The 115,341-nt window shown below is 37.1% G+C and overlaps 12 protein-coding genes, 1 long non-coding RNA gene and 1 pseudogene across 16 annotated transcripts; 5 read left to right on the plus strand and 9 right to left on the minus strand.

Annotated features, from left to right (window-relative positions):
- Nucleotides 1–6,576: 6,576 nt before the first annotated feature.
- On the plus strand, nucleotides 6,577–9,567 carry LOC135677869 (transcription factor bHLH35-like; annotated as a pseudogene).
- A 1,848-nt stretch (nucleotides 9,568–11,415) lies between these two features.
- On the plus strand, nucleotides 11,416–22,067 carry LOC135677104 (7-dehydrocholesterol reductase-like). Its single transcript, XM_065189030.1, has 13 exons — nucleotides 11,416–11,604; nucleotides 13,123–13,345; nucleotides 14,060–14,115; nucleotides 14,614–14,716; nucleotides 14,806–14,871; nucleotides 17,050–17,163; nucleotides 18,695–18,821; nucleotides 19,163–19,263; nucleotides 19,406–19,531; nucleotides 19,635–19,699; nucleotides 19,900–19,981; nucleotides 20,070–20,152; nucleotides 21,739–22,067. The coding sequence occupies exons 1-13, from the start codon at nucleotides 11,513–11,515 to the stop codon at nucleotides 21,803–21,805; spliced, it is 1,305 nt and encodes a 434-aa protein (XP_065045102.1). The 5' UTR covers nucleotides 11,416–11,512; the 3' UTR covers nucleotides 21,806–22,067.
- A 1,543-nt stretch (nucleotides 22,068–23,610) lies between these two features.
- On the minus strand, nucleotides 23,611–27,013 carry LOC103989530 (pentatricopeptide repeat-containing protein At3g57430, chloroplastic-like). 2 transcript variants are annotated; one of them, XM_065189032.1, is made up of 2 exons: nucleotides 24,453–27,013; nucleotides 23,611–24,002 (listed from the first exon to the last, which is right to left on the minus strand). In XM_065189032.1, the coding sequence occupies exon 1, from the start codon at nucleotides 26,562–26,564 to the stop codon at nucleotides 24,624–24,626; it is 1,941 nt and encodes a 646-aa protein (XP_065045104.1). In that variant the 5' UTR covers nucleotides 26,565–27,013; the 3' UTR covers nucleotides 23,611–24,002; nucleotides 24,453–24,623. The 2 variants fall into 2 exon arrangements, with proteins under 2 accessions (XP_065045104.1, XP_065045103.1); XM_065189031.1 differs by having other exon boundaries at nucleotides 24,306–27,013.
- Nucleotides 27,014–29,825: 2,812 nt separating this feature from the next.
- LOC135677105 (probable mitochondrial adenine nucleotide transporter BTL1) lies at nucleotides 29,826–34,522 on the minus strand. Its single transcript, XM_065189033.1, has 5 exons — nucleotides 34,104–34,522; nucleotides 33,268–33,362; nucleotides 31,763–32,096; nucleotides 30,520–30,757; nucleotides 29,826–30,294 (listed from the first exon to the last, which is right to left on the minus strand). Exons 1-5 carry the CDS (start codon nucleotides 34,257–34,259, stop codon nucleotides 30,044–30,046), a joined length of 1,074 nt encoding a protein of 357 aa, XP_065045105.1. The 5' UTR covers nucleotides 34,260–34,522; the 3' UTR covers nucleotides 29,826–30,043.
- Nucleotides 34,523–35,975: 1,453 nt separating this feature from the next.
- LOC135677106 (structural maintenance of chromosomes protein 4-like) lies at nucleotides 35,976–49,031 on the minus strand. The gene is made up of 28 exons (XM_065189034.1): nucleotides 48,868–49,031; nucleotides 48,561–48,650; nucleotides 48,300–48,401; nucleotides 48,052–48,228; nucleotides 47,702–47,832; nucleotides 46,388–46,466; nucleotides 46,153–46,310; nucleotides 45,998–46,073; nucleotides 43,491–43,619; nucleotides 43,279–43,423; nucleotides 43,037–43,167; nucleotides 42,574–42,726; nucleotides 42,298–42,487; nucleotides 41,293–41,426; nucleotides 40,526–40,684; nucleotides 39,722–40,027; nucleotides 39,442–39,618; nucleotides 39,140–39,223; nucleotides 38,859–39,068; nucleotides 38,667–38,756; nucleotides 38,466–38,587; nucleotides 38,241–38,396; nucleotides 38,062–38,169; nucleotides 37,887–37,947; nucleotides 37,579–37,713; nucleotides 36,664–36,751; nucleotides 36,521–36,593; nucleotides 35,976–36,391 (listed from the first exon to the last, which is right to left on the minus strand). The coding sequence occupies exons 1-28, from the start codon at nucleotides 49,018–49,020 to the stop codon at nucleotides 36,271–36,273; spliced, it is 3,738 nt and encodes a 1,245-aa protein (XP_065045106.1). The 5' UTR covers nucleotides 49,021–49,031; the 3' UTR covers nucleotides 35,976–36,270.
- A 4,741-nt stretch (nucleotides 49,032–53,772) lies between these two features.
- Nucleotides 53,773–55,803, minus strand: LOC135677107 (cation transporter HKT2;2-like). Its single transcript, XM_065189035.1, has 3 exons — nucleotides 54,591–55,803; nucleotides 54,280–54,507; nucleotides 53,773–54,089 (listed from the first exon to the last, which is right to left on the minus strand). The coding sequence occupies exons 1-3, from the start codon at nucleotides 55,763–55,765 to the stop codon at nucleotides 53,885–53,887; spliced, it is 1,608 nt and encodes a 535-aa protein (XP_065045107.1). The 5' UTR covers nucleotides 55,766–55,803; the 3' UTR covers nucleotides 53,773–53,884.
- Nucleotides 55,804–59,074: 3,271 nt separating this feature from the next.
- LOC103989533 (uncharacterized) lies at nucleotides 59,075–67,294 on the minus strand. Its single transcript, XM_009408403.3, has 12 exons — nucleotides 66,769–67,294; nucleotides 66,455–66,581; nucleotides 66,029–66,106; nucleotides 65,133–65,249; nucleotides 64,850–65,041; nucleotides 64,634–64,768; nucleotides 64,009–64,499; nucleotides 62,791–62,890; nucleotides 60,938–60,997; nucleotides 60,769–60,861; nucleotides 60,570–60,689; nucleotides 59,075–59,940 (listed from the first exon to the last, which is right to left on the minus strand). Exons 1-12 carry the CDS (start codon nucleotides 66,840–66,842, stop codon nucleotides 59,596–59,598), a joined length of 1,932 nt encoding a protein of 643 aa, XP_009406678.2. The 5' UTR covers nucleotides 66,843–67,294; the 3' UTR covers nucleotides 59,075–59,595.
- A 5,177-nt stretch (nucleotides 67,295–72,471) lies between these two features.
- LOC108953121 (uncharacterized) lies at nucleotides 72,472–75,576 on the minus strand. 2 transcript variants are annotated; one of them, XR_010514761.1, is made up of 3 exons: nucleotides 75,395–75,576; nucleotides 73,129–73,370; nucleotides 72,472–72,980 (listed from the first exon to the last, which is right to left on the minus strand). It is a non-coding gene; the product is annotated as an uncharacterized LOC108953121 (long non-coding RNA). The 2 variants fall into 2 exon arrangements; XR_001978519.2 differs by having other exon boundaries at nucleotides 72,474–72,980; nucleotides 73,102–73,370.
- A 417-nt stretch (nucleotides 75,577–75,993) lies between these two features.
- On the plus strand, nucleotides 75,994–83,499 carry LOC103989535 (beta-ketoacyl-[acyl-carrier-protein] synthase III B, chloroplastic). Its single transcript, XM_009408406.3, has 8 exons — nucleotides 75,994–76,335; nucleotides 77,590–77,738; nucleotides 78,417–78,553; nucleotides 79,239–79,341; nucleotides 79,425–79,543; nucleotides 82,404–82,468; nucleotides 82,549–82,768; nucleotides 82,846–83,499. The coding sequence occupies exons 1-8, from the start codon at nucleotides 76,157–76,159 to the stop codon at nucleotides 83,065–83,067; spliced, it is 1,194 nt and encodes a 397-aa protein (XP_009406681.2). The 5' UTR covers nucleotides 75,994–76,156; the 3' UTR covers nucleotides 83,068–83,499.
- A 1,601-nt stretch (nucleotides 83,500–85,100) lies between these two features.
- Nucleotides 85,101–86,685, plus strand: LOC103989536 (RING-H2 finger protein ATL3). The gene has a single exon (XM_009408407.3). It carries the CDS (start codon nucleotides 85,441–85,443, stop codon nucleotides 86,368–86,370), a length of 930 nt encoding a protein of 309 aa, XP_009406682.2. The 5' UTR covers nucleotides 85,101–85,440; the 3' UTR covers nucleotides 86,371–86,685.
- Nucleotides 86,686–88,374: 1,689 nt separating this feature from the next.
- Nucleotides 88,375–89,336, minus strand: LOC103989537 (uncharacterized). Its single transcript, XM_009408408.3, has 3 exons — nucleotides 88,925–89,336; nucleotides 88,722–88,846; nucleotides 88,375–88,638 (listed from the first exon to the last, which is right to left on the minus strand). Exons 1-3 carry the CDS (start codon nucleotides 89,069–89,071, stop codon nucleotides 88,575–88,577), a joined length of 336 nt encoding a protein of 111 aa, XP_009406683.2. The 5' UTR covers nucleotides 89,072–89,336; the 3' UTR covers nucleotides 88,375–88,574.
- Nucleotides 89,337–90,443: 1,107 nt separating this feature from the next.
- Nucleotides 90,444–92,253, minus strand: LOC103989538 (auxin-responsive protein SAUR36-like). 2 transcript variants are annotated; one of them, XM_009408411.3, is made up of 3 exons: nucleotides 92,183–92,253; nucleotides 90,894–91,391; nucleotides 90,444–90,755 (listed from the first exon to the last, which is right to left on the minus strand). In XM_009408411.3, the coding sequence occupies exons 2-3, from the start codon at nucleotides 91,354–91,356 to the stop codon at nucleotides 90,727–90,729; spliced, it is 492 nt and encodes a 163-aa protein (XP_009406686.2). In that variant the 5' UTR covers nucleotides 91,357–91,391; nucleotides 92,183–92,253; the 3' UTR covers nucleotides 90,444–90,726. The 2 variants fall into 2 exon arrangements, with proteins under 2 accessions (XP_009406686.2, XP_009406685.2); XM_009408410.3 differs by lacking the exon at nucleotides 92,183–92,253 and adding an exon at nucleotides 91,472–91,491.
- Nucleotides 92,254–93,102: 849 nt separating this feature from the next.
- On the plus strand, nucleotides 93,103–96,064 carry LOC103989540 (uncharacterized). The gene is made up of 6 exons (XM_009408412.3): nucleotides 93,103–93,454; nucleotides 93,869–93,962; nucleotides 94,181–94,254; nucleotides 94,360–94,416; nucleotides 94,494–94,760; nucleotides 95,746–96,064. Exons 1-6 carry the CDS (start codon nucleotides 93,350–93,352, stop codon nucleotides 95,848–95,850), a joined length of 702 nt encoding a protein of 233 aa, XP_009406687.2. The 5' UTR covers nucleotides 93,103–93,349; the 3' UTR covers nucleotides 95,851–96,064.
- Nucleotides 96,065–105,175: 9,111 nt separating this feature from the next.
- Nucleotides 105,176–107,268, minus strand: LOC135677108 (protein TIFY 10b-like). The gene is made up of 5 exons (XM_065189036.1): nucleotides 107,010–107,268; nucleotides 106,252–106,417; nucleotides 105,932–106,134; nucleotides 105,648–105,705; nucleotides 105,176–105,542 (listed from the first exon to the last, which is right to left on the minus strand). Exons 1-5 carry the CDS (start codon nucleotides 107,155–107,157, stop codon nucleotides 105,416–105,418), a joined length of 702 nt encoding a protein of 233 aa, XP_065045108.1. The 5' UTR covers nucleotides 107,158–107,268; the 3' UTR covers nucleotides 105,176–105,415.
- Between the last annotated feature and the right edge of the window lie 8,073 nt (nucleotides 107,269–115,341).

The following is a 115,341-nucleotide window of genomic DNA, read 5'->3' on the forward strand; positions in this document are numbered from 1 at the left end:
AAGTCACTCATTCGAGTCTAAACTAAATGTGAAAGAATAAAAAGAGCTAAATGGCATCTCAGATCTTTTTCTAAGGAATTCTTGAATCCATGAATAGTTAGTATGCTCGAGAAGCACATAAATTTTTCATAATTAAGCATGATAAAGCAAATCAAAATTGGATATCAAATTGAATAGGACTTACTGAACCATGATAAAGCATATACTTCAAACCATGACAATTCATAATTAAGAAATTTTCTTTCTCCATCAGTGCTCAGATCCTGCGAGAATGATTTTGACATAAAAAGACGCATAACAATCTGTGCAGAGCTCAGTTTTCGGAAAAGATTCACATAACCATTTAACTAGGAAACTCTTTAGAGTAAACTATTTGAGCCTCTTCACTCAATCTAGTTAGACAAACATGCAGCTAGAACAAAAAGAGACTACTCTCGATATAATTTCTCATTTCATATGCATACACAAGTCTGGCAAAGGGACTTTCCAGCAGCAGATACATGACGCAAAACTATGAGAAGAAATATATTTGATTTTGCACTGAGGAATTGCATATATTTTATTTGATTCAAATGAAGGTTCCAGTTTCATAGGCAGGCAAGGAATTCAAATGAAACGTACAGATGCAATTTCTATCCTGTTGACATTGTCATTACTTTAAGCCAGCAGATGTCATCTTCTTCATCTGATTTCTAGGCTATTTATTAGCTGCAGTCATTTCTTGTTGCTCTTGTCACTGGTAACTGAAGCATGGCCAACAATTCATGTCACCTACCAAAGGAAAAGTTAGATGGAGCATGAAAACCTCAATAAAAATTCAAGGGTCTATGCCATCCTAGTCTTCCTAGAAACACATCTACTACTTGGAAACCACTCATTAGTCATTTGTAATATTCAAACATTGCTGGGACAATCTGACATCAAATGCATGCCAAACTAAGGTCTGACAAATGTGCTGATGAGGGCCACTGACCACTGCACTCACTGTTGCTTGGTTGACCTCTCATAATCAGTGCTTCAGCTCAATATTCAATGGTGGAGGGTTCACAGCTTGTTGATCAACTGCAATTATCAAAATAAGGATTTGCCATCCCTCCACTGTCTTCCTCTCACAATTTTTGGAGAGTCCATGTCATCTTCTTGGATCTTAAGCATTGAAGAGGGGGAGATTATTTGACAAGAAAACTATTTTTGGAGCTTAGCAAAAAATGAGCAAAAATCCATTTTACTATAATTTCAAAAAAGAAGCTAAATTCAGATAAAGAAGGAAATAATAAAAAAAAAGGTTTCAGTTCATCTTAGAAAAACACTTTGATCATGTAAGTTGAATTATGTTTATCTTGAGAATCTCTTGGATCCTTAATCTTGATGCTTAGCATATATTGTCACAGGTGACTGACTACAAACGTTAACAAGTCTACTCCTTGACAGTGAAGCTGAGTGTGACACCCTCTTCAAAGGTTATACTTCTCTGCTTCAAAATAACATGGCAAGAATTATGCAACGCAAAAATTCAAAAGTAATTCTTGATGGGGGAAAAACTCAAATGCAATATCTATGCCATTTTGTTTCCTCCTCATTCCCAATGACCATATGATATTAGCATCAAAACTGTAGATTTAATTCATCAATGATGGTTATGTTGTTCACAGGCTTTGCTGACCCAATTTGGGCTGGTCTTCAAGCACGTATGTCGATGAAGCCCATCCATATTCAGGCCCATAAAGCCCATAAAACTTATTGAAAACCTCAAAAATCAGCTTGAAGGTGAGCAAGAATTTTTGAAGTTTGAAAAAAAAAAAAAGGATAAACATTTTGGTTTATTATTCATAGCCCCGAGGATCTCTTCTCGATCGTAAAATTCTATTATTCGGCATAGGAATCTCAAAAAATTGAACAAAAAATCTCATTGAAAGGAAATTTAAGAAACTTGCAAGAATGTGGAATGAAAAATGACTCCAGTCTCCAGTACTATTTATCTCTACTTGAGAGGGAGATTTAGAGGAGAGAGGGAAAAGAGTCAGACATTTGAGAGTGACTTGGGAAGATGGAGAAGCTGAAAAGGTAGGGCTATGAGAAGGATGAGGACGCAAACAGTGATGAGCTAGATAAGGATGTGGTGACTGAGACAGCCTGAGGTGGATTGCAGAGAAGAATTTGATCACGAAGCCTAAATCATGGATAAAAATCCTGTAAATTCTCAGCTATGTTATTTCCTACACTCCCATGGAAAACATGTTTTGGAACAAATTTATTTCCTCTTTCTACATTTGGAACAATTTTCATCAACTTCCTCTGTGAGGAAGTCAAATGAAACATGTTTCCATTTTTTTCACTTGTATCAAAACAAAAGAAAGAGAAAACAAAATTTAGGATCATAACTCAGATATATGGGTACTAATATGAATCAAAGGGATGCATTGATGAGAAAAATAATCAATTAAAATGTGCAGGAAATGAGTGTAACTATCACATAGTACCTCTTACCATTGGACTTTGTTAGAGTGTGACAGCACAGCACAGCACATCTATTAGGATTGCTAATGTAAATTGACTTGCTATTCCATTTTGATACTTTCACAACTCTTGTCCCTTTATTCTAATTCAAAGGCCAAGTGCTTGAAGGAAGCATCCTTCTCATTAGCAGACTTCACACAGTCTTCCTCCTCATTTCAGCCCTCCCACCACTTCTTTTTTTGGAAACATTAGGGAGATGTATACCTAAAACCCTAGTCTACTTACTATCCACTCTTTCTGCAACTTTCATATGCTAAGCTCTGAACACCACATAACCTTCTGGTTTTGTAACTAGGTTATGGGCAGTTTAAGTGCATGAAAGAAACATCTTTGTCATTCATCACACATTCTTCCTCCTCACTTCTCATTCCACCTCCTCTTTCTTGCTGTAACAAGAGTGGTACATCCTTGGAACCCTAATGCACATCACTCTTTTTCTGCAACTTCCATATCAACCGCTAGTTCATTGCCACTTAACTAGTGAAAGACATGCTTCAAGATATATGAAGTGGTTTTGGCTTCAAATTCTTGTGTATATTGTAGATGGAGAAGCTGCAAACACTAATGCATTTACAAGTCTTCAGGAAAAATATTTCTTCCTTGTTGATGCTGCATGTTGGTTTATAGTTTGAAACCAGGAAGAGATGAACTTGGATGGACTCTGAAAAGAGAGTTCATGAGGCTATTGCTCGTGCAGTTTCCTAACTAAATCTCTCACTGCATTTGCACACTCTGTTATTTTTCGATTGGGAAATGGCCATCCTCTTTGTTACTCTCAAAAGTTTGTGCATCTCACACTACTGATCCTTGGTATACAAGAAGTATAAAAGATGAGGCTTCGGTGCACATCATCGACCACACATCCTTATATTTATTATACAGCAATTGTCTTGTGCATACATGAAAGCAGATCGTAAGAAACAGAAACCAGAGATAGTCCAAAATTGTGATGTTTCAGAGGTGGTTTATGAAGGTTCATTAATTGTAAGAGAATGATAGTGATATTTGCAACTGTAGAAGAATATTTATGACATGTTTATTTTTTTTTTAAACAAAAAATTATTACGACATCAAAAGACTTGGAGAGGTCTGCATGCAAGATTTCAAATAAATCAGAAGGACAATAGTACTATCGAAATATAAATAGACTTGTCTTGTCTAGCTTTACAAGTCACTCAGTTGACTTATAGCATTGTAGAATATTTATGGCATATTAAGTGTGCAAAAATACACATAAAACTTGAATTAGTCAAAAGATGAGATGAATACTTCAAGACTTTTCCAAGGCAAGAAGAATCTATCGGCTACAACACACTGCTCATCGAAGTGCAGACAACTAGACAAATAAGTTAACCATTAAAATAATGCAGGGATACAGAACAACCGGCCATCACTGAAGCTATCAGTTCCTGTCATTAGTTTCTTCCAACACAAGCGATACAGATTAGGAATTTAGGAGCAATCAGTGAAAGACTTGAACATTGTTTTCAGTTAACTCATGACTCTATTCTTAATTAAATAGGTTGATGTTATTTGCATCTCTGTAACTCTGAATTTAGAGGTTTTTGACATCATTTAATTTCTTTTAATATCTCAAACGTAGAACATAGGCATAGTATTTGGAGAAGGGACTTCGCTTCTTTGCTGATAGTATATACGAGTTTTATATTCGTGATATTTAATTATTAATAGTATTTTTAGCAGAAAGGAAAAACATAGGCGCAGTGTTGTTATGATAGAGAATTCAGAAACATGTACAAGAATGATGTTTCCACATCATGATGTGCTTCTGACCTAACTCACATTAATTCTTTTCTACGTCTGCAATGATGATCGTCTCTTTGGGGTTTCAAACCATATGATTGAAAGAGACATAGACCTAAATTATTGATAGTTGACTCAGACAACCATCCTTTTGGTTCTAATATGAAACTGATCAAAAATAGCATATAAAATTGGAAGCCATGGCATCATGACGTGAACTTAAGGTGGGAAAACAAACACAAGCAATGAAGGCCAAGGCATGATTTCTCCATGTCCGAGCTTACAGACCTGAATTAGAATGCAGGTATGCTATCTATCACAAGGATAGCAGGAGGAATACGAAGCCTTGAGAAGCTGGATTGGAGAAACTTGCACCTGAATGTTCTCCATGGTCATATGTGGATGCTCTTTGCGCAGACAACTGATGGTTGTTGACAGCCACCAATGTGATTTGCTGAATACATGGCCGACGCTAAAGACTTCGGACTGCAATCTTCCACCCCAAGGATCACATGAGGGGATGACTTCTCGATCAGCCTCGACATGCGGAAAGTGACGTGAATGCCTTGATAAGAGAAATGTTACGAGTAAGAAACAAGAGAATCACAGTTACTGTAAAAGATCATCCAGGTTGACTTCACGAGGAACAGTGTTCGACAGGTTTCTGCAAGTTATTGGAGAATGGATTGGCAGAAAAGTACATCAGTTAAAGTTTCACGCGGTGCAACATGCCTAAAACCAAATGTCCATCGACATCATAAAACTATTATCACTATATATTTGTAGGGTGATGGGGAAAAAGCTACAACAAACAGTACAACTGTGGAAGTGAGTGCATAAAATCTTGCTATACCTACCGCAAATATTATGTTTATTTGGTGACAGATGTGGCCTCACCATCAGCCACCCTATCTAGAAAATGGATTTACATCAGTTAAGGTTTTCTGTGGTGCAGGATGTCCAAAACTAAATCCATATCTACAACAATTGTTTTCTGATCAATGGACATAATTCCATGTCCACTCTCAATTACTGATAGCAAATAGATTTGTAGGATGATGGGAGAAGTTTCAAAGGTAGGACTTTGGAAAATGAGTTCATAGACTATTACTGTATTAAATGCAAATATTATTTCTGGTTGGTGGCAGCTGTGGACACACAATCGACCACAGTAAATTTATCTTTTATTTGGCCACAGAATTTCAAGGACTGCTTGCAACAAAACTGGCCAACAGGAAATTTATAGCAATCTTACCTTTTATCTTCGGTACATTGGAAAAGATTGTGATTATCCCATCATGATTTACTATTGTTTTTATAAAAAACCTGTATGGCTAATTATAATAATAATATCATTAATTTAGTTGAGATGTTTTTAAGAGTGCAAACATTCATGTGTGAGATCTTAGGGACTCGGAATAGACAAGCAAGTGTTATCCCACAACGTAACGAGCTTATGATTTTGAATTGTGATGTTTTCAAAGGGAAAAAGAAATATCAGAGAGGAAGTCAAAACCGAAGAGAAAAACAAATTAAACCAAATAACTTGCAAACGTGTTTATTTCCATCACTAAATCTAATAATAGATTTTGTCACTAGATTTAATAAGACATCTAAAATTGTACAATTCATTAGAAAGTATGAAGGGTTAATTACATATTAACCTCTTAAATTAATTATATTTATATCTTTTTAAAAATTATATTACGTTTTTTTTAATATTTACAAAAGTAAAATATTTAATTTTATTTTTCCTTGTATCATCAATTTTGCTAATGAAAATATCATACCATGTGTTCAGTTCAAGGTAAATCTATGATATTTTCATTAACAGAATCTAAGGAAAAATAAAATTAAATGACTCGCTTTCATAAATATAAAGAATCTAATATAATTTTTAAAAACATAATAATCAAAATATTAAAAAACTAATTATTGAGATAATATACTTACCATTATCCTTTAGGATCCAATACTATCACGATGAATCCACTTGGGATCCAAATTTGATTTGGTCATAAGGTTATGAATCCAGTTGTGACTTCAAAGTTGCTATTGTACTCAATAGTTTATTGGATTCAAGACGAATCTGCCCTAATATAATTAGATGAAGACTCGACAGGATATCTATCATGTGAAGCCAGAGAGCATGCATCGACTCTGATTCATCATTTTGGTAATTTCTCCTCACCCTTTCACTATAAATAGAAGCACCCACATAGTCTCTCTCTCTCTCTTCTCTCTCTCTCTCTCTCCAGCAGACAAAGTATAAGAGATCCAAGTGTCACCAGCACCATGAATGACATGGAGAACGAGTATAACCTGTACGGGAAGATCAAAGGGTTCATCGACGCAAATGAACTCGAGAGGTTCTTCACCAACCACCTCCTCCTCTTCCCTGCTCCCAACCATTACCTTTTGGTTCTTCTTGTCTTCTCTTCCGTCTCATACTGGAATCTGTTCTTGCTGATTATTAAGTGCTTCTATGTGCGATGGGTCAAAGAAAGATAAAGAGAATCCACCCAACAGAAGAATCCCATGATCCTTGGGACTCTTAAGAATCCATGACTAAATCCACAATCTTTATTTCAATTCATTCCATAATCAATCACGATCTTGGTTGAGGTTGTTTCTGTTCTTTGCTAATGATGCAGTTGGGGGCTTGAGGAGGTCATGTCGGGTGACTACTGTGAGTCAAGCTTCCCTGAAGCTGCCACATCCTTGGCAGCCACGAGGAACATTTCCATGGAGAGGAGCCGGAGAAGGAAGCTCAACGAGAAGCTGTACGCTCTCCGTAGCGTCATCCCCAACATCACCAAGGTAAACAAGTTCTGCGGTAGATGAACAACAGGGATGATGTTCGATGCAGATGAATGATTGTTTGCTGTGGATTCAGCTCGATAAGGCGTCGATCATCAAAGACGCCATCGAGTACATTCAGCAGCTTCAGGAGCAAGAGAGGACGGTGCTGGCAGAGTTATCTCAGCTCGAGTCACTTAGAGAGAAGAAAGCATAACTTGGTGAGCTTGAGTTCGATGATCTACATTTCCTGCAGCGAAAGAAGAAGAGAATTGCTCTTGGTTCGCCGATCTCTTCGTCCATTGAAGTAGTGGAAGTAATCTCTCTCTCTCTCTCTCTCTCTCTCTCTCTCTCTCTTCTGGTTCTTTGTATTATTGCTTGGAATGCATGCAGCTCAGGGTGCGTGAAATGGATGAGAAGACAATGATGGTCAGCATCACTTGCACCAAGAAGAGGCACACCATGATCAAGGTCTGTGAGCTTTTTGAATCCCTTGACCTCAAATTCATCACGGCCAACATCACCAGTGTCTCTGGAAGCATATTGCACACACTGTTAGTTGAGGTATACTTCTCCCTCTCCATCACCTTCTTTGTATCTGTGACTGTATAGCATTCAACTCTGCAAAATGATTACTATCTGCGAGTCCGAAATGATGTGAGCAAACAACCTCCAAAAAGAAGGAACACAATCTGCTCTTTGAAGATAAAAAAGCAATATTAAAACACATTTTTTATGCATACTTAAACGTTCAATCATGGAGAATGACTGACCCAAATTAGTGTCATTGGCACGATTGGTGGAAGATTATGCATTTCTGCTATAATCATGTTATATTTTGCATTCTTTGGGACATTCTTTTCAGCAGTGGTTCAGTAAATAAGTAGACATTTTCTTTGTGAAATCTTTATGGAGCCACAGATGTAAAAGATAATTTTATTGTTTATTCGTAATCATTGTTTTGTTCATAGAGAAATCAACAAGACATTGTCATCTAACTAAATTAATATCATAAAGGATATGAATCCTGAGTCACACATTTTGGTGTCATGGTAATTGAAAAAACCGGCCATCCTTCAGCGAGCATAGTATCCTTTTAAAGACATGATATGTTCAATCTTCCCTTTCTTTCTTTTATTCTGCAAGTTCGTCATTTATTAGATATTATAGTTCATTTTATTGGTCAACAGGAGAATAACACAACAATTGGCTCAACCTCTCGTATCTGCTAAAAGTCTCTGAACCATGTTCAGCTTATTTATCACATGACTCTTCTTCAATGATTTCTCCTTTTTTGTCACACATTGTTGAAACCTTTTTTGTTCTACATGGTCTATATTCTATGATTTTTGTTCTCAACAACATCTACCGGGAATATGTGTTTATCACATCATTAAGCATGTGTTAAATCACATGGCAAAGATATAGATGAATAGATAGAGAGAGAGAGAGAGAGAGAGAGAGAGAGAGAGAGAGGCTGCTTCCATAACAAATTTCCCCTGTTTCAAAAGGATTTTTGCTTGTCAAACTAAAGTCATTGGACAAGTTGATGTATCTCTTTCTAAAGTCACATGTAGACACTGTTGCATGGGCCTGAAGAAGTTTGAATCTTGGTCGTGAACAGTGATTAAACTTTGGTGTCACTGAAGTTGTGGATCAGTCCGTACTTCAGATGTGATTGGTGAGTACTAGAGCAATTAGATTCCGTCACACCATTAACAGCAACTTTGACTGGTCTTCTCATTTGACACAACTTTCTTGTCCCTTTTAGAACAATTGTGACAGAAAAGTAAGGTTGGTTTCTGCTTGATTCTCATGAATCACGAGTCAAAGAATTCAGTAATTCGAGTGCAGATTTCATAGCCTATGCTTCTGCAAATCATCAGTAAAATTCTTCGATCTTTAGCAAAATTTTGTGGAGCTTAACTAATTGCTGCATCACTACCTAATACTGAGAGCATGAATAGTGAATTAGTCTAACGAGTAATCAAACTGAAGTAAGCTAGTTGTATGCAGACTCAAGAAATGAACGGCGCTCAGCTGAAGGAAAAGATTACGACTGCAATTTCAGAACTTCATGGCTCAAGGAACCCCATAAGTTACATCGAGTAATTGACACCGAGGGTTCAATGAAGTTGTCTTGGCCTCAGAAGCTTTCTTCTTTCTTCTTAATCATGAATTCACTGGGAAAAATTCTATTTTTAGATGATGATAATACCTATCTGTTTCCCCAGGCGTCACATTCTGAAACAAGTTGTGTACTGTTGAAGGAAGACAGGTATAGCTTGAGATGATGCTTCAAGGATTCAACTTTTGTGATGCTCCAACTTTATGTCAAAGTCATGCAGACATCAGTCTTGGAAGGATGCATTCTGTTTTCTTACGTGTGACTCAAAACTTATATGTAGTTTGTGAAGGCTGTTTATGATTTAGCTTATGGAAAACACAAACAAGGATCAGAACTTTTGATTGTAATGGTTCAGTTCATATCCACAGAAATAAGAAAGAATGTTAGGTTTTGGTCACTGAATCCTTTTAGTTTCTTTCTTCCTCAGCAAAGTGCTTGAAATCTGAGATCAATTCAGATGCTCGCTAAAGATTAAGGTGGGATTTGGCCTGCTTGTATCAGTTGTTTAGTTGAGAGATCAAGAAACTCTTCCTTTGGCCCAAAGCTTGGCTGCCATGGATTTGCATGCTCCACCTACAGGATGACCAGTTCAACTTGCTTCCATCATGAGACCAACCTTTGCATTTGAGTTGCTGTGCATGCGTTTCCTAGTCTAACATCATGTTGACCAAACAAGGTGGCAGGCAAACCTCTTTGAGCTCATTGCAACCTCATGTTTTAGACAATGCACAACAACCATAGCTCTCTTGATTCTGGTCACTCACACACACATACAGGCTCAAAACAGAGCCAGCCAGCCATAACTATGCTTTCACTACTGGAATATCCATTCAATAGTGGCAGTGTGGGTTGATTTTGGTGGCACTAGAATCGTGTAGCTTGTGTTTGAAGGATCATGTATGGAAGCAAGGCATCAGTAGATATGTTTATGCGGATCACAATTCTTAAGAACACACAGAATGAGAGGGTGTGAAGGGCTTTATCCAGATCCAGGAACAGAAACAAGCAACTTACAATCGAGTGCTATAAAAATGGTCACGGGACTTGGGGGTAGATTGTTTGGCCCCAACTATCTTGTAATTCTCATATACCAACATACAACCCTGATCAAAATTTGATCCTTCTGAACATAGAACTGAAAGATGAGAGAAGAAGATCCTCATGAACTTCAAAATGATTTCAAGTTCAGTCTGTGAAAAATGATGACCAGGAAAGGGTACTTTGACTGATGATAACTTGGGGAGCTAAAATTTGAAGTTTAGATAGCACTACAATTGATTTGCAAGATAATTCAAGTACTGGTTGATATCATAAGAAGATAATAGATAGATCATATCATCCAGATTTACCAACACCATAATTTTTTTAATATCGATAATTCTATAATTTTTGAAATTTGATCTAACTAACTACAAACTATAAGGGAAGTAGATTTTAATACCAAAAGAATAAAATAAAAATACTCCTAGCCTATATTCAAAAAGAAAAAAAATCAAATCTTTTACTATGCACTTCTCCTATGAAGCAAAGATGCAAATCTTTCTTGTTCTGACTGCAGTCTTATGCATCAAAATTAGGAAAGGATTTGATTCATATCCCAGTGCGGTGAACTGGGTGAAGAACCAGTCTCACGTGACTCATTTGTCTGTCGTTTTCCACGTGACACGGCACGTGAAAGATCCGCACGAATCTCTAGAGGACGGAAACGGTTTCCTCTGACAAGTGCTGTTCCCTCACCTACCTCACTGCTTCAGAATACTGTTATAACGTTTGTAACGCACGCCAATCCATTATAACTTTGTAACAGGATATCATTTAAGATCCATTCAGGCTAAAACGATTTTTCATGAATATAATATTTAATGAAAAGGTATCACAGAGCAAATACATAAATCCCTCTATCAAATCAAATTGAACGTACAAGATTGAAGGTTAAGATGTGTGTAAAATAGCATTTGACATTTTGATTTATTCTCATGCTGAAAAAAGAAGAAACTGTGATTTTGAACATAGTTTTAAATATGTTTCCTTTAGACCGTTTAAGATATTTTGTATATAATGTTTTAGTATAACTTTTAATATAACGATAAATAACCCGTTACATCCGAGACAATAAATTATAACGGTTTACAGGTGTGGCCGTCGCTTGCAATGGTGCAGGTAATCTAGTGATGAAGATCGCCGTCATTAGGTTAAATAGAAGGAGTGTTCGGTCCGTCCGCGCTTCTCGTTAATATCTCCGAGATCTTCCCGAGCAGAAACGAAGCAGAAGGGGGTGGGAGGGGAGCGAGGAGAACTACGAAGATGGGTGAATCGAAGACGGTCCATTCGGCCCTCGTCACCTACACTTCCGTGATATCGCTCCTCACGCTGTGCCCCCCGTTCGTCATCCTGCTGTGAGATCTGATCTTCCTTCCACTTCTTTCTGTCTCATCGTTAAGATCAAACCCCACTGCCCGGTGTTTACCTCTTCTTCCGGTTGTTTTTGTCTATCATTAGTGTAGATATTTGCCTTCGTTTGTGTTTCTGCGGTATCTTGAGGAAGAAGAGCGTGCTTGATTTGGAAATCCTAGAACTTTGTTTGGTAGATCTTCTATTTTGGATCGCGTTTTCTTCATTTTGACATGAACGGATTCTTTTCTTTTTTTCCCCTTGTGCTTTTCCGATATCCGTCTAATTTGGTAATATAATGACTATGTTCGGCACTTTTCAGTCTTTATCTGAGTCGCATTTATTTCCGGTTTTTGTTGATTTTTGAGACAGTTCCTGGTTTTCCTATGTGTTCTTGTGATAGTTCGACGGAAAACGTCAGTTTGGCTTAAAATAAGAGTACTTTGTTCGACACTTGTTCTATTTCTCGAGTCTCTTTGGTCTTTTCGTTTCTTTTCGTTCTTTATGTTGATTTGTCCACATCGCAGTTTTCTTTTCGTGTCTCTTTTGGTGATTTCTGGTACAGGTTCTTGCTTTTCTTCCTGTTTTTGCGATATTTTTTCAGTAGAAAAATCCATCTGTTTGTTTACCAGAAATTTTTTTTCTCTCTCTATTTCGTTACGAAGGAATCAACTTTTAGTTTGATATGACTGTGCATTACTTCTCTTTCAAGTTCTTAAAACTGTCCTTTGGGCTTCACATTTGCTTAGTTCTGTATACCCAAATGATGTGATCTTTTTGCACTTCGTTCACTATATTGAGTGCTGAAAGAGCTATTGTAGTGTGTTTTCAGTTGTCTTAGGTGTGTAGTAATTGCACTTGTTTATAGTGAGTGAATACATTTGTTGTCTTGGTTGATTTAGTTATCTTTCTAGAAATAGTGATTTTAATCTGAATAGAGAACAGCATTAAGTAACCAGTCAAAGCATTTGTTCACGGCCCTTGGGTTACTGGAACTCCCTCATCCCTTCGTTCCTCCCACGTTTTAGTGTGCTATAATCATTTACTACTGTTGGTGATAACTTATAAGATTATCAAAAGGAAAATTGAGGAAATTTGCAATTTCAAATCTTCTGTGTGTATTTTATCAGTAGATTAATCTATGTAACAGAGTATCTGTTTAGGGTTTCAGTTGATCCTAGTTCTTCAAGCTAACATGCTTTGATTTCTACTCTGACCCATTTTTGGAACTGTCAGTTTGCTTTCTCATCATGAGTTTTTATTAACTAGATATACAATTAACTAAAGATAATACTCGTCCAGATTTTTTTTAATGTTTCAGGTGGTAATGATTATATCCATGACGTCATAAATCAGATATGACATGTTAGTTATTTTTGCATGCCAAAATTGTCTTTAGTTATTAAATGCCTCTGTGCGCTTTCGTGCTTGTAATATTTTTTTTATTTTTATACCTTGAAAACACTAGGCATGACTATCCTGGATGGATTATAAAGTGCTCATCTCATTATTTTATGCTGCAGATGGTATACAATGGTTCATGCTGATGGTTCAGTCTTGCAAACCTTTGAATATCTAAAGCAACATGGGCTGCAGGGTCTTAAAGATATCTTGCCTGCACCTTCCCCCATCGCATGGAAATTAATTGCTTGTTTTGGTGCATTTGAAGCCATACTCCAGTTGACACTGCCTGGTAAAAGGGTTGAAGGTCCCATTTCTCCTAATGGAAATATACCCGTCTATAAGGTTTGTCTTGGCATAATTTACCTCAAGAACCACATCAGCACATGTAACGTGCTGTGCATATATCCCTGTAGTTGTCAAAAGAATATTCACTAGCAAAATGAAAACTTAATGTTACAGAGCCTGCCTGATATTAGTATGCTACACTTGTTATATACAGTCAATGATGAAACCACTGTTAACGATGACTGTTAGCCTAAAATGTTCTGTCAGGCATGGAAAAGGTTATGCTGATGACTCTTTCAATTAAGCCTCTTTTTTGCTTGCTGTTTTCTTGTGACAATTCTGAGCACCTATCTGGTGTCTATTATTTATGGGTGCACTTATGATGGCACAAATTGAATACCTACTTTTTCCTAATTTTTCAGTAATTAAATCATCACTGCTTTAGGTGACTTATGATAATTATCTTCAAAAACAAATAAAAAAAAGAAACTGGGAGTGAACTGGCAATTATATTACTATTTGAATGATCTTTGTTATTGGAAGATGAAGTATCAACCTCAAGCTACCAAAAGATGAGCACTACCCTGAGTAAAGGGCACTTGTGTTTTACCATTTACAGAAGGCTCTGCATTCTGAGGCTTATATGTTAACAACTTAGACTCTTGAAGGCCTTTTCTTTGTTGTTTTTATTTGTACATTTTATGTTTTGAATTGATGTTTTGAGCCATAGAAAGGCATTTACATATCATTTTCTTTCTCCCCATTTTGCAGGCAAATGGCTTGCAAGCTTATGCTGTGACATTAGTAACTTATCTCAGCCTCTGGTGGTAAGTGTCAGTGTAATGTTTGTTAGAAGTTACAAACTGGAATTTACAGACTGAAGTTCAAATATATAATTTGCTGCTCATTTTTTTTCCTTGTCAACATTGGGCTTAAATTTTTTCTGAACTTTTATTTCTGCTGAAGATGGCGTGATTGTTTAAGTTAATGAGCTTTTTCGTGCTAAAAATATTTAAAATTATATTTTGAAAAATGCAACATAAGATTTGAAAAATTAAAATTCTTTAATATAAGTTCTAAAACAAATGTCAACCACAAATTTTATATGCATATGACTGTTCTACTGCATTCTGTATAACATTTTAAGAAAGAGTTTTAAGGCACATGACAAAGTACTATATCTTATTTATGATCTTTTACTGCATGCTTTATTATTTTGATCTTATGCTCTAATAGTTTGTAATTTTTATCTGCCCCTCCGTTTCACTTCAACATGGTTACTAGGTTTTAACTGTGACTAAAATTGTTTTATTTTGGCCTTAAAGGTTTGGAATTTTCAATCCTGCGATTGTTTATGACCACCTGGGAGAAATTTATTCTGCACTTGTAATGGGAAGCTTAGTCTTCTGCCTTTTCTTATACTTAAAGGTGAGCTTCTCTTGTTTACATTCTAATTTTTTGTAGTGTCATCATTATGCTTAGTTCCTAATTTAAGATCCTCTGGTCTTTTTCCTAAGGGTCATGTGGCGCCATCATCATCTGATTCTGGTTCATCAGGGAACTTCATAATCGATTTTTATTGGGTGAGATAAGCACTTTATGAAAATGCATGTTCGTAGTTGTATTATGACTTTTATTTTTTTCTTGGTTCATTGCAAATAAATACTGAGCAATTTTTAACCCATTACAAGCATATAATTCAAAACGAAAACCAAATTTTAGTATGTGATTGTGGAGTCTTGTTAATAGTTTATGATGTAAATAAACCTTTTATTAAATGGTTTTTCAATTTATGTTAACCTCACTAAAATCACATTACGGCAGTTTTTAGCTCAGACCACATTTTTCTAAATTCAACTCTTTCGGTAGTAAATTCCTTGGGATATGTGTGTTAGTGTGTACACATGAGCATGTGTGGATAAGTTTCCTTACATTTTCTGGACCAATAGGGACCTGTTCCTGAATGATAGGTAATTAAGTAAAGAAAAATTGTCTTTGATAACACTCTAAAAGAACACTTTGGCAGCATGTCTTGATAGTCTGTCTCTTTTTCTATTATTATTTTTTTTTTTGACAAGTAAAATTTCTGATGCTTTTTAATGATGCACTCTAATCCATCTCAAATAATTAATGTCTGAAGTACCAAATATTCATTTGCATATAGCAAGTCAGATGTCATGAATATCACTAGAACTTATTTTCCCCTTTTGCATGTGAAACAACTTGTCTTCTTCAGCACAAAATATTATATAATTTTTTTCCATATGTTTTGATCAACAGTGAAGACTTGTTTATTAATTAATGTTAATCAGCACAGCTACCTATATTAGTCATTACTGCCTTGAATATGGCATACAAAAATCAGGTAATAACATTGGCTTGCTGGCCTGCCATTGAGTTTTAAAATCTACAATCCCCATAAGAAGAGACCAAGAGCTGCACCACCCAGTGGAAATAAATTTTACTTCAATTGGTAATTACTACCCTGAATGTGACAGGTCATCTCATGTGGGTATTTCTCTTAAATAATATATAGTTATGTAGACCAACTAAATCACTAAAATGTCAGACAAAATGCATATTCCTGCCAAGTGGTCCTAATGAATCAACGAGTAGCCATTCTGAATGGATGGCAACCCATGGGATGGAAGGGGTTTGTTTTATTTTTCTGTTTTCAGTCCCGTCCATATGTATGTATGTATGTATATGCTTACAACAACAAGCTACTTTTCCTATGATGGTACCTCATGTGAAATGAATTTAATAAAGAACTATGGATCATATATATTGAAATCACGGTTTAAAAATACTGGCAGGACCAATATGTCTGACCAAGCATCAGCTGGACCAATATTTCTGCTTGGTCCTGTTCCGGACATTGTTTATTTTTATATATTTTGTGTGTTGCTCAGTAATATTTTGACAGTATAGTTCAACATAATGCCCGATGATGTCATAGTGGTCCCATAGACTGTTAAAATTGGTATCAGACTAGTATCTAAAACCTTGTATGAAATATCCAATCATAAAAATTACTCTACATTCATAGTATTCCAAGATCATTCAAGTCACATTTATTTTCATATGTTTGAAAATTCTGATAAGAAATGGATTTTGTAACAAGTCAGGCTGGGGCATGGCTCCAAGCGTTGCCTGCATGTTTGATGTCTATCAAGGATGTCCAAGAGTCACCCATTTCCCAACTGATGTCTGAGTCTAGCACCAAAGACTCCAAACCAATCAGGGTGAGGTAGGGGGGCACCATGGTTTGGATTGAGATTGTCATCCCTATCTGTTGTTTGAACATAATTGTCTGGTGGATGGTATTTCTAGAAGTTATATCCTATAACTGGTTGATGTTTACTTGAATTTCCTTGTAGAAAAAGACAGTTTAAAGATATCATAGTCAAGGTAAGATTAGGTGGAAACATGCTGTGCTAATTTCTTTCTTATTTATAAAAAAATAAGATTGTCCTCATATTAGTATTTTAGCATGCTCTATGAGATGATTTTGTTCCACTTGTGTTTGTTCATGTGCTCTGGTTGATGTCATTTCTATGAACTGGTATATTCCTAGCTTGTTTGTATCATAGAGATATTGCATTACTTTGTGGAGTATTGTGCCTCATATTGTAAAGAATAATTTCCTTTATTAATCATTTAAATAAAAAAACTTTCAGCCTCTGTATTTTTTGGCTTTCTGCTGCATGAGAAGTTTCAATTTACATAGGGCCTTGACAAATTGATTTCTCCTCATGCAGGGAATGGAGTTGTATCCTCGCATTGGTAAACATTTTGATATCAAAGTTTTCACAAACTGTAGATTTGGTATGATGTCTTGGGCAGTTCTTGCTGTGACATATTGCATTAAGCAGGTTAGTCTTTTATGATAGTCCTTTAAACTAGCTTGAACCATGCATTGCACAGAGCATATGACAATAAATCAATACGTCAAGTAATTTTATCTTATAACAATAAGAAAGTTACATACAATCAAGGAACACCATTTTGTGCCAATGATCATATTGGTCGCTAATTGGACCGGTACATACCAGTGTACCGTATGTACATTGGAACTGGTATGTACTGGTATATAAAAAAAAGGGGTTGAAATATGGCCCAAAATTCAGAAAAAACTGTTTTAGGGTTTTTATCCTAATTTATTGGTATAAAAAATATTTAAATAAGAATAAAGTGTGTCTAAGCCATAAAATGAAAAGAAATTCTAGGTTATAAGGATAAAAGTTATCTTTTCTGATCCAGGAATAATTTCGTCACATGATCTTTCATCTAAGGAAGTTGCTTCGATTGTTCTTGAATCACTAATAAAGAAAAGAGTTGATATGGTGAATTAGTGTTGAAACTTTAAGAAGTGAACAAAATAAATTATCCAGATAACATTTATTATTCTACAACCAAAGTGAATGATGGGAATCCATAGTCAGTGAATTGAGATCCTCGATCCTATGAAGTCATATGTCGATATGATAGGTTTGTGAGATCCAATCCTTGAATAGCTTGCACGTGTGTCACCGATGCATTAACATGATGACAATCGTTACCTTAACCTTATCGTCATTAACAATACATGTCCGAAGAACCTCCCAAGGCAAGTATGATGGTGGTATATAGGGCTGCAGAGATTGGAGTGTACTACAACTCTAGTAATAATCACTAAGAGTAATAATGATTGAACCTGGAAAAACAATGACCAACTATCATTGTATATCTGCTACTCATAAGATCTTCCATAATATGAAGACTACAAATACTACGAACACCTATCAGTATCGACACTGTAGACGCTCTATCATATCAGTGTGGTTGATCACATTCCCCCTTTGTTATCCTTTTGGCCATAAACGAGATGCATGGACCCTTGACCTCACTTGTGCTAGCCTCCATTGTGCCGCTTGGAACTGTCATCCCGCTGCTAAATGAACAGGTTTCTTCTCTTGTGTCCATGGATCCTTTAAGCCAATGAGTCTCTGAAAAGACCATTTAGTAACTCTCTACTCTGGGTGTTTTGCTTAGATTTGGATTTTAAGTTCTTTTTATATATCTAAAGTGTCTACTTGCTTGTTTAGTCATGTTGCATGACTATATATGGGTTGATGTAAAAAGAGATTAGATATATTCCCTTTTATTTGGAAGATGAGATTGTGACATCAAAACGTGAATTTGGAGTGCGGCATCTGAGTTTTGGTCATTTGTATAAAGCATGTTAGTATATCTACTAGGTTTTTGTCTTTCTCTGCTCCTTTTTTTTTTCAGAAGCTAACAGTGCTTTATCTGAGAATTTTGTGATATCTCCTTTGTCATTGTTGATTTTAGTTAAATCAAGATTTTATTATCTCCCTATCATTGTTTTGATTTTTTTTTTTCATATTATACTTTGTTTTGCAGTATGAAATGAATGGACAAGTATCTGACTCTATGCTGGTAAACACTGTATTGATGCTTGTCTACATCACTAAATTCTTTTGGTGGGAAGCTGGGTACTGGTGCACTATGGATATTGCACATGACAGAGGTAGGTAAATTATTTTGTTTCTCCTGAGTTTTTGTTTCTTTACATATGTCTTAGATCCTCACATCTGAACATTAGTAAGTGACTGGATCCTTGGATCAGGATATTTTGTAATTTATTTATGTCCTGATATAGAGATAACCGATAGCTATGCAAATACATTAAGTTCATTCAGTCTCAAGTTCTTTAGCTTGTTTGAGATGATAGGATGGTTTTTGTATAACATCATTGCAGAATTTTCTCTTCAATTAAATTGCTAATGTCAATTATACAATTAGAGTCCAAAACCTAAATCATGTTAAGCAACTCATGCAATTTTGCATTTTGTTGCACTCTTTGCTCAGCTGGATTCTATATCTGTTGGGGATGCTTGGTATGGGTTCCATCAATCTATACTTCCCCTGGGATGTACCTTGTCAACCATCCTGTTAGCCTAGGCACCCAGGTAAATAATTTGTCTTCTCCTAATTCATAATTGCATGAAACATGAAGTATTTACTCAAAGTGTGTGCTTTTTTTTGTTTTTTCTTTAACTGGCAAGCATTGAACTTCTTGATCGTATTTTTAATGGGTCCTTTGCTTTGCAGCTTGCACTTTTCATACTTGTGTCTGGACTTCTTTGCATCTACATTAATTATGACTGTGATAGACAAAGGCAAGAATTCCGCAGAACAAATGGGAAGTGTTTGATATGGGGAAAAGCTCCATCAAAGGTTTGATCTTCTTCACAGACCATCTAATCTGGCAATATAACTGTGGACATTCAGAAAATGCTTGCATATGTTTCTGAAATTTTGAACACTTTGACCTTGACAGATTGTAGCCTCCTATCGTACCGAGAAAGGGGAGACAAAGACCAGCCTTCTCCTAACTTCTGGATGGTCAGTCGATGATAGATAAGCATTAAGTGCTGAATCATGATCCGAAGTTGTATTTCTGTATCATTCTTTATATGATTTGTTGAAGATATTTAAACTAATATATTCCATAAATTTATTGACAATGATTTCAAATCATGTTTTGGCTGGGATAATTTGGGTGTTTTCAGAATAAACTTTACTAATTTAGAGGTTCTTGGCAGGTGGGGTGTATCTCGTCATTTCCACTATGTGCCTGAGATATTAGCTGCATTCTTCTGGACTGTTCCGGCCCTTTTTAACCATGTAAGTATTTCTTTATCTGTTATCCTACTTTTTCAGAGATTGATTTTATTTTTTAGGATGTATCTAACTTTTTATTTCTGCGATACAGTTCCTACCATATTTCTATGTGTTGTTTCTGACTATTCTCCTCTTCGACCGAGCAAAAAGGGATGATGACCGGTGTGCATCCAAGTAAGCAAGCTGAATTGCATTGATGATTGGTTTTTCTTTTCATAGTTGCAGTTGTCACACATTTTATCATCAAGGGGACTTAAGTAAATAATTTCTAGGCTATACCTTTAATGAACTGGTGCACATTTTATATCAGATAAACACAATTATTTATATCAGTGGTCACACCAGTTACTCGAAGTTCTCGGGTTGAACTTTATGTGTGCACTTAATCACAGTGCTTTGCATCATTTGGTTGTAGTCAGTTGAGGAACTTAAGGAATTTTTGGTTTATTAGAAACAATGATGCTCCTATCAGCAAATGTAAATGGTCATTTCAGCCTGAATCGATTAGATATTTATGATATGTGAAAGCAAATATATTTATTGTTTAAACCAAATTTTGGGTGATTCTGATTCTCTAACTCAATGATTAATCTAGTAGAGGTTATATTTTGAAACCTTATCAATTTTATGACATTTATTAGCATTTATAAGTGTAACATTTTACCTGACATATTTATCAATGTGTACTCTATTTATGACATTTCCTTTTGTGTTTTTAGACTTCACCAGAGTTGATCTTATATATTCTCTGCTATTTTCCAAACTTTTTGTGGTACAGCACATTTCATTGTGGCCATGTATCACTTCAACTTACATAAAAGATAAGCAACAGACTGAAGCAAGAAAAATGATGTATCATGTGGGCAAAAAGCTAATATTTCTGAGATATACCACAGTTAGCTTCCACTATTTTCAGAACATTTGGGTCACCTGGGAAGATACAAGTTATACAGGATGGCCTGAACTGTTACTGTGGTATTTATTTGACCTGTCTGATAGTATAGGGAATTTGGTGTGCAATTCATTTTCTTGGTTGCTTTTAGACAAAGCCTGCAGAAATAAGGGATAAGCCATGAATCATGGCATGCAAGTGTGGCTATCAAGGAGCATAGTAGGCAAATTGTTAGATTTGTGCACTATAATTTGTTTGACATAGGAGTTGATGCATGGAACTTATTTTGTCATTTATTTTGAGACCCATAGGCACACAATTAAGTCATTAGTTATGACTCTTGAGTTAACAAGACCAGCCCGGTGTTCTATGCTAAAATTCTAGTAATTTCTTCCTTGTGCTTTCTGCTTCCTTAATGATAATTAGGATGGGTGGATGGGGTCTTCCCACCTTGAAAGAAAAAAAATACTGCAGGAGCGAGCACAACTGAATGCAATATTTAGTGTTTACACATATTTGTTACTTCATCATGCATAAACTAGAAACTCATATTTCTTGAAAGTACAGCCGAGTGGTTGGCACATGTTTGTACACATGGTTGCAATTTTTTCTACAAGCATGCAGGGAAATTAATGCGGTTTCTTTTCCTGAATATTACATTCTGGAAATGCATTAATCTATGTGGTTGGTTCTTAAGGCAGCAGGCAGTGCCTCTTGTCATTCCTGCCTGGTTTACATGACCCTAGTTTGGAAGCTGTACTTAATATTGTTGGAATGCATAGTTATCCATCTTATTTACCTGCTTGATGTCATTAAGGTATTTCTCCAGTAGTTTTTCATTCTTACGATCACGGATATACTGTTACAGGTATGGCAAATACTGGAAGATGTACTGCAATAAGGTACCCTACAGGGTCATACCTGGGATCTACTGAGTACTTCTGGTTGGTGGGCCTTTCATGGCAAAAATGCCCAGCACATGAGGCGGCATTGCTTTGCATGCAGTTGAATTTACTTAAGATAATATTTATGCTGTTCAAATTTATGCATGTACTTGTACTAATGCATGTAGTGTGACCCTTAACCATCAGGCTTGTGTGGAGAGTTGTGGATAATCTTTATGGCCATCTTGCTGAGTCAATTTTCCTTTGATGTAATCAAGCCAGTATTATCCAAATCATCATCTTTATGGCTTTATGTTGGGTAAATTGGGTTTATCTGTGATGATGACATATGTGTGCTTTAATAGTCTGGATTCATTACAGTTTTAAGAAACCAGTTGTATACTAATATTGTGTTTTTCTGATGGACGGGGTCCATCATCAGAATGTAAGAGATGTAGCCAGTCTTCTGCTCACCAAAAAGGAAATTCTACATTCTACATAATCAAAATGTTAGAAAGTTGCCAGGTTGGACACTCTTGAGATTATATGTATTTTTGTTAACTTGGTCTACGTCACTGGTTTTTATGCAGTCGATAGGGATCTAATATGCCAAGATTCTTGATTAATAGGGATTTATTAAAAATCATGAATTGGTATCTAAAAACAAGTCTTAAGGTGTTTCTTATCCATGTTGTATATTGCTAGGAAAGCATCTCATACCGAGTCATAGGACTATATCAACTCTATTATGTCAACTGTTCATGTGTAATCGAGAACGTGTCCAAATAATCTGCATTAGATGAGTTAATTATAGATTATTTTTTGTTGTTAGTTTATTTCGATTTTGACTTAAAAAATTTATATTAAAGTTTTTTATAATTATAAAAATAAAATAATTAGTTTTATTTATCCTAACGTTGTCAATTTTATCGACGAAAGCACAAAAATGATATGGGCATAGAGGTAATTTTATTAATTTAATTATATGTTTGACGATGATGGATGATAGCGTTATTGGAGGTTGTAGGCGATTTTTGTAGATGAGAAGGGAGAGCAATGATGCAAATGTTAACAATTGACAACTGTGTCAATGTCGACGAAAATGCAAAGTAGCAAAAGGGTTACTCGACATCTGCATTGGTGTAGACGTAAATGTAGATGTAAAGCGTCGCTTGACATCTATATCGATGTTAATGCAAATGCAAATATAGAGTGGTGCCTCTATGCATCTGCGTCAACGTCGACAACGATGCGGGGAAGGACAACGTCGCTTTGTATTTGTGTCAACACCCGATGTAGATGTAGATTGTAAAGCTTTGCTCGACATTTGCATCGACACCGACGTAGATGCAGAGTAACATCGCTCTAAATTTGTATTAGTGCTAATGCAGTTGTTGAGCGATGTCAAGCGATACTAATGTAGATGCAAAGCGTAGTATCTGCATCATCGCCTCACCTCCGGCCATCGCTCTCCCTCCTCATCCATAACAATCACTTGTGACTTCCAATGACTTCGTTGTCTACCACAACTGAAAACATATCTTGGATATTAAAATTATCTTTTCACCTATTATTTTTATACTTCCATTGGTAATACTACCGATGTTATGATAAATGAAACCAGATGTTTTACTTTCATAAATATAGAGATTTCAATATAAATTTTTTAATAAGGATTAATAACAATTAATAGGACACGAGAAAAGAAAATATTGAAAAGTTTGGATTTATTATTTACTTATCAATTTCTTGGTTTTTTTTTTTACATTTTCTTAGGTAAATACTAAAAAAAACCAAGGGTAATTTAGGATTTACCTAAGAAAATATTGAGAATTCATCATCAAGCTACCAGGAAATAAGAGAAAGTGGCACCATTAAAACTATTAATAAGAGAAAGTGGCACCATTGCTGGTGGAGAATTCATCATCAAGCTACCAGCAACCTCAAATCAATCGGCGCATTTAACAGGAAATGAACTCTGCGACGCTTCAATCATCTCCTCCTTCATAAGTCAGATTTGATAGTTCTAAATTTTAGATTTGCATAAAACTTGTGACTGATTAGTGAGAACATCGATCAAAGCCTTGTGATCAACCAAACAAAGACAACTTTATGAGCCACTTAATGACTGCATTGTCAGATAACAAATGCATCAAACTTTGGAGAGCTAATGGATAAATTTCCTGGTCGATAAATAACATGGCCTCTTAATGCCATTCCATATGCAAGGTCTCTGCTGACTTCATTTCTGCAAGACAAGAAACCAACAAGAAAAGAATTATTCAATTGTACTTTAATCAGTGAATTCAAAAACAAAACACATCAACATAAATTTAGGAAATTAATCACCAACATCCTTTGTAACTTTGAATAGATTTTCTTTCGTATGTGTTAACATATTTTTATGATACAATTGCACGATTAGGGGTAAACTAAACCAGAAAAACATGCTTGAAAAAGAAAATCCAGAAAGAAAATGCAGAAGCATTCAGCATGACAATTCACATAAAAAAAAATTCAGAAATAAAATATAAAGACTATAATTTAGTACCTCTAAAGAACTCAGCGATAATTGATAAATATATAACCAAGGAATGTGAAGAAAAAAAAAGAAAAGATTTGTGCAGACCACATAACAGTCTATCACAGAACGACCTAATCTTGGCAACTGAAGTATGAACCATAGGCAAGAACTCACAGCCAGGACTTCAAAAGGACCAAATGAGATCCGAAATGTTTAGCAAAGTCAACTTTGACTTGTTCTAGTATTTCAAATGCCCTGCAGGAAATGGACATCGCGGAAGAGACATTAATGAACTACCATAATGATGTACCACAGAACCTTTAGTAAAACATAAGGATTGTTCACTTAAACCCAACTGGATCCTGGAACTTTTTTCGATCCTTGATTAACAACCTCCCTCAATCCTGCTTTTTCATCCCACAAACCAATGTCTGCACAAACCCCAGACAACATGACACGCGCTGCAATGTCTTCGGGATCGAGCTCTAAAGTGCATTTAGCTGCATACATCCCAATCTCTAGGTCTCCGTGCGTCTTACATCCAGACAGAAGACTGCGCCATATGACCTTATTTGGTTCCACGGGCATACTTCTTATGAAGTCATAAGCCATTTTTATCAAACCAGCTCTGGCAAATAGATCCACCATGCATGCAAAATGATCAATCTTTGGAGTGATGTCATAATCCTTCATATTTTGAAAATGAGTCTGACCTTCTTCCACTAGACCCACATGACTACAAGCAGATAGAACTCCGATGAATGTTATGTCATTAGGTTTGACATTTTCCTCTTGCATCCTTCTAAATATGTCCAGTGCTTCGCTCCCAAAGCCATGTTGTGCATACCCAACAAGGATGCTATTCCAGGAGACTAAGTTTTTAAATGCCAATATATTGAAAATTTTATCAGCATATTTCAATCTTCCACACTTTGCATACATGTCAATGAGTGCACTTCCCACGACTACATGACTGTCAAGTGAAAACTTAATTACCTTACCGTGTGTCTGAGATCCCCACCCTAACCCTCGTAAATTAGCACAAAGGTTCAAAATACTTGAATAGGTGTACGGATCTGGATTTACACCTTCAACCAACATCTTTTTCAGACAGTTTCTTGCTCCTTCAAAATCCCTTTGTTTGACATAACAGTCAACCATGGAGTTCCATGATACTATATCTCTTTCTTCCATATATTCAAACAGTTCGGAGGATTCCTTGATCAATCCACATTTAGCATAGAATTCCATTACTGCATTACCAATATGTGCAGACATTTTAAAACCCTGTTTTACAATTAATGAGTGGATCTGCCTCCCTACTTGTACTGCTCCTGTGCTTGAACACGCAACAAGTGCAGTAGGAAAAATGTGCTCATTGGGTTTCAACCCAGAAAGGAGCAATTCTTTAAAGAGAACCAAAGCTTTCTCCCCTTGACCATGTTTTGTGAAACCCCCTATCAGTGCAGCCCAAGTTGCCAAACCTGGCTCCTCTAGCTCAGAAAAAGTTTGGTGAGCCAAATCCATCTTGCTGCAGTTGGCGTACATATCAACAATGCCTGCTTCTACATATTGGTCAGATCCATTTCCAGTCTTAATAGCAAGGCAATGCAGTTTCTTCGCAATCAATGGATCCCCCAGGTCAGCACAGGCGCTCAGGGTGCTTGTGATCATGAACTCATTAACCTCAACCCCCTCCTTCATTGCCAATGAGAAAACCCTCAAAGCTTTCTCATTTTCTCCACAATGGACATAGCCTGAAAGAATTGAACCCCAAGAAACCAAACTACGATGAGTAGCGCCATCAAATACCCTTTGTGCAAGGATCATCATACGACACTTAGCATAAAAATTAATCAATGAATTATCAACAAAAACACTCATAGCACCCAGCTCGACCCGATAAATCCGTCCATGGATCTCCTTCCCGATCCTGACGGAACCAGCACTGGCACAAGCCGAAAGAAGACCAACATATGTGTAGTGGTTCGGATCCAAACCTGTCGACACCATCAACCTAACAGAATCGATAGCATCATCTGCAAGGCCTAATCTGGAATACGCAGATATCATGATTGTCCACGAGACGACGTTCTTATGGGGCATATGATCGAACACCGTGCGAGCATCACCAATGCGACCGAGCTTGGTATACATTATCATGACACGGTTGCTAACGATGATATCGGGAAGGAAAGCTGAGACGATCAGTTTGCTGTGGGCGAGTTTCCCTCGGGCGAGGCACCGAGCGCCGCCAAGCGCTCGGAGGAGGCCTTGGAGAGTCATGAACGGAGTTCTCAGGGGATAACAATGGCTGTTGGTTGTTCTGTGGGATCTCGTACATGTCTCTTGTTATGAGAACGGAGACAGTGATACGGGTAGATATCAGCAGGAGCAGCAGATCATCGATGGGAGAGAAGACGAGCAGAGGACTGCGAGCACGTAACGAATTGGAATTACTTGCGGCGCCGAGACTTCGATGAAGTCCCCTGTACAAACCACAACTCAGTTCATGATTCAAGTCATGAATTGTAGGTAACCCGCCGCCCTCGAGGCGGAGCTCCGGAACTGGCCCTCGAGTCCGGAGGCGGAGGACTGCGAGCTGTTGGCGCGGCTGCTGAAGCCAGTGGAGGACGCGGTGGCGGTGAACGGCTTGGAGTTCTTCGCCGCCGGGATTGGGTCGACCAGCGGAAGGCGGCGGGTGGGGCAGCGACGGTAGTTTTAAAAAGAATGTTAGGAGTTTACTTTTCGGAGCGTTTTGACAATCTCTCACTATTTATAGCTTCATGAAAAATTAATAAAATAATATTTTATTATTTATAATTCTTTTTAATTTAGAATTTATTTATTTTTTTCATTCCTCACGAGTCACATCCACTCGTTCCCTGCACACCCGACTGCTATTGAGAAGCGCTCGTTGGTGTCAATCTGTTTATAATCGACTTGTCACGCAGAGAGACATAGTTAGATTTACCTAAGTTATACAATATTTTTGTATTTTTATTTGTAAAAGGGTCTGTCTCCTCATGAACATTTAACTTATAATCTAACAAATAAATATTTTAATAAATATTTAATATATATTATAAATTATAAATATAAACTTCGTAAGTTTTAAATGATCACATAACAAATGATCTAATATATTTTATCGTATCTAAAAATCATCATAAGTGTTTAGATGATATTATTACGGAATAAGGTAGCGAATCAGCCTTAGACACTACTTCAAAGGCCCATCTAGGTATATGCCACTCAGGTAGCTCTTTAGGGTGTTATACTGGTTGATATTCTGCGGAGCTAGAAAATCCAAGATTGTTGTTTGGATGGTCTATTTTTGAAAGAATGAGATAGCCAAACCTATTACAAGTCTTCTTCATGTTGTGCAAAACATAAACAAAATTGAAAGATATAAACATACATAAACATTACATCGAACACATTATGTGCAAACTTGTCCATGATATTCTTGTTCAATTATTCTTTCGATGTTCTCGTTGAAACCTTTAAGAACGTTATATCTTTTCACCTTTATTGAATATTCAATCTTCTAACTGCATTATGTGCTTTAGCTACAAAGCACCTCGACTTCCAACTGCTCTCTATCACTATTCATGAATAATTGAACTTTGATCATCTAAAGCTACTTTAACTCGAAAGTGACTCTAACCCTAGCATAGGGTAACTCGAGTTGTGTTGATCTTTATTAATTCTCATGGATCTCTCGCATCGCTTGAACATGATAGATATTTATTAGAGCTTTAATGAGCATCATCTCATAGACTTTGAAGTTTTTGAGATATTTCCTTTACAAAATTTACCCATCAAATTTAATGAGCTTAGTCGTCTTTTCCAAATATGTTTACATTACTTCCACTTTTGATTGATATTATATTAGAAAATGAAGTGGACAATCTAGCCTTAGTAGAATCGATCACCATTGGTGAGGATTTGATAATTATTGTCTGTCACTAAGCCTCTTCGAATGGTCTTTAAATATGTGTAAGGCTCATTTACTAGATAACTACGAGAACTAAGGTACTATGTTTTGTCCATTCTCTCAAGAATTTAGAAGGTTAAGGGTAGACTTTATCAGTCTCCTTGAGAGTTGTACTTCATGCATCAAGTTGGTTACTAGTTTTCATCTGTTCTTTATTTATATTTCTAAAGCACATAAAGTATGTGCACTCCTTGCATTCAATTAGCTATAGTGATTTAATTTCTCGTTACTATCAAACTTCTTGAATGCAAAAAGTTTTACCCACAAAGAGCAAAATTTTACCTCGACTAGCATAAGTCTCTATTGGTTTTAGTTGTCTTTAGGATTACATCATCTTCTCTATCATTTTTATTACTTACTCCTCGTATTGACCTAAAGTCTCTTATTTTTTGCTATCTTAATAAGAAGCCCACCGACACTAATCCTACAAAGTTTCCTAGCTCATGCCCTTTTTGGCTTATCTTAATACTATGCTCTTTTCCTCTATTAGAACAAGAGTTTAATGACTTTAGAAGTCTCACATTTATGTTACCATAGCATTGTCAAGCCTATAACTCTACTATCTATTTCCATGCATATATATATATATATATATATATATATATATAGAGGAAGTGTAATTATGTTATTTACTGACTTGAGGAATGAGAAATAACCACCCTATGTTGAAATAGGTTTTGTAGATTACTTTGATTATATTTTCCGATGGACAATATCTTATTTTAACTAAAACGATTTGAATGACTAATTAAATCTTTGCATAGTTCCTTAATAAGACTGTGAAGAGTTGAAGGATGCATACTAAAGGGAAGGTTAAGGATTCTATGGTAAAGATCATAGAAGTTTAATGTTCTTTCAAAACAACTTTAAGCACAGATCCATCAAAATGGTAGAATTCGATGAAGAAATAATAATTCTCAAACGAGTTTTAACTAAAAAGAGATATTAATGAATAACTAATAGATCATAATGAGCAAACAAGAATTATTGCGATACAAATAGAAAATAATAAAAAAAAGATTCATGATTAATGAATATCTTTCAATCTCCTTACAGGGATCTCAATACCGTTTCAAATTTATAGTGTGTGATCTGTTCCTACTTGGAATCCAAATTGTTACTTTATCAACATTAGATTTTAATTAAGAGTGGAATATCAAATTAATTATTATTAATATTAAATGAATATCTAGATAAAACACCAATGATCAACTTCCACTTGCACTTTGAACTCTCTTTAATCTCACTCACTCCGAACAAATGTGATGTAGATAAACCAGGTGCAGTTTTAACAACAAAGCAAAGCAGGAAGAACATTTTATGATTCTGAAGTTGCTCAAATTAGAGTTCATCCTCTGTTTACTAGCACAGAGCTCAAAAGGTGCAGAATTGCATGGAAATGAGTACAACTCTGTGCAACCAATACATCTCAGAGCCTTGATCCATACCTCACTCCTTTTGTACTTGTTAGCAACAAAACTTGAATTATCTGCAAGTCTAAATCAAGAAATCAAGAATTGTCTGCTTGTAAGCAACCAAGAACAGCATTGAGAAACTAACTATGCATCATCCGATAATTTCAACTAAAGATTTTTCACCATCATCCTCTCACATTAGGTAGTTCCTAGATCTTTCATTAGACTGGTACTAGTCTTCTTCTGTATCAATCTGGCAGAAGTGGAATTAGAAAATTATGACTTCATTGGTCACACTGTAGCCGATAGAATCAGTAATGACACAATCATGGCAACAATAATTTTCTATGTCAAAGGTGAGGTCTGTCAACAATCAAAATTTCCTTCCATGCTTCGTAAAACATCCATGTGATGCCTGATGAAGGCATGACTTTCAAACAGCTTGCACCCCAACCTCGGTAGAGACCCATCAAGCCCTCCTCACGGACAACCTCTGACAGGGCTGCTGCCATGTGGGGCGGACATTTCCCGTGCAGGGATCCAACCATCAGCCGCTTTCTTGCAACTTCCAGCGGAAAGCTGATGGTGCTTGCAGTTAAACCTAATGAGACAGAAAAAAAATGATTGCCGTCAGCTGAAGGTGTCCAACTTATGATTACCAGTCACTGTATCTAGTACTGTGTATATGTAGCAGTGTTCAGTTTTCATGTCTTAGAATTACTTCAACAGAAATTGGCATGCAACATGACATGCAGTTCTGTTACTCATATTGCATTCAATTTGAAACATATAACTAAGAATAACCAGCAGCACTTCAAAGACTTACCAGCAAGAGCCCCGATAATCAGCATCTCTGGACGGTTCAGTGACTTCTTCTGCTTCGTTTGGCAGTAAGAGTTCTTCATGGTATCGTACATGAAATAGTAGCATGTACTGTATGGAAGCATCCCAATTAATGTAGGCGATAAGCCAGCATACAGACCACCAATTCCATCTTTCTTATATATCCTACTCAAAGCAAGGGTAATGCTGGGGTAGGTTTCTCGGTTCACGGTCAAACGATCCTGTAATGTTAGGTTGTAAAAAAGATAAGAAAACATCAAATGAACATTGCATCTAACCTTACACTTTGACGTTAAAAAGAATATATGAAAGTAACATATTAGAAAGTATAGTCAGCTAGAACACTTTACTACAGTATCAGCATCTATCAGAGCGCAACATATTCTATTAAATCCAATCCAATACAATGAATGGTGCCAATTTATGAAGAGGGCTGCAGCTACTTTTTCACTTTAACCATTCAGGCATATAAGCATTTCAAGGATAAAGATATTTATGTTTGCTAGATAATCTGAATGAAACATAAATTGCTTCACCAAAACATTCATGAACTACAATCTGGTCCCTGAACCATAATGGAAGAAATGCTAACCAAGGGGATATTATTCATCTAGCTTAAATTATCGATAGACAACAGGTACAATGTATACCCTAATTGTTACTGGAAAATTAACATTAATTAGGCTTATCAGAAGCCGGAAAGGTATACTTATCCCCCAAAAGCATTGAGATCCCTTTTAAAGTGTGCTAAACTCAAAGGATGCCTTCATACTGTGCAGAAGTTTCAAAGAATCTTTATCCAGAATCTAACACTTTTAGAACAAAAAAACTTCAGCAACAAACACAAATATGAAACATTCAGAATAAAAAATCTGGAGCAATGGAATCCACAATATTTGTTTCACCAATAAAATTCTGTGTTCCCAGATAAAATCAAAGCATGGAGAGGGCTTACAGTTGACATTTCATCTTTTAACTGGTTTCATAAATACAGGATTATGAATTATACAAGGCAATGTTACAAACAGATGGTAATAAAAGATCTAGTCTGAGATGATTAGTTTTCCAAAAACTGCAAAGTGGAAAAACATAAAAGAAGTTAAATAATAGCGATCATCAACTTTGAAGACTAATGCATTCACTTCAACTACACTTCTTAACCCAGACAAACATTGTAAAGCAGTAACTAATGTATCACCATCAGTTTCAGAGTCATTCTCTTATACCTTAAGAACTTCAAGAGGATGACAAACGAGTGTGCTCATAATGCCTGCAGCAGCACCACCGACGGCAACTGGAGAGATACATAGGAAGGACAAATCTAGATTGATATGACCAATCTGTATCTTTGGGCTTCCATTCTCTTTCCAATTCTCTTGTACAGATGTCATAGTCCGCTTGACACACTCAAAAGTACCAAGTTCAATAGCCTGGGTAGGTATAATCCGGAGCATGTTAACAGTATTTCCTGCCCAAAGTCCTTGCCAACCATTCTCTTCGATGATCTCTAGAAAACTTCCAGAAATGTGCTTGGATCCAACTCCAACCACCATCCTTGTTCTGCAATGCAGTACAAATGTTAACAGATAGTCTATAGGAAAAATTTCATATAAAGATCAACATTTACAAGATAGACTCTGAAATATTTACCCCAAACTAAAACCAGACAGCTAATACTAAATTCGGTTGACAATGTTTATTTGAAAATTAATTATGCTAGTTACACTATGACAGTAAAGACTAACAAAAAGGATATAAAATTCAAGTATTTCTTGAGATGCTGTGAAAGAGAAAAGAACACATTAGATATATGGGAAAGGAACAAGTTCAGCAGCCAAGAATGAAAACGGCTAACTTGTCATAGATTGTTAAGACTCAAGTGAATACAAAAACCAAACCAGTCCTAATAACAAGTACTAGAAAGAACTTGTCGATGTGAGAGTATCTCAACCATAACACTACAGAGCCTATCCAAAAAAGTTGTAACCATCAACAGTCAGCATGATGTTCCAATGAATGAAAAACAAGCTTAATGGATTAGCATCCTTGTTTATTGATCAATGTGAATCACATCGACGTTGCAAGAGGCACTTTACCATCTTTTGTTCATCGTGCCATCAAGTTAGTCATAGATTCAGATATTAAAGGAACATTTACTAGCATCACAAAAATGACAATCAGCATCACACTTATCAGAAGTGTCTTAGGTTACTAACTTTTATTTTGGAATTTACATAATAACTCATTAAGCTTCCCAGGAAACTTTTCTATAAAGTCAAGGTGAGAATATTCTGGTGAAGACCAAATATCATTCTAATTACTAATCACTCTTAAGAATAGGAGGAAGTCATCATGCATGAGAACCATACTGAAGGTAAGTTCTTTGTGGTAATCCAGATATCAGCCAACTCCACCAGTTGAGTATCATGTCAGTTAACTAAACAATCTCAAAGATGATATGATGTGCTACATCAAAATGCACAAACGAGTTTCTAAGAGTGCTCTCAGAAAAGTAAACCATATCAACTTCCTGATAAGAAAATGAAGATACATAATTTAATTCATCACAACCTTCTGGGAAATTCAAAATATAACTTCATACTTCAACATATCTCTCCAAAGGCAATTACTTATATGCAGCTATACTTTTGGCAAGAAAAGGAAGAGTTTCAATGCAACATCTATCTGAATATGTCAACATAAAACCAGAGGAGGAGGAGACGACACAAACCTGATAGTCTCTAGAGGTGCAAGAACAGCTTTAGTCATGGCACCAGCTAATGCTCCACTGACAAATTCACCAGCTTCTCTACTCCTAAAGAAGTTCTGCAGCAAAACAAGCAACATCAGTCTCATCATCATGCCACTTACCGTCGGGCGTTAACATTCACAGTTTTGTAGTCTGAAACTATGCTGCAGTTTTTCTCAAAAACTGTGGACAGAGTGAGTGAAAAGAGCACTCCGCCAGTCATTCTCAGTTTCAGAACAGAACCATAAACAAGCGTGTTACGTTAGGCATATAAACAAACACCACTGTTTCCTAGTTTGATAAAAGAGCCAAGAACCCAAAAGAGTGATCAGTTAGACATATAATCAAACACCACGAATGTCAAAAGGAACGCGTCCATCCAACTGGTAGATATCGAGTTCCAAAGAAACGATGAAATCTTGAAGATCTCGGAAAAGAGACAGAACACGCATAAAGATAAGGAATCCAATAAATCCGGAGATATCTATTACATATCAAGATAAAAAAACAACGCTCAAACACAAACAGAAAGGCAGAACCGTTACCCTATTGGTAATAACACCAACCAAATGACGACGAGACGTGCGAACGCCACCGGAATCTCTACACTCCTTAAAAGATGGAAACTTGCCTAAACGAACCAAAAGGAAATCACAAAAAGGCGAAGCCTTGATCCTTAAAAGAAAAGAGATCCGACAAACCGGCCGATTGGGGATCAAAGAACGAGCTTCAAATATAAAAAGACGCGAGCTCCGGAAACGACAGACAAGAAGAGGAGCCGAACCATGAAATCCAACCGGGAAAAAGAAAGCCCCGACCTTCATCGCGACACGGAGCCGGAGCGGGACGGCGGCGGGGGCGTCCTTGTCGACCTCGAGCTCCTTGGGCACCGCCATCTCGTCGCCGTACGCATCCGCCAAACCCAGCACCAGCAACTCCCGCTTCTTCTTATGCGCCTCCGCCTCCAAATCCATTCCACCCAACGGCTCCCCTTTCCAATTCCCCGGAAAAAAGGTGTGGTCAAATAATTAATGCAACCCAAAAAGGGCGACGCTTTATGGACTTCCAAAACGCTGCAAAGCTTGCCGAGGTAAGTAGGTGAGCGAAAAAGGGAACGGAACCCAGAAGAATTAGCAAGGAAAGACGGAGCTTTCTTGGATCGGGAGTGATTCGTTTCCTCTTGCTCTGATGGTTTTGTAAGATATTTACTATTTATTTTGGGCCTTTTTCCCTCATATTTTTCTCGAATGCTTGCAGCGTTTGTGCGTTTTGGTTACTGTCACTCCTTTCCACGGCGTCTGAACTCTATCGGGACCTACTTCTCTCACACGCTTCAAATCACCCCTCGCTTTCTCACTGGCGAAATAACTGGGGCCCACGAAGACGTCCCGTAAGAAGCGAGATATATTTGCGAGTACGATGCGATAACGTAAGAAAAATTATTTGGAGCTTTCATTTGGGTGGGGTTACTGTTCCAAGAACAGATAATGATTTTTAAGTGGGACCCACGTTTGGAATCTTTTAATATTTCTTTATATTGTCTTTGGACAGAGTCTAAAACTTCGCGTTGCGATCGACATCCGAACATTATTAAACCATGTTCATTGAACGGGTTATCGTATCGCACTTCACACATGCAATCGCTCTACTTTGATCCATTCTAATTTGAGCCCTCGGAAAAATCTTTTAAGGTGCGCTTCGTTAGAATTCACCTTTCGTCTCTCTCTCGGATAGCTAAAATCAAAATTCACAGCTACTTATACCTTTGTATAAAGGGGGTTATTTTTAAGTATTTTATATCCTTGAATAAGTACATATAAATTACTTTTGCAAATATTTAAGCGACATATGAAAAATTTTGAACTTTCCAACACATAGATAATTGTTTGGCATTCATAGTTTTTTTTTTTTAATACTAATATTATTATTACTCATACTGCTCTAGCAAGAAGATCATCCATCCATTTGGCTTGCAGAAGTGCCTGCTTCATCTTGTCAGATGAGTGATTTCCCTCTCCATCATGCATGCCATTAATTTTGGGACTTGTTTTTGGATGTGTTGACATCAACAATCTAATCTTCCAATTGATTCTTGGAGGGCATGAACACTGAACCTTAGTTGAGTCTTTTGTTTGAGACATCCCTCCAGCTATGTAGATACAAATGTCGCCCATGAAGCTGGTTGGACCAGAAAGAGACTACCAGTAATGTGGTGGTGGCCCTCAAATGTCTAAAAGTTCACATCCAGTTTTATTTTCTTTCTTTTATGTTGACACACACATTGGTCTCATGATAAATTTGTTCTTTTATGATCTGATTTGAGAAATGATAAGTCTTCTTACTTGCAGGAGTAAGACTAATATGCATTGGCATTCACTAAATTTTGTATTGATAGGAACCTCTTGCACATAAATAGGCCACACAATAATAGTATAATTTATATATTTTTATAAATGTATAAATGTAACCAGATGTACAAACAACAAACCATAATGTCTTAAATTATTTGAGCTTAGCTAAGTGAATTCTGTCATATTAGAAGATAATATCTCTAACTGAATAAAAAAACATAAAAGAAGAAATATCACAGGAAAAGAAAAAGAAATGATTTGATTTTTATCAACCTGAAAAAATTTGGTTGAATTTTACATTAGCATGCTTTTTTCAGACATGCTAAAAGTAAAACATTAGCATTATACCATACAACCAATAATACAGGAACAAAAGTTACAAGCAAATATTTCAGATGATGTTGATCAGACACATCACTTCCTGTATAATATAATCAAGGCTACTGTTCATTCTTTTCGCCAAAGCTAACACAGTCGACCCCTAGATCAATCTATCAATTGATGAGAAAATTATAGTGCCTAACATATTATACACAATTAACACAACACAAACTTTCTCCATGCTGTATTCTTTCATGCTTCAAGGATTTACATATGGTGGCAACAGTTGGCTAGAATCCGGTAGAACATCAACTTAATCAGCCTTTCCACAGTATGCAAAACTCCCAGGATTGATGGTAATGCTTTTTGTGCAATTATCGGTCTTGTAAATGCCAACAAGTCGATCAGCTAGTTCAAACATGTTATTTCGCAGGCTGCATTGGAATCTTGTGTGTAAGAACTAGGTAAAGAAATAAGTTGGCACAGAAAAAGTCAAAGCTGCTAAAAGGGAACAATGAATAATTAAAAATATCTTGAAAGCTAATATAGATGCATGATACTACCTAATGATAATAAACTGGGCATCTCTAGTCCGGTCCTTCACATAGTGACCCACAATTGAAACGTTCTTGAAGTCTGCCAAAAGGAAAGAGGGTTCAGAACCAAATCAAAATTAGTGGAAACAAAATAAGTTGAGAAGGATTACCTAGCGCTGCATCAATTTCATCCATAACATAAAGTGGCGTCGGTTTGTAATGATGGAGGGCAAAAATGAGAGCCAACGAGCTAAGTGTCTGCAAGTAAATTCGGTCAGAAGAATTATACACCCAAATAAAAGTTTCATTTAGATTAATATCTCCAATTTAACATATAAGAGAATAGAAAACCACAAAAAACTAGAAGATAAATATATATCCAAGAAGATGATTGAACATCTAGACAATAACCAGTGATCATCTTTTGAGCTCAATATCAATTCTACTCCACTAGATGTACTGTCAAATGGTTCATTTAGTTCTCCTAGAAGGGATCTATTCAACTATAGCCTTGTCAAGAAGATCTGCTACTAGAGTCCACAGATAGTTCATAACATTAATCACTTGAATAGATATAATGTGCTCAGCATATCAATTTCTGTTTCCAACATGTCACAGGGACTGATGAAGAAGGGCAAGTATCTTTTGCCATCTCAGCATAACATGCTCTGCTGATGCATGAACAACATACTTCCAAAAGCAGGCAGAGCAAGTATCTTTTGCCATCTCAATTAAGGAGTTTCTCTCAAAACATTTTTGTGGACAGCAGGGCCATAAAGAGTTGCCTGAAATGGAATCAAATGAATATTCACAAAATATAAACCAACTGTAGATTTTCTACTAACATGTCAGCCTTATCAACATAATGTAAGGTTTACAAGATCACTCCAACACAATGCAAGTTTTAGAAGCCACATGTTAACCATTTCTTTGATCATTTGAAATGTTGTCCTAAACAATGCAAGACTGGTAGTAGAATTATATTTAATAAACTCTCGACTCCACAGATGGATTAGAATTAAAGCATTTCCTTGATTTCAAATTATCAAGAATAAGGCTATAAGTAATATAAATGTGCATTATACCTTTTCACCACCTGACAAGTTAGCAATATTCTTCCAGCTCTTCTTTGGGGGTCTTACGCTGAAAACCACACCTTCTGAAAAAGGATCCAGCGAATCAACTAGTTCGAGTTCTGCATCGCCTCCAAGAGTGATCATCTGCAGTTCAAACAATAACCACATCTATTCAAGAGAAAATGTCGATAAATATATGTTATTCATTTCATATGAATGTTGCAAACAATTATGTGAAGCAATTAATAAAAAAACGAACGACAATAAAATTTCCATTACATGCACCCTAGAACAAGTAAAGGAGCTATCCATTTTACCTGATACATCTCCTTCAACTTCAGTGATATTATGTTGAATCCTGCCATGAACTCATCTAACCTGAAACACAATAGAATTAGGAGGTCATTCAAAAAGGTGTAGTGGATAATGCATATCATTGTTGAAGCATAAGCAGATATTTACTGAAATTACAAAGATTCAGCAGGCACTTGCCTTCGTTTTTTCAATCCATCATAATGCTTTCTCATCTCATCTCGTTCTTGCGTTGAAGCATTAAGCTCTTCCACCCGTTCATTATACAAGTGAACCTTTTTACGATATCTGTACCAACAAAGTGATACTTCAACATACAAAATAAATAATAGTGTAAACAACTAATAAAACAAGCATACTCTGATATGGAATCCAGGTTGGGATTCATATCCTTTAGCTGAGCTTCTAGCAAGGTCACCATTTCCATTGCTCTTTTTATATCACAAGCATTTTGCAGTGACCCGTCAGATAATGTTGCCTGAACTTTTTCAGTATCAACTGCATCTTTCTTTATTCTGCAAACACATATAATTTAAGGAAGAGAAATGACAACTTATAGATAATCCAACTGTAGATACACTTACAGATCCATGTGTTTAACAAGTTCTATCTGTATATCATCAAGTCTTTTCCCTGATGCTTTTACCTTCATTTCCCATTCCTTTTTGAGCTTCCTCGCATCTTGCAATTTATACTCAGCATCAACCTGCACATTGCAAACATGATTTTGAAGAGAGAGATGTCGCGAACTATATAAAGTGAATGGTGTTCTTATGCAATATAACCTCCGCAGCTCGTAGCTCATCCATGGTCGCTTTTAGTTTGTTGTATTCTGCTTTCGTTTCATCAAGAACAAACTTATGTTTGTCAATGAGCTGCAGAAAACATTTTAGTGTTAACATAATATATATCCAGTAGACATGGATGTAATGCCTGCCAAAATCATCAGCAGCATGTAAAGAAAATCCAATAGGTACCTCTTGAGTTTTTTTATAGTTTTCTTGGACTGAAAATGCCTTTTGTTCTATCTCTTTGAAAACAGTTAGCATATTCTCCTTCTCCTGCATAAGTTTTTCTTTCTCTTTCTTTGTCTCCTCAATCCCCTTGGTCAACTTCTCAACCATTTTCTGGCCTGTAGCTATGTTAACTTTGTGCCGGTTGATATCAGTCGAAGTTTTATCAATATCCTGACAACATCATTAGAGTTACAAAATAAAGCTCTTGGAACTTTTTAGGATATTCAACAGCATATACTTACTGCTTGGATTCTTGCAACTTTTGACTTTTGATTTTTCAACAGTTCACCACCTGCATTTTCAATTTTCTTCTGCAGAATGGCAGCCTAAAGTAACATAGATGAAAAGGAAGATCTTATCAATTCATAAGAAGGTATTAAACACTGAAAATTGTCTATCAAGTCTTATGTGCCAATCACTGTACTAGCAGAGAAATGAAAAATGAAGATAACAGGAGTGCTTTTCATGTTTACCAAGTAATTCTAGGTAGAAAAGAATTGAAACTTGTAAAAACCTTCCATACTCTTTAGCAACATAAGCTTACTCTTTCTTTAAGTGTACTAGAGCATTGAACAAGCTTCTCTAGTTCACTTTGCTCGGCAGATATAACATCAGCTAGCTCTTTCAGACGGTTCAATTCATCCTTCTTTGGCATTGATGCAACCTTCAGCGACTCGAGCTGTTTTATTACATATCTATGATGTTCATTCAAACTGTCGACCTATACAAAAACAAAAGCCTTGGGTTATGACATAAATCACAGGTTATAAGATTCACAAAACGCAATCCTCATTTGCTGCACATTCAAGCAGAAACAAACCTACCTCCTTGTTAGTTTTTGCTAGTTCCATTTCAAGATGGGCTTCAGCCTTTTCACAACCCCGATACTGTTTCACACAGTCAGAAATTCTTTGGCGTAAACTGTTGAGTTGACCAACCAGTTGCGAAAGTTCCTCCTCAGCATTGGCAGCATCGTCTCCTGAAATACTTTCCCGAATAGATGTTCCCATCTTCCCACCTAAAGGCCTGCTGCCACCACCACTCATCGTACCAGACTTCTCAAATAGTGCACCCTCCAGTGTGACCACACGCCGGAATTCTTGATCCCTTCCATATGCGATCCTAGTAGCCTAGAAGTAGTAACAGAAAAGGCATCAGATGCAGACAAGTAATTTCCTCGAATCTATACGCCAATAAATTGGACTTCCTAACACCATCACAAGGTGAAAAATGTATACCAAGTCACCTTGTACAATCATTATGTTTGATATTCAAGATAAGTTCCAAAAAGCGAAATAAATGATGGTCAAACTGAGATGAAGAGAATAAAGAATTCATACGAAACAGAACCAGTGATCTTATGGGGCGTTCTTATGTCTTAAAGGACTTAATCTAAAGAAATATTGGCTAAATTTAGACATCAAAACATTACAACACCTCAGAAGAGTTGCAACCATAACAGGCAGAGTAGCAGAACCTGAACTGAAGCAAGCTTAAGAGCAGGGCGTTCTGTTCACAGGGTTGTGAAATAATACAACTTAGAAGGAAAATCTGACCAGAAGAGGTTTATCCAAGCAAATGATTCTGAGAGACTAAAAGATGAAAGATGAGCTGAGTAAAAATAAAACCTGATCGAGGTCTTCTGCCACAACAGTGTTTCCAAGCGTAGCAAAAAAGGCTAATTTTAACTTCTCATCTTTTACAGTAACAAGATCAAAAAGGCGTGGAACACTTTCAGGGGTTTTAACACTGTCCTTCAGCCTACGAAGATGTTCTACTTGCCTTTCCTGCATCAGAATATACATAAGCATTGTGCGTTTCAGATATGAGGAAATGCAACTCGATGAACCATACCTTTATATTTTATCATATCAATGGAAATTTCAAAGACACTTACTTTTTTTTATATTATCAGCAAAGAACCATATCTTACTATTTTAAAGGTTCTTCTGAGGTCAATGATAGGAATTGTAATTATACATTGATAGGAATTGTAATTATATTTGTACCATGGTCCTAGTCAATGCTAACTATCATGTACCATTAAGTTTATTCATTTTCACTCTGTAACAATAGTGCTACAAGACAAACAGGCAGATATCCTTCCAAATATGCTATTTTAGTATGAAAAAACCATGATCACATGTATCCTGTTCCTTGTCTGTTCGATTATGATTTAGCCAGCCCCATAAGCTCATATTGCTATATCAGTTATACGAGTTTTATAGCATGTGCATGTGTCTAAAAATACATGCATATGAAAGGAAATGATCTAGAGAAAAAATTCCTAGCAAAATTGTTATATTGCATTCTGACTTGTGTAAAGTATGAAGGGACAAACTACTAGACTATGTGATGCAACTTCCAGAAGAATGACAAACTATGAACCCAGTACCAAAATCATGAAAGTTGCAACACCAAGATTCTTCCTGCGAAGCAACTCAACGCATGCTTGTGCTGCAGCAGTAGTCTCAACCACAATATAATCAAGACCAGGACATGCTGTGGACACAGCAATATCATACTTTGCTGCCACAAAGAGATTGCAGTTGTGATCAATAAGAATAAATGATTCATAATCAATCAAATGAAAAGGAAGCAGATGCACAAATACAAATATGAATATAAAGAAATATGTATTAGTAAGAAAATTAAATCAACACATGTGAATGATAAGTCTTTGTTTAGGAAATGCTTGAACGTTTACAAGTGAAATTCACATCCATATGTGTCAGCATCTCAACGAAGATTTCAAATGACAGTTAAAGTCTGATTTGTTCCCTAAGTAGCATTTAATTCTCAAAACTATATGCGGTGGTTCCTCATTTTAGCTACAATTCATCATGTAAAAGGTGTCAAAAAAGTAATTTTATGTGCTAAGCATACATCTCAACAGGTGTATGTATACATGCATACATACATACACACATATTTATAAATATAATGTATGTATATATATACATACATATGTGTATATATATACACATATATACATACATACATATATATATACATACATACATACATACATACATATACACATATACACACACACACACATATGTATGTATGTATATACATGTATATATATATACATATATATATTTATTTATTTATATATATACATACACACACACACACACACACACAAACATATTGCATTGCATTGAGCACCACTTTATATATGCTTGACCTGTCACACTCAAAGAGCAACTAAAGATTTTTTATCCTTGATGCAGGACCAAGATGTCTAAGCAAGAATTAGGCATCACATTGTTCATTGAGAAATATCAACAGGGTTGATAAGCTTAGCTGAATTATCAATTTTAAATAAAAATAACAATAAAACCGATATGCACAAGGATATGCAGAAGCATTTATTGCTTAGTATAAAATTTACCATCGATTGCACCTAAATCACCCAATCGGCCATAAATTCCTTCTATTTCTTTTGACTCTTTAGCTTGCAGTATTGCTTTTAGGACAGAACCACGGTTCTTTTCTGATTCCAGAACAGATAAAACTTCTGTAACTTTCTGCCTGGCTGCTTGTTCAAGACTAATAAGAGATTCCTGTTCTTTTATGCATTCCTGCAAATTGTTCAATTTTTAGCAATCAAGTCGAAGTTTCCAACAATAGCATGAAAAAATTTAGATGCATAACATAAATGTTGTACCTGTTCCAACTTATGAGCTTCCAATGCTTCAACCGTCATTTTCTCTATTTTAATCTCAATCTCAGCAATATATTGCTTTTTATTTTTTATCTTCTCCAATATCTCATCAATCTGATGCTGTGCGTCCTCAACTGCTTTTTGAGCAGCATCATGCTGAAGATGAAACATTAGACTGGCTCAATGACAATAACTTGCTTAGGTCATAATGCTATACAGACAATTTTAACCAAATTAATGGACATCCAGACAGATTATAGAATTGACAAGACATTTAGTTTGCTCTAAGTTTGAAATCCCTGGATTTTCCATGAATATAGAACTATGGAACTAAGAGTACATAGCCATTTTCAGTTGTCCCTCCATAAAATAATACCCAGTATAAATAAATACCTTCAATAGTTTTACTTTTGTAGTTACTTTCTAGGTTTAGACATTATAACTTCATCATACTACAGCAAACCACCTTTTCTCTCAAAAGCTTGCTTTCAGCACATGCCACATCTAGCGCTCCTTTATGCTTAATTAGTTGGCTTTCCCAAGGTTCCAGTTCTGCACGGACCTCAGTGAGCTCAGAACGATACTTCTCAGTTTCATCTGCATGTGAAAATATTTAGTGTTAGCCAATCAACAGCAGATACCAAATCTTGAAAAGAAATGGTGATCAGCAGTAACCAAGTGAGTCATATTATCTTCAGAAAAGATCACCTCGAGAGCTTGTTTTAATTTCTTCTAAAATCTTTTCTTCTTCAAGTAGGAGCTGTTGCAGTCTAGGTATCTCTTCCTCAAGTTTTGGGATGAGGCTTGATGATTTTTCATTATCAGTTACAAGATCATCAATTTTTGCAGAATCCTGTTATCCAGATGACATTCAGACAATTGTGATCAGTATCACAAAAAACAAAAAGAATGTTGCATACCTTTACAAGTTTATCCTCCAGTTTTTTTATTTTTTGCTTCATGTGCTTAAAATCTTCTCGATATTTTACATCATGTCTCTCAAACTCCTTAAATTGCTCTTTACAAGTCCTCATGTCAGTATCAAGTTCCTGGATATTTTAATGCAAATATCAAAGGAGCACTAAGAAACATAAGAAATTACAAATTCAAAGCATGTGATGTAACAAATGATGCACTAACATAGAAAATAAAAAATTAGATCTGCAGTTTTATAATCAAATATAGCATCAAAAAATTTTGAACTTGGGAAAAGCTCGAGGGGAAATTAAAAGGATGATACTAAAGGTAAAAAGCTTCACAATACAACAGAAGTTGTCAACAGGGTACAGGGTATAACGGATTATGGAAAGCCAAATAGAGGACTATGGTGTATTATGCGATCAATTAGAGGCCTAGTTTAATAGAAAATAAATAGCACATGTCTTATTGAAAAGATAAACAAGGTTTGAGGTCTAAAAACACTAGAATATAATAGAAAATAAAATATATATGCTAATATCCAAAAGAGAATAATGCAGGATATCTAGAGAAATAAAAAGGAAGAATTAACATGAAAAGGAAAGAAAAATCAAAAAATTATCAAAGAGAGCATTACAAGCTTGGAAATCAAATAAAACCAACTTTCTTTCACCAAATCTACTACAATTATAATAAACCATCTAACCTTTATTAGGGAATTCCTTGATCCATGACCACTAACAACGCTCTTAAAGATTGCCCTCAAAGGTTATTCCATTCGTGCAAAAGTAATCAAAACAATTGAAGATAATTGAACTTGGCTTTGACTCAAATGACATAGACCGAACTCCACTAACTGCTAACAAAATCCATCCTACACCAGTTGTGCTACACCAAATCATCAGCATGATTTGATTAGCATTAAAATTCAAATCTCCAGAAACAATTTACAAAGAATTATGAAGTCTGATGTCCGCAGTCAGTGAAACTCTTTTTATAAGAGAAGCTGCATAATTCTCTACACTCTATCCATAATCTGTCCTCTCTGTATCTATAGGCTAAAATGTATATGGATTGCTTTAAGATTCTTGTGTCTGGTTCATGAGGCTTTCACTACTGCAGATTCTGGAAAAGTACATAAAGCTATGCACGGACGTGAAGAAGTTGCTTTATTGCAACAGCGCAATGACTAGAAAAGTAATTCTACATAGATAAAATTTATGGTAGATTCAGCTTGAGCTGTATTATCATTTTTTTTGTCTGTAATAATTTCGATCAACTTTATAATACGATGCATTCCCTATCTAAAATGAGTCATATTGACACGGTAATAAATTGCACTTATTCGAACCTCAAACAATCATGCTCTGAGAATTTTGGGCATCTAAGTTTGGTTATTTTAGCAACTAAGAGATCCTCATAATGCCACAATGACTTGATCCTTTTAACCCTTGATCATGCTTGATATCACAACTTGATTAACTCAACTACAGATCTATTCACATGGCAAAACCCCCCTTAGAGTCATTACTAGGTTCAACACCATCATGGGGCCAGCCATGTCCTTGCTAACCAACGACCATGCATGGGATTATTTTACCCTAGGATCAAGGACCAGAGTAAGCTCAGCTCCAGATTCAGTTGGGCCAGCAATAAGACAGGGTCTAGTGTCATAGCCAACTCAACAAGAGAAGCCTCTTCAAAGCATGAATCACCTACTACATAGATCTCATAGCCAACCCAAAACTCTCCCAAGTCCTAATCACCTCAAGAGAAGCAATAGATGGATAAAAAGGGAAGAGAAGTCAACAATCTACGCATCAAAACAAAATTTTCTTTGCATATTCATTACTGTTCCTAGTGACAACTTTCAAGTATGTCTAGCACCCAATTTACAAGCCAGCCACTCCGCAAAAGACTTATTATTGGTATGTATAATTTGGAATTTTGGCATAGTTATTTCTTAAGTATTTAAGATACTTAAAGCTATTTTTTTTTAAAGGCATACAACAACGACAAAGCCATAAGTCCCAACTATTTGGGATCTGCATTTTTTTTTAAAGGCATATGAAGTTATTTTCTGGCATAATTATTTTTAAAAGCTCTCTCTCTCTCTCTCTCTCTCTCTCTCTCTCTCTCTCTCTCTCTTCTATCTTGGAGATTACCACCTCCCCTTGAAGTAAGGTAAACACATCCTACCACTTTAATGAGAAAATACATGCAACATTAAGGACAAAATACACATTTCAAGCCCATAACATGTAACAAAACTGACAAAATTTGCTTGAATGATTTAACTTTAAGCTTTGTTGACAACAATGGAGGACAACAAACAAATGGCTTTAATCAAAGGCTATTAATGAGAAAATGCATGCAACATTAAGGACAAAATACACATTTCAAGCCCATAACATGTAACAAAACTGACAAAATTTGCTTGAATAATTTGGCTTCAAGTTTTGCTGAAAACAATGGAGGACAACAAATGGCTTTAATCAAAGACTATTACCTCTTGTCTATTCAAATATTTGTTGTACACAGCCTCTAATTCTTTCAAAGTTGTAGAATTCTGCTGAATCTTCTCCCTACATCGGTAGCAAAGGTTTTTATCCCATACATTATTAAATTTGCAAAGCAATGTGATACTTCTATAATGACTAGGACCTCTCAGTCATAAGATTTTCTTCCAAATTTGACACTTTCTCCTGCAACTTTATAACATGGGAAGCAGCATCATCAGAGGCAAGTTTAGTTGCCTTCTCTTGCCATTTTAGAAGTGACAATTCCTTCAACATATAAGCCTCTGCTTCATTTTTAACATTCTACGAAAATCATGAACAAACATAAATATCATTGTAAGTGACAGCATACAAATAATTGTACCAAATTAAGTATATACCTCCAAATTGTCTCTTTCCTTCTCGGCTAGTTTTAGCATTTGTACTGCTGATGAACGTTTTTCATTAAGACACTCAAGCCTAAAAAGCCACATTAGTTTCTTATAAATGAGAAAAAGATTTTGTGGGTAGCACAAAAAATAAAATGAAGAAATGTTACATGAATTAATCTACACTAGAACAAATGTTCTTTAGAAGTAAAAAGTGTTAACAACACATAAATATTCCTTTAGAAGAAAAGCAATGATATACAAGCATAGAAAACAATGAACACATGATGATACATTGGATGGACAAGTCTTAGAAGATAAGACAAGGACAGAACTAGTTCTACACCATTTTGACTAGGTGACTACAAAATGTTGGCAGTTCAACATTTTTACTTCACCTAGATCAACATGGACAAACAAAACCAAGGATTTAATTCTTTGTCCGATACTGCTTTCGATAGTCTACCCAACCAATGTAGTACTAGTATATCAGAATGTATACCCAATCCAAATAATAAAATAATATCAACAAAACTAAACCATATGGTCCAATACTGGTCAGTGGTCGAACTGGTAAATACTGGCTGATACACACCAAACCACCGGTATTTTAAAACCATGACCAAGACAACAACAGATTTTCTGGCACAGGCATTCTGGCTAGTGGGCATGACAATGTCTGTTAGATCAACGGTCATTTGTGTTTGCTGATTTGAGGAAAGAGTAGAAGATGACAATAAAAAAATGGAATTAATGCTATAAATCCATGAATTTATTTTGCCAAGCTCCTGATAACTTCCTAACCCACATCTTGGTTTTTTGGGACAATAAGGTGACAAAGATGTCTGCCACTTTCAGGTAGTACTTACCCTTCATAAATGACAAATGCTAGCTGTTACAGTTTAGCACAATCCTCTCCCTCTTAATAGGCTTCGAACTGAGTCGAAAAGATTTAATAAAAAGCAATTAGTTGGAACTCGAGCATATAAAAGCAAGCTTTTAATTTTGCTGGCAAGCCCCATGTCAATTATAAAGCAGAATGCATGTCAATCCCTACAATACAGCACAATATTTATATCAGCCAACAAAAACAATGCAATGAAACTTTGTGTGTCAACATACATTCAACACAGCCCAATAGCACACAGGCAAAAACTCATGAAAACTCAGACCCCTAGAGTAAACATTGCAAAACCTAAGAGGAACAAGTATTATTCAATTATGAAATTCTGTCTAAGCATTAAATACATATGACAAACTGTGACCAAAACTTAAGACTATTGGATCCTTCATTGTACATAGATACCAACTACAACATGAACTCACTGTTTGTAGGCTTCTTCAATCTTTTCCACATATTGATTTGTTCCAATGATATCCTCGAGATACTCTAAGAATCCTTCATCATGAAGCCCTTGGGTCTTTGGTTTCATAAGTGAGATCTGCTCAACTTCACCCTGCAAAGCCAAGGGATATAATTAGGGTGAGAAGAGAAAGGGAGACAACCCAATTACATGAACAAGAAGGGCCTTCTTCTAACCAATAAGCTATAGGAATTTCACATTAACTCCTTAAGTGAAGTAACATATTGTTTTACATTGATTTCTTGAAAAAATAAGAAATAATTAAACATGGAGCATTCAGTGTTTTCAATTTTTAGATGTGAAATTGTACACCTGAAGGATCAAAAAACGGTTATTGTCCAAGTCCACTCCTTTTCCCTTCAGCTTCTTGGTGACCTCAGTAAAATTGCTTCCACGATCATTAATATAATACTTTGAGGAGTTATCTCGAAATGCAACTCTGCTGATGACAAAGTCACTGCCTTCAACAGCCTTGTAGGTTCCATCATCCTGAAATGATTAAGATAACCACATGTCAGTGTGATGCTTCCATGATAAATGATCACATATTAAAAGCTCACCAAGTCGATGATTTCTTGAAAGCGAACTGAAACTCCAGCACTTTCCAAGTTCTGGTGGTTGCTTGAATTATGTATCAACTCGGACACTTTATTTAGTCGCATCTTCAGTCCCCCAAAGAACATCCATTTCAACAAGTTGCATATTGCAGCAAACTATACAGCTAATTGAACTATAATTCTAAATTCATGGACGTGCAGGAAGACAGTGTGAATCAAATTAAAAGTCCATAACCAAATGATGGACTGACCTAAGCGTCTTACCTGTTTCGCCCGCTTCCCGAAAACAAAAAGCATCGCGTCTATGACGTTGCTTTTCCCACTCCCATTTGGGCCAACGACCGCCGAGAAGCTCTGGCAAAATAAGTTCACAACAAAATTACAAGAGAGATAAGGGAAGCAGCAGCAGCCTTTGTATCCCACTAAAGCGAATCATAACCACACCAAACTAAATCAAACCCAGACCTTGCAGAGGAAACAAAATACTTTTGCCCCAAAAACAATTGCACAACCGCGACCAAGCTTTTCCTTTTCCTCTCTCAAGAGAAAATAAGAAGAACAAAAGCCGGACCTTGTGGAAAGGGCCGATCCGCTGCTCCCCGGCGTAGGACTTGAAGTTGCGAAGCACCATTTCCCTGATGACGAGACGCGGCCTCGACGCCGACGTAGAAGGAGAAAAAGGAGACCCTCGATCGTCCTCCTCTGAACCCATGCCAGGGCTCATCCCAGCTTCCAGCCGCTTCCGTCGCAAACAACTTCCACAAGCGAGTCGGTGGTGTGAGAGAGAGAGTGAGAGAGGCGGGGAGAGGGCGCCGATAAATTACTTTGGGAGGGAACCCAAAAATTTCGCTGTTGGGAGCCAAAAAGCCTTCGCTTAAGATGAATTTATTGGGCCACATGCCCAATGCGGCCCATAAAGATAAATAGTGAGCTTATTTACAGCCATCTTAATGGGCCCTGCATCTCGGCCCATAAAACTTACTCATCTTCCAACTCGAATCATAAAGCAACCCAGCGGCTGTAAATGGTTGAAAAGGCTGATCAAATCATCGTCCTTGTCTCCTCTCTTCCATCTCCCTATCAACAACATCAATTCAGCTTCCAAATTAACAATTGGCTAAAAACATGACATAAATCTCTTATAAATTAAATTTTATATGGATATATATTTATATATATAAACAATGTGTGTGAGACCTGTTAATACATGAAAATAGGATATATATATATATATATATATATATATATATATATCGTTTCAATTAAGCAATTCAAAATGATAGATAATTAGCTAAATATGATCGAATTAGTGCATACCAAAAATTAAAATTGTTTTGATACTTCCATATTTGGAAAATAATAAACTATAATTTTGTCTTTAAGACTAGTCTAGTCTTAATATTCTTAGTTACTAACGAGACCCTATTCAACAAACATAATTTTTAATTTTGAGATTACAAGATTGAAGTCTTAATTCTCTCATTAGGATTGAATTCACGAGTATTAATGTGCCTGTTAATAGAGCTGAATTCAGCCTGAATAAAATTGTTTTCATCGCTTGGATTCGAAATATAAATGTGTCTGTGCAAGCAAAACTTTGCATTTTCGTGGATCTAACTAAACTCTCTCGATCATCGGAGTGCATGGATTTGGGTTAGTCTACAAATCTAAATGCACTACCCATGCACACTGGATTCTACTCGATTCATCGCCATATCTATATCACTCTAAGCATAACAGTACGTGGGTACGTATGCACACACGCTTTCCATGCACGTAGACTCGCCCGCACACTTAAATATACTACAAGCACACAACGTGGCGTTCTCCCTCGGGATTCATGAGAATGACCAGTTCTAAGTTATTGACCACTATGAGATGGATGATGCGAGTCTTGTAGCAACCAAACTTGCGACCATGTTTCTGTCGTATTAGGTGGCACATATATTTCTCATAGTCACATTAAGATACTAGATTTGGTTGATTTAATACAACGCGGTATGCACACGGTGCCGCTAAGTCCACAACTGCGGGTCCCAAATCTCCAAGACATCAGTAGTTCATGTAACACTTCATGTATTTTGAATTACTTGGAACTTATTTAGCATCTTTAGCAAGAAAGTGTTGATGGCTGAAATGGCAATGGTAAAACCTCCGAAGGTCATAGGTTTTCTTTCTTGAACAAAGAGTCCGAAAATTTCTATTGGGATCAAATCAAACTCCAAGATATGTACCACATTTGTATTCGAATCATCCCTCTCTCTCTCTCTCTCTCTCACACACACATCGTGTATAGTGCCTATTGACTATATATGTTCCAACTCAGGTCATATCATGATGACCAGCACGAGCAACCATTAGGTAGGATTGAAGACTCTATCTAATCAATGTATTGTTATAACTCGCAATAATTCTACTTGTTTAAATAGACCAAATTATAAAAAGACCAATAGATCTGGGAAGTGTGGAAATTCTCTTGTGTTTTTGTTTGGAGAAACTCCAACAACAGGTCATTGTGGAAATTGTGGTACGACACGATGCACTGACTTTGTACAATAACCTCATCAAGAGAAGGGTTATTATACTCTCAATGATTGGATTAAAATAACTACAATTATTGGAGTAAGTTGGTCTAAGAGGAGTACTTCACACCAAAGCTGCCAATGACCAGAATTCAATAGCATTAATTTTCATTTTTGTCCTGATCTATAAATTTTTTTTATATCTGTTCTCTGACAGTCTTGATATTGATGGCCTTGAAACGATGTGTAAGAATCACATGAGATGTCCCTTCTTCTGCCTCCTGAGGTACTCTCCTAACTTGAGGAAGAAATAAAGAAATGAACATATAATACAACTGTAGTGATCATATATGCATGTATCTATATACATTAATTAGGGCTTACTAGGGTCATTCTGAAAGGTTTCTAGATGAAATGATGCTAAGTATTTGATGTAGGTAATTGATCTGGTGCTAGATGATCAAACTGCATTCTTATTGTTTTATATGAAAGAAATACTCTATAAGTCATTAATTTTCGCATATAATTTAGGTAGTATCTAAGAGTGCGCTAATCCTATTGATCTCCTAAGTCGAATCCAAGACTTTAGATTTTTTTTTTTGGTAGTATATTAAGTTTTTCTTTAGAAAAGAGAATGAAGAGTATGTTTGTAGATCAAAAAGATGTTTTATACTTTAGTTATCAATCATAAAGTGGATTTGTCTTTTTTTTCTTAGTACTAACAGGGGGTAGATCTTCAAATTTTGGATGTAGAAAATTTCTACCTTGATCATAATCTTCGGGTTTCATGACAATGTCACACTGCCTTTGAGGATTCAACTAATAAATCCTTCCACTTTAGAACAAGAAAAAGGCTTGTCTTCCTTGAGTGAAGTAAAGGAGATAGGATATATCCATAATGTTGTTCCCATAGTTACAACATCCAAAAAACCAAGCTATATATGTACAAGCTTAAAGAAGTTTGGTGCTATATATTAGCTGTTGTTACAAACCATAGTTGTAAGCATTTGTCATCACTTGGATTAATTACACTGGCTTCTGTAGAAAATTAACTTAAAGCCAATCATCTTGGAACACTGAATGCACTTAGTAAACCACACGCAAAAATTTAGTCTTGGAGGTTAATACTAGGCCAGAAACCGCCAAACCACTTGATATAGTCTAAAGTATAGTCTATTTAATGATTATTATTTTTTATTTTTTATCATCCATCAAACCAAGAATCTCTCTAGAATGTAGGCCATCATTTCCATTTAAAATGTAAATTGCCTTTCGCTTTCATCTTTGAATCTTTATGTTGAAGAGTATTAAATTATGGCTTGAACTGGTAATTGCAGACGGCTTGAACGAGGAGTTTTGGAGCTCACATCATGTGCTCGACTACTACACCTAAATATTTAACCTGCATTATGCTCAATGATGGCGGAGTAGTTTATGTTGCTCTTGGTTGCTTATGAGGTTTCATCATCTAATGTATTGCATAATATATTGGAGTAAGCAAGTGATTGTGGAATAGAATTAATCATGCTAAAACTGGTGGTGATTATACTACTTGGATATCTCTGCACAACAAATCAATGGAACCTCGAATTGCATGCACACGTGATACGAGCCATCACAGCTTTGAACTCTTGAGCTCTCTCACACTATCTTGCCACTTCTGCATCGCTGCTGCCATGTCGTTGTTCCTTCTTTGAGGAGGAGATGGAGTGTTCTCGAATGATCTTGTCATTCTTCACAAGATATCTGGATGTAAGTTCCTCTCACATATGGATCCTCGCAATGGATAGAAAGTACGAATCAAGTGATCTTTCATCAAACCTCACTCTTTCGTTGATGCTTGTTTCTTAGTGCAATGAACAGAGAAAGGATTAGTTGAAAGCAAAGAATTAATGGAGGGGTTGAGAACCTCGTGAAGGTCGTAGGCAGCATGAAAGATGTCTTTGACTTCGGCATTGTGCTCGGGATCATAAACAAGTACATTTTCTAGACAAGAAGTTTCATTTTGTCATGGTTATGTGATTCAAGACGTTAAGGTAAAGGCAGTTCTAGAAATTGTTATTTCGTTAGGAAGATGAGAAGTATATATGAGTGTGTAGGAGCAATATACTGTGGTTGACATTATTTTTCTCTTTTCATGCATCTAAATTTAGAGGCAGTAAATGACACTTGAATTTTGCAACAGAAGATTCGATAAACATTCGATAAATGTTTCTTATTACTTGTCCAGATGTCATTGTAGTTCATCGAAACACAAATGTGCATGAGATGATTTCTCGGCTCACTGATGTTCAATAGATAGGACTATGATCTCAAGAAAGAAAAGAAGAAAACAAAAAGGTTATTTTTTCGACATTACCAAGCGTATGTCTAAGCATTCTCAAAAATGAAAAAGAGTATTTATACGTAAGAAATCAATTTAAGTTCGGTGTTCTTAGTTTCACTTCTTTCTCTTTTATGATTTTGTGATCATCATTTCTCCTTGTAGTAGAATTTATTGTTTTCTTCTTATCCAGCTATCCTGAAAATTTCAGGAAATCAATTTTCACCTAAATTTGCTTTAGTGTGGAATTTTTCCTTCACTTCAATACAATGAACTTTCCAAAAGCTTACATAATAACATGATTATGTATGATTCAATAGTTTTTCGATTTATTCTTAACCTGTTGACTTTAAAGTTCAGAATTATTCTTATTTGTATATAAAAAAGGAAAAAAAAAAAGAGGTTATATTGTTCCCTTTTTTCGGTTCATCATGATCAGGGAGTGCTAAGAGATGATCATCTCAGATCATCTTAGATGAATAAAATGATAGCTTGACTATAAACCATGAAGTCATTTCTGAATCCCTCAATATTTCACCTTGCTTTCATCAATATTATTGAGAAATCTTACACAACAACGTATATTCCTTGGTTTCACAAGCCATTAATTTGTCACAGAGAAAAAAGAAAAGAAAAGAAAGTTCAAGCATTTCTCAGGTATAAATTCCCGGTGGTACTTATTTCATACAACAATCTGAACCCTGCATGCATGCATGCATGCATAAATCTTTTCATCTGTTTACTCAGTACAGCCTCCAGGCTTTACCATCTTGTGCACTAAACTTCTTAAGCCTTCCATAGAGCATGACTGAGGCCAAAAGAATCTTGCTCTCATCACTCCACCATCCTACTAAAGAATAAGGTTTGTCCTGGCAGCTCGCTTCTGGGTGCAGTTTCATCAACCTTGAACAGCTATAACCAGTTGATAACCCCACGTTTCCATAGGCACTGTAATAAAAAGGTACAATGAAAGAGAAGTTCAACCAGTATTTACATGGCGATGATAATGATATTCTGAATAGATATCAAGTCTCTGTGATGCTGCAGATTTCATAAGTGATGTGTTGTCTTGATGCCATCGTCATAGTACTACCAGAGTAGTTTTGTACAGTGAAGCGAAAAGACAGTGGGAGGTTACCTTGTCACTTCAAAGATCATGTTCAAAGAGCTAAAATTGAGTGGATCTCTGCGCATCTTCCTTCTCTCGATGATGCAGATGAGAATGATGTAGATAATAATGCAGGAGAGTTGCGATAGTAGTAGGTTTTGCACCCATGATTTCTTCTTCTTGTTTTGCTTCTTGATTCCATCAGAACTTGTATCATCCTCCTCGGCAGGCCAAAATGTTGCGGAAGGAGGAAGGTACCTGAAACCATCCAAGGTTATCGAACAGTATAATTGATGTAGGATATATAAGCAGGAAGAAACAAGCTGGAGAGAAGTACTCACATCATCACAATTATGAACACCAGAACTGCCGGGGAGATGAGGGATGGATCGATGGAGTTTTCACCAGCATGCCTGGAGTTGGCCGCGATAAAGAAAGCAGATACAATCTTCTCAAAGGAAGTCAATCCGTCAAACACCGCTCCGTCCCAGTCCATGGAGCAAAACAGAACCAGCAAAGCCGTCATCAACCCGACGACGGTGAGGGACAGGAAGGAAGTTTGCTTCTCCGGGAGCAGCGGACTGAACCGGGTTTCGCTTGTGCTCTTCAACATGTGTCGGAACTCCTCGCGTTTGGTGATCTTTTTCAAGGTCCAGATCACCAACCTGAGGAACAGAGGGAAGAGTAGGTTGCCAGCCAGAACCTGGGCAATCATCAACAGGAGCATGGTCGGGTTCCTGTTGAAGGCCGCCATGTTCTCGTTCGTCGCGATCAAGCCACCATTGGCGAAGGAAGAAACAGTCGTGGATAAAGAGAACAGGAAGACGTTGATGCCTTTCTTCCTCAGTATATCCCTTGCGTTCGAGACGCGGTAGATGTAAACCAGAAGCAAGGAGGTACCAAACAAATGGAAGGTAAAGATGTAACTCGATACTATATATCTCAGCCATCGAACGCAACTAAGCCTTAGATCCTTCTCTTCGGCCATGGCGGCGGAACCATCCACCGGCTCGATGCTGTCGATGGTGACCACTCGGGAGGGAGCGACAGGTTCGAGCTCGCTGCGCACGGCGTCGACTCCAACAGCGGAAGCCTCGCGCTTGTCATGCTCGGATGTCCTCCGCAGTAGCAGTTCGAGCAAAGTGACAAACACCTCGCCGCCGACGAACATGAGGAGCGTGAGGACGGCGAGCTGCGCGCTGGACAGCCTCTCCGTCTCGACCGTGCCGAGACCTGAGACCGTCAACGCCGAGGTCGACATGAAGAGCATGTCGACGTAGCTAGGGCTAAAGGAAGGGTCGCTCGGCTTCAGAAGCACCATGATAAGAGAACCAAGCAAGGCCAGAAACACAAAGTAGATCAGGTGAATGCAGAATGAGCTCAAGCGGAGGGCGGAAAAGCGGTAAACGAAAAGGACTAGCTGCCGAAGGTATCGGTTGAGGCGATCAAAGCTATATGTTCGAGTTAGGATGAATTCTTTGGCGCGGTCTGTCGTTCTTCGAAGCGACAAAGCCATGGAGATGAAGCTTCTCGTGCAGTACTTGTTGTGCAGGGAACGAGGATGGAGGAGAAGCTTGGGGAGACCGGCGAGTAGGAACAGGGTTTTATAGAGCAACTATTCACGCGTCATGATCTCATGACGGAAGCAATTAGAACCAATTTTCTTTGTTATCTGGATTAAATTGTTTAGCAAAAGCGTTTTGTACTTGGACCGTATCCTTTGTGTCATGGATCAGTAGATCTCCCCACAATTCCAATGTATGTGATTCAATTTACATACCCACCTGGGAATGAGCAGTTCTTTAGAAAGAAAAGAATTTTATTTCTAGCTTTTTTTCTTTTTACAAAATCACTGCACAGGTTTTGACTTTTGACAATGTCAAACTAGTCCATGGTTTTAGGTAACAAATAGATCACCCATTGGTTAATTAGTGTAGGCCTCAAATTAGATGGGTGAAAGCTAATTGTGATGGATCTACTAGGAATAAGATGGATTGAGTTTTATTTTGCATAATGATACTTATATATATACAGACATATATATGTATATATATATATATATATATATATATAGTGGTACTCTCAGTTTCCTTTTTATGCTTTGATGTAGAGAGCTTCTCTTACCAAAATAATATTTGAATAATAACAAGATTTATACAGTTTGAAGAAACACTCTTAAACTCAAGGTTTAACCAGGTGTTCCTAATAACAACATCATGCTCACATATAATATGGATTTTGATTTTGCCTCCTTAGATTAATATATAGTTAGATCTAATAGGATTTTAACTATATAACCTGAATTTGACATTCCTATTCATCAAACTTTCTACAACCTCTACCCCACTTACTGTTTTGTCTTTGTTCCTTTGCCAAAGAAGAAAAGATGGATCAATTGGTATACTCTTCCTATTATAATCAATTTGTTCATGTTTGAAATCAATGCTGGCTTACAGATTAAGTATCAAATTACCCAATAAATGTTCTTGTCCAACACCAACATGTAAATACTCATCTCAATACCAAATTGGTCAAAATGATCTACCAATCATCTATCAGGGAGTGGAACCACTTCATGGCATAAAATACTGCAAACTCTTTCACATCATAACATGACAGCCACCACCCCTTATTATGTAATTTCTTCACTGGCCACTACGATAAGGTGAGCTGAATCACTTGCTATTGGAGATTGAGGTGAAGAAAATTCCATCGGATTTTATCTTATGGAAGCACTGTTTGTCACCTCATTAAATCTCCTTACAGGTTATGAGCTGACTTATATTTTATATTGCCAATAATGATCATTTTTTAAAGGTTTCGTTTAAACTTAGAGCTCCAATAATTCATGTATTTTAGTGGTATGGAACTATTTCCAAGGTTGAATGCCAAGAGATCCTCGTGGGCAATTGCTATGATGGAATTGTTAATTGATTGTAGTGAACAATCGTTGGTTGATTGAACAAGAAAGTCCTCCCCAAGGTTCCTAAAGTAAAGACGAATGGCTTGTTTGTCATCACCTCAACAAGGTCTTCGATCAAAGTTTCTTAAGCATAAGTGAAAGACTTATGCGTTGCATGGTTAATTTGTCATTGTTAGAGGAGTGAAGTAGGAAGACAGGCTCTCTAATACCCATATTTACCATGATATGATAACCACATGAATCAAGTGTTAAAGCATGTATTATGTTCTTTGCTAATAGCCTAAGGTTATGAGATTTTGTGATTACCCAATCATATTTTTAAGATGATATCAAATTTGCTTAAAGTTTGAATCATATTTTTAAGATGGACTTACACCATACACTTAAATTTTATTTACATATTAAGCTTAAGCTTAGACGACTTGTAAGAAGAGATATTGAAACTTTAGAACATACGTGATGAGAGTTTACTAGATAATTCTTGATTCTCATGACATGTAACGCAAAGTTGAGTTGAAGGCAGCTTTCATTGTTTACATAATCTAAATGGATTGGGTTTCCACTAGTTGAATTCTACAAGAGTACCAAAAACTACTAAATGATTGATATATAATAAATGATGGTTATCTCCCCTACATAATATTATGCAACTTATACTGGTTTTGTTTAAGTGCTTTATGTTATCAGGATATACTAAATTGTAGTCATTTTGCTGCTTTAACCATGTCAATCAAGGAAGCTTATAATCTTTTTTATTTCATGATATGATGTTGAGCTGATATTGTAGGACTTGAAGTTAATCTTTTCCTATTAGGTAAGAGACAAGAAGAAGAGAGAGAGAGAGAGAGAGAATGCTTTCACACGACAAAGGTATATGCTCTACAAAAAATGTCCCTTCAAGCTTTCGGGAGATGGGTAGAGAGTTCTTCATTTTTTTTTTTGGCTTTGATTCACTCATATACTGTAGCTATGTTCTATTTAGTCATCAATATTAGATCCTCTCTTACACTATTTATCTTAATCTGTCCCTAAAATTATAATCTTAAGAGAAAGAGAATAATACATCCACAAATTGTCCTCCACTTAGGCTTTCTCATCATATTTAGTTTTAGATCCATTGTTATGCATAATATTTTCACCATAATTCTACCCAATGAAAACTTAATGTGACATGGTCTCAGATAATCAAATTCAATTTAATGGTAGTAGGTTCATCTCAAGCTTACAAGTCAACTCAATTTCCTTTTTTTTTCCTGATGTGAAACTAAGCTGAGATGTTTAATTAACATTTAGTATCATAAATGTTCCACCAATGCAGTGTCACATGTTCTTTTTGTAGATGCTAAGATCTTGAAAAGAAGTTATTGTCAACAAGAACTTGACTGTGTGATTAAGAAATTTCTATGAAGGATCATAATTTCCAAGGAGAGAATAAGAGAATGGAAAATTCTTGTAGAAATTATGAACCATGGTGTATCTACAAAAAGTCATAGTTTCTATGTCATAAATTCAAATAAAGTAGGTTAAAAAAGCTTCTATTCAAGTAGCATTCTAATTGTGTATACAAAATTAAGCAACTAAATACATGAATACAAGACTAAGAACATTAAATCTTAATTCAATCCATGGCCTCCATCAGGCACCTGTGATGACATTCACATTTGATAATAGCCTCATGCAAAAATTTATGAATCAACAACAATATATTTGAAACAGAGAAATTCCCAGCAGTTTTTTCTCACTAAGAATATATCACCAATTGACCAACTTAAACCATTCTTTCAAGAGCCATTGTTGAGATTCAAAAATCAATAAAATTATTGGATAAACAATTTATTTACCATTTAGATCATACCCTTCCATGAGAAAAAAAAGAAGAAAAAAAAGGAGCCAAGTATAATATGTCAAATAATTTTTCTCTTATTGAATGCCAAGTCTCACACAGGATAACAATATTGCCATGTACAACATACAGAGGCAAAAGTAACTTATAACTCAATTTCCACAAACCTATAAAGAATCACTTTGGATCAACTATCTAATCTCAATATACAACTCCTTTAAACAAACTTAGCTGGTGTCCTTCACTCGATGGTCACGAGTTAAAACAAAATGTGGGTTCTCTTGCACAAGCATCAAATCCCTCAAAACCGACTGACCATATGTACAAGGTTTGCACTTCAATTGGTTTGCAAATGCTTGTTTCCTTCTGTAAAAACAACCCAAGAATTATTCCGCGCATGCCGTGCATATTTACAGTCATCCGAATGCCTGGAATCTATAAGATCATAGTCAAAGACACATTCAGGTGAAGAAATCATTAGCAGGAGCAATCTTGGGTATAGGCATGGATGCATGTGTCAATAAAAACGCAAGATCCTACACTCTGAAGATGCCAATCCTTGAATTTTTCCAAGACAAACTTAAGCAAGCTGATGATGGAGAGATTTCTGGAAAGTCTTGTCATCAGGCAAGAATAGGTATCGAAACCTTGAATCAAATGGGATGACGCTAAAACTCCGAGCACCTAGCAACCTCTGTTTCAGCTGTGATGTGGAATCCCGAACAACGGTTACTTGATCAGGGGAAAGATATCGACAAATCCAGTCAACTAACAAGGAATCTTCGACGATGGCCTTTGCAAAACTATGCAGCAATTTTGGCACCAGCAGTTTCCCCTTTTCACTAATACCTATCGATGCTCGAACATAGTCCCTCATTGAGTTCTGAAGCTCATCTTGAACATTCTCAGATGTGAAGATCTTTACCTGCATCATGATAGGTGAAGGTCAGTCATATAACTTGCAAACAAGAGGCAATTGTTTATCAGCACATGTTTCTAAAACTAAGATGTAGAGTTGACTTAGAGAAAACAGTCGAACCCCAATTTATTTATATGGTTCCTGTATCCTTGCCGGTTTCCAAGTGAATATCAATTTGAACAGATATTAAAACTGACGCAAACTTACTTGTGTGAGCTCACTGTTTTTATTAATCGTAGATGGTAAAAATCAATTTAGACATACAGACAACTTAAATCAGATGCAGTTAAGATTCCCAAACAGACATTAGTTAGAAAACTCAACAGCCATTAAGTCACAGTTGGGTGACAGTTCTCTTGGAGCTTTTCCTAGACTTTGCGGAATGGTGAAACAGTTAAAAAGGTACACGAAAGAATGAGTGAATATCTAATATAAACCAAATTCCAGGATCTTATGACCATAATCTGGTGCTCATGAATATTTGGTTAAACTGTTATCAACACATAGAACAAGGACAGAGCAGATGTTGGTTAAACTGTGCTCATGAATGCTGGAGAAAAATTCTCAGGATAGCATGATGGTATTAGCAATTGTCACTTCAAAGAGTAGACGGAATATCAGATTAGGAAGCTTACCGCTGGCGAGGAATACATTCCAGAACTAAGGGCGAACAATAACAAAGGCTCAGGACCATCGATGGAGTACTTTCTGTGGTCCTCAGAAATCCTAAGTTTGTGAAGTGACAGTGCCAAAGCCTGAAACAAGAGCATGATTAATGGCCATATTGGTGGAGAAACACAGGAATAAGCAATACATTTTTGGTAATTTACATACTAGCTGCGGACGATGCCCCGGAGGTTTCATCTTTAGGACAACAAATTCAATCTCAGCGGCACTGAATGACTGGCCACCAATTATATAAGATGCCTGCGGCATAACACCACTGTGTCAACATAAACAGAAAAAGGGAACGAAGATCACGTCAAAGGACATGAAATCAGACCTTCTGCATTAGAGAAAATAGCTTGATGTCACTTTTAGGTACTCCATATGCTAAATAGGCCTGCAGTTTTCAAGCTACAAAGTTTTATTTCATGTTCTAGAAGAAATCAATTTAAAAGTAAAACTGAAGTATACCCAACAAAATTTGAAGCAAAATTTGAATGAACGATGACTTATAACAACCAAACCAAGGATGTGAAAAGAATTATCTGCAAATTAAAATCAATATTAAGATTTGAGAACATGCAGCAATGTGAAAGCTTGAATCAATTCAAACCAGGTTCATACCAGAACATGAAAGGAAGAAGCACTACCTAGATAATAGACAAGAATTAGCTCATGGAAATAAAAGTTATGCAAGATGCCAGCCCTTTTGGCACCATATTATTTTGTTTTATGCACACAATTAGAGAAGCCAAAGGAAATGGTGTTGTCATGCTCAAGTGATTCCGTGTGATTTAATTTTTACAATAACAAGAAGAGCCCGTCATCCAAAACATTATCATACATGGTAATACAGTTAGAAGTAATAAGCAAAGATCCAAATACCCTGTGATTAAGATTATATGGTATCTTCCAAAGGGATTATAACATTAATAACAATAAGCAAAATTTATAACCAAATAATGCATGATCACAAGCATATAACCTGTATGCTGAAGAGTAACCACGGTTTTAAATACCAGACGGATTGGTATATACCTGCTGGTGTTTGCGGATCCAATTAAGCATCGTTAATGAACCAGACCAAACCAGCCAGTAAACTGCTTGGTATCTCATACCGTACCTATCTTATATAGTATTGAAACTACAGTTTCCCAGATTTCATCCAGACCGATATGTCGGTCCAAATGTGAACCGAGATGCAGACCACCCTTTTCAGCATGGTCTAGTACATTTTAGAAAAGCCACCCCTTTGAAAACAACCCACTACCCCTGGAATAAGAGACACGAGACCTAGTGCATCTCTCCTAGTCGACATCTTTCTTCCCTTGAAAACTCTAGCGCCACATGCTGCTGCTCACCCACCAATCCAGTCTCATGGTACTCTTTCCTCCTCCTCTTGAACATAACTTGTATCGCTCTGGCCAAGGACAGACACTAGTATGGCATCCAAAATTCAAATGTTGGCCGTAAGGCCTGTAACACATAAAGACAACAAAGTACTGTTCTTAACATCATCCTCATGATCATTTTATGGGACCATTTTTAGATTCACATTTTTGCATGGACTTGGAACCTTTTATACAATTCTCCATTTATACAATTTTGATGTCTTTGGAATCATATTTTGGTAAATTTGTGAGAAATTTACCAATGCTTCATTTTCATGCATCCCAAGGAGGTGACCTAGGTCTTATGCTTTTAACCAATACACTAAAGAGTTATTTTCCACCAAGGAACTCAATTTCACTCGACCTGGTCTGTACATATCGGTATTAACTGGTATGAGCATGAAACAGGATGCAGGCTCCCAATTTGAATGATTATACTAGTAACTTTTTAAGCAGCAGCTTTTTTTTTTTTAAAGGCTCCAGTGTGCCTTTAAAACCAGACCTCACAACAATGTGGACCAATCCAGACCTCACAGTCATCTATATTCTAACTAAATTGCAAATTTTGTAAAACCAAAATCCTGGGCAATGAGCAAAATCTTGATCAGCTAAGTAGATTCAACAAATTGTCCGTTATATAACTTCTGCTGTTGCAAAATATTCAACTCAAAACCATGGAAACGGCAGAATATTAAAGGTTTATGAAATCATATTGATCCTCAGATTCTTATTGGTGTAATAATACATAAACAGTCATGATGCAACTAATAAAAGATAAATTAACAGACGGAGAACTTACATGCATTATCAAGGCATTATACACATTGATCCAAAAAGCAAGCCTCTCATTGCCACTCATACAAGCTGGATTTACCTTTGCCAATTGCCCAACAAGATATCTGAGAAGTTGCAAGCAGAATTAACAAGCCATCATTATCGTAAGATTCTTAAGTATCTTTTCTAAAATCAAGAGCAAGTGAGATTTCATTTATTACTTGGGTTGGATTCTGCAAAAATCCTATACATGCTTCTCTAATATTGGCAAAACATGGACTATGAAGACAGAGAACAGAAGAAAGAACATGCAGGCTGAGACCAGTTTTCTAGAATGCATTCTAAAACAAAAAATAACCTAAGAATTAAGAACACCAAAAAAAGAGTATGGATTCTCGACAAGTGCAATACAATTGGAGACACCTTAACCAAGACATGCCAATGATTTTGATGCTGTCAAAAGTGCCAGTAATGAACAAGTAGATTTAAGTTCTATCAACTTTTTAAACTGAAATTCTGGTGCTGCACCAATTTCAAAATAATGTAGTGGTGAGCATTTATACATCATTTTGTATGACCCATTTATCAATCCAGGTAAAAAGTTTCTTTTTTCATAAAGCTTCTAGTTTCAACAGTTATTTCTATCGATCCAAGCACTATGCATGTACTTCAGAAACTATCATTGGTTGCTTGTGGACGCCTCTCAGAATCAGTTCATTGCCATTTATAAGAGAATCTGGTGTTTCCTCTTCCAAATATGGGTATGCTTATTCTAAACAATTCCATTTAAATGAGTATTACCTCACTTTGTCTTATCAAACTTGTCAATAACTTTTGATGTTTAAAAGGTCAGTGAAACCATAGTCATAGTCAATTAGAGGAGACTCGAAAGGATGCATATTGAAAGGAAGCATATTGAAAAGTGTGTAAATAGGTTAAGTTATTTGCTCTTCCAATCATAGTTGATTAGAAGAGACTCAAAAGGAAGCTTTCACAGTCTCATGATGATTATGATGCCAAAAAATCACCTCAAAGATAGTTTTGTCAATAAGAACATATGATCAACGGAGAACATAAACAACATCCTGCATGCGTAGACACAAGAACCAGACATTGACATATACTTTGGATTATACTTATCCTAGAAGTCTATGTTAACTTGTAACACAATGTGTCTGCATCAATGCAGATATGAAGTATGCACTTAGGCACGATTACATGGAAAAAATGTTGAGCATCATACCTGTAACCTTTTAGAGCCTCAGCAGCATATTCTAGCTGTGCCTTCCCAACAGACATCCAAGTCACCTCAGCTGCCAAACTATAACTTCCAATATTCCTCCAGTTCACCTTGTCATTAACTCCATAAGGATCAAATGTATCCACTTGATCCATTATCTCATCAAATTTATATGTTCCAGTTGAAGGATTACAAAATGTTTGGGGTCTTAAGGATGAATCAGAAAAAGATGTGAATGAAAAAGACAGCTGATCAACTGGTGAAGATTGAGAAGGCAGGTACTCTGAAGAAGATGCCTTTGAAGAGATATCTGATGATTCAGATAGACAAAGAAAGATATTTCTCATGCATTTCACCATTTCTTCTGAAAGCTGGTTTGGATCGTTCCATAGGTTTGTTTCTAGGAGATCCTTCTTCAATTCCACTGCATTAGACTCTTGAAGACAAGCATCTATTTTGTTCCCTTCTTCGACCCTATCGCAGTGATCTATGAACTGAAGAAGGAAAGAGTTGCTTTTTGTTAAGCATTACAATGTCTCGTTATTATAAAGGAAAGGCAACACATTTTCATTCTTAAAAGAGCAAGCATTTAAAACCCAGACAGAAAGAAGTTTAGTTGGAATGAGACCTGTTCCTCAGGGCATTCGTCCAATGATTTATTTGCCACAGGTAACTCTGAATCCCTACTAGATAATAGATCTTGTTGCAGTGAGCTAGGAATTTGATTTAACCCAAATTTTGAAATCCTCAAAGAAGATATATGCTGGGGAAGGCAGTAGGAACCATAAGCAATCAGAAGTGACATAAAGAGAAGAGACAGAAAACATAAAAGAACATCATATACCTCTTCCCACATGCAACTAGAAGATGTAGATGGCAGTTCTGGTGATAGTGACAGCAAACTTTCTAGATGGTTTTCAGCAAGGCGGCGCTCATCTCTTTCCTGACAAAGTCGAAGTTGCAAAGAAGCCAACTCCTCTTCGAGCTTCGAAATTGTAATTTCCAATGTTGCTATATTATCTAGAAGCTCCTGGGCCTAAACAGTAGTTAATGATGAAATTGCTTACTAAAAGGCAACTATATAATCTTACAAATCTTACTAATAGCAAAAGACCATTGCTGCATACTTTATCTGGAAGCTTGGAAGGAGAGTTTAACAAAGGGCCAGCATTATGTGCTACTGCATTCGCTAAAGCCACATGTAGATCAATCTCTTCCTGAAGCTGCTGCTGCAACTTTTGAACCTGTGTAATTACTTTCAAATTCATGTCAATCCACTTCATAAGAAAAGATTCAGAAAATTGAAAAGAGAAGTTATGCACAGTGAAAAAAAAAAAAAGAAGAATTGTTCATGTAGGAATATGTTGACTCTTGACATCCTAAATTGTTGATAATTCATCAACGGTTAATATGAAGTAGTGATGACATTTGTTCAACTTGTGCAACAATGGGAATGTGATGGAACCTAATGTTTAGCATGTGGTTACTGGAGGACAAATGCCAATACTGTGATGAGATGCTGCTAAAATTTCCAAATGCCAATACTTGAAGGATAGAATATATACTTCTTGAAAAAACTTTGTTTCTCCTAAAATCATCGGCTTAAGCAATCAAAACCCAGTTACCAAGAAGAACGAATGGTGATCCAGATTGCATCCTAGACAATGTTTTATTAATAAATATTACAAATAATTAAATTCTGTCCTTTATGACAATCAAACTTGGGCATGTTTTATTCTTTAGATTCCATACAGATTCTAGTAAACCTTGAAATTTGTTAACTGTGTATCCTAAAAATGCCAAAGCACATAAGATATCCTACACTGATCAATGTTCCAAGATGAGTATCCATTATATGAAAGCACTCGATCAAATTCACAGTATGGGCCCAATCCCATCACCTTAAATTAATAACTTTAACCAGGCAAATCATGATTATGATAGCAGGGCCTAGACAAATCATGATAATCACATGTTTTAATTGGAACTCGCAGAAGGTAGTCAAGATCAGTAATGCACGTACTTCCTTCTCAAGTTGAATTCTGTAGCAGCACATCTTCCGACGCCTCTCTTCTCTTGGACCATCATTGTTCCTATCATCCTAACAAATACCAAGAAATCAAAAAATCAGAAATACCTCACAGTACAGATTTGCTTTCTCAGGTCAGATTCATAGACCAGGTATTTTGCGGTATTGACAACGAACAAAATTAGATGAGTCTGAAGCAAATGTGGCCTATGTCAACATCAGATGATTTGGAAATTTTTATTCCCATTTGCTAAATTATTTCATAATTCCAAAATTAGACACACACTAACACTGCATGCAACAAGGTCCGTCATCAGCCAAAATAGCTTTGCTGGTAGGATGTCTGAATCTTCTTTCCGATCGAAGATCGAACTGTGGGAAAAGAAGAAAGGCCACACCGGGAAGAAAAGATTCACTCACATCGAGCCCGGAACAGCCCACAGAGCCATCGCCGGAGGAACACGAAGACGGATCCGAGCGCCGGGACCGCGACTCCTCCCCGCGGCTTTTCCCCACCTTTTGCATCACTTTTTGGATCGATCTTCCCCTGATGATGGCGTTCCACAATCGTAGGTTTCAGCACCAAAAGAATCAATTTTGATCTATTATTTCAGCACCAGAAGACTCAATTTTGATGCATTCCGGCAGTGAAACCAGAGCCAGAGCCAGAGCCAGAGCCAGACAAGAAGAACGAACCAATTAGGAGCCAAAGACATCAATCCCACGACACTTACAGATTCACGGGAAGGATGACGCCATGGGAGGAATACATCTCGTGCCCGAGAGCTTCTGCTTTCAGGCACAGCATTTCTCTCTCGTTCTCTCTCCCCTTCTCCTCCTACTCCTACTCCAGCCACAGCTACCTCCACAATCCCATAAACCACAGGAACCGAGGATTAAAAAAGGGAACAACTGGAATCCCTCTCCCTTCCGAGAAAAATCCTGGCTTTGGAGGTGGTGGGCTTCAACTCACACTCCCCTGTTCCCGAGGGCCAGCAGTAGTGGGTGCGATGAACGATGGCAGCAAAGGCCAGACGAGAAATAGTAATATAAAAAGACTGATGGAATCAGGAGGAAGAGGAAGAGGAAGCCTTGTGGTTTTGTGGCACAGGGCGCATTAAAGAAGACAAGAAGATGTGGTTGTGTCTCGCTCGATGCAGCTCAACGCTCCATGGCCAACTGCAAGGTCCAAAGAAGAAGACAGCCACCGAATGTGATAATGGTAATAATGATGTGGGAGAGGATTGCAGTGAGAGTGAAATCCATCACGAGATGTCACATTCCAAGCTCCCTCTCTTTACGTGCCAAATCTTTTACACAACATAATATTCCTTCTGAATTAATACCAATTTCTTAGGATTCAACTCTATATATATACATATATATATATATGTATATATATATAAAGTCTTTGTTTGTGTGTGTATGGGAGAAGTTTTGGGATCTCTGCGGGCAATGAGAGGCAGCAAGGAGTTACTTCACCACTGCACACTACCAGAGGAATGTAGAGAACAGCCAGATTCCGGTGAAGACCCGAAGAGCATTAAATGAAAGGGGTAATGCCCCTTCTTTCTTCTTCATTGAAAGAAATTTTACTGGGCTGTTTGTTGCTTCTGCAAAAAAATTATATGTACTTGCAGAAAATAAACTTTCTGTAGTGTTCATGTATTTTGGCAAATCAGATGCTTGCATTTCTTAATTTGAAGGAAATGCTGCACTGATATGAGGGATTGTTTTATCTGGTCATTCATTAAATGAATCTTTATACATTCTCTGGTATCTTCTCTGTGCTTGTTTTTTCTTTTCAATATTAGAGTATGCCTACATGTGAAGTTCTTCCTTTGAGGTTTTTTTTATTGCAACTTCTTCCTCCTGCTGATACCTCAAAAGCAAGTCAAGATGTAAGTTTTCTTGGTTGAGAGAAGATTCTGTAAAGATCTGTTGCTGATATTGAAAGGGAAGGTAAGCTTGCCATGACAAACCTAATCACCAGTGGGTGGACCACTATGCTCTGCTCCTCTTCCCCACTGAATGGACAAGAAAGAGGAGGTAAAACACTCGAACATGCAGATGTTTCTCATCTACAGTGGGTGATTCAGCTCCCACATTGGTTGCTCGAATCCCATTTCACCTTCTACCACATTAAATATGGAGATCAAACCCAATTGTTCCCAGCATTGTTGTAATCACTGGTTGTCCTTCATCAACATGTGGGTACACCCACCAGTATCTGTGCAGGAAAGTTGGTAATCCCCCCATGATGATGCCAAAGGAAGAAATGGGTCTCATTTCAGTCAACTCCTGAGCCAGCTTCTATCCCCACTGCTGCTGATGATCTTGCTTCCTTTCTGTCAAAAGAAAAAGTGTTGAGAGAGATGAACTACTCAGTCATCACCAGGTACTTATTTAGAGCAGATCCATGGTGTCACTGTTCCATTAGTTGGTGAAGGAAATGCAGGACACTCCAAGAACAGTTGACGATCTCATGTACTAATTTCTGGAGTTGTCAATGTCAAACTTATTAACATCCTTGCATATGTCGAATAAAATCGAAATATATGTTAGACATGGAAATCAGAGTGCTCAGAGATACAGGTAAATTGATCACAAAATTTCTGAAACAATCTGGCAAAAATATAGTTGAGAACATTGAATCTGTAATCAGCAACAAATTTCGGTATGTTCCATTACTGACTGCTCAGTGATCAAGATCTTCTTTAGGAGACATGACTGATCCATTTGAAGGACTTACCCATCTGGAACTCATCCAACTTTTTAAAGATCAATTGATTGGAATGCAACAAATTAGTGATTGACCATTTAGATTGTGTTGTTTAAATAAAGTAAACAGGAATTATATCTCTGATACCAACACATGAGCTGTCAAGCAGTGGGACACAAAGCATTTCTTCAAACTAGGAGCTTTGATCTTGGAGACATCAAGGGAAATATATTCTAGTGTGGTCCATTTAGCTAAAACCATGGATTCAGCAAGCTTTTGTTAAGGGTAAGAGTAACAATTTTTGTATTCTTTCCAGCTCATTGGCCAGGCTAATAAGACGTGAATAAGGCTATGTATGTGGCTCTTTTCTTGTGATGGTCATAGATTGTGATTCTTATCATATTAAATACAAGCAAAGGACATGAGACACATGCATGAGAGAGAGAGAGAGAGAGAGAGAGAGAGAGAGAGAGAGTAGAGTTATGTAGTTGCTTCGACAATCAAAGCTCATAAATCCAAAGGTCTTTATCCAAACCATCAAAGTTATACAATAAACAGAAAAAAAGAGAAGTTTTTGTCTTGGTAGCTTAGAAATTTGGTTTACTAGCTTTGAGGAAATAGAAATGGTTCTTGTTAGAGTTCTTAAGATCAGATCTCACGCTTAGAAAAATAGTTTGTCGACAATGGTTGGAGAAGTTTCTCTCTCATCTTGGAGTAGCTGCAGAATCAGTATTTTCTCTACATCTTCAATTGATAATATGTTAGTGTTAAAGAGAGAGAAGAGTTCCAAGTCTACTTCAACACAACAAGAACATTGAAAGGTGAAATCAAGATTTTGACCTGTATCCATCCATCCATCAATACATAAAACAAAAGATTAGATTTGCCAGCCATTAAATGATCCTCTAACTGAGCCAACATGAATTTTTATTTGTGGTTTGTATCTGAATAGACATATCATTTCACTGATAAGTTGCCCAAAATTATCAGCAATGGTTGGTGGATGATTTATGTGCGTAGCAGAATGCCCAAAACATGCCGTCTTACTGAGGGAACGGAGAAAGGGACAGTGTTTGTCCACGGTTCATGTCCTTGTCTCAGATAAAACGTTGCATCTTTCGAACCCGATAGGGGACATCTTATCAGCAAGCTTACGTATGGTTCAGAGACATCGCCACGGATGATGATATCCAAAACCTGTCTTCATCGCTTGGCCTGCAAGATCTCACCGTCCCCAAAGACACCTCAGAAGAGGAGCATTTAACCTCTCCATGAATGTGCTTCCATTAACGATGATCGACGTTGGCAATCATCCCTCCCTGTTTTCTCAAGTCAACTCCACAGCCTTCGTCTCTTGCTTCACAGTGCTACACCACAAAACTTAGATGTGATCCTTTGTGACTTGCAAGTATTGGATTTGTTGATAGAAAACAAATAAAAGATTAAAATATTTATATTGGTGAATAATCAAATATAAATATATTTACATGCTGTAGTTTGACGAAACCAAACTACAAATAAACTGAAAAGAAACATATCTTCGTTTTTAAGTATGGAGAGATTGTTTCCGAAATTATTATGATCGACTAAAATTATAAACTAAGAATATTATTACGTGAAGAACTCAATTAAAAAAAAATACTGAGTATGAGATCATCCATTAATTAATTTGAAGTGTTAGTGAGTCCAACAAGCATATGAAACACTGCCGTTCCATTAAATCCAAACCCACACTGTGCATGGCCTTGTGCTCCTCTGTCAGGTGATTACTGCACTGATAGCACAGAGAAGAAGAAGAGAGAGCCTATGAGCGCGTGACAGAAGCCAGCTTTGGGACTCGATAGAGAGAGCTTTAAGGATCATGCATGCCTCCATGTCGGGACGATGATCCGCGACAGTCTGGTTCAACCTCTACAATCACCACACCAAGAAGAAGATCCTGTTCTAGTTTGTTTATTAGACCATCAAACTGGATCGTTGACAAAGCCTTGGGAACACACCTACTTGAGTTAGCTCCTTTGAAATGAGTCGATTTGTTCCAAGCCTTTAGCGATGACTGCTTGCATCATGCCACCTTAGGCTCACCCCCGCTAGGTTTGGCCTAACTTATCCTCATCGAGCTCACACCCATTGCTTCTCCACCACCTTAGTTTTAGCCTATTTTTAGTAGACAATCTTCTACCTTATGCCACACTCACTCATAAGAGAAACAGGATGTTTTCATAAGCTACAGTTTGAAAAAATTTATAGAACTCTATCTTTAACCAAACCTCGTATTATCATCATGAAAAAATTCAAGGTGGATATCATTATTATCATCATGGATAATATGTCATGATGATCTATTAAAAATTTGGTATACCTTAACATATTCCATATATCATGAAAGATTATTATTTTGATACTTTCATTATGATAGTCTGATTTCACATGCACTAATTATCCAAAAATAAATAAATAAATAAATAAATAAATAAATAAATAAATATATATATATATATATATATATATATATATATATATATATATATATATATATATATATATAAGTGTTATAGTGCAAGGAATAAAAGAGGCATCAAGATATAAACAGATAAAAAAATATAGAAGAGTATGCATGTAACATATCATTATTTTTTGAATATAATATGATTACTCGTTAGACAAATTCTTGCATATCCTTTGAGGTGGATTTCCTACCGGTTTTATCTTTTCCAGATAAATCAAGATGACCAACATACTTTCCATCTCTCTAACCAATGAAAGACTGAATTTGAAAGGATCCATCACCATATTACAAGAAAAGATTACTTCACTCCAGCTAGTCTTCTTCTTCACAGCATCACAACCTAATTCTTGATCCACATTAATTTTGACTGTGACTGTGAATGTCGAAGACTTTATTATTAGATCACCTCGGAAACATACGTAACAAGTCAGAAAAAGGAGGGGCTGTTGATCCCTTTATTGCTAAGTAGCTAACGTCAACATCAGCAGCAGTGTTTGTATAATATACATGAAGCCTTTTGGTCCATGTCAGAATCACAAGGGCTGAGAACGAAAACAAGAAGACAAAGTAGAGTGCAGTCACCAGCAAGACCAGCCAGGGTGCATGCAAGTCCCCACCACTGTGCTTGCAGAGCAGGTGCAGACAAACCCAGTCCCAATACTGCGGAACTGGGAAAAAAAAGAAAGAAAGAAAGAGAGAGAGAGAGAGAGAAAGAGAATGAGCATGGCATACACGGACAAGAGAAATCAGAGTGGGACATGGAGCATCGAGCTTGGTGCTCAGTCATCGCCATGGATGTACCAGCAAAGGAGCAGGGTGGCGCAGCGGCGCAAGATGTAAATCCTCGCCCGCTGTTCCTTCACCAGCGCCGCGCACCTTCCGGCGAGTCCCCTCCTCACCTTCTTCCTCTCGGCCATGATCGATACTGTTGATCCACTCCGTGTATGGTGAAGCTTAGGCCATGGCGCAAGGCACACAAGAGTGCATGAGACGCTGAGAGCTCATGCTGTGCAAGTTCCCCATGGGTATTTATGCACACAAGCAAGCATGCATGAGGAGCGAGGAGGCTGGATGGCTGAACATGGTCAGCATGGTAACATGGAGAGCTGTGTGCTGCATGAAAATGTGGAGCCATGCCCATTTTTATCAGCACCGGGAACATGGTGATGTCTTTTTTGATATCAAAATGAGTGCAGAGGGGCTTATCCTAGCTATTAAAGTGGGAGAAAGGTAGCTTAAAACGTGGAAGGATGCCAAGGCAAGACGAAGCAAGCTTGTACACAAGGAAGACGATTTGCCGGTGGTTGACTCAAGTTTGGGTGGCAACGTTTGGTGGTATTCTCTTGCATCTGTCCCAAGTAATATATCTTTCTCATATGAAACAATCAGCATATTACTCGATCAAAATTATGAAGCAAATCAGAAGGCATCATATCCTCCCCTAGAGCATCGGTAATCATATACTCATAACAAGAAATCCACAATTGCCTAAGGCTTATGTGCCAAAGTTCATGTTGTATCATCAAGTAAATATGGGAAACAGTCCCACTGCTTAAAGCTTCGGCAATGGCCAACTGAGCTCACTTGACAGAGAAGCTAAGCCGACAGGAGCTGTCCTCGAGTCTACTCATGGTGATGAAACCATGGAAGCAGGCCCTGGAATTGATGCATGCATCTTAACGTTCATGGGGACTGTGACTACTTCATCGTTAGTGCTGTCAGCAGATCATGCACACAGAAAAGATTTGGTAAGATTCATAAGAATGGAGAAACGAAAAATTAATCCATTACAACCTTTCCTAGGAGCCAAAGGGGAAGAAGAGACGAGTGACTGACCCCTTAAGATACATATATTGAGATCACCTAGAGAGTTGGAAGAAGATTTGGAGCAGATGATCTTGTTGGATTTTGATCTTCTGACACCTGTGGATTGGGATTCTGATTCATTGGATATCTACAGCTCATCCACATGTCTGGCAAAGAATTAGTCAACTGTGGACAGCTCCATCTTCCAGGATTGGAATGGCAGAGACTATGAGACTGAGATGTTCCTCAGCAGGGGGACTTGGTATCTAAGTTAATTCCTTGGGAATTGTCAGCTATCCCTGCATGAGAAATTTCTTTCAGTGTTGAATGGCACTTTAATTTTGTTTCCTTGTGAACATTATGGGTGAAACTCCATAAGCACTTTGTTGGTTTTCAGGATTGCTAACATGATTTATGCATATATATATATATATATATATATATATATATATATATATATATACACACACACATATATATCACAGGTTAATTTTTTACATGTGGTTAAGGTAGGGTGGCATTTTAAAGATCATTTTCAATTTCATCTTGTAGACATCTTACCGATTTTAAAATGTCTGTCTCTTACAGCTCAATCTTTTAGCACATGAGTACTATATGATACACTTACAATGAAAGTAGCTTAAGTAGCAAAAATGCCCAATGACTCATAAAATATAACATCAGGTTTAATCTCTGCTTCTCCAATGCATGGAAATTGGGATAACCCATGAATTGGTGGTCTGTATTTCTTACTAAGACTAATAAAATTATGCTGTCACCATCTATTTTTTTCTTTAGGGAAGAAAAGGAAAGAAGTCAAACATTAAATGATATGACAGCAGAAGTCAAACATTAAATGATACCAAGATGACAGTTATGTTGTCTCAAGACTCTTTACTTCTTTCTTCTTTTACCTTTTATTTTTTCCTTCTAATGTTTGTACAAACAGTAACTATCTTTTTCCTAAAAACAATAATACTGCTTTTAATTTCTGTAAAGGTGTAAATATAAACCCTGTCATCACATACTCTTCCTTTTTCTTCATCATTCTTGCTGTACCATCCACTATCAAACATCTTTGTTGATTTATCAGCAATTCTCCCATATTATAAATCAATTTCACAGTACAAAGTTTCCAATACCAGTCCGTTAAATGTGTGCTCACAGGCTCACAAAACCATATTATATTATAGGAAAAACTTTTACCTGCTCAAAACGAAGCTCTCCAAATGTATACACTCCTGATAACTTCATCATCAACTAAGACTGACCTCCTTGAAGATGGATTTGGAAAGTTAAGACTTGAGCTGTGTTGCCTAATCCAAGTGGCTTGTTCCACAGATGCTGATTTATGCTACATTGGCATCTTTACATTTTGATTGATGAAATTATATCATTCCAACTTTTACTTTTATTTTTATAGATTTAACTCCAATTATACCACTACACAACATGTGTATGTGATGCTTGTAAGATTGAATCTTGCACTTTAATCAACGGGGTATATCCCAATTTTTTACTTTCACCACAATGTGTCAACGGATGCATTTTCTTTCCTTTCCATTGTAAAGGTCCACAAAATTCATTTGGTTTGCAGGAAAACCAAAGTGAGGTAAGTTACAAAACACATTGAACTTAATCATGAGTTCTACCTTCTTGGTAGTGTTGAAAGTCTATAATAGATTGTAATGCATGTGGAATGATCTTATGAAGAATCTCATATCATTTTTTAGCTAATTTCTGAACTTACAGAAGCTCTTGAATTTATTTGTCACAGTTTCAACTTTTGCTGTTTTCTCACAGTTCATGTTAACCAACAAATTTCAAGCATGATTCTTGCATACTACACTTATCAACTAAGGTTAGGTTTGAAGAGCCTTGTTTCTTTAATTATGTTATTAAGAAGCTCACATCCTAATCTTGCCAGATTAATTAAGCCGCACTCAAATATCTCCATTACCTTTCTGTGATCAATCTACTCTGTGATGGAGTGAAAACCTCATCAGTCACATACCTAAAACCTTGTTGAATAGCTTGCAGGTTAATTTTTGGTATGTCATACTCCCAATGCATTGTTGTTCTTATCTGTTCAATCTTCCTTCTACTTGTCCTTTTAACAAACACATGGTGTCCTCACCTCGAGAATTACTTAGAACAGGCACTAGGGCACCACCTCGAGAATTCCATATGTTTTTTTTATGTGCATGATTGAAGAGGAAATCCTTACTGGTCAATAGTAAGGACCACAATCAGTACTGGTAAACATGCATGAAGAACTTGAAGCAGAGATTGGACGGAGAACAAGAGAGAAAGAGACACTGACTTCTAATGGTTGTGGATGATGTTTTGAGGCCATCAGCGACCTGCTCCCATGTACGACTAAATCAGCAATCTGCTTCTTGACTTCAGCTAAGAAAGATGAAGAGTGTCCTTGTTCAAGTGGCCACTGAGCCTCTCTGTGCCACCACAACCGTCTCTTCCCTCGGCCTTTATGCTTCTGTGATCGCCAACGCATTGAATTAGCTGGTCAGATTTGAAGTGTAGAAGGTGACTGGAGATGGGGGACGTGCGTTCTCGTGCTTACCCGTGTCTCCTCAGTAGCACCAAACACGTAACAGCAACTTCCCAAGGAGTTGGTAACCATGGGTCCCACAATCAAACCTGTTGATCCCATGCATTTCAACGAACGGGAAGCGTTGGATCTCGAATCCTGTGTCCTGTACTTTTCAGCTAAGACGAGAGGGTCCGGCCATCACGGGAAAACCTCTCTTCTAGGTGTCCGGATCCTGCGCCTCAATCGAGCCACCCAGAAACTAGCTAATAATTAGTCAAAACAGTGGGCCCATCGCTCGTCCTTCGGGTCCCGCTAATTTTGACAAATGGAAAGTCTCTGTTTCAGTGTGGTGACTCGGCTGATACAGCCGATCAGTACCGTCTCTTCGGTTCGCCATCCGGTCGGGAGTTACCGAAGCTTTTTGCAACGCCGACCCAGCTTCGTCCCCCGTGCTGCCTCCTCTTCTTCTCTTCGAGACGTCGTCGTTCCAATCTCTCTTCCTCCTCCCGTCTCCAGGCGTCGATTCGCCGAATGGCCAACGCGCTGGGGCTCGTCTCGTCGTCCCTGCACTCTTTCCAGTGGAGAAATCGGGCTCCTTTGTGGCTCTCCAGATCCGACAAGAGGGCGCCGTTCATCTGCTGCGCCGCCGGGGATGACGGTGTCGAAGGCCACGTTCTCGGCGCTGCCTCGTCGAGGTCACATCGTCCAAGGTACGCCTTCATCTTAGCCCCTTTGTGATTTGGCTTGGTTTCTTTGGTCTTTGTGGGAGTTATCTTCCGCTGTACGCAAAGTCTGCTCTGTTTTGGTGGGTGGGCGACATGATCGTGAGCAAGTCACCAAAAGATTTAAGATTTGCATTGCTTTATTCAGAATACAGTTGCAACATATTTTTTTTAGTCCAATTGGTTCCCAAGATATTCATATCAAGATATTTTGCAACAATCGGTCCTCAACAGAGGACTCTGCGTGCTGCAGAATGGGGACTAAGTAAACGATACTGATATTGGTACCGCGATTTGAAAATCTTAGTTGTTCTGCTTTTGTAAGCTTGACAAATGATAAAGCTTAATTAGGTATGCCATGAGAATAGCGACAATGACTATCTATCTTAGATAGGAAGAAGTAGCCAACAGGCAAAACTCCCTCAGAGAAGGCTTCATCGAAGGTCTGAGAGTATAATGGGTGAATTTCTGACTGACGGCTTGTGCTTATTGCTTGTGTACTAAAGTGTAGAAGTTAATATTAGAGTGGTTTCATGAAGCATGAGAGCTATATAATTTCGAGCATGACAAAAGAGTGTCTAGAAAATTGGACATTGTAGCTCATCAGAAGATTGGGACTCCACGGCCTGTAGGCAGAAGCAACTTAGACATGCGTAGAAGGTCGAATCAATCAAATGGATAGTCTTACAACTCCATAAACAAAGTCTCACAAGACAAGATGATCCACCCTCATTGTGAATGATTTAAGGAGGATCAATAAAATCATATGACTTTGTGGCATCTCTTGGGGTTGCTATGACCATAACTATATGGCATTGTAAAGAAAGCATTTTCTACAATCTATTTTTACATGAAACCCTCTTTTTACCAATAAAATAATTTCTAGTAAAACCTACTTTGGCCTAGTATGGTTTCTTTGGCAACTTGGTGTTCCTCTCGGTTCCATAAAACTGGAGTTAATTCGAGTCAATTCATTTTCTTTAAGGTCATAGCGATAGACTATATTTACTCCTTGCTTTTGTGCATGGTTTTAATGCACAATCTACACGTGCACTGACTTTCATGTTTTTGCCTATTAGGCCACACCAAAGCTTTGTTTTGCTTTATTTTATGTATTGTGCTTTTATTTGATCTACCTTAGGTAGTTTGTATTTTACAAAAATGAAGCCAAAGAGTTTTCTGATGGGTAGTTGAACATGCTTTTTGAAACTATGAATCCATTCTAACAATGGAAAAGTGCAGAGTCATTGGCATGGGTTCAAAACTTGTTGGTTGTGGATCGTCTGTGCCGAAGCTTCTTATTTCCAATGATGACCTTGCACAAATTGTTGAAACCTCAGATGAATGGATTTCTGTTCGAACAGGGATTCGTAACAGACGAGTTCTTTCAGGTATCTGTCATAAATTACTCAATTTCTTCATTAATTTTGTGTATCACATTGTTCATAAGACCCATCTGCAATTCTTTTGACTCTGTGGCACACTAGTCTTTTTTTCTTGTGGAACAAGCTTCAAGATCATCATCAATGATCAGTCTCATAAAAAAAAAAATCAAAAGTAGTAAAACTGTAATGACGATGAAATTGTGTCCAATGCTTCTGTGAATGACACATATTATTCCAAAAAGCATGTTTTTTCTTCTTCAGAGGGATGTGCCCATAGGCAAATCTTCCTTTCTATATAGACAAACTACTGTGATTTTGCATGATCTGTATTTCTAAGTTTTTCTCTTTTTTTTTTTTTGAAAATTTTGGTGTTCAAAAGGTGCATTTGGGAGGTTTGAACAGAACTTCTGTGCAGCTAACACTAAAAAAAGGTCAGTATAAAACAAATCAAATACCAAAAGGACACTGTTGTCTGTAACTTGACACTACAGCACTTGCCGGGAAACTGTTATTTCAATGTTCCACTGGTGAATCTTAACATATGGTTTATGTCACATAATGAAACTAGAAGTCATATAAGCTGTTGTTTTTCTGTTCTCTTTATTTTAAAGTGCAAAAATATGAAACAAAATAGATCTTAAATTTGAATCTTTATCAGTGTATATGATAAAGAAAATCTTGCAGGAAATGAAACATTGAGTGGTTTCGCTGTAGACGCAGCAAAAGGCGCTCTTCAAATGGCTCAATTAGAAGCTGAAGAAGTTGATCTTGTCATAATGTGCACATCCACTCCAGATGATCTTTTTGGATGTGGCACGCAGGTCTACTTGATGTTGCTTCTGAATGATACTCCCAATTTTTTGAATCTCTTTTAGATTAAAAAAGGATCTAGAATGGCTTGGCTTAGATCAAGTTCTTAAATATATATTTCTGGTGACTTAACTTTAGATGAAAATGCCAAACACTCTCTTGAACCTTGCAACTCAGGATATCACTGCATGTGTGCAGCTTTAGGAATCAACAGTCCTTATTTATGGTTGTCTAATCTAGTTGCCAGTTGCATTTAGTCTAAATTTATTTAGTCATTAGTAGCAATTGAAAGTTATGCTTCATGCTTCCTGCTAATCTTATATCCTTCCACCTTGAGGAACCCTAGACCCATTGCTGTGAAAGTTGTACAGATTCTCGAGTCAAATGATTTTGGAGCTTGGAACTTGCCTGTGCTTATACATGTGAAAATCCTTCATATGATAATCTTATTGCTTTGATGAGTTCATCTTCTATATTCAAAATTCAATCATTTCTTTTTCATTGTTCATCTCTTCTCTTGAGTTTGCCAGTTCTGGAAAACTTTGTTGAATTTTCTTGGAATCTTGTTTCATGCTTCTCTTTTTGAAAGTGTACTTTATTCAGCTTAGCTCATTAAGTTATGAATATTAGCATTTGTTTCTCGTTATGTTTCTGCAGGTTTATATATAGAAAACTTTCTTTTTGTGTCTTTTTTAGGTTCAGAGGGATTTAGGGTGCAAAAATGCATGGGCCTTTGACATAACAGCTGCTTGTAGTGGGTTTATTGTGGGCCTAATCTCTGCTACTCGCTTCATTAAAGGTCTAAACTACTTTTTTATATGAAAATATGGTTGCTGGTATATCCAATAGCTTATAGCACTAACTATGCTACTTCAGCTACAGGTGGTGGGTTTCAGAATATATTGGTAATTGGAGCAGATGCCCTTTCACGCTATGTGGACTGGACAGATAGAGGCACATGCATACTTTTTGGTGATGCTGCTGGTGCTGTGTTAGTCCAGGTTGTGTTTTGTTGCCTTTCGATAGAAGAGCTAATTCAACTTATTACACTGTTCATATTGGGATATATTTAAAGGTAAAAGATGTCACTATTTTCTATTGACACCATCACACAATCTCTTTACTGCCATTGTATGAACATGGAATAGTTACATGACTTGACCTTCATTTGTCAATATTGTTAATTTGTATTATCAACACTTTGGATCACGAGTAATTGTGAGTAAACTAGGGGTTAAAAGAAATAAAATGACATTTTTATCTGTGGTAATGAAGATAAGAATAACAGTTTGCAAGAATTCTTAATAATGTGCAAGCTGACATTAAAAGGATTGAAAAACCAAAAGCAAAAGGTGACAGACAAGTTAATTGTATTAGCTGACACTTCCCTCTTGTACTTCTTTTTATCTCTTTGAGTGCTTCTTAAATTTTTAGATTGTCAGAATTTCAAAACAACACTTCAAAAATGACATTTATGGTGTTGCAGCCCAGCACATATACCAATTGTATAGTTCTCTACCATATGGATGCCATATGTGATGGATCCACAAATCTTTACTTGGAACCCAGCTAGCATGGAAGTGTCTCGTTGTACAACTTATCAAAAATTGAAGTTTATGACATTCCATTAATTTTAATATTGGTCATATGTGAATACTACTCAGAAGACAATAATTTGTCATGTATTTTAACTTTTGCTTCTCATTTATAATTCTACCTGTTTCGTCATTTAGCTCAATTAAAGAAGATGCCATGTTGTTAACAATAATCTGCTAAACATGCAAGAACATGATAGTCAGCCTTAGCTTTTGATCATGAACTACATTATGTTCTCTAAAGTTTTAGGAAATCAGCTTACTTCATAAAAACGAAAAGCTTGTTGAGTGTTCGAAGGTTGGCAACTTGCCTGGTTAACAGTTGATAAACTGATAGCAGCTGCCATTAGGAGCTGGAATATTTAGACCATATACAATTAAAAAAGGATGATGCATCAATAAATGTCTGCATCTGCAACATTGCAACTTTGACTGACAGGTTACTTATCACTTTATTGTTATATATGATCTCAAAAATTAGAAAACTATCACAAATAAAAATAGATGATGTAGAGAAAATTTGCTTTTGCCATTAAGCATGGTCAAGGGTGGTAGCTTTTCTGCATATGTTATTAGAGATTTAGGAATACCAATGAACTTAAAGAGTGACCCTCGGATGCGGTAGCTAGAAGAGATGAAATGATTAATATTAGTGGTACGAGGAGAGATAAAGGAAGACCTAAAAAGACTTTAATATAAATTATAAATAAAGATTTAAGTACTTTGAACCTAATTAAACTTATGATTTTTTACAAATTTCAATGGCAGCAAAAGATCTATGTAGCCGACCCAAAATAGTTGGGACTTACAGTTTTATTGTTATTGTTGTTGTTGTTGTAATGAACTTAAAGAGTGTTGCAATGGAGATGGCGGGCTTATGTTCGTTTAAGTGGTGTCCACAAGAAGAATGGGAAGGGTTTGCCCTTGTCACATTGTTTCTTGAAACCTAGGTACTGATAATATAATGTTTGATGAACATGGTGCACCAATGAATTGGGGAATGGAGCTTAAACAACTCAGGACCATGATCATGATCTCTCAATGTGAAATTATAAGACAAGCAATAGGACTAGCAGGATTGGGCAATATGTATCAATGGATCAAGCACAATTCTACAAGAGGTTGGGGTAATGGAAGACAGTTTTATAAACCCTAATTTTCCATATAGATTGAAGGAGCCATGTCAACTGAACAACATTAAACAATTTAGCTGTATAATGGAAGTATAAACAACCCAGTAATTTTGTATGAAAATTTCTGCAATGGTTCTGCCTATCTAGGAGATGACTATGATGAGGATTTCATTTACCTATGGAGTCTTTGAATCTAGATGATATTTTGACCACAATCAATCATGTAGTTGTTAATGGAGATGGATTGGACCAGCGCTTTCCAACATTGTCTAAACTGGAAGCAGGATTTTCATGGGTCTGCATCTGCTTGGATGATATTCAGAAGTCTCATGAACAAGATATGCACAATGGGAATGAATTGATGTAGCTAAAGGTCAATTTAAAACCTGGAGACCTTAATTTTAGAAGATTAAATATTCTAATTTTATTACTTCATTACTAAATCGAGGGGCATTGTTGGAGCTGACTGAGTCAAATGGAGAGCAAAAGTTGGGATTTGTGTTATATGCTTATGTCTATTTAGCAGCTTTATACATAAAAGAAGAATTTCATGACTAAATCCATCAAAAAAGTAAATCTTTTCTCTGTGAAAACAAGAAAAGATGTACGTGTTGCTTGACTTTCCATTTTCAAGTTATAGATGATTTCTGTGCTTGTTTGAAACTCTACGAACTTGACATATTTAGTAGAAAAAATATATATATTCTGGCCTAAGGCCATCTATCTTTTTTCTTATTTGTTATTGCCTCATTATTCTTTTGTTATTCTTCCTAGTTTTCCCTATATTCCTTTTCTCTGCCACCTTTTTCCCCTTTTCTCTCTGCTGTAATAGCATGCCTACTACAGACAGCTGCTGTTTCCTTCTCTGAATTAGACTAAACTGCAGCTAGACGGTTCAGACCTGATGTTTTTGGGATCATTAAAGCCCTTTGCCATCTTAGTTAGGTTATGTGCTGTAGAGATTGAAGATTTAAAGTATTTAACATGGTAGGCACAATCTTAGGGGCTAAAAGCAATGTGAGGGAAGTTCTCTTGCCATTATTTTATTTATATTTGTATCAAATAAAGTTTGTTCTATGCATCTATAAAATTTTCCTGCTAAAAGTTTAGCTTACCTTATTTACTCCTTGCAGGCATGCCATAGTGATGAAGATGGCTTGCTTGGCTTCGACTTACACAGTGATGGCCATGGCCATAGGTGTGGATCTTTGGGATAATCTTGATCTATATTTTCTGTCCATTAGTCTCATCCAATGACCGGCTATGGTTCCATTGCAGGCAACTAAATGCTCTAGCCCAAGGTGACGATGATAAATTGATCTCAAACAGTAATGGTGCTCCTCTGTTTCCTCCAAGGAAATCATCATTTTCTTGCATCCAAATGAATGGTAAAGAGGTCTTCCGCTTTGCTGTGCGCTCTGTACCACAGTCTATCGAAGCAGCACTGGAAGAAGCTGGCCTCAGTAGCTCAAGCATTGATTGGTTGCTACTTCATCAGGTAAACACCTACCAGGCTGCAATTCATTGTAAAATTCTCTAATTTCCTAAAAGTTGGTAATGAATACTATTTGGCAGGCAAACCAGCGGATCATAGATGCTGTATCCAACCGATTAGAGATCCCTTCTGATAAGGTCATATCAAATTTGGCAAACTATGGCAACACAAGTGCTGCATCCATCCCTCTAGCATTGGATGAGGCCATCCGGGGTGGCAAAATTCAGGCTGGCAACACCATTGCCACTGCAGGCTTTGGTGCTGGACTCACATGGGGTTCAGCGATCATAAGGTGGAGATGAAAATGGAGGCAGAAGTTGTCTGAGTGTATATCCTCGACCTTGTGAACATTGATTTCCTGAACCATCTTGGATTTCTCACATCATGATTCAAGTAGAAGAGGGGTTAGTTCCTTTTCCTGTCCATGTTTTGGTGACCATTTCCTAAACTTACTGGTTTTTTATTTACTTTTTCAAGTAAAATTGTTTTCCAAAGTGAAATAATGAGCACCCAAGCACTACTTTCTCTTGGCCACAATGGGGAACTGAACTAGTAGTGGTGTAGGACAGCAACCCCAATTGCCACTCTAGGTGAATTTGCTTCATTCGATCAGTGTGATGAAGCTGGCAGACCATACATTAATATCAGAATGTTAGTTTCCTTGTAGAAGCACAGTCGGTATTGGATAAACAATTAAATTCTTTTGTGAAAATGGTGATGTTCCATTGTCGATATATCTGATGCACAAATTGAGGACTTTGCTGTTTATATTCCTAAGCTGCGGCTGATTGTCTGATATTTTCCATTAGTCCAACAATAGCATTTCATCATCATACATTTTGATTTAAAGAGCAACTAGATTTACTGTCTACAATGAAATGCCTTAAACATGTGATTGGCAGGTTCTCCTGCTATGAGTTTGAGTTGTATAGAAAGAATTGGATGGTGCCACCTTGTTATTTGCTGTTTCAAGATGTAATGCATATATATATTTGGGGTTAGTGACATGGATTTTTACTGTCATTGAACTCTTTTCAAAACAAGATCTTTAATTGAATTAAGAATATCTGGATCTTTATTTGTAATTTCTAATACAATTTTTTGAGATCATCTTTTATCTAGCTTACCTCTTCTAATTATAACATTTATGATTTCTCCTAGCAGAGGCATATGTCCATGTCACCTCAAATGATTCTTTCTCCTTTATTTATTTTTATTAAAATCATATAAAATTATTCATGATTGATTTTTTAAATCTTTGCTAATAATTCTGTACTTCCACTTTAATAATTTTATCTCAGTGGTACATATTTTTGCTTCTTAACAGTCATTGCATGGTTATGTTAGACATAATAAGATACATGAAAAATAAAAAATCTTGTGTTTACACTACTGTAATCAAAATTCTTTCAGAACCTCATGTTGATTGCTTGCATGTGATACACCATATTGACGCAAAGGCAGTCAAAGTCTTGGAAGTGTCTCCTTCCTTCCTTGTATGTTTGTTTCTTTTTCCCCTTTGTTAGGTAGGCAGACTTGACAAACCTCGAAGGTTCCTCGTGCCATTTTGTCGTCATCCATTGGAACAAAGAGGAAACGAAGGAATTAGGTGTGTAACGAAGCCTTGTTGAGACTAATTACAACTTATGTAAATTTGATGTAGAGATTTCAATTGAATGTAGTGGATTATCGCAAGTCTTTCAGATGGAATGAACACATGAGCGGATGTAATGAGTCTGCCTCTACTGTAAGAAAAGTGATTCCTTTGACCATCTTCTAGAATTTAGGCAACATTTAGCAGATATCAAACAATTAAACATTGCTAAGTATATTTCTCTGTAGTAAGCAACAAGTTAATTTGATATTTCTCATGGTCACCACAGAAGGATAAAAATGAGATTAAAATCTAAATATTTTTAGGTCCAAAGTAATTCCTTACATCATATCCACATTTATTTATGTTCCAGAATCGTCATTTGTTAATATATATATATACATATTTATATAAGAAAAGGAAAAGAAAAAGCTGGAGTGCAAACCTTGACGAACAAGTCAGTCGGAGCAACCACGACCATACAAGAGGAAGAAATTTGAAGTCAACCCCAGTGCGGGTCAATTCCACGCTCGACCGATGAGCGCAATCCACTGCCGCCGCCCGTCTTCGTCCTCCTTTCGGCGATCGAGCCGTGTCAAAGGAGTGAGCCAACCTGCTCTGATGGTGCAGGTTCCCAGAAAGATCCCAGAACACACACGCGCTTCCCTTCTCTCTCACACACGCACTCGCATGCCAAGATTTGTTCCCCATGAGTCCTCCCTCTCGCTCACGCACCAACAAAGTCAACCAGGCCCACCCACATCCATGGCGGAGATAGTTTTGTGGGACTCCAAGCTGGGACGTGAAACACTTCGTTCAAATCCTTCTTGGACCGCAGCCCTCTCCGTTCCAACCTTTGACATGGTCTCCCCTACTTACGTCTCTGTGTCTCCGTCTACCCGACTGCGACTTCTATCGTCACTGCTACTGCAATTATCTCCCACAGTTTGGCTTCCCTTCCCCTTAAAGTCTTGGTTCGGTTCGGCACTTGCATCACCTTCTTCTTCCTCGACAGCTGCAGCAGCAAGCTCATCTCATCCTAAATCTTCCTTTGGAGAAGGCAGGGAAGAGCATAGATAGGATGTCAACGCCAGGTGATGAGTTTGGTGGCGGAGGTGGTGATAACACGGCCGTCGTCAGGATCAGCAGCGAGGTGATGGTAGCGGCGGTCGTCTTCCTCTTCATGGTCGTCGTCTTCGTCTTCTTCCTCTACCTGTACGCCAAGCACTACCTGCGGCCCGACCCCGCACTCCGGGGGCGCCGCTCCCGCGCGCGCTTCGTGTTCTCTGCGGCCGACGAGCTCGGAGCCGGCGCCCCCGGGCGCGGCCTCGACGCTGCCGTGCTGCGTGTGCTGCCCGTCACCGTCTACCGGGCCGCGGACTTCAAGGAGGGGCTCGAGTGCTCGGTCTGCCTCTCCGAGCTGTCTGACGGCGAGCAGGTCCGGCTGCTGCCCAAGTGTAACCATGGCTTCCACCTTGAGTGCATCGACATGTGGTTCCATTCTCACTCCACCTGCCCTCTCTGCCGGAGTCCCGTCGGAGCTGAACCTTCCACGAAGCCGGATTCCGATCCCGAAGCGCAAACTCCGCCGCTTCAGACTCTTCAGGAGTCGCCGGTCTTCCCAACGAACGTGCTGTTCTGGGGCGACCATGATCAAGTGAACGCAGGGAGCTCCACGACCGACACGGTGGCGTACGGAGGAAGCTCACAGGAAGGGCCATCGAGCTCTTCGGGCCGCTCAGGCAAGCCAGAAGGTGCGCTGGTGATCGAGATACCGAGGAGGGCGGCGGAGGATCTCCCGTCGCCAATCTCGCCATTGCCATCGAGTCGGATGGCCATGGAAGAGACGAGATCGCCGGTGTCGGCGACTTTTAGGTCGCTGAGGAGGCTTTGGAGCCATGGGAGGTGGACTGGTTCTTCTTCTAGCCCGAGGGGAGGCGATATCGAGCAGGGTTTGGGGGGATGTGCAGAGACCAGTCTTCCACCTCCAAAATCTCCATCCAACTCCTGAGTCTACAAAAGTTGCAGGTGGAAATGGATGTTCTTCTTCTTCTTCTTTCTGTTGTTGTTCTTTCAGATTCAGGGAAGCTGTGGAAAGCAGCTCTGCTCTGTAGCCAATCTCTAGTTCCAAATTGCATCGGTTGCTTGCTTGCCGATCATTGGAACTCATTGGATTTGTTGTTTCTTGATGTACAGGAGAAAAGTACCTGTAAGGTGATGAAGAAATCTCATCATCTCTAAGAAGTCATCACCTGAGTCTGTCTGAATACATTTTGATTTATTGATCCAAATACATTATAGTAAATGCAGGGTTTATAGATTGGTATGTTACATATTTTAGAGATGCATCAATTTGCATCATTCATTCTGTTCTCAGAATTCATCATCAGCAAAAATTGTTTGTTTAGCCTGTTACAGCAAGGTGATGTAGAATCAATTATATTCTAGTATATAGCATCAGTATCAATCATATTCTAGTGGGATTTGCAAGTTCTGGATGTTGTTGACCAATTCTTAATCCCATCTTCTAGAATTCTCCTGAGGGCTCAGATAAGGAGAGCACTGTGAATACAACTCTAAATTGACAGGTCAAACCTGGCAAGCTTCTGAAAAACTGTAACAATATAGTATGTCAAAATGGATTTTCTTATGAGTAACATTCTTCTATCAATGGTTTTACGGCATAAATGCTGATTGGGCTGATATTACAATCGATATATATGTGTGATCTCTATTTACCCTTATAAATAGAGACTGTTTCACAATACTTGAGCTCTAAAATGCTGGCCTAAAGTTTGATTTGATTCAGTCTGCATCTTGAATGAGATTGTTCATGTAGTAGCAACAAGGTTTTTGATGCTCACTGTTGTAGTGGCAACTTTTGCTTTTCATTAGAATGAACAGATAGTTTGCTGCTTCTGGTATTGTAGAAATGAAGGTGATTGAGTTTGCACTGCAGCTGTTCTGAGTTCTGAAGCTACAATTATCTATAACAGAACTCAGAAGAACAGAAACATGATCTCTTATATTTGGGGATTGGGGGAGTAGAAGACCATAATTAGCTTACAAGCTCCATAGGAAGAATTCTCCTTGGCAAGATAAGATTTTTCGGTTAACCATTAAGAATGAAGTATAAACACAAACTGCAGAACCTCAGGAAGACATAAAGAAGAACAAGAACACCAATAAGTAACATTCCTAGCTTGATCAACCTGAAAACAAGCCACAAATTTATGTAAGACATTGGGAACTCAAAATCTGATTTCTTGTTCTCAAGATCGACTGGCCTCTCCTGTTATTCCTACAACTTTGACTCATATTTTTTCATCTATGATCACAGGGACTATATGATTAGCAAGACCTCAATCCTCACTTCATCTCATCTTAGCTTCAGTTGGTCATAACTCTCTATTTCAGTTTTGCTAAATTTCTTTTTTTTTCTTCTTAAAGTAGGCTTAAGTTTTACAGAATCATTTTCATCTGTGCATATATGAAAATTCGCAAAACCTATCTTTTATAGGTGAATGATTCTTCGAAGCCAAGCTGTAAATAGAGGCATTTTTTCACTTAAAATTATGAAGCTATGAACTCAGTGCAACCGAAACAACTGAACATAATTGTGACATCTCTGCAGCTATTTTTATGTTCTAACAATTGAAATTCACTCAAAGAAGGTAAATTAAAGAGGTTAATGAAAGAAAATAGAAATAGAAATCATTGTGATTTGTGTATAGTTACCCTTTATAGGTTCTACTTGTTGTTATTCCAATTTATATATTGTTTGCTCTAAGAAAAAAGATATTGTTATTTCTTTTGCACCAAGAAAAAGATTCAATTGGTTTCATCTTTCCAACTTGAAGGTAGATTCCTATTAGTGTAATTGAATTGTGCCAGAAAATGTCCACAATTCTTCTTCTTTTATATAAATTCTTTCTTGCTCCAAGAAGTTTTACTTCTCAGAGGGAAAACATCATGACTTCAAGGAACTTCACTTAGATCTCCACAATTCAAAGTATACTATAACATTAAAACTTCATTTTCAGAAACCAAATTTACATATGATAAGTTCAATGCCTTACATCCATCAGTAACAATATCTGGACTTATCTAAAAAGTAACTCAGACCTGATTCACTTATTCTAAGCATGCCTTTTGATGCTTGCAAGACAGTCAAATTTATCAACATACCAAGCTCTAGCTATGATCAATAGTAGACTAGTAAAAGGCATCTTCATTAGCCTGAATCATCATCATTCTCAGGAAATTAGGGACTCTATTCCTGTAAAAAGGGAAAAAAAAATTCTCTAAGTGCTCAATTGTCATTGCAATATGTTTATGGTAATAAGTTTTGATCAACTATACCTGTCGAATTTTTTTCGTGCCAAAGATCGTTGATCGAATCGTGGTCCTTCATCAAATCCTTCACAGACTATTTCTCCCTTTTCATCTCTGAAACATATTACCCCCAGGGCTTGATCTTCAAAAACCTGGCAATAAAAGAAATAAGAACCAAAGAGATCCAATGAACACCAAAATAGTTGCTTGAGTTGTAGCAGATATTATACCTTGGTATCTGTACCAGATGTGTTTGATGAAACTGATACTTTGGGTGATATCTTGCTGTTATGACACAAGGAAGCTCTGCTGCTGGTCTTCTCAGGATGATAACCTCCTGGAATGATGATGTTAGTGTAAGAGAATCTGATTGCCATGGTGATCAGTCCTCCTCTACCTCTTCCTTCTCTAGAAGATAGATTGTTTGCTTTCAGAGCTTTCAGAGGAAACTGAGAGGGAAACAGAAGACCTTAAGGTCAGGTTGTCACATTCCTATGAAGCTAATGTAGCGGAAAGCAGAAGGGGGATAGGAAGGAGATCTGAAGTTTGATTTCTTGATCTCCATTTGATTGACTAAATTGCTTTGCCATTGAGGACAGTTTCATCATAGAGTTGATGGTGTGTTGACCTTTTAGTAATGTAATCATGGTGATCTGTCTCATTTGATCAAATAGATGAGGTGTAGAGGTTGCTAAAGAGTGCAACAACTTAATGTCAAAAAGATGATGAGTGCTTGCAAAGTCTTTTCCATTTCTCATTGTTTCTGTTATCCTTATCCTGTTGCATAGCAAGTGCAGGTCCACTCAGGTCTTTTCTTTTCAGGGGAAATCATGACATACAACTATTGATGCACATAGTCAATCAGGTTTGCATTCCTTGAATTGTTTCCACTTTTTGTTCCTTGAGATATCAAGGAGGGATGATTTCCTTGCTGTTGACAATACAAACTTGATGTATGAAATCTCTAAACCTTGGCATAAGCCTATAACTTGAATATAACCAAGCAGAGAAGAAAAAAAAGGAAGAAATATTAACTATAAATTCTCACTAAATATGTGATATTTAACCGAATCCACTTCTTAGTTACGAAGAAAAATGTTTCAAATATCGATTAGACCTGTATATGTCAGCCCATCCAACTGATAATTGATATCAAGTTGAATCGTATAGATTAGTATTTCTTTTATTTTTTTAACTTTTTTCTACGGTATAATATCTAATATATAAGTATTGTCTTCGTCCCATAAGATATCGCAATCGATAACTGATAGAGATTTTAAATCTTAAATAGAAACACCAGGGCATGAAAACCTGATCAGGTGGAAGGCTAATACCAGACTGATCTGGCTCAGTGAAAACCTGCTTAATCCATGAGTGTGTGGGTTTTAGTTGTGGTCCTGTCATTCTAATAGCAGGTCTCAATTATCCATGCAAATGCTGTCCAGCTCTATCTCTCCCATTAGCTTATGTTTTAATGCAAATGGTAGTGAACATGAAGTCATCTGCTATGTGCAATTTTTGAGCTGGTTGGCCATTGTGGACTGTATTCGAGTGCTGCCTGCCTTCACTCAACTTGCATCTTCTTTGACAGGGCAAAGGAAGTAGAAATGGACTAGAAAGTGATCCCCTCACAAGAAAAACCCGAGTAGCTCACACATGTATAAGCATATACTGATGAAGGAACAAAAACTGCGTAACTAAGGATAATTCAAATGACAATGGATTGATCATCAAATGGCTGACAAAATCTACTTAAAATGTTGCATTCCATGTCATGAATAGATTGTCATTTCCAATGGTTGAGTGTGTTGAAGATTACATGACTGAGAGAACAGGGAATGTGGTTCAGCTGAATTCCAGCAGCTTCCCTGAGGTCTAGGAAAGGAGGTAGGGAAGACATGTTTTACGAGCTGTTACATAGCCCCAACTCCTCAAGCTTGACATGCTGAATGCATCATCAGATTCCTAATCCACTTTGGATGTGGTTCTATCAACTCCTGGAATGCTGTAGCAGACTAAGAACAATGCAATGTCATTCCTTCAGCCCTGTTGGATTTCCTTCTACAATTGCAGAAGAGAGAGAACAAAAAGAATTAGTGAAACATGAGGTGCATTATTCAATTCCATTGCCGAAAAAGAATGCAGAGTAAATGTATGATGGTCTCAGCTACCATGGAGCAGTGGAAGGAAAGCATATACCATCGTCGATGAGGCCCTTGGCATGTCGTTCCATGCACTGGAGGATGTACTTGAACGTCTCGATCTCACAGGGGATGGTGAGCGCGCCCTTGTGATCGAAGCCGAACTCCTCCTCGGCCTTCTGGAGCAGCAGCCTGAACACCGGGAGGCCGAGGTAAGTGGTGGGGATCACGAACCTCCGCTGCTCCGGTCCTACGTACACCGGGCAGTACCCCTTGGGCACGTCCGGCGGCGCCTCCGGGCTTCGACAGCACTCCTCGTCGGAGTCACAAAGCAGCAGCGCGCTCTTCAGCCGCTTGTCGACGGCGGGAGGCACGCCAGCCGCCTTGCGTCGGCCCTCCTTTGGCCGGAGGGCAGCGGAGTGCCATTTCTGAAGGATCTCCCGCAGCCTCACGATCTGCCTGATGCCGGTCAACTTCCCACCTTTGTCAGCCATGGCCGCAGGAGGAAGCTGAACGCTCATCAGTTGTCAGTGGCCTCCGGCGTTCATTGCTCCGCCTGCACAACAATTAGATGATCATGCGATGATGATGGCAATATCTCAACACACCTCAATGACTCTGCAACAACACGATTACTGCAAACTGCTCTTCTGGATCGACCAATCAGTAACATTAGCAGCTCACATCACAAGGATTACTTGGGAGATTAGATCAGGAAGAGCCAAGTTTAAGTATGACAACATGCAGACAGGGACAAGGATGATACCAACATAGCAGCACATGGTGACAAGCTTCAACCGGAATCTCGTACAAGATCTTACATATAACAAGATTTTATATTTCGGACAACTTTGATGCACCATGTGAGGTTCCTGACATTAAATCTAATCTAATTCAATTCTCCATACACATGTATCAAATGGAACCATCCACAAGTTCCAGCTGCGGGTGAGTTAACGAGGATTTGGACATCTAATCTGGGGAGTCACATTCATGACACAGCTTCGCATTTATTATAATAACAAATCTGGCAAACAACATTCCAGGATTCACCCCATGGGATGGAGAAATTGGATTGTTACAGCAAAAAATGACACTAATTTCGTAGGTTTTGGAGATTAGTTCTTGAAACAGTTTCAATTGAAAGAAATAAGAACAGATGCAACCCTTGTAAGTGCCATAAATTTCCTATATATTATACATCTATTGCGGTGATGAACTAAGAATATTTAAGCTATAAAATCACAAACTAAATTACAGGACAAGAAGATCAAATTGCAGATTCCACTCCTACGAATCAAATATGGAATTAATCATATATAATACATGTTTGGAAACTATTGATACCTTGGGAGGGATTAAAGATGAGGTGAGGCTGCCGTTGTAAATGGAGAAAGAAGGGTCTTGGGAAGACGAAGAACAAGAATAAGAAAGGAAGAAAGGAAACCTCGAATGACGACCTTACCCCCGAGGTTTGAAGTTGTACCGCGCATAAGCGATGTCACCCGAGGGCAATATGGGAAGGTCAAAAATAGACGAGTTGGCCAGGTCAATGGTCAATGGTCAACGCGTCAACCTCGGACGAACATTCCCGCCCGATCGAAGCGCCGAACGGACGGTCCTCCGTAGAGGCCTCGCTGGCCTCCTCCACGCCGTGCGATCCCCGACTCATCGGACGGTCGAGATTGATTGATTGATTGATTCAGAAATTGTCCTAAATGGATTTAAGTAAATTTCACTATTTTGAACCATTAAGGAAAACATATTTGTAGGTACAAATCTTTTGTAATAGTCTTCAGAGATGAAATTATGAGAATAAAATATTTTTAATATTTTTAAATTCGGAAAATATTATTTAATATTGATGTAGTCATCCTAAGAGTTCTACCTTATCATTGATCTGCCAAACGTTGGGGGTGACTCCACCGACCCAAACACCACGAGTGGGTCCAACGTGGGCTCCAACTTATTTCTCCAATTATAAGAGAGATAGCCAGTAAGGTCAGAACGTAACACACGTAACTTCTACTCACTCTGGGACCCACACGTTAGTCCGGCAAACGACGCCGTCAACGTTGAACCCGAGAGACGTTTCTAGACTTGAGACAAAAATATCTGCGCTCCAAGCCCATCTCGATCGTTCGTCGATATACTCACCGCACATCATACGGTCTGCAACTGGTGGTGACTAAACCAACGTAAAGCAAGATCTGACTCTTCCTCTGGTTCGGATTCGGTGAGGACAGGGGCCATGGTGAGGTTACCCTAAGAACCTCGTTGCAGCCGGAAACCAATAACAAATGTGACGGACTGTTTCCGGATGGCTGCTAGGAGGAGGACGCGGAGGAGCAGGCCCGGGTTCTTCCCAGTCCTCGACATTTGCATTTCTGCCTCCTCTCTCTCTCGCGTCCTCCCTCACGGAATTCTTCCTGGTCGCGTGCCTGAGTCGTGGGACGCATGAACATGGACGAGCTTTGATCTGTTCCTGCGAATTTCGGAGGCCTCGCGGTTGCAATGGCGGCCGAAGAGGACAAAAGCGGCGACTTCTACGCCGTGTTGGGGCTCAGGAAGGAGTGCTCCGAAACCGAGCTGAGGAATGCGTACAAGAAGCTTGCCATGGTACGTTTGGGACTCAGTCTCTTCTTTTCGTCAAATCGATGGCCGGCCTCGGATTCAATCGACTGGAAGAGCGGAAATATCATAGCTTTGGTGTAATCAAAGCGATTTGATGGACGATCCATCGAAAAGTTTCGATTTTTACCTTGTTCTCTCGGGCTTTAACGTTCGTTCTGTATGATTACTCTATAAGGTTCTTGTTTCCTTGAATGATTTTGATTGCCGGTGTTTGGAATTGGTAGGAACTGCATCATTTCTTTAGATGATTCGGGGTCCCTTTTCATGATCTGCTGTCATCGTCTGCGGTTCTCGCTTTCGAACGATAAAAGCTGTGACTCAACATTTGTAAGTCGTGGATCGGTTAAAGCCTTTGCCATTAACAAAGGTGTTCTTGTCCCTTTCTCAAATGACCAACAGAGGTGGCATCCGGATAAGTGCTTGGCTTCGGGAAATGCTCGAATCGTGGGGGAAGCCAAGGAGAAGTTTCAGGAGATCCAGAAAGCCTACTCTGGTTTGTTCCTCTTCTCCTCTTCTTCTCCTTCCAACTGCCCTGTTCTGTTTGAGCTTATACTGTACCACGAACCTTCCATTTCAGAAACAATTTGCAATGCTAGATACTATATTAATAAGCAGCAATTCTCTCTGTAGCGGAATTAGAAAACATATCGTGGTTTTATTCCATAAAAAAAAAGACATTTTTGTGGTTCATTGTGCTTCGATTTTGAGCAGTTCTCTCAGACTCCAATAAGAGATTCCTGTACGATGCGGGAGTCTACGACAACGATGATGACAATGACGAAAACGTATGTCCTCAGTGGTAACGGTAGTCGGTACACATGTTCTATAGTCTACTCACTGTAACTAATGGTGTTCTTCTTGGTATTTTCTCACAATTGATAACTCTGCAGGGTATGGGAGACTTTATAGGGGAGATGTTGGAGATGATGAGCCAAACGAAACCCAATGTAAGACTAATTTTCTTGCCATTTGAATTCTCTGATCCTTTCTGTGCTCTTTGGCTAATTGGTCTATTAACGTGCAGGAGAACAGCCAAGATAGCTTCCAGGAGCTGCAGGAGCTGTTTGTGGAGATGTTCCAGGACGACCTGGATGCCGGATTTGGTGGTTCCATCTTCCACGATTGCCCCTGGGCTCAACCGACCAATGGCCAAGATTGCTGGACTTCATCGGGACTGCACTTTGCTAATGGAAGGAGTAAGTGTGGCAACAAGCGAGGCAACTCAGCTGTGAACTTGGGAAAGGTCAATCTTGAAGAGTTGGAACATGGTACCAGCGACTTCTATTTTGGGGTGAGTCACTGACTCATGGGGTCTCATCTTTTCCTTATAATCCCTCATGAGCTGGAACTGAATTGTTTTGTGTGCTAATAAGCTATGTAAAATCTAGTTGATGTCAACTATTAAGTAAGTCTTCACCCATGTATGGCAAAGTAATTAAAGCATACATATGCCATCCTATGGTCATGATCCAGTTGACCTTAAGATATCAGTGATTGTAGGTCGACTGTAAACAAAAAATATATGGACGTAGCTGGACAAGGATAAGGTATCCTATAAAAACTGAAATGAGAATCTGATGCAATTATATTTTATGTATCATATGAGGATTGAAGGTTCGCTGCATGATCTGACCATGACTTGTCATAGGTAGGAACTGATTTTATGAGGCTGGCCATGACTTGTGATAGGTAGGAACTGATTTTGCTTTATACATAAGATGCACTTTATTAGATGGCGTAACATGATTAATCTATGATGTAACCATGGTATATGAATGTATACCATTTCAATATTTAGGTAGGAGTGGCTTCCATGAAGAACTATCAACCTGAGTGATGGATCTGATTTGAATTATTTCCAGAAGCAAATTAAGCTGTTTTATATGCTTGTTCACCCTACTCTGTGATGTGGCATTATTGCTGTACTTTTAACAATGATTCAATTTTGAGTAAGAAAAGGGTGGCATGTATTACAAGGCTATCCGCTAATGCATCCAACAAAAAGTGGTTTTGGGAGGGTCAATATTTGCAACCACACCATGAAATTGTTAAGCTGTTTCCATGACTTGACCCTAGCAGTTCATAAAGGAGAAATCCTGCTGTGACAATGAGACTCGTTTCTAATGGACTGAACCAATAGAGTAGAATGTATCGCTTTATGTGATCTATTTAAATTTCATTCCATGGCATTTTATTTTCTGAAATAATGCTCAACTTTACTAGTTAACAATACTCCTGATTACTGCTTTATAATTTTTCATGATTTGTGCTGGCAGCTGAATGATGCAGCACAGCCATCACAAGGGAAAGGAGGCAGTAATAACAAGAGAAGGAATGGAAGAAAGCAAAAGGTTTCATCCAATCATGATGTCTCATCCTGAGAGATCTCAGTTTAGAGCTTCTAGTTCACACCCCATGTTTCCTTTTGTTCAGTTATTTGTCAAAATTTCCTATTCTCATGCTTTTAACTCCCGAATTGCAAACCATGACTCTTTGCCTGGGACCTTTCGGCCGCAGGGTAGTGACCTAGTTTCTCAATTGTATGCACTCTGATTGGTAGCTGTTTGAAATAGGATAAATTGGTGCTTGGTTCAAGATGTTCAATAATTTCCTACTGTTAACCCTGTTGTATTTTCTTGGTATAAGGTTCTTTATATGCTTAGTGCCAAAAACAAAACTACAGAGACATGGTCATCGGTAGTGTGCCTTCTGGAACGGTTACTTACTATGTTGATTTAATTTGCTTTACTCTAAAATGACATACAACTAATGCTTTATAATGTTAGGTAGCTGTGCACATGCTATATCGAAATTATGTTTTGATGTTCCTTTAATGATCTGGCTTTGGTGTTTAGACTATAAGCATTCGGATAAAAATTTTGATATATTATTTAGAGTTGTATAGCTCTGTTACAGATGTGTGCAAAGGTAAAATAAGTAGCTTTCAGGATATGTTAGTTAAAGAAGAGCATAATTGATTGTTCATGACATACCTGTTATGTATGAGTAATGAGATTTTGGAGTCTGGTCTCTTACAGGAACATTTTGACAGGATGATGTGAAGTGCATTATTTAGGCACAGGCTGTGATTTAGATGAGTAACTATCACAGGATATGATTGAAGGCATATCACAAATGAGAAATAATGTAAACTAGACATCAGAAGGAATTAAGGAAGAATGACACGAAAAGATACAAAATATATATTCTGAGGAATCATTAGATAAAGATTGCATACCTCCTGCTGTGTCCTGATTCGGAATGAGCCGACAGCTTATAGGAGCTTCCATTGAAGGTGTTTTCTAGGATCATATTAGCTGACACAGTGCTGTCATGTCTCATGGTCCACAGAACATGCAAGTCTCCATGGCTATGGTGGATGAACTGGGACTGAACATTTGAAAGATGGTGGTATGAATCTGTATGATTGGAGTCAGGAAGCCTCTGATACTGGCTGAACCTTTGTGGGCACAGTTCCACAGAGATCCTTGGCCTGAAATATTGCAAAGTCTCGAAGGCTTTGTGGTGCCCCAATCTTTGCAATGGCAACTTTTTATTATCTTTCGTGGGAAAGTGACAATACTTTGTTTGTTAGTATGAAATTGGCCTCCTTGTTGGTCCTTTTACCTTCATCTTCATCTTGAAGAAGATCCTAACTATTACAATGACACTGGAGCAAACTAAGGTGCATGAATCCACCTTCAATATATCCTGCTCTGTAGGTTTTCTGGAGGCTCCAACCCAATGCCACCATGATCTGTGCCTCTGATTGGCTGACATTGTTTGGCTGTCATCATCATCATCTTGTAAAAGGCTGCTTGTCGTACTGCACTCAGCTAATTCTTTCACATAAAGTATTAGCAGAGGCTCCACCACAAACCAGATGCATGAACTGAATGTATGTGAGGCTAGAAAACTTTTTGAGGCTAGATATGCTTTTGTTGGGACATGAATTTTGATAAATTCAATGAATATGATTGTAGAAAATTATAAAGAACACAAGCTCTTATTATAATCTAGTTGTTTGCATAACTCACTTATGGATATCTTGATGAAAATAAAAAAATTTATCTTATAGATATTTAAGGTTTTAATTTTTTAATAACAATAATAATAATTAAATCATAAGCCTCAATTATCTGAGATCAATTATATGAATTTTTTATTATCATTGAGATCTATAAAAGGTAAGGTTATATGTTTAGTTAAACTCAGATTACTTAAATTTTTATTGATAGTTTCTATTATTTTTTTAGATTTTTTTTATCTTTCATCGTATCATTAATATTAATTATTTCATTAAAACTTTTTATATTTTTTCATACCATTAATATTAATTATTATCTTAAAATCTTCTAAATAAATAAATAAATATATATATATATATAATCTTAAATAATTTTTTTTCTTTTTTATTTAGTAAAATAATACCTAATTATTCATGAATAATAATATTTTTTAATTTTTTTAGTAACTTTACACATCTATCTTAATCTTCTTATTTCAATAGATAATATAAATTTTTTATATATTATTTTTTAATTATCTAACAAAGAATTATTGATCCCACAATAGTCTTATGTAAATCTTAATAGTTAGCCTCTAATATGTCTTCTCATGATGAAATTTTACATACTGTTCATATATTTTTTTTTCTTCATAAAACTAATTTGGGTTGGTCAATCTGAATCAATTATTATTTACCATCAAAAGTTGTGGTATAGATATAAACCTTTAAATTAGGTGCCACTTCAGCACATTGCCACCTCCCATCAAAATAATTTAATGTTGATACCAAATTCTTACAATATCCCAATTTTACCCTCACACAATATATTTGGGAACGAATAACCAAGGGCATATTTGTAAGTGTGCACGTGGATTATATATTTAATATCTTCCTTTCTCTAATTCCTGTTATACCCCTCCTGCTGATCTCCGGCGCAAACACCCACCGTGCGTTGCCGTCAATCCGCCATGACGTGCGTCCCACAACTTGACGACGCTGCCGTTAAGCGCCGTCATGTCCTGGTAACGGTGCCAAACCCAGGTCTTCCCTGGTCATAACGGCAATCCACTCCATACCCCACCCGCCGTCCCGAGGCGCCCTCACTCGCAGGTCGACATTGCTCACGTCTTCATCCTCGTCCTCCTCTTCTTCGTCGACGTCGTCGTCTTCGATATGGAAGCTCCCGGCCGCAGCGGCGGAATAATACGCAGTGAACCGGGCCTTGACGATGATCGCCGCCTCCGCGGCCGCCGAGTTGACCACGAAGGCCGAGCCGACCTCGGGGACAGGAGAGGTGGGGGTGGGAGGGTGGATGAATTTGGAACCGGCAACTCTGACGGCCCAGAGGCCGAGGGCAGTGGCGGCGGCGGCCACGAGGGCGAGGCATGCCCACGCGGAGCCACAGAGTGAGTAGAGGCGGGAGACGACGGCGCCAAGGCTCACCTCAAGGAGGTGCATTTCGGGAATAAGAGTAAAAAGAGGTAGCGTTGAGTAGTGCAAATATATATACACACACACATACATATATATATATATATATATATATATATATATATATATATATATATATATATGAGTAATAATAATAGCATAAAAATATTATTTTTTACAATAAAATAAGACTATGAAGAAAAAGTTACATACATTTCAGCATCACAAATTAATCACATTTTGTCCACAACAAAAGTCACTTTCTGATAATACAAATCATATACACGATGAATAACATGGACCAGAAAAGAGTCATCGAGGATACAAATAAACTAATTTTAATATGACTTAAGACCAAGACATTCAAGCTTGACTGAGAAGTTTGATCGCAATAAATAGTTCAACCGCTTGATTGATACCGTTGTATGTAAATATCGCTCACAATAACTTGATACAAAGCAATAGATAGAAAATTGAAGGACGGATTCTTCTACCTTGGTATTTGCTCTTCATGCATCTATGTCAAATACTCATTGAGAACACATGCAGCAATTACCATAGAGTGGAAAAATTAATATGAACAGGCTCCCTTGCAGATAATTCTCTGGACATCAGAGAAAAATAGACAAAGGAATCCATCAACGTTCTACATACTATATTTATGTATATTTATGTCATGTCTAAGTGGTTTCTCAATAGGAAGAAGGATGGGGGAGTGAGGTCGGGCTAGGGAAGCTAGCTTCGAGGCTACGAATGAACCTTCGAGGGTATCATGAGATGGAGTCGATGGGCGCTTGGTCCACGTTAGAATCCTACACAACAGATTAATGTCAGGAGAGATTTCCGACTCGATACCTTGATTAAATAGTTACTGCTATCATTCGACTCCAATTTTATTTTTACAGTTTGTGTTTTGTTATTTTAACTTCTTTTATTTTTTTCAATGAGAGCCTCTTAGTTTTATACTCGTAAAGAGTTCTTTCTTTTATCCTTCTAATTTTATCCCTTAAAAAGACAATGAGTTTATTCCTGCATTATTCTTTTTTTATTTTTTTTTATTTTTCGTTTGGTTTCATTGGACATATTTTAAATAGGTTCCAAAGATTTCAATCGGATAACTTTAAATCATTATCAAAATATAAATTTGAGAAATAAAATTTAAATTTTAACATAAAGTATGAAAAATATATAAAATAATTTACAGTACAAATCAACCAAAAAATTCTGATATTATTATATTTAAATAATATTAGAGTAATTTATAGATATAAATTACTTATAATGTTGTGCAAAAAAAGAAAAGAAAAATCAAAATTTATACTCCATATGAGTATAAATTACTTATAATATTATACTCATATGGAGTATTGTTCACAATATAAAACTGGCCTACCAATTCAAACGGGTAAAATGAAAATTTTACAGCAAAGTTTGTCAAATTATCTATAGGTAATTGTATCATGGAAAACCATAACATATAGAAATATTTCCCTTGAATAATTGGCAAAGCCTCTTGGAACACAAGCAACCTTGTAGATCCTAATTAGCAAAAAGAACTTCTTCTAATAGCAACATAAACATAAGCCTTTTGTCTTTTCAAGGCATGAAGATTGAATTCATACCACCTTCATCAATTGCTCTTATTACACTAGACATCAAAAGAAAATAGGTGACTTCTTGTCAATAATGGTGAAAGGTTATCATAAATAGAGTAAACTTAGTTAAACAAATAAAATAGAAATAGGCACTGAGATGGATTAGGAATTATGAATTGGATTAGGAATTATGCGATCTTCTATACTGAATGGCACCGTTTTGTTATTGTTGTTATAGTAGTAGAAATCTTGTCTAAGCTTTTCTTGTGGTGTTTAATGAAGGTATTGCACTGAGATGATAGGGAAGAAGGGTTGAATGGGATTGATTGCTGCGTTCGAGCTAATAAAAGTCTTGCATGATAATAAATTCTTCGAATCAATCTTCATATCAGCTCTTGTTCTTTGCACAAAGTTGTCTTTGTTTCACCTGTGAGATATGATTCGAGAACAAGTTTCGATAATTTAACAGTTCAACCCTTGCAATTTTTATGGAAGAGAGGACATCACTAAATCCCTCGCAAGCTGAGAGTTGCAGACAAAACCTGGTTTTTGAGTAATGTCAAGCAAGATGACATATCACAGTGGACATAAATTATATATATATATATATATATATATATATATATATATATATATATATATATATATATATATATATATATATATATATATATATATATATATATATATATGTATATATATATATATATGTATATATATATATATATATATACATATATATATATATACATACATATATATATACATATATATATATATATACATATATATATATATATATATATATATACATATATATATATACATATATATATATATACATATATATATATATATATGTATATATATATATATATATATATATATATACATATATATATATATATATATATATATATACATATATATATATATATATATATACATATATATATATATATATATATATACATATATATATATATATTTATGTATATATATATATGTATGTATATATATATATACATATATATATATACATATATATATACATATACATATATATATATACATACATATATATATATACATACATATATATATACATATACATATATATATATATATACATATATATATACATATATACATATATATATATATATACATATATATGTATATATATATAGAGGAAAATAATAATAATAATAATAAATATAAAAAAATCAATTGATTGATTATCGTATCTCATTATAATCTGACCTATTTATAAAAAAAATTATAATTACATAAAAATAAATATATGATTTAATTTTAATATTGAAGGGGATAATATTCTTGATTCGTTACGAGGAATATTTTTTTTATGATATTCTTGATCGATAGACTTTCATATTCATAATAACGATAGATCTTTAAAATCTTAAATCAAAATTTTTAGTACTCGATTGAGTTCTATAATCATCAATCAATATCGAATTTTATTTCTTTCAAATTTCTTCACCTTTTTCTTTTTTTCGACTCCTTGAGTTATCTAGAAAATTATATTAGTATTGTTCAAAATGCTTCACATAGTTACTTATTATATATGTAAAATAACTCCTAGACTAATTAACTTTATACCTATGTCTTCCCTTTCTGTGTGGCTAATGCTTAGAGGTTCTTTCTTGAAGCCCTTTCCATTGGGGCAGGTATGTTTAAGTCTAAACAAAGGTATGCTCTTCTCTAATCTTCTACTGCAACTCCCAAAACAACAAGCGAAGGTATCCCCAGTTGTTTCAACTCTACCTTCTACTTCTTTCTTGATCACAAGGAACAGAAGGAAGCATGTTTCTCTCTTGTGAGACCAAAGAATAAAATGCAGCATAATATTTCTTCCACAGCTATAACTCATCTATAGAAATTTCTAGATTTCTTTTTGGTTATGAGTGATTTTTAGAGTTTTGCTCTTCCTAACGGTATCAATCTTATTTGAGCTATAAATTTATTAATCTGAAATTTTTTAAAATTTTGATCTTGTTTTAACTATATCATTTTATATAAAATTTTAATTTAGATAAAACTTTAATTTTTAAAAACTAAACTATTCTTTTTTTTTTCAGTACCTTACTTAAAAGATTCGAAATACAAATGTCTGCCTAAATACTTATTTTATTTAATTATTTAAAATTTATAAAATAGAGATAATATTTTTTGACCTCTTTATACTAAATTAAAATTATATGTTAACTCTTTCCTAAACCTCACACAAAAAAAAATATTTTTTTATTATTACAAAAGTCTAAGATATTATATGCCTATAGTATCATCGCAAAAAAGGAGTATAAAGATTACGGTGATGCATCTTTTTGAAAGCAAGATCCCAATATGATTAGCCATCCTATCAGTATATTCATCGTATTTTCTATAAATATAATATTATTGATATACTGCTAATAAATTCTAGCATTTTCTGAGATGCTCGACAATTATCATACGATGATGGTCAATGTCTTAATGATAACTTCATCAATAACGATCACTACTAAAAAGAGGATCAATAATGGCATGAGGCCTTTTACATATATTGATTGTTCCCCAAATCTTATATTGATGAAAATAATGATAATTAAGATTACGGAGGGTCTACTAAAAAAATAACAAACCCAACTCTATGAGGGTCATCCTAGGTTTTCATGCATTAGGATTAGGGTTACGCAAGTGTGAGATCCATCGTGAATTGCATTCATTAATCTTGCTTAATTTGATGGTCCCCCAAAATTCAGTCATGCAAGATGCTTGAAGACTCGAGAACTATACAGTCCTCCAAATTGACCTCTTCCCGTAGTCCCCAAACCCTAAGTTCATGGCATGTGAAGAGTTAGAAGAAGGTGGGTGAGGAAGCCACCCACCCATTGACTTTTCTTCTTTTGTTCTTAGACTAAAGAATCGATGATTGGTGAGTCCACCACCCACCCACACATACAATTTCTTCCACATGCATGCTCGTCCTGTGGATTCGATTTAATTATGTCACCCACAACACCTTTTCTTCCCCCCTATTGATTGGATCCATTTGCTTGGCATCATTTTGCCTTTGAATGGCTTTGTTTGGTCACCATCCACAAGCTTCCGAGCAACATCCACTGATTGCTTAAGAGGAATGGTGTTAGTCTATGAGTTAGGTTTTATAGTCAATTCAAATTGATCTAAGTCTCACTTCAATTCTTCCATCTCAATCAGCAAATCTTATTGATCTAAATCTTTTTGACATGTAAGGTATTTCGCATCAATTACAAATTATATGATGTTTTACCCATTTTAATTTCTTAAACAAGTATTAATGTATTTGTAATACTTGGAGTTGTATATTTTAGACAATTAAAACATTAGAATCTAATGCGAGATGTTATCGAATCCCCAAATTGCTCAGTGCCTCTTCATTGCCTCGAGGGGGTGCAACCCCTTGGAAAGTGCCACGCTATTGACCTATTCTGAGTGATCTTTTGGTTTATTCTAATTTAACCCTTTTTGACTTTTTGTATGTGAGATTGATCTCCAAGAAATTAGGTGACTGACTTCAAAAGATTTTTGTAGTTGAAGAACAATTTGGACATCATATTCATGAATCTTACCCTTAAAATCAAGAAAACCACAAACAGTCTCCAACATGAAAGAGTTGAAAGCTTCTGAAAACAACTCAGATTTCACCTCAAAGATAGAATTACATATTCATCTCAATTTAAATTGTACCTTTCTTTTTCATTTTCACTCAATCTCATAGATGTTGGAGGAGTCATGTGATATTATTGTCTTTTTTTTGGTTTGAAGTCTGGGATGTGTGAGAGCTTGCAATGGCAGTCTCACCTGTACTTTTCCCTTGGCAGACTATGAAGGCTTTTGGGAAGAAGACAACCCTTCAAGTCCTGGCTTGCACATGAAAACGTGTGAGGAAACTGAGAAACCGTGTTCTTGCAGAGTTTGTGGATGGTGCAGACTTCTAGAGGGATTATATTATATATTATTGTGACAACAATTTCTTGATTCAGGAAGAGTCATCATCTAAGTCTCCAATTTGGGACAATTAGAAAAGAACAAAGAATTCAGCTGGATAATCTTTAATCAGGTCTTTAAAACTTCTAGAATGCTGAAATGATAATAATAATAACAATAAATCCTTCAGTGGTGGAATCAGATGGAGGTTGAGTAAAAATTTCATTTAACATGTGTATAACAATGTCTTCAATTTATTTTTTTTTTCTTTGACCACCTTCATCAAATATGTTTACTACATGTAGTAAGAATTGAGAAGAATACAAAAGCCTTGTGGAGAATATGAAAATTACTATTCACATGCTTTGTGCTATACGACTAAGCATCCAATATTTAGAAAATATCAACATCAAACCTATAAAGAATCTTTCATAATTTTTGTAAAGAAATTTATTTCTCATATTCATGCTCTATGGGATTTCTTTTGATTGGATTAGATAAGATTTGACTCATATCCACACATTTAGCTGAACTTTATTTGCACTAGTATAATTTTCCTTGACCACCTTGATGTCAACCTGCATTTTTGAGATCTTTTTTGCTGCGTGCATGAATCCATACATTTAAAGGAAGTTTACAGGTATCAGCCAAGTCAACAATGTTGAACAGTAAGCTCAGGTAGTAAATGACACAACATGATTGAACAATATGAATTAGCAGTCATGAACTGCCATTTCCTGACGAAGGAGATCTCAAAAACTTGTCTTTATCACATGAAAATACAACAGAAATTTCTTCCTAAAACAAGATCTCCTTTTGCATCAAAAGGAAAAAAAAATATGAAATGCTACAATTAGCAGATCCATCTGTTCCATCCCCGTGGTTAAGTCACTGTTGCAGTAGTACAGGAGTCACTGGTTTGGATTTCAAAGCTATCAGCTACTCAGAGTTTTCTTGTTTCAAAGCTTGTCCACCCAACCCAAGCCAAGATCGGCAGTGCTCCGGCTTGCCCAAGTCTGGCGCCTCCGTGCCACCATGGACTTGATACGGAGCTTTGGTGCTGATCCTGAAAACATTGGCAAGCAGAGATATAATTGTGCTGTCAACTACTACCATGTAAAGATACGAGATACGAGATGGAAATCAAGAATCATAAGCAAGAAACACTCACCGATCCTTCCTCTTCATGAGGAACCGATGAAGAGAGTTTTTTCTCGCTATTGGCATATCTGTTTCCGAAACAAAATTAATCAGCATCAGTTACAGCACTATATATTGCCACAAGTTGTGTATCGGATATGTCTGTACATGCATAGATTCCAAAAATATGACAGAAATTTTTACATCTCTGATTCCTAATTATTTTGTGAATAGATCTGATCGTGCTGTCCATCAAATAATTTATATTTTTTATACTTAATGAATTGCTGAAAATTATCAAAAGAGTATGATTACCAGATGCATTAGCATGAGCAGTCTCCAGCTGACTGCTACAGTCAGCTCCGGTGGAGGAAGAAGGGGCAGTGAAAGCAATTTTTTGGGCTGCAATGCTCTCTTTGCTGGCCATCTGCAACAAATCCTCGGCCTTGTCGGCCGGGAATTCATCAAAAACCAACACCTTTCCGCAATAAAAGATGGTCAATTGTGCCTTCTCTGTCCTGATAAAGTAATCACAACAACAGAGAGTAAACATTTTATTCTGATTTACAACACTAAAGCTGATTGCTACACAGAATAGTTCCAAGAACATGAGATCTGGAGTTTTGATATCTTACTTAATATTTGAAGGAATCCTGACTGATTCTGAATCAATCCCTGCATGCTGGGGAAAAAGCTCCATGGATTTTGGAGCATTTTGGTCTGTGTTATTGATGGTCTGGTCCTCAGTGGACACATCGACACCTGGTAGCAGACTCAAGGTGGTGGGTGCCTGATGCTTCTCTGTGGCAAAGAAAGATGCAGATGTAAGTCTATGCCAGTATTAATTTTGAGAATTAAGAGAATTTTTCAGTAAGAGAAATTGTGATGCCACCTAACAAGGAAACCATATAAAAGAAAAGAACAAAAAATGAACAATTAATCGCATGATGAACATGCAGATTAATTTGGACGAAGAAAAGAACTTGAGTTGTCCCAAAGGAAGAATAAGGAAATTAAAGAACTATGCATCCCCTTAAAATTCCTTATGATACAAAAAACAAAAGGAAAGAGGGGGAAGAGTTGGGAAATGTCTGATAAAAGAACCTTCAAATTTGTGGTAAACTATAAGCCAAGTCATGTTAAGAATTAAGAGATTCTTCAAGTAAAAGAAATTGTGAATCCAACCAACGCGCTGATAACATGGAATCATGGAGAAAAAAATTGAAAGAACAAACACAACTTAAATTGTCTCAAAAGCCAAATTACACAAGGTAAAAAGAAAAAAGAAGGAAAAGGCCATGTGGAAGATTAAAGAGGGAAGAAAATTTTGAAGAACTCTGTAACCCATAAAAGTTCCATGTGATATCAATAAAAAGGGAAGAAGCAAGCTCACCTTGAGGTTGGTGGTGAATAGGCCATGGAGCCAACTCAAGGCCAATGCTACCAAAGCTGCCCTTCTCCTTCAAGTACTGGCTCAAGAGTCTGCATGTCACTGAGAATTGAGTCTTCTCACTTCTCTTTCCGATCTTCTCTCCTGCCATCTCTCTCTCTCCCTCCAATTAAGCAGACTTTACTCAATAATATTGATGTATCTTGCTCTTCTTCTCCTAATCTTCCTTGTGGGTCACCATTAACACATATTCTTCCTTCTCCTTGTCTATGGTTTTATAGAGATAAAAGAAGGCACGTGAGAGAAAGAAGGAAAGGGATGAGAACCACACAGTGAAGGAAATAAAATATAGCCTTGAAAGAAACACGTGTTCTCCTTCCTCAGACAAAGTCCACCAAGGGAAGTAGAAGACGACACATTTCCCGACACGACTATAAACAAAATCATACCACACACTGAACTCTAATTCCATACCGCGTATCTTAATCCGATTGATCGTTAATACAGATGAATTCAAATATAAAGAACATATCTAAATTATTAAATATCAATATCCAAACTATTCAATCATTGAAAATATTGCATAGTTTTTTTGTCACAAAATTAATTCGACGTGGATTTGGATAGGTCATCGGGTCACAACTTGTGCCGAAAGAGATTCCACCTTCGACTATGAGAGTTTGTCTACTTCTGGCGGTGCCATTACCATAAAAATGTGATTTTTAAGTTGCTAATAACATAAAAATGACGAATCCATTGCCGACATGGAAATAATAAGTTGGGGTCGTGATGTGGTCCTCTTCGTCTTTGGCCTTTTGTAGGTACCACCAAAGAGATCAGTCTGGGATCCAACCAAGCAAGCGTTTGAATGAAAGCGAATCCAAAGCTCTACAAGTATGACTTGGTCTAGGGTGGCCTTCCTTCTCATGTTAAACGAGTCGTGTTTCCACACTATACTTTAAGGTTTTAGGGTTTTGCACCATCTCCATCACATCAAGACAGTGATGTCTGATGGGCACCTGCCGAGCTTTGGGAAATCAACTCGGTAGGAACTCAAGGCCTGTTTCTGTTTCTGTTGATGATCAAGTACTTCTCAATTATTATTAATTGTGACCCCCAATTCAAATAATTGTGCGCTTTGAGTGAAGATTATGATGTTATTAACAATGCATAAATTATTGCTAAAACCCTAATCACACGACATAAAGGTAAAGAAAATTACGTTCAAGATAAGTTTTGAGCACAGCATATTTGCGCAGCATAACGTAATTAGTTTAGAAGCACAGGATATAGAGATTGTAAAGGAGTCTAAGCTCGGTAGATGTGCATCTAAATATAATGCCTTTCGAATCCATAACCAAAGTTATGATGAGTACGAGTTTACTGTTAGGGGGAAGATTAAGTCGGCAACACGTTTGAGTTGGACCAATTCCTGCTCGAAAAATGCTTCTCGTACCTGATTTGGACCGCCCCGCGTTGTCTACCTGCCTTGTGGTTGGAGGAGAAGAAAACGCGGAGTTCAGCGTCTTCCCACCCCCGATCCCGCCGATATCCGTCAGATTGAACGCCATCCCGCGCAGCCTCGGCAACCGGCGAACCACCGGGCCCCGCCGGAAGAACGCGATCCCGTCGATGGAGCTCACATGCCCCCCAAACACCAGAACCATCGTTCTGTGCGTCATGAGCAGCGCCATCCCCAATCTCCACACGGAGGGGAAGGAAGACATCCAGGCAAAAAGATACCCTTCAAGATCGGTCGGATATCTGCCACTTCTCTCCACGGCAAGGGATGAAACCAGGATCAGTAGGCAGATCTCCGGGGCGAGAACTCGGCCAGGGTGGAAAGAAGGAATGGGGGAGGAGAATGGGGATGGAAAATTTAGGGCTTTCGCCATGGAAGAAATCGATCGGGTGTTGTGTGTAGAACGGGACGTGAAGTGAAGAGGGGACCAAACCGGAAATACCATTGCCTTTTCTTCGCAACCTTACGATCTTGATCAGACGGTTCAAATCTACGGAGCACCGTAACAAAATCATAATAAATTATTACTTAAAATGGAATCTTGATCCAACGGTTTAAAACTGTGGATAGTTTATAAAGAAAAGTATAAAAAACGTTAAAATTGCATGGATAGTTATTAAGTGATTTTTATAGTTGGATTTATAAATTCAATGGGTACATTCTTCGAAAAAAAAAAAAAAAGCTTAGCTTTTAAGCAAAACATCCCATTTTTTAATTTTTTATAAAATATCACTTCTATATTATTTTAATCTTATGATTTCGACATGACTTAGCCACTACTCATTGTGCATGACTATCCATTGTTTTATTCTAATGGATAAAATTATAAATGAGATATATCATAGATAAAATTATAAACGAGATGTTTGATATAATGTCCATGTTTATATCATTTGGTTTGTGTTCATGCTTTATGTAGCAGAGGACTTACAGAAAGCCTAGTCATAGTTTGGTTGACTTTTATAATCGTTTCATATTTGTAAATGTAAGTTGTGTTTAGTTATTGTGCAGAGATAAAATTGTCTAGAAACAAACCATCTAAGCAATCATTTTAAGAGTTTTTTTAATTATGTAGAGTGGTACAAAATGTGAGCCAGTATAACACCTAAAAGCTACTTGGACACATGATTAGATGGGCTTTTGGGGTAGTAATTAGGGTTAGCACACCACATTATTTCGTAGTAATGTTATGTAAGCACTTGTAGGGACTTTGGGTTATGACGAACCATCTTGGACCCTTTGTCAAATGACTATTTAGAGCTTACGAAGTTCATATTTGTAATTTATATTGCTTATTAAGTGTTTACTGTAATAGTTACTTGTGGATCTTGAGTTTAACATTTTCTCTAACCCTAATTCTTTTTTGTATATTTTTTACAGGACTACAAGAGGTCTCAGGAAGACTGATCCTTTGCGGATGGGCACATAAGGGTGTCGCACGACTTAAACAAACATAGTTAAGTCTATAACAAATAGTATTAAAGTGAGACAAGCATACCTAGAAACACTTGATATTCAAACGTGGGGATCTATCGAGGTTGCATTGAGCCCAACTAACACGTGTAACTATTTTGTGGTGGTGGTGGGCTATTGAGTAGTAGCCCACCCCCCCACCCCGTGTAGAATAATCTAGCACAACCGATCATCGGGAGTGGTAGTCAACCTTACGAGGGCTATTGAGTGTTGATAGAGGATCATTCACTCTCGTTGTCATGAGAGGAATATCTCATATGTTCTTGCTCATACAAATATCTGACGAGGGTCATTTGGATTGAGAGAGAAAAAGTTCTCCAGAAGAATCCGATTAGAGTGAGACTCGTGTAGAAACTATATGGGTCTGACAACACTATGCCCGATATATAATTTCTGGGATATTAGATATATGAGAGACTATATGTATATAGTAACTAAGGATAGATAAATCTAAATGATTGGATTTTTCTGTATCGTTTGGTAGTGGCCTAGTACGTTTATAGTCGATGAGTCGAGTGAATTATTATGAAGATAATAATTCATTGAGCTAAAAGGAGTTCTGACAAGTATGACTCATGGCTAGCTCGATATTGAGTATAGAGGGTCACACACATATGGTAGGCGTTGCGATGAGTAGATGTTCAAATATGAGATATCCGCTAGAGTCCTTATCTTATTGGATATCCAATAAGCCTCTGAATTATTGGATCCTATGGATGAGATCCAATAAGAGCTAATAAGAGATAATTATGTAGAGACCTACTAATTTAAGAGGCTTGGGTAGTTGGATAGAGATTAAGTACTCAATATGACATAATCCATTATGGTTAAGTTGATAGAGTGCCTTTATAAATAGGAGAGAATCAAAGACCCATAGGCTAGAGGTTATTTTTTGTTGCCTCATCCTATTCTCCTCTCTTTCTCTCCTCCTCGTACTGCAGCCTCTATTTGGGGTGTGTGGACAGCAAGAAGGGATAACCCCCTTCTCGATTGTGTGATCCACACGATGAAGAGTTTTGGGCAGTAATTTGAGGAGCATCTTCACAGCCCTTACTATATGGATCATCTCTAAAGAGGAGGATAGTTGACCTCCTTTATCCTTTCCTACAGATCTGTAGGTTTTCAAAGATATACGATTTTCTTAGGTAATTCTTTTACGTACAGTTTTTCGGTTTCACGGGTTTTTGCGCACCAACTTTTGCACGACGATGAAACCTTCTTGTTTACAGGAATTCTGAGATTTTATTTTTCTGTTCTTCCATTATGCATGTGATGTCACCCTAGATTTCCCAACAAAACTAAGCATTGACTAGAGTGCCACAATGCTTTAGAGGAAAATCTACCTATCGTAAATTAAAGGATAGAGATGTGATGCAACGGATAGTATGACCATATGTATAGTAGTGCTATGGTACCGCAAAGGTAAGACTTCAGTGGAGTCATTGATATTTTGGTCTCATGTAGGGAGAGCGCTTGGTTGTGAGATGGGCCAAGGAGATAGAGAATGCAGAGATAAACTCTAAGTACTAAGATAAAATTGAAGGATAGAGGTCAGGGAACTTCGTAAGACCGACGTCAATAAGTTTCCTGCCAAAATAAGTGGAGGAATTTGGGTCAATACAAGAGTGCTCGACCAAGAAACGATGTAGGCAATATGTGGTGTTGTACCTTTACTACTTAGAGGAATATGCGACAAAGATGATAGAGAAGACAGTATAATCCCAGAGGTGGCTAAAACTATTAGAGATTTGCTTCAAGTCAAGATAAAAAATTACTCTTTTCAGGCAAAACTTCATGCATTCTATAAATTCAATGATATTGAGAAGGTGAATCATAGTAGCTAACTCAACGCATTGTGTATAAACACTTTAAGTACTTCAGAAGTGTAAGCAAAGAGCAATAAAGTATTTACAGAAATATATGCTTGTGGATCTCGAGTTAAGTATTTTATCTAACATATTTTCTTTTTTGTATGTCTTTAAGAGACCACAAAAGGTTTCGAGGAGATATTTGCAGATGAATATGCAATAATGTCACATGATTTAGACAAAACTAACTAAGTTTGTGACATCGCATTTGCCCCTAGTCGTCTTTTCCTTCTCCCTTTAATAGAGGGAGCCATGGGTGAGGACAACAAGGGTGAGACATACAAACCTCAGCCAACGAGAGTCATCAACCAGTAAGCCGAGGTTGAGGTCATTGGTCAGTGGGGTCTGTAGTCCTTGTATAGAGCACATAGGTTCCTAGCAGAGGCGATCGTTAGCTAGTGATCAATGGAGGGTGGGGGGAACATGCATAGAGAGTCATCGACAACATCTAGTTCTTGACAATCCTCTTTTGCTCTCTTTGGCTACTACAAATACGACGTGTGAAGAGGAAGGGAACACACACGGAGGTGGAGGGGCCTACACAAGGAGGCATAGGTTGCCAACAATCGAGTCAAAAGGTAAAATAATCTTTTTACAAAAGAATGAGTTTTTTATGAGAATTTTTTAAAATGGAGATGAGAATTTTCAAAAATAAAAGTTTTATTTAGAATTCATCCAAGATGAATTTTACTATAAATTTACCTAAAACGTAAAAACTTAAGTATATATCTTTTTTTCATTATTTATTTCATTACATCAATTTAGGCGTAGGATGTTTTTAAACAAACTCAAACCTAAAACTTATCAACTATACAAAGATGTTTGTACTTACCATTCATCTTATTTAGCTAATTGTTAAAGTAGACATGTCTATTTTAATTAATAGTTGTAAACATAAAAACCATCGTTATGCTTCTTTCATGCAAAAAATATTAATGTTAAAATTTAAAATTAAATAATAATATATCAAATTTATGACACATACATTTTGATTCTATTCAAAAAGTTTTTATCTGATCCGCATGTATCGTCATCGAATCTGAAACATATAGCGATGCCAATATACAAGGAAATTAGATTCATCTTTTTCTCTCTTCATATTCTTCCTAAGACCACTATGAACAATGGATAAGAGACAAATGAGAAATGAGAGAAGATTTATAATCTCTCATTGACTAATTCACATGATTAAATAGAGATGAGAGAAGATCTGTAATATCTCAATAATGTCACGTATCCTCGTCTCCTCTTATCTGTATATCTACATATCCGTGTATATGCCTCTAAGTATTCACATATCCATATATCCACATTAAGCCCTTATGAGGTCTTATCTTTGTAATCTCCTAAAGAATCCTATCATAATTTGACTTCCTTTCTATTAGCCGATAACCATATTTATAATATATCTTACTTAATTAGATATGATCGTATAATATAATATTCTCTCACTTGAATAATTAATTAGTAAGATATAAAAAATTAAAATCAAAATAAATAAAATAAAAGTTTATTTAAAAATAATTTTATCTAATTAAATTTTAAATTTTTTAAAAAATATTTTACACACATGTACAAATTTTATAAAATAGACTAATAAGTTTAATAAATATAATACCACATTAAGTCTGATTATCAATAAGAGTTATAGCAATTATATGTCATCAATGTCATACTTCTTTCTATATACCAAAACATTGTTAACTCTTTTAGTCCAAAATGACTCATATAATTTTTCTTATCAAAATAATTATATTAACATACTCAATCATAATATATACATATATAAATATGAAAAGGATAGTAGAAACAAATAATTTTAATTACATTAATAAGAATGTCAATTATGATATTCACTCACACATATATTATCATATCTTTAGAAAGTAAAAATAAATCACTTTAATTACATAAATAAAAATATCAATTATAATATCTACTTAAACATGTATTACTATATCTTTTATAAGTTAGATTACAAACTCAATTATAAGAACATATTCTTTCAAAAACTTTAGAGTGCAAATTTTAAATGAATGGATCAATAATTAATACAATAAATTTTAAGTTCTAAATTAATATTAATTATTTCTAAACCATTTTTCTCTAATCATTAGATACTTTATATCATAATATAGAGCTACAGAAATACTAATCAATCTTAGAGAAGAAAATTACTATGATATATCATAAAATATTTTAATGACTTAGTAATCGAGTTTAACATCATCTTGAGATAAAATTTCTTAGTTATCAAGCTTGATTAGTGAACTTGAAGCATATCATAAAATTATCTTTTATTAATAATAATATAATAATATATTCCTTTATATTTTTTCTATAAATAATCACTCCAACTAATATAGAGATATAAATCATAAAGTGAATTTTCTATTATCAAGACAATTTATAGAATCTACGAGAAATACTATCATTTCCAATTGAACTAATTTTATATATTTCAACATATAATCTTTTATCCTTTTCGAGTATTATTGGTGTAAACACCCTTGAGCCGTGGCCTCGGGGCCGACGCGGCTCGGTTCAGGTCCGGATGACGGGGGGTCTTCCCGAGACGGCCTTCGGGCCCGCCGAGGTGGTCTGATCGGGGCGGGGTCATCGTTTCCTCCGGGAGGCGGGTCCTCTCCTAGGGGGAAGTCGCCGTCTGGCGTACCTGCACAAAGGTCGGGTCGGAAGCTCGGCCCGACCCCTCCGACGATCGAGTCAGACGATGTGGAGTGGATTTTAGATCCAGAAGTCCCCCCTTCGGTTCAAAATGCGAGGGTATTTATAGGGAAGCTTACTGCTTCCTGATGTGCCCGCTTGCAGGGAGGGGGCATGCTAGTAGCGTCTGACCTTGGTGTTGGCGTGGCATGAAGAATCGAGCTTGAGCAGGGCGTTAATGTGCCTCGGTCGGCGCTCTGGTCTGCATTGACCTGGTACTGCTGTGAGGCGTCATTTGAGACGGTTGACGTCATGCGTGTCTTATCGCAGTTATTACCCTCATCACGTGTCTTATCGCAATTATTACCCTCATCACGTGTCTTATCGCAGTTATTACCCTCATCATATTCCCCCCCGAAAAGAAGCTATACGTCGGTCATTATAATGGGAGTCCGAGGCATGGCTTTAGCTTTTGAGTAGGTTGGCCGCGCAGGCGCGATCTCGGGGTTCATGGAGTCGAGGAGCACGACGCAGGCGGGTGAACCGCACGGGTGTGTCCGAGGAGCATGAAGCTGAGGAGCATGACGCAGGCGGGTGAACCGCGCAGGTGTGTCCTGAGGAGCAGGAAGCCGAGGACCACGACGCAGGCGGGTGAACCGCGTAGGTGTGTCTCGGGAGCAGGAAGCCAAGGAGCACGACGCAGGCGGGCGAACCGCGCAGGTGTGTCTCGGGAGTAGGAAGCCGAGGACCACGATGCAAGCGGGTGAACCGCGTAGGTGTGTCTCGGGAGCAGGAAGCCGAGGAGCAC

Source organism: Musa acuminata, chromosome BXJ1-6 (genome assembly GCF_036884655.1).
Source record: "Musa acuminata AAA Group cultivar baxijiao chromosome BXJ1-6, Cavendish_Baxijiao_AAA, whole genome shotgun sequence".
Lineage (NCBI taxonomy): Eukaryota > Viridiplantae > Streptophyta > Magnoliopsida > Zingiberales > Musaceae > Musa > Musa acuminata.

What these genes read in the sequence shown, in the direction of transcription:
- LOC135677104 (XM_065189030.1), top strand. Translation starts at nt 11,513, where the DNA reads ATGGGTGAATCGAAGACGGTCCATTCGGCCCTCGTCACCTACACTTCC. An exon ending in TCATAATCGATTTTTATTGG is followed by an intron (nt 14,872 to 17,049) that starts GTGAGATAAGCA and finishes CTCCTCATGCAG; the next exon opens with GGAATGGAGTTGTATCCTCG. An exon ending in CTGTTAGCCTAGGCACCCAG is followed by an intron (nt 19,264 to 19,405) that starts GTAAATAATTTG and finishes TTTGCTTTGCAG; the next exon opens with CTTGCACTTTTCATACTTGT.
- LOC103989530 (XM_065189032.1), bottom strand. Translation starts at nt 26,564, where the DNA reads ATGACTCTCCAAGGCCTCCTCCGAGCGCTTGGCGGCGCTCGGTGCCTC.
- LOC135677105 (XM_065189033.1), bottom strand. Translation starts at nt 34,259, where the DNA reads ATGGATTTGGAGGCGGAGGCGCATAAGAAGAAGCGGGAGTTGCTGGTG. An exon ending in GCACCTCTAGAGACTATCAG is followed by an intron (nt 32,097 to 33,267) that starts GTTTGTGTCGTC and finishes ACTGCATTGCAG; the next exon opens with AACAAGGATGGTGGTTGGAG. An exon ending in GATTATCGGGGCTCTTGCTG is followed by an intron (nt 30,295 to 30,519) that starts GTAAGTCTTTGA and finishes CTGTCTCATTAG; the next exon opens with GTTTAACTGCAAGCACCATC.
- LOC135677106 (XM_065189034.1), bottom strand. Translation starts at nt 49,020, where the DNA reads ATGAGCCCTGGCATGGGTTCAGAGGAGGACGATCGAGGGTCTCCTTTT. An exon ending in GGATCGGCCCTTTCCACAAG is followed by an intron (nt 48,651 to 48,867) that starts GTCCGGCTTTTG and finishes TTATTTTGCCAG; the next exon opens with AGCTTCTCGGCGGTCGTTGG. An exon ending in ACTTGTCAGGTGGTGAAAAG is followed by an intron (nt 36,752 to 37,578) that starts GTATAATGCACA and finishes ATTTACTTGCAG; the next exon opens with ACACTTAGCTCGTTGGCTCT.
- LOC135677107 (XM_065189035.1), bottom strand. Translation starts at nt 55,765, where the DNA reads ATGGCTTTGTCGCTTCGAAGAACGACAGACCGCGCCAAAGAATTCATC. An exon ending in GTGTTCATAATTGTGATGAT is followed by an intron (nt 54,508 to 54,590) that starts GTGAGTACTTCT and finishes GGATGGTTTCAG; the next exon opens with GTACCTTCCTCCTTCCGCAA. An exon ending in ATGATCTTTGAAGTGACAAG is followed by an intron (nt 54,090 to 54,279) that starts GTAACCTCCCAC and finishes TTTTTATTACAG; the next exon opens with TGCCTATGGAAACGTGGGGT.
- LOC103989533 (XM_009408403.3), bottom strand. Translation starts at nt 66,842, where the DNA reads ATGCTGTGCCTGAAAGCAGAAGCTCTCGGGCACGAGATGTATTCCTCC. An exon ending in ACGAATGCCCTGAGGAACAG is followed by an intron (nt 64,500 to 64,633) that starts GTCTCATTCCAA and finishes TTCCTTCTTCAG; the next exon opens with TTCATAGATCACTGCGATAG. An exon ending in GAGGCTCTAAAAGGTTACAG is followed by an intron (nt 62,891 to 64,008) that starts GTATGATGCTCA and finishes GCAACTTCTCAG; the next exon opens with ATATCTTGTTGGGCAATTGG.
- LOC103989535 (XM_009408406.3), top strand. Translation starts at nt 76,157, where the DNA reads ATGGCCAACGCGCTGGGGCTCGTCTCGTCGTCCCTGCACTCTTTCCAG. An exon ending in TAACAGACGAGTTCTTTCAG is followed by an intron (nt 77,739 to 78,416) that starts GTATCTGTCATA and finishes AAAATCTTGCAG; the next exon opens with GAAATGAAACATTGAGTGGT. An exon ending in TGCTACTCGCTTCATTAAAG is followed by an intron (nt 79,342 to 79,424) that starts GTCTAAACTACT and finishes CTTCAGCTACAG; the next exon opens with GTGGTGGGTTTCAGAATATA.
- LOC103989536 (XM_009408407.3), top strand. Translation starts at nt 85,441, where the DNA reads ATGTCAACGCCAGGTGATGAGTTTGGTGGCGGAGGTGGTGATAACACG.
- LOC103989537 (XM_009408408.3), bottom strand. Translation starts at nt 89,071, where the DNA reads ATGGCAATCAGATTCTCTTACACTAACATCATCATTCCAGGAGGTTAT. An exon ending in CATCTGGTACAGATACCAAG is followed by an intron (nt 88,847 to 88,924) that starts GTATAATATCTG and finishes TTTTATTGCCAG; the next exon opens with GTTTTTGAAGATCAAGCCCT. An exon ending in GCACGAAAAAAATTCGACAG is followed by an intron (nt 88,639 to 88,721) that starts GTATAGTTGATC and finishes CCCTTTTTACAG; the next exon opens with GAATAGAGTCCCTAATTTCC.
- LOC103989538 (XM_009408411.3), bottom strand. Translation starts at nt 91,356, where the DNA reads ATGAGCGTTCAGCTTCCTCCTGCGGCCATGGCTGACAAAGGTGGGAAG. An exon ending in CAAGGGCCTCATCGACGATG is followed by an intron (nt 90,756 to 90,893) that starts GTATATGCTTTC and finishes CTGCAATTGTAG; the next exon opens with AAGGAAATCCAACAGGGCTG.
- LOC103989540 (XM_009408412.3), top strand. Translation starts at nt 93,350, where the DNA reads ATGGCGGCCGAAGAGGACAAAAGCGGCGACTTCTACGCCGTGTTGGGG. An exon ending in TGAGCCAAACGAAACCCAAT is followed by an intron (nt 94,417 to 94,493) that starts GTAAGACTAATT and finishes ATTAACGTGCAG; the next exon opens with GAGAACAGCCAAGATAGCTT. An exon ending in CCAGCGACTTCTATTTTGGG is followed by an intron (nt 94,761 to 95,745) that starts GTGAGTCACTGA and finishes TTGTGCTGGCAG; the next exon opens with CTGAATGATGCAGCACAGCC.
- LOC135677108 (XM_065189036.1), bottom strand. Translation starts at nt 107,157, where the DNA reads ATGGCAGGAGAGAAGATCGGAAAGAGAAGTGAGAAGACTCAATTCTCA. An exon ending in TATTCACCACCAACCTCAAG is followed by an intron (nt 106,418 to 107,009) that starts GTGAGCTTGCTT and finishes TCTTTGCCACAG; the next exon opens with AGAAGCATCAGGCACCCACC. An exon ending in TGCTCATGCTAATGCATCTG is followed by an intron (nt 105,706 to 105,931) that starts GTAATCATACTC and finishes TTTCGGAAACAG; the next exon opens with ATATGCCAATAGCGAGAAAA.